This window comes from Podarcis cretensis (assembly GCF_951804945.1).
Source record: "Podarcis cretensis genome assembly, chromosome: 1".
NCBI classification, from domain to species: Eukaryota; Metazoa; Chordata; class Lepidosauria; order Squamata; family Lacertidae; genus Podarcis; species Podarcis cretensis.
The window spans coordinates 105,301,766-105,445,944 of record NC_137170.1 but is presented as its reverse complement, the minus strand read 5'-3'; the positions used below and the strand labels follow the sequence as shown (position 1 = coordinate 105,445,944).

At 42.2% G+C, this 144,179-nt stretch overlaps 2 protein-coding genes across 5 annotated transcripts; one reads left to right on the top strand and one right to left on the bottom strand.

The window, feature by feature from the left end:
- The first annotated feature begins 43,904 nt into the window (after nucleotides 1–43,904).
- MMADHC (metabolism of cobalamin associated D) lies at nucleotides 43,905–57,633 on the top strand. 2 transcript variants are annotated; one of them, XM_079994724.1, is made up of 8 exons: nucleotides 43,905–44,054; nucleotides 46,838–46,997; nucleotides 50,224–50,368; nucleotides 50,869–51,086; nucleotides 51,642–51,747; nucleotides 52,443–52,573; nucleotides 55,495–55,581; nucleotides 57,190–57,633. In XM_079994724.1, exons 2-8 carry the CDS (start codon nucleotides 46,983–46,985, stop codon nucleotides 57,382–57,384), a joined length of 897 nt encoding a protein of 298 aa, XP_079850850.1. In that variant the 5' UTR covers nucleotides 43,905–44,054; nucleotides 46,838–46,982; the 3' UTR covers nucleotides 57,385–57,633. The 2 variants fall into 2 exon arrangements, with proteins under 2 accessions (XP_079850850.1, XP_079850851.1); XM_079994725.1 differs by lacking the exon at nucleotides 43,905–44,054 and adding an exon at nucleotides 44,228–44,364.
- Nucleotides 57,634–83,778: 26,145 nt separating this feature from the next.
- On the bottom strand, nucleotides 83,779–142,477 carry LYPD6 (LY6/PLAUR domain containing 6). 3 transcript variants are annotated; one of them, XM_079995091.1, is made up of 5 exons: nucleotides 116,372–116,456; nucleotides 98,541–98,730; nucleotides 93,306–93,404; nucleotides 89,819–89,949; nucleotides 83,779–88,202 (listed from the first exon to the last, which is right to left on the bottom strand). In XM_079995091.1, exons 2-5 carry the CDS (start codon nucleotides 98,656–98,658, stop codon nucleotides 88,041–88,043), a joined length of 510 nt encoding a protein of 169 aa, XP_079851217.1. In that variant the 5' UTR covers nucleotides 98,659–98,730; nucleotides 116,372–116,456; the 3' UTR covers nucleotides 83,779–88,040. The 3 variants fall into 3 exon arrangements, with proteins under 3 accessions (XP_079851217.1, XP_079851218.1, XP_079851216.1); XM_079995092.1 differs by lacking the exon at nucleotides 116,372–116,456 and adding an exon at nucleotides 109,185–109,204; XM_079995090.1 differs by lacking the exon at nucleotides 116,372–116,456 and adding an exon at nucleotides 142,364–142,477 and having other exon boundaries at nucleotides 83,780–88,202.
- Nucleotides 142,478–144,179: the final 1,702 nt, after the last annotated feature.

The following is a 144,179-nucleotide window of genomic DNA, read 5'->3' as shown; positions in this document are numbered from 1 at the left end:
TGTTTGTAAAAACAAAAACAAAAAAGCCCCCGAATGCTTTTTCCACAAAGCACACAATCAGAGCTGATCAAAAAAGTGAAAAGGGTATCTGAGTGATGTCATGCAAACTGCAAGCAAATATTTGTGCATGTTGCTTCATTTTGTTACTCCAGGTTACAATAGCTGTCAGATATCTGGATGAATACTTTCAAGTGAAATGCTTAACACTAGGCAGGGATGATCAATAGGAACCATTCATCTCATGCAGCATAGTCCCTTTTCAATGTGTGATCATAATGAAAAAGCATACTGTAATCAGCCATCTACAAAACTCATAAGTTATATTTGAAGCCTTAAACATTCTGTGAACCGCCCTGAGACCTCCAGGTATAGGGCAGTATATAAATTCAATAAACAGACAAACAAACATGGACATTTTAAGCTGAAAATCAGACATTGCCACTATCTACATTCATAGAATCATGGAATTGTAGAGTTGGAAGGGACCACGGGGGTCATCTAGTCCAACCCCCTGCAAGGCAGGAATCTTTTTGCCCAATGTGGGACTCAAAAACCCACAACTCTGAAATTAAGAGTCTCGTGCTCTACCAATTCAGTGGACAACCTCCCCCCCCCCATTCATGGGTTCTCAGAGGCATTATGACAAAGTTCTATGACAGCTATCCAGAATCAGATACCAAAGAGAGAGAGAGAGATCACTGTAGACATGCAATCAGGGCTGTGTAGTGATTAGAGTGTCACACCTGAACTGGGGAGGCTTGGGTTCAAACCCTTGCTTGACCATGAAGCTCACTGAAATCTTGGGTCAGTCACTCCTTCACACACGGGAACCTGGGCGTGTTGCTGTTTTGTTTGTTATTATGTTATGGATTTTTGTGTTTTTATATTGTATTGGTTGAAGGGCAGTATAGCAAACAAGCAAACAAACATTCTCTGTAGGTGCTTCCTCCCTACCCAAGCTCCAGTTTTGCAAAGAATGCTGGAGCACCCTGTGTGTGTCCGGTGCTCTTTCCTCACAGGAAAGCTGATCCTGTAAGAGCACCCAGGACTTCCTGCCATGCCACAAGGGGTACTGGAGATTGTAGAACAATTTTTATTGAAGTGAGTTGCCTTTTGTTGAGATTGTGAATGAAATGTGCTTAAATTTGACTGATCATCCCCAGAGAACTGTGCTTCCCCACACGAAGAAAGAAAGGGCAAAAAGGACTTCATGCTCTGAGGTAAATTATGCTTACGATGGGATTATTCTTTGCAGCTCTTGTATCAGAACCTTATCCCAGGCATCCCTGGAGCAGTGTCCTTGACTTGATCCCAGTTGGGCACGACCATGTTTATTGCCATGTAGTATAAACACTGACAACTGGGAAACACTGGCCTGCGAGCACTCCAGTTGGAGAACAGCTTTTACTAAAGGTGTCGTGGGCTTTGAAGACACTCAAACTCAGGGCGCAAGGGAGAAATGTGCTAAGAGGAAGGCACGCTTGGCAAATCCACACCGTGATCAACTCCTGCCCAGGAACCAATGTCCCTACTGTGGAAGGACATGTGGATCCAGAATTGGCCTCCACAGTCACTTACAGACTCATTGTTAAAACCGTGTTTATGGAAGACAATCTTACTCGGCTACGAGTGATCGCCAAAGAAGAAGAAGTTTATTGCCTCATGTTAAGTCATTACTTTCTTTTGCCCCTCACCCTTTCACATATTCATACCCTCAAAACACCATATCCATTCAGAGAAACAAATCAAGACTTCTCACCCTTCACCCTGTGAGGGGCCAGTGAATTCACCAACCCAGCGTGTTTTCTCTTCTGAAACAGATGTTGGCATTTAAAAAGAGATAAACCTGGAATGAGTGCAAATAAACTTAACTGTGTGCAAACAAAATGTGTAGATTCTGTTCTTTCTTGAGCATCTGCACCCTGAAGTTTCCTAGTGCCATTATGCATTGACTTTAACGCTGAAACCACTGTATTATGCTACCAAACTGAGGGTTTGTTACATAAACAACACATCAGAGCTTTCACTGTGCTTGTTGCAATAGTGATGTGAGTTCAGATTGTTCTTCTGTAATTTCATTTTGTATTTTCACCATTCACTGGAAAGGCTGAATAGAAAATTCATAAATAAACAGCCCTGAAGATTCAGACTAAGGTTCTCGTGCTTGACAGTCCATTGATCTAGATGGTGCTTATTTTTTTATAAACTAGCATAGGATTGAGCTGTTTTTGTGTGTGTGTGTTTTTGACAAAGTGAAAAACTAAGTCATAGAAACTCAAAAAAGGACCAAAAAGGAAGGAGGAGGCTCTTCCATAGAGTTCCCTCTCCACCTTAACAAAGAGTCTGGTCTCCCAAACTTGGGTCTCCAGCTGATTTTGGACTACAGTCCCCATCATCCCTGCCCACTGGTCCTGCTAGCTAGGGATGGTGGGAATTGTAGTCAAAAAACAGCTGGAGACCCAAGTTTGGGAAACGTTGATGCAGAGTAAGTTAAAGTCCTCATGAAAATTCCATATCATCTTAGCGTGATTGTATGACACATTATTGTATGCAATTTCCCATAATATTCATGTTTTGGCAAAGCAATTTTCTCTAATCATTTTGCCTGTTATTTATCCTCACTAATATATGCAGTTATATGCACTCTTTACCACATTCTATGCATTTTTGTACACATTACTTGGCAGGAAAACTGCACTGCAAAACTCAGAGAAGTGTGAATTTCAAAGGGTGGCTATGCTGTGCTTCTCAACTTGTTAAATGCAATTTCTCCCTCATCCTTAGTCTAGACCAAATTCTATGTGAATGCAACTACCTGAGCTCTTTCTGCATAACTGGGAATTCTGGAAAAGCAGAGGTTCCAGTTGTGTGGGTAGCCTGACATGCATACTATTGAGGTTTTATACCATTAAACAGTTTTCACATGGTGGTTCAAATCACATGCTTCCAGAAAGGCATCTGATCCCATATTGAAGGTTTGGTGCTTATTTATTAGATAGGGGGTATTTACAAAATAGGGATTTACAAAATAGGTGGTGCTGTGGTGTAAACCACTGAGCCTAAGGCTTGCCGATCAGAAGGTCGGCAGTTTGAATCCCTGTGATGGGGTGAGCTCCCATTGCTTGGTCCCAGCTCCTGCCAACCTAGCAGTTCGAAAGCACATCAATGTACAAGTAGATAAATAGGTACTGCTCTGGCAGGAAGGTAAAAGGCATTTCTGTGCACTGCTCTGGTTTTGCCAGAAGTGGTTTAGTCATGCTGGCCACATGACCCAGAAAAACTGTCTGCAGAGTGGACAAACGCCAGCTCCCTCAGCCAGTAAAGCAAAATGAGTGCCACAACCCCAGAGTCATCTGCAACTGGACTTAACTGTCAAGGGTCCTTTACCTTTACCTTTATTTACGAAATGCCTGCAGTTGTTTCTTTTACTGGATTGCTATTTGTTCGTTAATTTGTTCATTAGATCTATTACTATTATATCTGAAAGAACAATGAATGACAAGGGTCCCTTATTAGCACAACTTGGGAAATATGGAGGAGGGGCAAATAGATGCAAAAATATTCAGCGAGACCAGTGTTTTCCAAGATGGCAAAAGGGAGAGAAGAACAAAACCTTCTATAATTCTTAAGCCAAATTCCCATGAGAAGGTTTAAACCTTAATCTCCGTGTTAGGAAACACAAAAGTAGCAGCCAATGCACGTCAGCAGAGATAATGACCACCCCTGTTGTATCATGCTGGGTTTTCATCATTAAGAGTATTGGGGACAGAGTACAAAAGATACACACGTGTGTGTGTGTGTGTGTGTCATTTTTAACAGGAATCACAGTATTAGTATTATGCAACCAGTGCTCATAACTCCCATCAGTAGGATAAATACAAGCAAACACCTGCATAGTTATTAGCCATTCTTGTATTATAATTAATGTGTTGCATGAGAGTGAGTTATTCTAAGAAGTCAACTGGAGGTCAGATCTGCTTATTTTTGCTTGAATGTTTTTCATACTGTTGGAATTGTTTTTAATTATTATGACCATTTTAACACTATTACATGATATTTAGAGGATTTTTTTGTTTTAGTCATGGTGGTCTGTCTCAGTAAAGCCAACAAAGAGTTCTTAAAGCACTTTGAAGACTGGCAAATTGTTTGTGGGATTACAAATAATACAAACAGTAACAGTTATTAACCATAATTTGAAGGGGGCAGAGGTAGTCAGGCAGGGTAGCCGTTTATTCCTCCTGTACCTTAAATTACGTGTAGGCAAAAGATATTGACATCTAAAGGTAGGTCTCTGAATGATTTCCAGTAGATTAGGCAAGACTCTATCATTCCCAGTTACTTAACAATAACAATATAGGGGTTTTCCTCCTCTAAATTAGGCTACTTCTGCTGCTGCTGCTGCTGCTGCTGCTGCTCATGACGGGAGTGAAGACAGAAACCAGAAGTGAATTTTTGTGTGACAGGACTATGAGTTCTGTTCTGGAACGGAAAACTAGGCTGAGTATGTGCTCAGAGGTTCCATGTTCCTTAATTCTAAGGTTAGTATCCAACAAAGGTGTTCTGCTCATGCAAGGGCTTCAGCTTCCACAATGGGACTTCCTTTACTGTCCTCCCCATGCACTGCCCCCAAGTCTGTTCTTGGGGAAATCCCAGAACAGATTTGGGGGAGGTGCAGGAGGCAGGCAAGAAGAGGAGAGGGAGAGGGGGTTCCATTACATAAGTGGAACTTCTTGAGCAAATGAGACTACTTCCTTAGATACAACTCTGGTTGTCTTTTGTACTTTGGGCTCTGATTGGTGGATTGTTGGGTTCTAGTAAAAAGAACAATGTGGACCCCACAAGCCTAAGGTCTGCCCCTCCCTGTCCTAAACCACTGGTACTGACGTGGCTTAGTCACAGCAGCCCCCGTGTGCCACCCAACGTAGAATGAGCTTTACTTTCTAAGAATATTGTCCATATCCAACAGCTCATTCCCAGTAAAAGCTGTATTGCGAAAGGGGCAGTGGCAAAGTCTGGTTCTCTCTCCTATTCTTTGCCCTTCTATTCCTTCAAGGAATTTGTCTGGGGAGGGGAAGAGAGCCCCCAGGAGAACTCACAGGGGAAGGAAAGGAGGGATTATTCCACCTAGCGAGCTGAAATGTTTGTGCAAATGGAATGGTCGTAATAGTCCAGTGTTGAATCCCACCTGTTGCATTTATTTAAAATAAATTTCATGCAGTAGCTCTTAATAAAAACACACACCTTGAGAGATATAAAAGATTCACTCACAATATAAGAAATGTATATCTATTGCTATTCATTCCACTGTAATTTTATTACTACCATTCACAGATTTCACTGAAAACTGCAGAATCCAAAGGGACCATTCCAGGCTCAGGGAGTTGACTAAGCTGCTCTTTGTACTTGCTCAAATGGGCTATTATTTGCAATTGGGTGCTTTCATTGTTCACCTTTCAAAACCATATATTTTGTACTGTGACAAGTGTTTCCATCTGGGCTTTTTCAGAAGCACAAATTCAAGATCTGCCTGCTGTTACCTTGCCCGTGTGTCCTGAAAAAGAGAGGCTTATTTAAACATCCAGGTGATTTGGGTTAGGGAAGTTGTGCTACAGTTTATTCCCAGGTGTATAGCATATTTCTAGAAAATAAAGTCATTCTAAAGGACATGCTTTAATTAAAAGCTCACAATAATTATTTTTTCTCTCGGGTGTTAAATATACACTATGATGATGATGATAACTCTACAAACTACTATCTGTAAATGTGAAGATATGAAGAGAGAGAAAAGGAAGTTCATTCTCTGGAACAGGAATTCTTTTTTGAAATGCAAATAAAGGTACCTTTATATTTCCTAACTGGGGAATATCTGGGAGAATAACAACTTTTAATTTGGTTTAATCACATCAAAAAAGAAGACAAAGGACACTGGTTCCTCATTTCAGTGTAACTTTTTCCCCTCTCCCCATTTATCAAAGCACAGATGAGCATAATTGATGTTATGCTGGCCTGGGAAATCCATCAGGATTTTGATGAATGATTCCTAGGCAGATATACTACAACCTTGGCCTGGTGAGGAAGTGTCTAATGGGTGGTGGGCATTGAGCAGCTATATAAGATCTTCCCCAGCCCAGCTGGACTTCACAGACAGCTGGAGGCATGGGGCTCAAACCAGCTTCTCAGGAGCATCTAGCCCAGGGGTGGGGGACAGGAACATCATTGGGCTTTCCAATACTCAGCCATGCAAAATCAATTGACTGAGCTTGGGGGAGCATGGTTCAGCACTGAGGCGGTAGCAGCAAATGGCCCACAATTTCTGATGCAGAACCAGGATGGAGCTTACCCAGATATTCACACCCCTTGTATAGGGGAGTTTCAGCACAAGGAAGATTAAAATAAGTAAGAATGTTTTTGCTGTTGTTGCAAGTTGATAAAATTGTAGCCTTTCCTATCCCAGTGTTTGTATCTCATCTCTGTATTCAAACAAGTACTGGCAAAGCTTGGTTCTGGATTGGCCATAACCAATGTTCTAAAAATTCACATTTAAATGTTCTTGTCACATGTGCTCTTTTTAAGAAGTGTCCTTGTTCATGTTGCAGAGATGGTTCTGAAGCTCAGCGAGTTTACTGCATTTTGCTTCCCAGAAATGCTGTCTGTTTGATCCATGCTTCCTATTGCTATACTTCATGCTGGAGGTCAGCTAGGACTGGAGGGGACAAGACTGAAAAGGAAAATGGTAATGGGTGATACGTTATGTTAGGTACGCAATTCAGATGGTAAGTTTTGTTGTGCAAATAGATTTCATCCTAACCCATTACTGGAAATGGGTATTTTCTTCAGAGGCTTAAAATGCCGACGTAAAGCCACTGCGTAGGTCTGCACTGTGAAACATTCTACGACAAGTTTAGTATTAGGTCTCCTGATTGGCTTGCTGTTTCACTCTTCAACACAATATACCCCCTTTCAAGGAAGAGATGAAAAGTAACATTTAAAATATAAATTGGTAAAAGGTCATACTTGCAGAATAAATTAGAATGAAATTAGAAGTGGTACTGTAAATGTCAAATGTGAACATAAAAATTGGAGCAAGACATTCTCAACAAACGAACACAAGAAAGAAAAACATTGCCTCTGAACCTGCAGATGAAGATAAAAAATTGCGGCGACACTTTAAAAAACAAGAAAAATGAAAGATACAGTATTTTCCACAATGACAACATCTTGTGGGTGTATAGCTCAAGAATATCTAAAGATACCAGCAAATTTGTCTATATAACACATCTGACAAAAAACTATTTTATTCTGAGAGTGTGTGCATATATAACAGGCTTCCTCAACCTCAGCCCTCCAGATGTTTTTGGCTTACAACTCCCATGATCCCTAGCTAGCAGGACCAGTGGTCAGGGATGATGGGAATTGTAACCTCAAAACATCTGGAGGGCCAAAGTTGAGGATAGCATTATAAGAATAGCATTATAGAAACAATTGAAACCAAACTGTAGGTGATTATGATTATTGTTACCATTATTACTACTACTACATAAAAATCCCACAGCAGAAGATCTAGAAGTTCAAAATCTTAGCATAGTATGCAAAGGTACAATATCTATAAAGTAACTTTAGATTAGTGCCAACAACTTCCTGCCCTGTGGAGGAATCAGGGGAGAATTGAGAAAACACAGGGTGCCAGAGACTGAAGAAAATATATGAAGGATATGTGTTTACTTCAGTTTCGTAGTACTTGGCAAGTACTGCATTTATACCAGCTAATGTCCTTACCAAACACTGTCCTCTCTTTCTGTGCCTCTTACATTCTCTGTATATCCCTCTGCTACCAAATCTCGGCCTCAGCATCGCTTGTGGAGAATGTTACCATAAAACTGACAGAAAAGGAAAAGTCTAGGAATGCATAGAAAAACAGGTGCTGTGTTTTGGAACCAAGATAAGGGCAATTCCCTGGGATTACTCCTGCTCCCATTGTCTCTTCTTATTTCAGAAGGTATAAATTATATCAGTACATTCTTATGAAAAGGTAAAACTGGCCTTCATCTGTTAGTAGAAACATTCATTACTATGTAGCTCCAGGAAATTATTTACCTTCCGAAATTAATTACAATGTTAGAAGTCCATGGATAGAACCACAGGTAGTTGTTTGATGCTTCTGGGTCTGTGAAGGTCCTCTTCAAGGTGGGTGGTACCTCTCTCACCATTTGTTCCTCACTGGGCTTCCCCAGCCAATCCCTGACAGCTTGCTCTAAGAAGCCAAGATGTGCAGGGGTCAATAGAACAGGTGGTCAATTATACTTCTTCAAGCACTTGCCCATAACTTTGGTCCACAATCCAATTGTAAGAGTAGTTGGATTTATTTATTTATTTATTTATTTATTTATTTATTTATTTATTTTATATGTACTCTCCTTTATGAGGGCAAATTTGAAGAGACCTTGTGGGACACAAAGCCAGTTTTTTTTTGGGGGGGGGGGTATTTTAATGCATTTTTTGTTTTTGCTTTTGCTTTTGCTTTTAAATGCAAATTTAAGGAGGTCTTGAGGGCCAGGTGGTATCTAGGTCATAGGTTAGCCACAATGTGTTTGTCCTACAGGATGTCTGGAAATAATTAAATATCCAGTATCGTTTTACACACAGAACACATTTTTTCCCCCAGCACTTATCCTTAGGTGGGTCCCCTCCCCATTTTTTTTGGTTACCGTTTTGTGGTGAGAGGTGGATCTTATTTATTTTTTTGCAACACCTTAATTGCTTTTTAAAAAATATTCCATTTCACAGTGGTTTACAAACACAATGAGAGTGCCTCTCGATGATGAATCATCATTATGCATGATATGGAGGAAAACCTTATTTGAATGCTTCACAGTGTGTCTCCAGTGACAAGGCAGAATGGAAACTTGTGCCAAAGTCTGTTTTCAAATCACAATGTGGAAAATATAAAAATTACGTTGGTGTGTCCAGACTCCCACAGGACACAATAAATTTGGCTTCTTGTCACATACGAGTCTCTAGAATATTTAAACACTCTGTCAGTCTCAATTACCTCTTGGGTCCTTGCTTTTGTTACCCCGGGCCCTCTCCTGTCTAAAAACGAGGCCTCAAAGAAGCAGAAATTGGTGCCAAATGAAGACGATGCAGGGAAGGCCTCACGCTTCAGCCTGCAAAATGTCACTCTGTCTCTTTAGACTGGTGACTGGATTGGCTTCCTGAGGCAGATTGTCAGTTAGATTTCTGACTTGCTACCACAGTTACACATAGAGGTCTTTTGAAAGACAGAGCGATAAGACCTATTTACCCATTCAGCAAATCATAACAAAAACATATAGCAAGTGCACTTCTGCCAAACATGAAGGTCTGTCCTTGCTTTCTGAATACCAACTGCAATCCTCTTCCAAATGGAAGATGCATAAATCAGTATCTTCCCTTTTGTTTTAAAAGTGCAGCTCCAGGGTTTATTTATTCTTTTCCTGAGGGATAGGTATGTTACATGATGCATTTTCATTTGATATGCCATTAGTGACCTGATGTGATTAGACAGTACACTGCTCCTCTAGGACAGGGATGAGGTGTTAGAGTTTCACACATTATACTACAGCTTCCATCATCCTTGAGCATTGGCCATTCTAGCTGGAACTGATGGGTTTGGAGTCCAATAACACCATGAAGATGGTTTATATGCACAGTTTATATGCTGATGACACCCAACTCTGCATCTCATTTCTATCTGCATCTGAGGAAGCTGTTTCAGTGCTAACCCAGTGCCTGGTGTCAGTAATGGACTGGGTGAAGGCAGGGACCATAGCTGTCAACCATCCCTTATTTGGCGGGAAAGTCCCTTATCCCAGCGCTGTGTCCTGCTGCTGTCCCTTATTGATGATGTCCCTTAAATTTCCCAGTTTTCAAAGGAAGCAGCTCCTCTCCCACCCTCCCTGCCAGCCAAGGAGGAGGGAGGCTCCAACTGTGTTGCTTGGCTGTGTTGCTCACCCAATAAGGAGTCTAAGAATGACTGGGGGGTGGAGCTTGCATGCCTTGTGCCGATCAAATCGGCTGCGTTGCCTTTGCTCAGCACTTCCCAGCAGAGAGGTGATGGTGGTTTTCCTTGCTGCATCCCCTTTCCCGGGTTGCTGCGCTGTGGGAACCACCGCTTGAGGCTTCATTTGGCTGCTGGCTGGGTTTTCTGCTTTTGGCTCAGAGGGGCTCAAAAGTTGAACATACCTGTGTTCAGAAAATCCCTTATTTTGGCTGCTGATCCCTTATTTTCGAGACTGCTGGTCCCTTATTTTCAAATCTGTAAGTTAACAACTATAGCAGGGGTGAAGGAAGGCTTCATGACACCTGGGGCGGGCATTGCTACGTAGGGCGCATGCGCAGCATCACCACGTACAACATATGCGCCGTACATAGCGACACCGCACATGCGCTGTACATAGCGGTTTGCCACCGCCGCCACTCCAGTACCATACGGACGGTGCCGGAATCCTCTACTCGCAGCTGTTTTGGCCTCACACAGGGCACCACTGAAAGTATACATTTTTTGACAGCAGCTGAAGACAATTTATTAGAAACAAAATTTAAAAATTCCTGAAGTGTGCATGCACACGGAAACTCATACCAATAACAAACTTAGTTGGTCTCTAAGGTGCTACTGGAAGGAAATTTTTATTATTTTGTTTTAACTACGGCAGACCAACACGGATATCTACCTGTAACTAGAACAATTTATTAGGGCTTTCTAGCTGACACTTCCCCCCCCCCCCCAATGAAGCCTCCAGTTTCAAACATAATCTTTTATTCCCCCAGGAAAAGTTGACTTCTAGGAGAATATTGTTGCTTCCTTGTTTAGGCATATCTTGAAATACTGTCCTAGTATTTGGCATTGACTTTGGATCATGGATACCTCAAGATGCCCTAGGTTAGAATGTATACATCAAATTGAGATAGATGACTCAGAAGAGTAGCAGAATCTAATGAAGAAGTAGGGAACACTTTTAGTCATCCAGAATTTCATTTGACCTTCTTTGTTCAGTCTTCCATCTTTAAAGGCAACAACTAATCTGCAGAATGACCTCATCGTGGAGACCTTTTATCTTGACACTGATTACAATTTCCAAACTAATTTGCAGTGCTGCAAATTAAACTCTTGTCTTCATGATCAGTCTTAGACCAGATTGACTACTATTGTATAATTAAACTATTAATAGCTTTTCATTTAATATATTTTTTTAAAAAAAATCATACAGTTTTTTCTTCAGTGTCTGCACATATTGGGGTTAGTGGGCAGGAGTGAAAAACAGGAAGCCCCAGTCAAGACTAGGAGAACTGTAATAATAATAATAATAATAATAATAATAATAATAATAATAATAATAATATATTTATACCCCACCTATCTTTCCCCAGCCACTCTGGGCGGCTCCCAACAGAATATTAAAAACACGATAAAACATCAAACATTAAAAACTTCCCTAAACCATGCAAAGTTTCTGCACCATTAATTTCCTGTTTGATCCAGATGTAGCTGTTGTTCATTCATCAGAGCATTACTTTCAATGGAAACTCAAACGTGCACCTCATCTACATTCTGATGCCATTAGAACTGATTGGCGGGAGGGGGGGGGTAATTCAACTTTCCCCCTGTCATCTTGGTCATTTCCATTCCTTCATCATCTGCTGTTCATTAACCTTGACTCCCCCTTCCTTCCCTCTCTTCTTCCCCTTGCTGTCAACATGCACATTCTCGTGGAAGTCTTCTTTCTTTAAACTATTTCTCTCTGAAAATGCTATACACATTGATGATGATGATGATGATGATGATGATACATATAAAGTAACAACCATTCTGTCTATTGCCTTGAAAATTTCTACTCTTCATAGACCTTCAGCCTTTGTCAATGTAGTGTCCTCCAGCTGTTTCAGACTCCAGCTCCCATCAGCCATCACTGCTGATGGGAATGGTGGTCCTAAACAACTGGAGGGCACCAGATTTGCAAAGGCTGCTTCCTCTATTCATGGGTGGCCTCTGAACAACTAGAATACGGCATAATCAGGATTCTAAATCACTTGGGGACCCTGCATGAGTACAGGAGGGTCTTTGCTTCACACAGTCACACACCCCCCCCCCATGAATTGGAAGTCAGCAGTAATACAGGAGGCAGAGTTTAGTGCACTCATCCCTGCTTTCTTTGCTCACATGTAGGGTATACACTTGAGCAGAATGCCTGAATAGGGTTTATGATTAAAGGCCTGGAAGAGATAAATTCACTAGCCTCTTTGTTAGTGATTCTGCAAATTAAGCTATTTCCTCCCCTTCATAGTTTTTTGTTACTTTTTTAAAATGGAAGTTACAACAATGCATCTTCCATTCACAGCGTAAAGTGTTTAGCTTTTTTTATTAAAAAAAATGAAGCTTTTAATAAATTTATATCGTCCTTGGAAAGAACAAATCTATACAGAAAACACAATATGGAGGAAAGATAAACACAATATAAAAGAAAGATAGACTTTGTAAATATCAGTTTCGTCTCAAGCTGCAATTAACCTTTTTGGAGGTGATATTTTGATGAAAGTGCTCATCATTTGTACATTCTGTGCAATTTTGCCCTTAATAATTGCTTTCTCCCACAAACACACAAACGCAGTATTTGTATGAAATCAAGCTTCCATTAACCTTTTCCTGAGTGATGGTTTGAATAGGTTACACTTGGGTTTCTTTGCATTCTGCTTTCTAATTATTTCCCTTTTTAAACCCAGGAACAATTTCTAGTAACACTGCTGTGCATGACTGAAGTCTTTTGAGATCGTGACAAATTAGCTTGGCCTTTGTTACCTCAGTTAATCAATATTGTTAACTCTGCAGCTTTATCTTCTGACCTCAGTAGTTCTGCAAAGCATTAATATAGACTGATTTCCACTGAATGTTTACTGCGTGAGTAGATCATCCGATCCATTTTTCTGGTTTGATCAGGGGGAATGGATGATAAAAAGATATTTGTGGATTTTTTTAGTCCAAGGTTGAAGTTGTCCATAATGGCATAAAACCAGTCATTTGCATTCTGTAAGTCCTCTGTGGCTATGATCAAATCACTGTATCTGGCTGTCATAATCAAAGTAGACCCAATGAAATCAGTGGACTTGTACATCCACAGCATAGATTAAAAGCACTCTTATACCACTTTAAGAGTCATGGCTTTGCCCAAGGACTGTAGTTTATTGTCTCCTAACAACTCTCAGCACCTTCAACAAACTACATTTCCCAGGATTCTTTGAGGGAAACCGTGACTCTTAAAGTATTGTAAGAGGGCACCATCTTTTCCGTTGCTGAAGACCACTATATGTCTTGGTCCAACCCTGTTACTTTAGCCATAGTCCCAAACGTGGAACTTTAAAATCTTGAGTATCAATTTCCTCCTGCAGTGCACTAAAGAATAAAGGAAAGGAAGCACATGAGTCTGAGAACTACCATCTATTTTGTGGGAAAGCATGGTCCCTAGTGAATCTGAGCCAGAGCAATGCATTAAAAAACTTGTTCACACTAAAGAGTATCCATGCAATTATGTACATAAATAATTGATTGTGTGAGAAGGAGTTGATGGTGATAGATTTGACCAACATAAATCCAGGCTTATATTTATTATGTATGATTAAGTAAGGAATAGCTCTACAGATATCCATAAGGAAATTACAGACTGAACAGAATTCTCTTTAAGTACAAGAAAATTTGCTGAGATGTCCCATGTGTTTGGTACCATGTAGCCAATGGATTACTTTTTTTTGTAAAAATGATGGCACAATACTATCATTAAGTTCAGTGGGCCATACTCTGCAACTTCAGGCATTCATCAAGTACAACCCAGTAGTCTAATGTTTAAATACTGGTGTCCTCAACTATGTTTTCTTCATGCTGTACAGATTGCTTCTCAATGACAAGCAATTTAAAAAATTCATTCTTCCCACCAGTTCTGAAAGAACCCATGTACAACTTCAACTGGCAGATCAAGCATACAGTCTCACCTCCCATGCTATGCCTTCAATTTTTTCTCATATAGAAAATATTGCTAGACCTTTGCTTCACCAAACGTGAATCAGATGTATTTCATTAATTTGACATTTAAAATACCAGCTGAGAGTCACTTTAGTATCACCGAACATGCTCATCAAGAGTTTTACAATCCACGCGAAGTGTCAGATTTCTACTACCACGTTTAAAGCAGCTCCTCAATCATTTAGTTCATTTTTAATTGCTTTCAGTGTTGAAATAACAGAGTAGCTGACTTGGGTGTGGGAAATTGTCTGCTAGTTCTGCCTCGTGAAATCATCTGCTTTGCTCGAATTATGCGGGGAAAGCTTAATGAGCCGCTTAAAGTCAGTTCGTGACAGACCTGTTCTTTTGCATCTCATAGAATTAAACCAACAGAGTGATGTTTTGGCCCAGTTGCCAGCATATTCTTGATCTTTCATGATAGGTGACAAAATTCAGGAATATGGGGGAGGATAGGGAAGCCTCATCAAGAAAACATGGGCTTCCCAGATCATGTTGTGAGCCCACAAGGGCACACACAGAGCCTCCACACTTCTGCCATTTCCAAAGCATAGAAAGTAGGGTTGTGCTTTTGTGATGTGAGTGGTATGGTGGCAACCAGGACAGACAACATTGCTTTCTTAATTTTCTAACAGTGCAATCCTATGCATGCCCACTGAGAAGTAAGTCTCTGGAGTTCAATCGGACTTACTCCCTGGTAAGTGTGCATGCAATCACATCCTAAATCGTTTTCTCACCTGCCATTACTCTTCCAATAGCTGTTTCAATGGATGTTTCTAATTGCTTATGTGGCTCAGTTAACTTTCCTTGTTTCTGTGGCTATTAAGATTTATTGTCCCTGGAGCTAAATCACTGAGGTAATTGATTAGAGCATTTGTCTTGGCCATTGTTAACCTGGTAGGACAATGAACATTTATGTTGCTGTCAATATCTCCTTAATAGACTCCAGTTAACATTGGAACCTATGAATTTGATGGCCATAGGTACTGCTCAGTGGTCTGGAGTATGAACACCATGAAGGAATGAAGACAATGGGGTGAAGCAGAATAGAAAGCAAGTAAAGGAGAAATAGGAGCCAAAATTTAACCTGCCACCAGTTTCCTCTCAGTTCCAGTCCTGTCATTTCGGTTGCTACCAAATGACCTGCTTATTGAACCTTCATCCAGATTTGTTTCCACAACATTTGTGAGGAGGCTAGACAACAGTAGCTGTTTGTTGAGCATTCATTCTGATTTGCTTGCAGTGAGGTCATACAGTGTGACATCAGCAGTTGTTATCCCACACTTTCCATTCGCCCATCACTTTCCTTATCACAAAAAGTGAAATCTTGGGAAACAAGTGAGTTTCTTGCACAAGAACACTAACCAACTTGAATTGTGCAAGCTGAATTTACCGGTATGTGATTGACTACCACCCGAAAATAGTGATAGCCTGGAACCTCCCTCTGTTTAGTCTTGCACACCATATATTCTGTTTATATGACAATCTTATTCTAGGCAAACATTTACGCCAAACAGATTGTAGCCATCTGCAGTGACCAAAGCTAATGCTTAAATTATCCCTTCTGTCGGACAAAATCCGTAACAGCTTGTACCATATATGAAGTCGTGTTCTGCTGAAATCTATTATCCAATTTTTCAAAAGTTTACTTCCCTTGTGAGAGAGATTTTCATTTTTCTCATTCCTTGCCAGAGCACTTTAGAATTCCAGTGGGTGTAGGACTTTGAGATTACCTTATTATTGTGAGGTTGCCAAGGGTGGTTGTATATTTTTCTTTCCAGTATACAGTGGTACCTCGGGTTAAGAACTTAATTCATTCCGGAGATCCGTTCTTAACCTGAAACTGTTCTTAACCTGAGGTACCACTTTAGCTAAAGGGGCCTCCCACTGCCGCTGCACAATTTCTGTTCTCATTCTGAAGCAAAGTTCTTAACCCAAGGTACTATTTCTGGGTTAGCGGAGCCTGTAACCTGAAGCATCTGTAACCCGAGGTACCACTGTACTTTTCTCCGGCCCTCAGCAGCCTCCTCCAACGATCAACAACCTCCCTTTTATGACATGAGCAGGGAGTTACCTCCTGATGTTACCTTGACAGGTTGAATTGAACCTGTCAAGGGTCAGGAGCGGGCTTTGGTCTTTCAAATTTCAGTGGCGCCCTGTGCGAACCCAAAATTTGCTGCCCCTCTCACCTCTTGCCTTCCATTCTGCAAGTGCACTATGTCATAATTGCAGTGTCTTGTGGCGCCCAATCCAGAGTAGAGGGACCAGTCGTGCTACTGTAAATCTGCCCCTGTAAGACTGCAGAATGCAGACCACTAGTGAGATGATTTGTAAAATCAAAGAGAATCTAGAGGCAACCATACTCTCCAACATTTTTCCATTGGAAATAGGGACGTCCTATTGCATAATAATAATATGTATTTTTATTTCATTATTTATACCCTACCCATCTGACTGGATTGCTCCAGCCACTCTAGGCAGCTTCCAACACATATAAAAACATAATAATACATAAAACATTTAAAAACTTTCCTATACAAGGCTGCATTCAGATATCTTCTAAAGGTTACTTGTCTCCTTGGCTCATAGGGTTACATAACTCCATGCCTGCCAATATTTCTCCTATGAAAATAGGGACATCCTACCATACCCTCCAACATTTCTCCAATGAAAATAAGGACATCTCAAGAAAAAGCAGGACATTCAGGGATCTAATCAGAAAATGGGATGGCTTCTGTAAATTCAGGACTGTCCTTGGAAAATAGAGACACTTAGAGGGTCTGTGCTTCATATCTGTTTAATCCAAGAATAACGGTTTAAGAATTTCTAGTTCAGGCAGCGCACAGGAAATATCTTCGAACATATGGCTCCAAATAAAAGTGCAGTGGTTTATATGGCTTTGTCTAAACTGCAAATTACTAATAGAACATTATGGAGTTTGTTCACATTAGGAGCAGTCAGAAGTCAAACATAATGGAACACCATACATGCAACAGAAAGCTCATACATGATAATTTAGCCATGCGGAAATGGGTTTTGAAGTGGTCCCTGGTGGGTTTTGAGGGTTTTTTTACTTGATCCCGAGAGGATCCAGATGCATTCCAGAAAAGCATTTTAAACCCACTATCTGAAATTACATACTCCTCTCCAGTCATTACAGTGCATTACAATGACATCCTGCCATTGGAATGTTATAGGAGAAATTACTTCCTCACTGCATCTTTATGTTAAACACTCTCCTTACAATATTTGAACTCCCACATTTCAGTGTTCTTTGTATTTGTTGGCTAAATTCTGCTTTCGCACACCCTTCTGCATCTCATTAAAAATAATTAATGTCGGCTTAATTAGCAATGCAGTGACTTCTCTCAAAGCACAAAGGAGCCTTTCCCAGATAGTTTTAAATAGGCCCATAGGATACAAGTTTTAAACCGGGTAACACTTTCAGTTTTTACAATCATGACTGATATCAGTGCATGGGGAATAACCTTTCTTCTTTAGCTCAAGCTGGAAGTTTTATAGCTTTAGACTGCAAACCGCCCTGTGATCCTTGGGTGAAGGACGGCATATAAATTTAGTGAAACATGTAGTGCTAAAACTGTAGCATTGAATAGCAAGCTTTTTCATGTTTATTAGTGGGCAACATTGTCAGGAAACACAAATTTCTATGCCTGCATTTGCTGAAACTATGGGAATTCGCCAGACCTGGGGAGGACACTCATGGGAAAGGACTAGCAAGTGAAGAAAGAGCTATTTAACCCACCCTAAGTCCACTGATTCTCCCCTGCTAATATCCACCAGCTATTATTTTTCCTCCACTGGACTTATTTCTGGTTTTGAACCCAACAGGAGAAAATGACAATTACCAAAGCCTGAGGGTGGGGGAACATTTGCAAGGAAGAAATGGTGGATAGGGCAAGGAATGACCAGTTCTCTCCCGCCTGCTGTTCTATCTTGTTTTGCACTAGGTACTGTACATAACTTCTTGAAACTGCACTAAAAATTAAAAATGGCTGAAACAACTAAAGAACTGTGTGCTACCATCCAAGGCGTATATTCTGGAATCACGGCTTTTTGTTCACTCAATTCATAAGAGGACTGCACAAAAACATCAGGGATGGGTAATGAAAGTTTACTACCCCCCTCTCTCCCCCACATTCCCGCTCTCCACCTCTCTTCTCTTCCAACCTTATACTTACTACACCACTGAGCCTCTTGGGTTTGCCAATCGGAAGGTCAGCGGTTCGAATCCCCGCAACGGGGTGAGCTCCCATTGCTCTGTCCCAGCTTCTGCCAACCTAGCAGTTTGAAAGCATGTCAAAGTGCAAGTAGATAAATAGGTACCGCTCCGGCGGGAAGGTAAAAAGCATTTCCGTGCGCTCTGGTTTCTGTCACAGTGTCCCGTTGCACCAGAAGTGGTTTAGTCCTGCTGGCCACATGACCTGGAAAGCTGTCTATGGACTAATGGCGGCTCCCTCAGCCTGAAAGCACGATGAGTGCCGCAACTCCGTAGTCGTCTTTGACTGGACTTAGCCTTCCAGAGGTCCTTTACCTTTACCTTTACCTTTACCTTACTTACTACAGCATGAATGTCTCACATCAAATATAACTAATCTGTAGAAAGGACTTTATGATCTGAAAACAGATGCAATGTACGGTATGTACTTTCGTAACAGAAGAAAATTTTTAAGAAAAACAATAAGAAAGAAAGAAAGAAAGAAAGAAAGAAAGAAAGAAAGAAACACCAGTAAATAGGATTACCATACATCTGGGAAAACCCAACATGCCCATCCGGCTGGATTTTTACATTTTAAAGGAAATGTCTGGGGGGTCTGGGGGTGTTTTTTTTAGTGGCTCAGTCTTGGGCAGCTCGCTCTTGGGTGGCCTGAGCTCAGGCAGCTCTGCATGCCATGGCCCCTGCCAGTTCAAGCCAGGGAAAGAGGCATGCTGTCATGGCAGCAGTCCACACTCTACAAGATATGGCAACCCTGCCAATAAATAATTTTTAGAAAGGGCCAAGATTAGATGCAATTACACAACACTTTTTTAAAGAACAAACCAGAACACCCCAAGTCCTTATGCTCTGCTCCGCTCCCCATTTCTCCCCCCCCCCCCCGGGCAGCCCTATATTCTGCCTGAACCTCAGAGCCAGCCTGCCATGTGAGGCTGGGCCTCAGAGGCAGTGATAGCCTCTCCTCCTCATCTGCTCTCTAGAAGCTGCTATGAGCTGCCCAAGGGAGGAGAGGCCACGGAGAGGTAACAGGATGCTCCCTCACATTCCAGGATCAAATCAGAAGCCAGGATGGATTTTGTAATTCCAGGGCTGTCCCTGGAAAATAGGGACACTTGGAGGCTATGCACTCGAGAAGTCACACCCCTCGCCAGCCCCAATTTTCACCTTCCTTGAGTGTGCAAACTGATAATGCTTCTCACTTGCCTGGATGGAGGGTAGAAAGGAGTGTCTGAATGCATACAGAAACTAGTCTACGGTATAATAATAATAATAATAATAATAATAATAATAATAATAATAATAATTTATTTATACCCAGCCCATCTGGCTGGGTTTCCCCAGCCACTCTGGGCAGCTTCCAACAGAAGATTAAAAATACATTAAAACATCAGTCATTAAAAAGTTCTGCCTTTGCAGATGTCTTCTAAATGTCAGGTAGTTGTTAATTTCTTTGACATCTGATGGGAGGGCATTCCACAGGGTTGCGCCACTACTGAGAAGGCCCTCTGCCTGGTTAATATAAAGGTTAAACTGGCATTTGCTGCTTTGCCCACTTTTGCTGATGGCCCTGAATGTGCTTCCTGAAACATTGCCTGGAAGGGAATGTAGCCCTCAGGCTGAAAAATGTCCCCCACTCCTGGATTAATTACAGTTCTCCTCATAGTAGGGATGGAAGATAAGTTCAGTTCAGTTCACATTTAGAAGCAAATCTACGTCATTTGCACTTTCCAAAACAGTACAGGAAGTGACATGTTGCCATCTTCAAAATGTGGACTTCTCTAAATTTTGAAAGGCAGTTCTCCAGTCAAGTAATGCATACAACAATGCATATACTGGGGTAAAGTGTGTATCAAAGAGCATACATTGGTGAAAACAGCATACAAAGATGCTTTATATTATGGGGAACTGCTCCCCCCAAATGTGTCTGTTCGGCAAAATTGCGAACAAACGTGCACAATAGGAGAAATGATCACTAGTGAACTTTCGTTAGAGCTTTTTAAAAAATAAAGATAGAACTGGTGTAGAAATATGCAGAAGTGAACTTAAGATTGGAAAATTGGGAATCTAAGAGAAACTAGAATTGACTTCACCTAAGAGTGAAGGTAGGGGCGGCTACTTCTGACCTTGCTGTCTCTGGACTCTTCTCTGCCCCCACTACCCCAGTTGCTTAGCCCAAACTGAGCCACCCTGGCATAAATCCAGGCTGCATAGCAGCATAGAAGGGACCACAAGGGTCCTCAAGTCCAATCCCCAACATTGCAGGAATCTTTTTGCCCAATGTGGGGCTCAAACCTATGACCCTGAGATTAGGAGTCTCATACTCTACTCACTGAACTATTTAGCTTCGAGTACCTACATAAATAGTGGGACGCAGGTGGCGCTGTGGGTTAAAGCCTCAGCGCCTAGGACTTGCCGATCGAAAGGTCGGCGGTTCGAATCCCTGCGGCGGGGTGCGCTCCCGCTGCTCGGTCCCAGCGCCTGCCAACCTAGCAGTTCGAAACACCTCCGGGTGCAAGTAGATAAATAGGGACCGCTTACCAGCGGGAAGGTAAACGGCGTTTCCGTGTGCGGCTCTGGCTCGCCAGAGCAGCGATGTCACGCTGGCCACGTGACCCGGAAGTGTCTCCGGACAGCGCTGGCCCCTGGCCTCTTGAGTGAGATGGGCGCACAACCCCAGAGTCTGTCAAGACTGGCCCGTACGGGCAGGGGTACCTTTACCTTTACCTTACCTACATAAATATGGGACGCGGGTGGCGCTGTGGGTAAAACCTCAGCACCTAGGGCTTGCCGATCGTATGGTCGGCGGTTCGAATCCCCGTGGCGGGGTGAGCTCCCGTCTTTCGGTCCCAGCTCCTGCCCACCTAGCAGTTCAAAAGCACCCTTAAGTGCAAGTAGATAAATAGGTACCGCTCCGGCGGGAAAGTAAACGGTGATTTCTGTGCACTGCTCTGGTTCGCCAGAAGTGGCTTAGTCATGCTGGCCACATGTCCCGGAGCCGCCTAGGCCAGTAAAGCGAGATAAGCGTTGCAACCCCAGAGTCGTCTGCGACTCGACCTAATGGTCAGGGGTCCCTTTACCTTTACCTTTTACCTGCATAAATGCCACTGAAAGAAGACTAGGGAAATAGTTGAAGGGTTCCTCCACTCTCAAAAGCATAAACAGAGCTGGTGCGGCAGACCTCTTTCTGTGGTGAAGATTGCCTTTGTGAAAGGGAGCCAGCGGAGACTCTCTTGCAAGGCAAAATGGGAACAGAGGAAAGTTTATGTCGGCTTTAATTGTGCTGCCGTTTGTTTTGAAATTGGCATGAAATAACAGACTCATGGGCACGAGAGAAAAGCTGTTGCATGGTTTCATTACAGCAGCTCAATACGTGGTCGGGGAGTCGTTTCTACCAAATTTTATTATACACCATGAACCTAAGAGCTGAATCACTTTAAGAAATGAGAAAACGCGTATTTGGGGTTGTTATGCCTTTACCTTATGAAGCTGCAAAAGGTACAGATAGGGAAGCTTCCCAAGAGGTTCCTGTCTACCTATTACGTTTCTATTTATGCTGGTCCAGGTTATAATTAACTTTCCCCCTCCTGCTTTTGCATTTGGAGGAAAATGTGAGAACACAGAGGCCCAGAACATATAATGAAGACCTCTGCAATCTTAATGTACCCAAACAGGGCTTGAGAGAGAGTCTTGCTGTCACACGTGCTATGCAGCTTCCTGTTGTGAGTGTAATTACAGTTTTTATTGGCACTTCAGACTGTCTACCTCCCAGAGAGATAACACTGTTTATTATCAAAAAGCTTTCTGGTTATACTGTGCTGACTGCTACAACGTATTATTCTATGGGCCCTTTTAAAAAAATGTCCACTTACGGTAGTGTTTGGTATTCCATGTAGCCAATGCTAGTTTACCCTATTAAAATATCCATTGTGATTTTTAAATATATTTTTTCCTCCCCTATGTTAAGCACTGCCTCCCTGCCTCCCCTTTGTTTTCTTTTCTTTTTTGGATATTTGCTTATATTCAGAACACGGGATCTGATTTTCTTCACTAAAAATAAATAAGACTAAAGTAATCCAAAGGCTGGATCCCCGAATGAGCATAAAAATACAAATGACAATTCAGATTAGATAGCAGCATTCAAATCCATAAAAATCTTCAACACACATCGGGGAAGGAGCAAGCCATTTCTGCAGATTCTAGAAGTGGATAGAAAGAAACAAATGATAAGGAAATAGCAGCCTTCACTTTATGATCATTCCACAATTTGTTTATTTATTTTTTACATTTTGGAAGCCAGTTTTATTCTAAGGCAGTGTGTATTATCACATCATCATATCATGACATGTCAAGGTGCATATTCCCCAAAACGAGTCAAGTTATTGGAGGCAGAAAATCCCACCTGCACCTCACTCTGCCTAATGGTAGAACCGGCCCCAGGGGCGGAGGAAGGGGGGCGGTGGCTAGGTGTCATCACTGAGGGGGTGATATTTGACACACCACCCACCCGCAATTCCCAAGCCTATCCCAAGCCGTCAGGGGAAGGGGTGGAGCTGCGCTGCCTTGCCGGCGGCCTTCCCCCCTTCCCCTTTCATTTTGACAGCTCAGGGGAGGCTTGGGAGTCGCAAGCAGGTGGCACACCGTTGCCCCCATGCCCAGGCTGCTTCCTGGGGGGGGGGGAGTCTCCTCCAAGCTGTCAAAAGGAAGAGGGAAGGGAGGAAGGCTGCTGGCAAAGTAGTGTGCTTCCCTCCCTCCCCTCGCCCAGGAAGCAGCCCGCCATGGGCGGCTCGCTCTGCCCCCCCATGGGTGTCTCAACCCCTGGGACGCTCGCCCCATCCCTGGGATGCTTGCCCTGCTCCCATGGCCCTGCTCCCGGGTGCTCAGCATGTGCGCTGCTCCCGGTGCTGGAGCAGCTAGCTCCACCTCTGACCAGTCCTATTGGGGGGAAAAACATTTGCAAATGCAGCAAAAAGAGGAGACTGTGTTTTCCCAGTAAAGTCCTGGTACATGTGGTTCTAGTGTTCAGCAACCTCTGGATAGGAAGAGCTTAGGCAAAACTGCATTTTCAAGCTCATTTATCTTTTATCAAAAAAAAAGTTCTTCCCTTCCTTTTCAATGGTTTGAAAACCCTGCAGATTTTTGTCAAATTTACTTGTGTAGTTCTGTACTCACGTTTGAGACATCATCGTATCATGCGTCGTTATTTACAATGTATAATTTCTTACATGGCATCCAACAGGCTATCTTCTGATAGGCTCTCCCAGCCTCATGTGACCTTGTATTTTCCACAAAGAGCTAGCCTAGTGTAATGGGTACTAGCATGGCTGGGCTAAGAACTGAGAGACCCTGTCAATATGCCCTTAATTCACTAGGTAGTCTTAACCAAAGGACAGCTAGAACTCTGAGAATGATGGAGGGCAGTAGGTGAAGCTGTAGACCAAGCAGCACAAAATAAATGAGTGTGTATATCACAGGCAGCAATGACTCTATCTTAGCACTTTCAAATCACTATTATACTGACTCCAGCTTTAGTGTGTATGAATGTTTTATCCATTAATTTAACACAGTTCAGAATAAAGAAAGAAATCAACAGATCATCACAGAACTTGGCACCCTGTTGTGGCAAGACTTAGCCCATAGCTCTGTTAATAAATACTTACGAAGCTTTTAAGGCCACAAAGTTAATATTGCTGCTATGGAAAATCAAATTTATTTATTTATTTTTGCTTGGGCAATCAATTTGGTTTGGATTGCTGGGTGCGCAGTGCCAACAGGCATGAGTTTAGGATAAAGTTATTCAGAAATACCACACCTTTAAAATTATTTTGCCCTGAACATCATCAAATCTTTCAAACAGCATGTATGTCAGTAATGGGGAGTGGGCCGAATTTGAGAAGGAGAATGACTGTCTATTAATCACAAGAAAACAAAAGGTGATTATGTGCATACAGCTGCAGTTGTCAATGGTATGTTGTCCTTATAGGTGAGCAAAATCAGAGCTGGAAGGGACCTTGGAGGTTATTTGGACCAACCCCTTGCTCAGTGTAGGTTCTACAATGCAGAATACAACTATAGCATCCCTGACCATTGGCCATCCAGGCTCTGCTTAAACACATCTAATAAAGGAGAGCCCACCACTTCTCAAGACACCCACCCAGAGACCATAGGATTGCATCCAAAGACTGGAATCGTATACCTGCTTGCCTGAGAATTAGCCCTGCTGAACTCTATGAGACTGACTTCACAATAGACATGTACAGGATTTCACTGCAAATCTCCAAGAAGACTTCATCCCATTTTTACAATGAATATTCTGGCTGAGAGTCACCCACCAAACCCCATCAGTGGGAGCTCTGCACAAGGCACTTCCACCTCCCCTTATCTCATGCCTCCCAAAATTGGTTTGGGGGGTGGGTTGGTCAGGAGCAACCCCAGAAAGGCATGTGAGGTAGGAATTGTTCTATCTGAAAAGCTGGTATACTTGCGCAGATGAAGTCTGTGATGGTGTGACGTTGACTACCAGATCCACAACAAATAATGTGCATACAGGAAATCCAAAACAGAGTATTTGGCATAATGCAGCTTTGCTGAAGAGTTTACAATAGGCCTGAGCTTACGCACCATGGAGGCCAACATTTTCAAGCATCACTTCTTACACATCAATCAAACCAGCTTCAGAAAGACAGGGTGAAAGGACCAGTCGTGTTCAGTGACTGTTTCCATAGAGACACAGAAATTAAATGACAGGAAAGACCTTTAACATCATCTAGCCTTCCTGTGCAATGGCTTGCGTCATTCGCTGCTGACTGTGGAATTTCATACTGTAGCCTTTCCCCATTATACTTATAGATGACTTTGCTCTTCAAAGGCTGGGAGCTGCAGCCTTGTCTCCCTCTCATATCCTAAGTGTTGAATCGTTTGTCTCCATCAGCTGAATCATGACGCACGCTGTAACAAAATTAGTACTCAAATGCAAGAAGACAGCATTAGATCTCTTTCGTATAGCTTATAAATCCATCTTGTGTGTGTGTGTTTAAAAAAAAACCAAGGTTTCTTTTGCAAATAATAAGTGCATTAATAGATTTCTGTCAGATCTTGGTAGTTTATCATCAGAATATGTTTTACATCAGCCCCAACTATGAGACTACTATGAGTATTAAAGAGATTTATGTACTTACTCTTCATTTCTTCTAGTCATGAACCATACACTAGATTAAAGCTGATCCTTTCTAGTTGTTACAATAATCTTGATGTCCTAGAAATTAATCAGCAAGAGAAGTAGCTACCCACCTTACTGCTTCTGCCAAGGTCTAGCAGGTGTGAACCAGCTTTAGGACTCATCTAAAATATCACAAGGCCAGCTTCATATGCAAGAGAAGTCAAGAGTGAAGGAATGGGTTGTGGGGTGAGGTGTCGCAGGATTGACAGTGAAGAAAATATCCAGGTGCCTTTATTTATTTACCATTACACTCCAGTCTTCATCAGAAGAGCTCACATATGCAGCAGAATAAAGGTGAAAGAATGCTGAGTTGGTGAAACAAGCGGAATACCTTTGGATTCTACTCTTGGGTGTTCCGTCCAAAAAGAAACCTACCACATCAAGGAACATGGATCTAGTCCAGCCTTTGCTTGTTGTGCTGGTTTTCTATTCGCAGCAGACTTTTTATGGGTGGCATGAAAAACGTGACTCTCCACCTACAATCTGAAATGATGCAGGCTGCTCTATCATTTCACCATACTAGCTCCTTAGTCTGTTGACTGTGTAGAGCAGCCTTATGTGTGCCAATTGTGAACCTGGAACTTTTTTTACATATTCACATATATAATAAGGGGATGGAGGTGGCGCTGTGGGTTAAAGCCTCAGCGCCTAGGGCTTGCCGATCGAAAGGTCGGCGGTTCGAATCCCTGCGGCGGGGTGCGCTCCCGCTGCTCGGTCCCAGCGCCTGCCAACCTAGCAGTTCAAAAGCACCTCCGGGTGCAAGTAGATAAATAGGGACCGCTTACTAGCGGGAAGGTAAACGGTGTTTCCGTGTGCGGCTCTGGCTCACCAGAGCAGCGATGTCACGCTGGCCACGTGACCCGGAAGTGTCTCCGGACAGCGCTGGCCCCTGGCTTCTTAAGTGAGATGGGCGCACAACCCCAGAGTCTGTCAAGACTGGCCCGTACGGGCAGGGGTACCTTTACCTTTACCTTATATATAATGAATAGGAGTTGGGGGTGGGCCTTGGCGGTGGCAGCCTCTACCCCTCCTCACCCACTCTCCGGCAGCTTCGACAAGCTGCCCAAGGGAGGAGGCAGGCAGCGGGGGCCATGGAGAAGTAACGGTTGCTCACAACAAGCACCGGTTCCTCCTTCTCCTGCAGTTTGGCAGTGGCAGCACTGGCAGGGAAAATGGGGACATTCCAAGATCAAATAAGAAGCTGGGATGGCTTTCATAATTCCAGGACTGTCCCTGGAAAATTGGGATACTTGGAGGGTATGTGTTAGTTGTATTTCAACTACATCCAGAGCTGGCCAAGTTGGCTGCCTCTGGTCCACAGAATGTCTCAGTCCTATCAGATTCAGATTCAAAATGGACTCTGTTTGTTTCTAGCTCTTTGTACTTTTGGTACTTTATAAGCATCATGGAGCAAGGGGCAGATCAATTCTAAACTGAGTTTAGGTGGTAGAATTGTAATTGAAAAGGGCACACCCCAAATGCACAAGTGCTATTGAAAAGTTAGCTTTAGTTCACCAGCATTAGCTGGTGGAGCCAGAATACACAGATGGGGGGGGGGGAGGGTAGAAATATTTCAGCTGCAAAGGAGATAGGAGATACACAGGTTGGATTTAATCCAGAAGGTCAGTAAAGCACAGAAATGGATGAGATCAGCAAATAGAAGATATTGTTCTAAAGTCCACAGCTGGAGTTGGGTGGTTGTACAGGCTGAATTTTTACTAAAAGCTAAGAAACATTTCTCTTGAGTATCCCTGAGAGAAGGTTTTGCTTACATACTCCAAGTCTAATTGACCATCACATTTGTGGTTCAAGAGAACTTTTTTCCCTAGGATCAGATTAGCCTGGAGAGCTCTGCCCTTCCCTGAAGTGCTATTTGTCTCTAGCATAATGTATTTGGCTGGTCCTATGTTTAATCTCTGTTTATTGCACTGCATTATCTAGGCAATGTTCATAATGTTTTAGGACGATGGCTATAAAGAATCTGGCCTTCAGGAAGGGTGTTGAAGGGCATTTGCCTTCCAGCTGAGCTCTTCAGGGCTATTATATTACTCCTGTGACCCATAATGCCCTGCTATGAAGAGACAGGCCTCTAATTTAGTCTTTGATATGTCGTTGTCTTTAATATGGTCACTGACAGGGGACAATGAGCATTTCAGGCCAATTTGACTATCCTTTGCCCCAAATTTAGACAATCTATCTGAGCAGATCCTCAAGCCTGCTTTGCATGGGCTTTTGCAAGTGCCACCAGCACTTGCAAAGCACTCTGCGTGGGCTTGATGAGCATCAGCCATCAGCTGATCATTGGCTCTTGCAAAGCCTTAGCCTGCACAATTTTATTTCAAGTGCCACAGGCAAAGGAGAACAGGTCACCAGATATCATGGTGATAGGGGACATGGTGATCTGACCTACTGGCCTGGTCCGATCCCCTACCACCTTAAATGCACATTGGAAAATGGCAGTACCCATTTATTTATATGTTTAACAGCACCACAGCTGAGGAGGGTGGGTGGCAGCATTGCCACGGCTCTCCTATCTCTGCTCCTAGGTCCAGCTTGACCCGGGAGTGTATCAGTGGCTGGTGGCATTGGACCGATTCAGGCTCCAATGAGGGCACCTGGTCATGCCCCTCAAAAAAAATGTGCCTGGGTCTATGCCCCTCCAGCCCCCTGCTATGCCACTGCACCACACACACACACACAGTGTTTCAGAATTATTCCTCTAGTGCAGAGAGCATAGGCACCACACCACCAGGGAATTTGAGTTCTGTTCACAGAAAGTCAATGTATGAAAAACAATCTATTCCTCATATTTTTCAGATCATCTTCCTGGGGCACCCACATACTGCATTATTTTTGGTTAGGGCTTGCATATGCACCCCATAATCGCCTTTGATTGGACTTAACTCCAGTCCAGGAGTCCTTGGCCTTTAGTTATTTTTACCTTTTATTGACAAAAGTCTAGGACTTTTCTCCAGCGTGTAACTTGAAGGGAGGATGCTGTGATCTTCAGCAACTGTTGAGATGATCAGAATATCCAGATGGAAAGTGCATGCATTTAAAAACTAAGGATATCATTATGCACAGTAAATGATTGCTGGCTTTGAGCCAGATTGCCTCACTAGACATGCTCGGATGAAAATGACAGCCCCATTTGGCCCTCACCGTCCGTCCATCTGAACCTGCAACAGTTAATCTTAAGGCAAGGCCAAACTGATATTCCACAGATTCTTGGATAGCCACCATCCATCACTGTGAATGAATGGTCTAGCATATCACACACTTAGCAACCAAAACAAAATTTACTGCCAATGTATAACATTTATAGGAGAGCTTTCTCCTCCTGTCAGGTCTCAAAATATTCATGCATGGATGTCACACAAGTAAGCCATCTGCTTGATTATATAATTGCAATCATGTTATGGTAGCACTTCACACTCCTCCATCAGAATGCTGAACCCTTGAATGGAATGGAAACCCATAAGCAGCAGAAGAAAGAAAAAGGACTCTCCTAACATGATAACTCTCCCATCCTTACACAAGCCAGAAATGTTCTTGGATTATCTGGTTGCCACCACAATCTTGATTCTTGGGTGTGTTGAACCAGTCTTGTTTGCTTTTTCACAAACAGACAGGTCTAAGGACTTGGCAACCTCAAAGTTAGCTTACTGCAATGCGCTACATGGAACAACCCTTGAGGTTGGCTGAGAGGTGGCAGCTAGAGCACAACATAGTGGCTAGAATGGTTTTTGGGGGGGTGAACTACTGCCAGCAGGAACTTACTTTATTTGTATCCCCAATTTTCAGCCAAAAAGGTTCCCAGGGCAGCTTGCATATGATCAACTGTAGCGAGACAGTCCCTGCCTGCAGGCTTATAATCCAAAAAACACAACATGCAAGGGTAAAGTAACAGAGAAGAATGAGGGGGAAAGCAAACTTGGGTACCGATTCTTTACAGGATTTCTGTCTACTTGTTTCCCATGTAATTTGCTTTTCAATGTCACGTGAAGACATATCTCTTTGGCTGGTTTAATGAGCTGGTTTCTTCTGCTGGATTGCCATTCCATGGTGTTTATTGGTTTTGTAGCTTTTATGGGATAGTTTTATGTTTGTGTGCCACCCTGGGAATCTTTGGGTTGAATAGCAGACTAACAACAACAACAACAACAACAACAACAACAACAATAGCAGCAGCAGCAACAACAACAACAACAACAACAACAGAAGAATGAGATGATGGTGATGATATGAGCACTGAATCTCTTTACCACTGAATATTTCTGGGGATATCAAGGGTGTGTTGTAATTAATATTGGAAACATTTTGGCAAGTGCTTCCCAAAAGATATTTTTGCTGTTCAGCTTTATTAACTCTCAGAAGAGCTGTAGGTCTAATGCAGAAGGTTGGAAATGAAAATATTTTATGCATTTTTCTGCATGTTTTGAATAGGTGTTGATTCACATTATCCTGAGACCTTCTCATTACGAAATAAAAAAAATTCACTGATGGAACATAAAGGTCTAAAAACTAATGTTCAGGGTTGTTGTTTCCTCTGACACCTGTACTCTGTCTCATAAAGTTTGGGAGTGTATATACTTATTAGAATATTTCTTAGAATTTACGTTTTTGGTATCATAGCTGATATTGAATATGCCACGATGATGATAACTAAGATCCAGTTCCTTAACTCAGGAGGAAATTATCTTAGCACCACTAAGTTCAGGAGAATGTAGCTGTTTAATGTAAAATCTGGCTGCCTCACAGGAGTACGGTTGGGTCAGTAATGTAAAAAGTATTTTCCAGAAAATTGGAAAAAACAGAACTAGAATAACTCTAACATGTAAGATGCTAAAGAGGCTTGTGGTTTCCTATGAGTCCTTCCCTACCTTTTTGGAGAAAGGAAGGCATTCTGTTGCTTGACAGCATACAGCAACCAGGAAACATTTACTAGCACTGGGTAAGTGCTAGTGAATCTTAGGGAAGCTTGGTGGTAGAGCATCTGTCTTGCATGCAGAACGTCCCATGTTCAATCCCCAGCATCTCCAGATCATGCTGGGGGAAAACTACCACCTGAAAATGTGGAGAGCAGCTGCCAGTCAGTGTAGGTGGACCATGGGGTCTGACCTGGTACAAGGAAGCTTCCTCTAAGGCAAACTTAGACAGTGCTGAAAGTATTAGGTCAGATAGAATTAAAATGCTGTTGGACTTAAACTTACATCAGCCCCAGCCACCATGGTCAATGGTCAGGAATGGTGGGAGTTGGGACAGCACAACATTGGATACCTCTTGTCTAGGGATAAACCAGGGGTGTGAAACCTGTGGCCTTCCAGATGTTGTTGCACCACAACTCCCATCACTTGTGTAGTGATTAAGAGCCAGTGTGGTGTAGTGGTTAAGAGCGGTAGACTCATAATCTGGGGAACCGGGTTCGCGTCTCCGCTCCTCCACATGCAGCTGCTGGGTGACCTTGGGCTAGTCACACTTCCTTGAGGTCTTTCAGCCCCACTCACCTCACAGAGTGTTTGTTGTGAGGGAGGAAGGGAAAGGAGAATGTTAGCCGCTTTGAGACTCCTTCGGGTAGTGTAAAGCGGGATATCAAATCCAAACTCCTCTTCTTCTTCATCATCCCTGACCAACTGGCCATGCTAGCTGGGTGGTGATGGAGTCCAGCAACATCTGGGAGCCCACACCTTCCCCATCCCTGACTTAAATAAACAGGGAACTACAGAGCTGCTTAACTCTAAAAGCAATGACAGTTACAGGCAGCCAGCCCAGTCCTTTGCAGAGTATATTCCAGAGCCTTCTCTGAGCCTCAAAAAGAAGACCACAGGGGATGCATAAGATCGGAAGGAGAAGGTGGTTTTCTTTTCCCTTAGGACAGGATGACACACAAAGCAAACATGCATGCAGTACTGATGTCCCAGTCTGCGTGACCTTTCCATCTACTGTCAAGCCATCAAATTTTAAATAAGGGAATCTGTGCAGACACATGCTGCCGATGGATTCTATTTTGGTCTGACAACTTTGTGCAAGGGACCCACTTTTTAAAATGTGTTCTCCTAGCACCACTTATGGCTTGAATGTCTATAGCTGCCTTAAACTTCATCAAACTATAGGTCTACCTGGCCTGATATTGTTAAGTTGTGGGTGAACATATCAGACGACACAGCGATTCTTCAAACAGCTCTTCTTTATTCAGATGCCAGAACAGAACTAACTGAGGAGCTCAGTCAGCCTGCTTATATAGAGCTCCAGAACAATTGTAGCTGTTGCAACTTTCTAAAACTATCCAATCACAGAACGTCACTTTTCGATCCTTCATTTGCATACAAACTATCCAATCACAGGACGTCACTTTTGATCCTTCATTTGCATAACTATCTACAGTATCCCCCTGCTGGCCCAGGGTGAGAACATCAGTACATAACAGATATTGCCTATCTTGATCAGCTGTGACTCTCCATGGCAGAAACAGTGAACACGGTACCCCGCTGATGTTGCTGAGCAGAGATAAGGAACCTCCAGCCCACAGGCCATTTGGCCCATGAGGCCATTTCCCCTAAAACCATGCCTACCTGCCCCATACCTGGTGTCATATGTGTTATCAGGTATGGAGCAGCTAAGGGCGTAGCTTAAAAGGAACAAGCAGGAGCATAGAGTAGGCTCCCAGTTGTTTCACTGTCAGTGGGACTCACTGGGATCAGCTGCACTAAGGGATTTCCCAACAGCAACTTCCTAGTGCAGCCAAGGGGGCTCATTGCTAGTGCTATTACAAAAGCCTATTGCTGAATTTGTTAAGGACAGCAAAGAATTTTAAGCAGATTTGCCTGCATGTTTAGCTACATACACCCCAAAGTGACAAAGGTACTTCCGGATATTAAGAAATGGTGACAGACACCTTGTCCTCTGAGACACGGCTATGCCTAGAAAATAATTCCACACTTGGAATATAATAAGCACTTTGTACTGTAGTCCTTTGGTTTCTGGGTGTCCACATATCACACCCAAAGCTATTTGGCCTTGTTTGAGCAAAAAGCATTTCACCCATATTGTGCAAGTGTATAAATCTTTGTAGTGGTGTAGGAGAGCTGGGGGGTGGGGAATCGCATCTGGCAGCCAATGTGCTCCTTTGATTTCAGATAGTATATGGGCAAAGGTAAAGGGACCCCTGACCATTAGGTCCAGTCGCGGACGACTCTGGGGTTGCAGCGCTCATCTCGCTTTATTGGCCGAGGGAGCTGGTGCACAGCTGGCCATATGGCCAGCATGACTAAGCCGCTTCTGGCGGACCAGAGCAGCACACGGAAACACCGTTTACCTTCCTGCTAGCAGCTATGGTGGTACCAGAATTAAACTCTGGAATAAACAGCAATTTGGGTTTTTCATAGATTGCTGTTTGCTCTGATTCAGCAGTAATGAGTGGGTTTTTGCAGAGTAAGTGGCAGGTGGGGAAGCACTCAGACACAGAGCTTTAAAGTGTGGACCTGTGCCTAGAAACACAGCACAAAAGGAAGTCTGGATGAGCCCTCTTTGAGGGCCGTGGGAATATCTATCTTAATTTCCAGCCAATGACGTGTTTGCTCATCTGTGGGACTCTCTTCTTTGAATGACATGCTCTCAGCAAGTGTTGTTCATGTTTAATGTGCCACCATGGAGTAAATTATACAATCAGATCATTGCACATCACTGGGCATCACCCTTATGACATCACTGCCCCTAGGTGGGCCCTGAAATTTCAGAGTCTGGGATGTCCCTGATCTGGCCACCCTACCGGTGTCCTAAATATGATGCCCCAGAGAGAGGCGGGGAAATGTGGGACGTCATCACATGAGGACATGGCAAATTCTATCAGACATTTTGTAGTGTGAGGGGAAAGCTAACCCTCCAGTTGTCCTTTTCAGCAATAGCTAGCCACACGGTTAGCTCAGTATCTAGTCTGGCCCTCAATAACTCAAGGCTGTCTTGCAAGGAAGGCCGGGGACAAAGAAAAATGCTGCTTCTTGTAAACCAGCATTGATATCATGAGCATCGTGCAATACACAGATAGGCATTCTCAGCTCAAAAGGGATTACAATCTTAGAGAGGAAGAAAATGCAAGCAAACGTAGATAACCGGCTGCTTCAGTCTCTAGCTGCTAAATTCATTTCAAGCCTTTCTTTCCCATTTGCTCTATTGATCTTTGCAGCCAACTGAAACGGAAAAGAGGCAGGGGAAATACTTGCATTTATAGACCTGATTACTTCAGCCAGCTCCTATTAAATAAAAATAATTAGATAAATGTTTACATTTTCAAATTAAACTTAATCATTTTCTATTTGTCTTTCCACATCAAGGAACTTCCGCTTTCCCCATTTTAAGCATCGACAGGAGGAGAAGGAATTTGCAGAGGTATCAACTGAGAGGCCAGGCATGCAAATACACATCTCATCATATAATTTCCTCAATTCACTAAAACGTGGTTTTAATATCCCTTTATATCCCCAATTCCTTTTTTTTCCCCATAACCAAAGGACTCTTAATTATCAATTTTTCATGCTGGGAGACTCAGAAGGGAAATGTCACAAATAAATTTGTACAGCAAACATGTAGAGTTTTAATTGTGTATCTTTCCCCAAATAATCCAAGGAATTCAGTGACACCCCTATTGCTTCTCTACACAAACCTACAATTCCCAGGGTTTCAGTTTCAGTTTGTGGTGTAGCTATGACCACTAAGTCATGATAGCCAAGCATAAAGGCACCACAAACAGTATGTTTGTCCTCTCACAGCCTACACTGCAGTGGCAAGGAACCTCCTGCACAACCTTCTAGTGATGCATGGGGGCAGAGGCAAAGTGGGAAGAGCAACAAATGGAAATTTTACATTTGCACAGTAGACTCATTTCTATACTCACACACCCCTCTTTCCTCCATCCAGAAAAAGCAAGGGGCATCCGTAGCGTTCAAGAACATAATCCAGTTTGGCAAAAACACTTGGGGTGCAGACAAAGACCAGTAGGTATGTGTGGAGAGTTCCAAGGGCCGTATAAAGAAGACTGGAGGGTACACCCCACAAGTGTCCTTGAAAAATTGGGACATCCCATTTTTTCTTGTGAGAGAACGGTGGCTCTTTTGGATGCTGTGTTCTCATGCAATTTCCGCTGCAATTTCCCACCCACCCCCAAGCATTTTGTCAGGACCACAGTCTCACACAGCACCCCAAAACACATGTTTTGGGGCATCGAGCCCAAGAAAAGGAGTGTTTTTCAGGGGGAATCGCAGCATGAAATTGTGCGAGGTCACGACATCCAAAATGGCTGCCATTCTCACGTGAGAAAAAAACGGGAAGATGGCATCTGGGAAGGTTTGGGTCCCAGATTTTGCCCTCAGTGTGTTGGAGGGTATGGGATAGTTGCATTTGGCCCCAGGCCTGAGGTTCCCGAACCCTGGCTTGCAGCTTCCCTGTAAGTTAGTGGAATGTTCTGGTAACTCCTCCCAAGCAGCCAGTGGCGGAGTGATACTTTCCTATACTACTGATTCTTCATGGTACCCCTGTTTTGTCATCAGTGGCATAGCGTGGGGATGCAGGGGGGCCAGCCGCACCGGGCGCAACATTTGGGGGGGCGCGCTCGCACTCGCAGCTCTCTGCCCCTACCTGGCTCACTCACTCTCTCTCACTGCAGTGCTGGCTGTGCGAATCCGATCCGAGCTGCCGGGTCGCCGCCCACTGTGGAGGGGGAGGGTGCCAGGGGTGCGTTGCGGTGCGGAGCGGAGAGAGCGCGAGGGAGGTACTATCTGGGGGAGGGACTGTGCAGCGGCTGCCCAGCGCAGCGCTGAGCGCGGGAGAGAACCACACCCGACCAGCCCAGGCAGCAGCAAGAAGAAGCTGGCAGCGGCGGCAGGTTAGGGGTTAGGAGCGCAAATTACTTGCCTTGCCCTGGGTTAGGGGGCGCAAATTACTTGCCTTGCCCCGGGTGCTTACAACCCACGCTACGCCGCTGTTTGTCATCCACCTACCACTCTGCTGCTTCTTTCCTCTTCACTGGTGCCTTCAATTCCCTGCCTTGCTGTATTTATAGCACATCATCCTGATCTTGCCCAGTGGCTCCATAGCGTTTGCTAGTCTTCAGAACAAAAGCAAATGCCCCAAGCAGGCAGGAAACACTTTAAGGTGAAGTTGGCTTCGGCTTCTTTTACAGCCTGTGATCTAGGCAGCTAATGACCTGGACGACAAGGAAACAGGCAATTGTGATATGCTAACTTGATACCAACTTTGTTACGGCTAGAAACATGTGCCATGTGCTTGACTTTGCATTTTGGCAGGAAACCTTGTGAAAGACACCCATCCACTTCCCGCTGCAATCAAAGAGAGACTGCTTGGTTGGTTGAAGTGGGCCCAGGCAGCTAATATAATAAACATAGATGCTCCTAGCAAATTTCCTGGATGCCTGGAGTTTATGAGCAGTGAGCTAACTGCTTCCAAACTAAAATCATCCATGAATGCTTGCCCTCACCGTTCCACTTCATAAAAGGAAGACAGTAAGTAAGTGTATGGTTTTCAATCTGTGGCTCACCTCTGTAAAATAGCTGCAGGCTTATTCACAATGGTCTATCTACCTCACCGCTTCCATGTTTCCCATCAATATATACACTTGAACTCTGCATATGCATATATTTATTGAAAAGACCTCAACTTGTCATGCTATCAAAACATCCAGCATGCTTCATGTTTCAGAGGCTTTCTGATGTCTTTTTACTTGCTGCCGTGCAGAGATCTCATGAAAGGAGCAAGCGGGTATAGACTGATAACTCACAGTGCACACACACACAGCTGCCCCCAGGACTGCAGTTCATGGGGAACTTTTTGCTTTCCAGGAATTACCGCATTTTTCACTACATAAGATGCACTTTTTTCTTCCTAAAAAGTAACGGGAAATGTCTGTGCATCTCATGGAGCTGAATTGCCCGGGGCAAAAAGCAGACTGTTCTCTCTTTTTTTAAGAAAGAGGGAAGGGGGTGTTGAAAAAAAGCCACTGAGCAGCTGAGCACTAAGCAATCGGGAGGGGATAAAGGAGGCTGCCTGGGAGGGGGGAGGTAAAAGCACATGGATGCTCAGGATTTTTGCATTGGATCACCCCAAATATTCCATCAGATCACATAGCATGTCCATGGCTACAGCGTGCACCAAAAAACACACGCATCCACTGTTTCGTGGGGCCGCAATGGCACAAAAAGGTGGTTACAAAGCACGGATCCACATGGATCCTCAGGATTTTTGCACTGGGTCACCCCAAATTCACCATCATATCACATAGCATGTCTGTGGCCACAGCATGAAACAAAAAAATCATACACCCACTGTTTCATCAAGAATATTTTTTTCTTGTTTTCTTCCTCTAAAAACTAGGTGCATCTTATGGTCAGGTGCGTCTTACAGAGTGAAAAATACGGTATAATGAATTGGAAAAAATGGAGCGAAAAATTTATTTCTCTTATTTTCGCATGTCAGAGTGCCTGTGGAGCATTGGAGTAAATCCGAGCATTTGGCAAATTGTGAGCTAGATGCCACTGTGCTATTGATGCCTGGTTCTATTTACCTCAACTGGAAATGCCAGAGATAGATAAAAAATGGGGATTGTGTGGTGGGGGGCAAGGAGAGAGAGAGAGAGAGAGATTACAAAGCAGTCACCTTACATTTGAACTGCAGCCCCTACATTACAAACAAGTTTAAGCATAATGTTTGGATACGGATTGTCTTTATAAGGACTTTTGGAGCCAAAGCTCATTCTCATGTCCAAAGAGCATTGCTCTACAAGGAAAAGATAGCTGCTAATGGCTTCCCCAGTCCCTGAAGAAGGGCACCTGAGTCAAAGATATACATGATTTATATTTGATAACTTCGCCATTGGGTTGGATTGCAGCACATTTGAAAGTAATTTTAGGAATTGACAAAACAGATTTTTAGGGAGGATATGAAGCAATAGGGACGCAGGTGGCGCTGTGGGTTAAAGCCTCAGCGCCTAGGGCTTGCCGATCGAAAGGTTGGCGGTTCGAATCCCTGCGGCGGGGTGCGCTCCCGCTGCTCGGTCCCAGCGCCTGCCAACCTAGCAGTTCGAAAGCACCTCCGGGTGCAAGTAGATAAATAGGGACCGCTTACCAGCGGGAAGGTAAACGGCGTTTCCGTGTGCGGCTCTGGCTCTGGCTCTGGCCAGAGCAGCGATGTCACGCTGGCCACGTGACCCGGAAGTGTCTCCGGACAGCGCTGGCCCCTGGCCTCTTAAGTGAGATGGGCGCACAACCCCAGAGTCTGTCAAGACTGGCCCGTACGGGCAGGGGTACCTTTACCTTTACCTTTATGAAGCAATAGGCCTGATACCATCTAACTTTTAGTATACTTGTGCCCCACCCATCTGGGTGCTGCCCCGGTCATTCTGGGCAGCTATTGTGTCTTTATCTATTGTGTAACATTGTGTCTTTATCTTGGACAAGGTCACAGTCACCTGGAAGCAGCTGGTACATAGCTTGGGGGTGTTCATGGATCCAGATCTTCTCATTGATGGCCCCAAGAATGTTCAATTTCCTCCCCAGACAGATGTGCCAGGGATTGTCTTCTTACAGCTTCATCAGTTGCTGAAAACACACCTCTTTAACCTGGACTGGTTTTGGTGGCCTCTCTGTATTGCACTGCAAGGATTGTTAAAGAGGCAGGCAGGGAGGGTGTCATGAGGGTGGTTTCTTCTGTTTTTATTGGGGTTTTGTATGTTACAACATCCTGGGAGCTTTGGGTGAAGGGCAGGTAAGAAATGCAACAAATAATCATAATCCTCTGCAAGGTTACATGCACAATCCAATACAATTAAAATAAAAAATGGTATTTTTTAGACCACATGCAGCATGCATTCCATTCATTTAACCAGACAGAAACAGACCCTTAAGATTAGTTGCACTGAAAAAGTGGATGGAACATACTACAACATATAGTATTATATCAAATAACATATAAAACTCATTTGTAATGACATTTTCCAACAAATAGAGATGCTTCGAAAGTTGAGATAAAATACTCTGTTTTAGTACTTTAACTTTTATGTTTTTAAGTACAGTTGTAGGTTTTTTTCTTGATTTTATTGTTTTACCTTTTTGTAAACAACTTTAAAAAATAACAATCCAAGGGTGTGATTAATTCTATGAAATAAATGAAATAAAATCTATATCCTTATATTTTCAGCAACTTTCAACACGGCAGGTCCACGCCTGCTGAGTTCCCATAAATGTTGGCCCATAAAGATTATCAGGGGAACAGCCTGCCCTTTCCTTGTGGTTTTAACTGAGACTTGTGCAAAAATCAGCAAGGTGTGTTTCTTTACAGCACAAAATAATACATGATTCCCTGCTCATGTCATACATCACGCTGTCATAATTGATGTCATAGGAACAGTGGCGGTTTTATATATTTAAAAGGTTCCGCTAATGGTCCTTTCTCTCTCTGCATAATTCAGATATGGAGAACCTATGGATTCCAACTCCCATCAGCCCCAGACAGCATGGCCAGCAATCATGAATGAGATCTGGAGTCCAACATCTAGAGGGCCACAGCATCCCCACCCCTGCCATAGTGGGTTAGATCCAGATGTTAGTGATGCTTAGACTAGTCTCATTGCAATCTGTGGGAATTTAATCATCTGGATCTAAACTTATGCTTAGGCACACCTTACCTGTGTCATGGGAACTGGAAGCCAAGGATGTGCTTTCCACTTTTGTTTTAGCAAGACAAGTTGCTGGTTCTATGATGGTTAACACTGATCCTTCTACTTTTAAGCATGTACAAAAACTTGACCAGCACTGCCCCCAGAGGCCAATTTAGGGAGAGCACAACTAGTTCTGTCGCACCGGAGGGGCACCGCAGGGACACAGCAACTATGATTTACAACGGAGTGTAAGAGGCAGGGGTGCTGAATTTTGGCATTGCACAGGGCGCTGCTGCAATTTGAGACCCCAAGGTCTGCCTCCGCTGCCTTGTATATTCACAGCACTGCCACCTCCTCATGACTCCGAAACACAACCAGACACATGACACCATACCCTCCAACATTTCTCCGATGAAAATAGGAACATCCTATTCAATAATAATAATGATAATAATTTATATGTCAGCCGTTAAACATTTAAAAAATCCCTATACAGGCAGTGGCGAAGCTGCATGCTCCGCTACCGGGGCGGAGAACAGGCGGGGGCATGGCTGGTGTCCCTGGGAGCAATGATGCGCATCCCGGGGGTGTGGGACGCCGCCCGCGGAGGCATGATATGCCTCCCAAGGGTGTGGCACGCTGCCCGTGGTTGTGTGGCGCGTATCCCGGGGGCGTGGTATGTCACCCTGCAGGGGTGTGGTGCGTGTTCTGGGGGCATGGCGTGCCACCTGTGGGGGTATGGTGTGCAGCGCATGTCGGGGGGGCCACTGCAACAGCACCCTACCGGAATAATGGTACAGGGAGCAGTCCGCTCCCTCCACACTCCCGTTTCTCCGCCAGTGTATACAGGGATGCTGCCTTCAGATGTCTTCTAAAGATGTCTTATTTTCTTGGCTGGGGGGTTGCATAACTCCATACCCTCCAACATTTCTCCAGTGAAAATAAGGACATCCTAAGGAAAAGTGGGACATTCCGGGATCAAATCAGAAACTGGGATGGCTTCTGTAAATCCGGAACGGTACCTGGAAAATAGGGGCCCTTGGAGGGTCTGTGACACCAATGACCCACCACTTCATGCCGCATGCTACCTTAACTTAAATCAGGGATGGGAACCTGTGGCCTTATAGATGTTCTGTACTACAGCCCCCATTGGGCCCAGCCAGCATGACTAATAGGAGTTGTAGTCCAGCAACATTTGAACTAAACATTATGAGGAAATGAAAGATCTGCAAGAGGGAGGGGACCTCCACATCTCTGGCAACATCTAGATTCAGCTGTAAATTGCATTTAACATATCCTGGCTCCATGGAAGTGTGAGCTGGCTATATTTTTACTCTTTGGTTGACAGTAGAGTTCTAGAAATACCTCTCCCCCTCAAAAACAAACAAACCATCCCCTACTTTCATCAGATTTTACATTGCCTGCTTTGTTTCTCTCATTTGCTTTTTCCTTCAGCTATGCCCAGCTATAGTTCAGGTGTGATTTCTAGGGAAAGATATAAAGTATACAGGTTTCTTTTAAAAAGAAAAGAAAAAGGAAATATTTTAAACAAATCATTGCTGCCATCTGGCGGAGATCAGCAGATCATCACATTTTAGTAGCAAAAAGCCACTGCACAGTCCTCACTCCAATGGTGCAAAGCCCACTGAAATCAGGGTGGCTTGCTTCTGAATAAACAGGTTTAGAGTTGGGGTGAAAGTTTACTAAAGCTGCAGTTCAAGTAAGCAAATGGCCTGGATGCCATCCCACACACACCTTGGCTCCCCTGCCAACTGCTAAGTGCTTAACTACCATGACACACACACACAAACACATGTGAAATGAACCCCAATAACTATATATCTGAAGATAAACAGTTTACAGAGTGGGATAAAAGAGGTGCCAGAGCTCACCATGAACCCCTCCCTTGTTCTCTTATAATGGCAATGGTGCCCACCTGAGAACTGAATTCTGGTAAGTTCTGGCTGGAAAAAAGCTCTGTTTACAGGTCCTTGCAATCTACAACCCTTAAATTCATGTTCCCTTAAAATTATTGTTTTATTTTTCACTAAATAATTAGCTATTGGCATTCGTTTTTGGAAAACAAATGTACATTTTAAAAAGATTTTTCAAAGTTAGCTAAAAGGAAAAAGTAAAGGAGCCCTGACAGTTAAGTCCAGTCGCACACGACTCTGGGGTTGCGGCACTCATCTCGCTTTACAGGCTGAGGGAGCCGTTTGTCCGCAGTTTTTCCGGGTCATGTGGCCAGCATGACTAAGCCGCTTCTGGTGCAACAGAACACCAAAAGGAGAGCAGTGCACGGAAACGGCGTTTACCTTCCCGCCAGAGCAGTACCTATTTATCTACTTGCACTTTTTGGCGTGCTTCCAAACTGCTAGGTTGGCAGGATCTGGGACCGAGCAACGGGTGCTCACCCTGTCGCGGGGATTCGAACCGCCGACCTTCTGATCAGCAAACCCAAGAGGCTCAGTGGTTTAGACCACACTGCTACACTTTAAACTTTTTAAAAAAAATTCTAGGCATTTTACAAAGTAGGTTCAGATGTTCCTCAAGATAATGTAAATGAAGATGGATGTCATAGACTGTTTAACAAAAGAGAGTCAGGTTACTATGAATGTAATATTGCAGTAATATCTACTATGGCATTTCAATCTTAAATATAGAATTGCAACAATACTATCTGTGTTACTTAGTTAATGTTGTATTTCATTAATATCCATATTGAATTGGTAGTTAAGCACATCAGAGTGTCATCCATCGATTAGTACAGCACAATTTTTAAAGTACTACAACACTGAAAGGTATGTTACAGTGAAGGCAGCTGAGAACCGCAAGGAGGACAAGAGAATTGCATGGTTACATCTGAATTCATACAGGTCTCCTTTGTTGGAGAGAAACTGTATAAACAGTACGGCACAGGTATGCCAACATCTTATGCTACATATTGTTTAAGATAACTGCAAGAGAGTAAGTATATCTCTTCTCCTGGAGAAGAGATATACTTACTCTCTTGCAGTTATCTCAAACAGTATGTAGCATAAGGTGTTGGCATTTCTCCTGTGGCACCACATAGGCAAAGAGATCCTCCACTGAAGTGTGCCACTGCACATGGGAACTCTGTTTTGTATAAACACAGCCTGCATCTTTGGGTGATGCTTACAGGGACCATGTTCTTCTGTTGGCCCCAGTTCAGCTTTAGTATAATCTTCTCCAGATGCACACACCTCCGGAGTTGGTACAGCTGTACCTCGAAAAACAGAATAGGATTTTATTTTACAAGTTGTTACAAGGGTGCACCATAGCTCCACTTTGCACATGGTTTGTTCTGTTAAAAATAAAAAAGCCTAATCAACTTGAACATAGGCCAGGTGTGCTGCTATGGGCATGTTGATAAGTGTACAGTGGTACCTTGGGTTAAGTACTTAATTTGTTCCGAAGGTCCGTTCCTAACCTGAAACTGTTCTTAACCTGAAGCACCACTTTAGCTACTGGGGCCTCCTGCTGCCGCCGCGCGGCCGGAGCATGATTTCTGTTCTCATCCTGAAGCAAAGTTCTTAACCCAAGGTACTATTTCTGGGTTAGCGGAGTCTGTAACCTGAAGCGTATGTAACCTGAAGCGTATGTAACCCGAGGTACCACTGTACTGTAAAAGATCTGCAGGCAGAAGACCAGGTTGCACCACAGTTTGTTGGACAAGTGAAGTCTGTGCATGTTAAAGTTAAATAAGACAGTTGCTAATGCCAATTCGTGTGTGTGTGTACACACACACACCTACGTTGCATGCATATAATACACCAAATGAGTCTCAAGTGCAAAGGGATGCAGAATTACAGGCCAGCAATGGGTGGCCAAAGATAGCTGGTGTCTGAACAAACTACACAAAGAAATTCAGGACGATTCCACAACAAGCAGCACTTCCCGCAGGCTGACCATTTTAAAAAACCCACAAGTTTTAAAATCCTGCCACTCTTTGTGAGTTGGGCACATGCTCTGCAAGGTGAAATAAGTAGCAGGTGAGAAACTTTCGGGAAAGGAATTGTCTATGCTTGTAGAAAACAAGGATCGAACAGCCTTGCACTACCACCCACTGGCAGGAATGGGCTGCAGCAGCTGAAAACACAAGGTGTGCGGAAGATGCGTGTGTTTGTGTGTTGCAGTGTTCATAGGACGTCCTTGCCATTAAAACGCCACCCCATTTTTTTTTAACCATTTAACGTGGATCTATCCCTCTTTTTGCAAGATGAGATAAGTTAAACAAAAATTGTCCATGTCCCGTTTGCAATAATATCTCAGCTACCCATTTGCAAACTAAGTGGAAACACCCTAACACTGTCAGCCCCTCTGGGAGAGTAAAGAAAAAAGAAAAGAAAATCATTTCTGATACGGAAAGCAAACCCCTGAGCTGAGAAGGTGCTCGAGAGGCTACCCAGTTACGCCACTCGGGTTGCGCCTCTTTTGCACCCCGCGCGCCTTAAACAAAACTGCACCGATCAACCCGCGTGGGCAAAGCCTCTCTGCTGACTCCGCCCACTCTCCGCATCGACGCGGAAGCACTCGACTAGGCGAGCCTTTTCGAGGATTCGACAATCTCTCTCTCTCTCTCTCTCTCTCTCTCTCTCTCTCTCTCTCTCTCTCGGCTGCTCCGTCATTGGAGACGTCGGCTCGATTGCTTCGGCCTGCCCGCAAGCCGGCTAAGCAGGAAAAAAAAGGGGGGAGGACTCGCGCGTCGAGCGTCGAGCGTCGAGCGTCTCGTTTTCTCTCCCCGCCGACACCTTTTCCCTCTTTCTCCCCCCCCCCCCTCCCACCACCCTTTGGAAGCGACGGAGGCGAGGATCGATTGCTTTGGCCCGGGGGTTGCCATTTTACAGGAACAAACAGAACGTGAAAAGAAAAAGAGGTAACGAGCCCGGTCAGCGGCGTCTCCCTCCCTCCAGCTCCCCCCCCCCGCCAAATGGAACTTCCCGACACCCCCCCCCCGCTTAAACTTTGGGCCAGAGGCGTCCTCAGGCCCCGCTCCCCCCTTCGCCCCCCCCCCGCACCGCCTCCCCTTCAGATCAGCGCTGTCCCTACGCACACAGCTCCTCAATGCGGACTAGCCGCTTCAGTTCCCAGTCTCAAACCATCCCGTCGCCCTTGGACCCTAGACAGGGGTTGGGGAGCAGGTGTAGGGCCGGATTTAGGTTTGATGGGGCCCTAAGCTACTGAAGGTAATGGGGCCCTTGATATGTCCAGCTATAATTTGTCAACAACAAATTGTCAGTTTTTTGTGTTGAATATATGCTATATGGTAATTTATGGACCTAATAGGTCCATACACAACACAAAAGACTTGCTGTATGTAGGTTTTATTTTACAGTGGTACCTCGGGTTGCATACGCTTCAGGTTACAGACGCTTCAGGTTACAGACTCTGCTAACCCAGAAATAGTACCTTGGGTTAAGAACTTTGCTTCAGGATGAGAACAGAAATCGTGCTCCGCCAGCACGGTGGCAGTGGGAGGCCCCATAGCTAAAGGGTGCTTCAGGTTAAGAACAGTTTCAGGTTAAGAACAGACCTCTGGAACAAATTAAGTATGTAACCAGAGGTACCACTGTATTTGTTTTTTATCTTACAAAAAAGGTAAAGGGACCCCTGACTGTTAGGTCCAGTCGCGGATGACTCTGGGGTTGCGGCGCTCATCTCACTTTTTTGGCCGAGGGAGCTGGCGTTTGTCCACAGACAGCTTCCGGGTCATGTGGCCAGCATGACTAAGCCACTTCTGGCGAAACGCCGTTTACCTTCCCACCAGAGCGGTACCTATTTATCTACTTGCACTTTGAGGTGATTTCGAACTGCTAGGTTCACAGGAGCAGGGACTGGGCAACGGGAGCTCTTACGTTTTGGAAATGTACATCCAGGTTTTTTTCCTTTAATTTTTTTTTGGGGGGCCCAAAGAGAGTGGGGCCCTAAGCTATAGCTTGTTTAGCTTATACAGTACGTAAATCCAGCACTGATGCAAGTGGGATACTCGCTGGCCAGCAGTGAACAGCCGCCCAGTGGCAGGACCGGGGAGCCTCCCGTATTTGCGCAGCAGCTACTGCAAGTCCAAGGTCCCTTGTTGCTTTTGTTGTTAGAAAGGGATGCGTCTCTTCCAGTGTTTCTCCAATGAAAATAGGGATGTCCTTCTCCATAATAATAATAATAATAATTTTTATCATTATTCTGTGAACTGCCCTGAGACCTCAAGGTATAGGGTGGTATATAAATTCAACTAATAATTATTTTTTTAAAAATTATTTATATTCTCCGCCCTTCAGACTGGATTGCCCCAGCCACCCAGGGCGGCTTCCAACATACATAAAAACAATTATTATTATTTATTGAAATTATATACTGCTCTATACCCTGGGGTCTCAGGGCAATTCACAGAATAAAATCAAGCTCTAAAACCACAAAATACCTAATAAAAATTAAAACAACAACCCAGTAACACCCCCCTCTACAAAAAGAAAAAAAAAACCAACACATTTTAAAAGGGCATAGGATGTAAATTGGATCAAACAAAGGCCTGGTTAACATTAAACATTAAAAATAACAAAAACCACCACTTCCCTATACAGGGTGCCTTCAGATGCCTTCTAAACATAAGTACCTATGTTGTATAGGTACTTATCTCTTTGGCTGGGGGGTGTCACTTAACTCCATACCCTCCAACGTTTCTCTGATGAAAAGAGGGACATCCTAAGGAAAAGCAAGACATTCCGGGATCAAGTCAGAAACTGGGACAGCTTCTGTAAATTCAGGACTGTCCCTGGAAAATAGGGTCACTTGGAGGGTCTGGGGCGATCATCATCTAAATAAAATAAAAAAGAAATCCCCTAACGCATCACTTCGGCCCGAGGTGTGCACTGGCTAAGCATGAGGCAGAAAACAGCACCACATTTTTCTGTGTATGTACTGTATAGGAGATTGGAAAGAAACCTGATTCTGGGGTGGTTAAAGGGAGTGAAGCCAGCAATGGTAATTTTATCTGGCAGTGAGGTGGGGAGAAAATGGGTTATTGGGCAAGGAGGTTTCTGGTTTCTTCCCATTTGTCATCATGAAGCTGTCCTAGTCCTCTTCAAAATTGTTTTCATGGGCACCAGAATGGTCAGATCTCTTAACAACCTAAAAGAGTTTTTCAGGCATCTGCAGCTTGTGAATTGCCTGCAATGTGTGCCAGTGTTAAAAAGGAAGCGTGAAAGAGAAATAAGCTCCCATCTGTCAAGAGTTTCATGGAAATTATTCAAAAGTAGTATGCGTTAGCATCTCAGAATCACAAGTTCCTTTTTGTGTTTCAACTTTAGTGTTGAAATTTTAAAAGAATTTAAAATTCACATGGACAGTGCTTTAACTAGTGCTCTGGAGGTGACAAAGACAGATCTCCAATTGAACAGGGTATAAATTTTACAAACAGGTTTCTTTACTTTCTGAGCCTGCTTTTTTTAAGGTTTGCATTAGCATTAAAAAAAATCTCTGCACAATGGGAAGGATAGAGATTTAGATGTTTAACTTAATGTAAATTCCGAAACTGTAGTCATGCAACTATTTATAAGCTATTGACATACACTTTCCCCTCCTGCTGAAGCAAAATAATATCTGCATCCCTTTGTAGTTTTGCGGTAAAGTGGAAAAACCATTGTTCTGGTTTGTTTTGCACAGGTTCTAACAGCTGTTTCAGGCTGTTCTTGGAAGTGTTTGGGCATGGATCCTTAACAAGTTGCAGCTCAGGCCCAGCGTGTTGTATAACCAGCCACTCTGGTGTGTATGTCTCTGTTTTAGGAAGAATCTTTAGACGAAGATACCCATGCAAATGGCCACTGTAAGTAATATTGCTGTTTTCAGTGTTTGTTAAGAATGCCATACAAATGTCTCTAAATGTGTTCCTGTTTCTATTCTTGTTCCTTAGCTTATGTGACATGACATATGAATAGTGCTTTATGAAGTTTCTTGATGTATAAACTTGTGAAGTCAAAAATGGAAACACTTAGACTGGTGTATATATTTTAGTATGATGTAAAATCATGATGCACTACTGAGCTGAACTAGATAGGTTAAAAAAAAAAAGGTGTGCAGCTTCATAATATGGAATGCTTTAGGAAGTAATTTGCATCACTACTGAAATACCTAGAACACTGGATTCTTCACTGGCAAACTGAATTTTCCACTGTCCTATAAATACCTAAAACATTGGGTTTGGTACACACAAGAATTTGGAGGGTGTGGGCCTGTAAAGATGTGGGATTGGATCCTATGGGCTTCTTGTTCATGGAAGGTATTTTCACCAGTTTCTCCCTTCAGCCCAGCATCTGCTGCTGCTTTGGGAGGTGTCTGGGGAGGCAAATCCTGTTCCTCTTGAGGAAAACTCCCCACAGTTCTTAGGCACCAACCTATAAATTATAAAGGCTGTAATTGTAGAAACTAGTGCAACCCAATCCTTTGTGGGTGTACTCAGAAGTCAGTCCTACCGAGTTCAACAAGATTCATTCCCAAAGTGTATGTAGGCTTGTGGACTAAGAATTAAGTTGGTTACATTTGATTTATTTCTGTTAGATTTAACAACAATTTATTTATCATGCATGAAACGCCTACAGTTTTCTACAGGTTGTTCAGGGATTAAAAGATAAGGCAGTTCCTGCAGGCCTACAGTCTAAAATACATGAACAAAAGGGAAAAGGAACAAGAAAAGGGAACATATGCAGGAGTGTAGCCAGTGTGATCTTAAATCAGTTATACAGATTTCCTTATTGTACACTTCTGTTGGCTCAGATAGCTTACCGATATAATGAGAGAGGCAGAGCATATGCATTTTGAATAATAATAATAACAGCATTAATACATTTTTGAAAGCTCATATTCTGGGTTCAAAACTTAGGCTTTGATGCAATGGCACATTTAAGCCTGAACATTTACAACTGTATGAAATGTTGCACCATTCAAGTTTGAATTGGAATTACTATTTTTCATCATATAAACTGATATACCTATAAAATCCATGAATGGACCTTCCTTAAGGGCTTCAGAGGTCCTTTTCTGTTTGTGGAAATAGGGTGAGATAGAATCTCTACCATGCACAAAACTGAAATGTTTTATTGGCTAAACATCTTTGCATCTTTCTTTATTGGCTAAACATCTTATTAAGGACACTTAAAATGCACCCCTCTGTGTTCTTTAGTGTGCTCCATAACACTAGAGAACAGAATGGTGTGCTTGTTGCTGTTGTTGCTTGTTACCCAAAGGTGTTCAGAAAACTTACAACACATTTAAAAGAGAAACGTAAGTATTCCAGAACGAAACAACTCCCATAACAGCCACATGAAGCTTTGGCAGTATACTAGTGATATGCAGTATCCCTGCAGAAGAAATATCCTTTGAAACACATTGAGCCAATACAAATCATCATATTTGTGCATCCTTGAGATTGTTTTGCCCTTTTCTATTACTGCCTTCCCATTGCCTTCCTTCTTTTGATTTGGTTTGTCTAGTTATGATCCTTTTCTTTCTTGCCCCTTTTTCTGTGCTGCCACTGGACCAACTGCTTTCAAAACATGGGATTCTTGACAGTGGCCACTAATGCAGTGCAAAGCGCTGCGAATGAGCCGAAAACCGAGATAGGCTCAGTGTTGAAAAAAACATATGCATACTGTGATTTCAGATTGCATTACTTCATGTTGTGTCTACGCAACCATAGCTGCAACTATTGTCCTTATATTAGCACTGTGCAAATTGCATTCAGTGCAAAGAAGACGGTTGCTTTTTGCTAGGATGTGGGATTAGGTATTGTAGGAGTCTAGTATTGGGTCACTGGGGCCAGTGGGTCACAGAAACATACGTTGCTGTGGGCAGTATGCCGTAGGTAACATAAAACTGCTATATTTATTACATTATTTTAGGAAAGGATGCATGTATCATAAGAATCGCAAAACTTAGTGTAAAGATTGTGTACCTCCAAATTAAAAAAATAACCATTTTTGAAGCTAACCTGTAAAAAACAACCTTTCAAATTTAGAAGTTTTCATTCCCTGTTTAGCACCTTACCTTTTAGATTCCTTTCTAAAGCGTTCTGGATTTTGATGCAATATCTAGCCAGGCTTTTTATTTAAAAAACAAAACAAATGCCAACCCACATTGGCTGCAGATGCATTTCTAAACGGAATGGTGGAACTGTAAAAAAAAAAAAATTCCGCTGAAGAGAGTTGCCTTGTGAGCTCTTAATAATCTTACAATATTTTTCAAAAGGTTAGACCTGGGAGGTTGGGATTGCAAGACAAGCACTTGAGCACGGTGTCAGCCAAATTAATCAGTGGTGCAGTAGTTAATAATGTTGGCATTTGTTGTCGTTAAGCTTCAGAATAAAACTACACCAAGATGATATCGCACATCTGAGCCCTGTTGATTCAGGCTGTTTTCAGATTCAGGAAGAGAAATTGAAGCCATTTTCCCTGCGGTTCGTGTGTTGTAAGATTTTCCCCGGTTTTGTTGTCATGAGAGTTTTGAGCTTAGGCGTGAGCTCACTACAGTTGCATGGGTCTGGGATTGAATGCATACAGAATGGCCAAGCAGTATGGTTGCCTTACCCTAAAACAGTTTGCCAGCTTTGCAGTGGGAAATGTGCCATCTCTTGATAAACCAGAGGAACTAACTTGTCAGCTCTTCTTAACTACCCTTGCCAGAAGAAAGAACCAACTCACGTGTGTTTTTTCTTTTAATACTCTTTGCTTATCAGATGTTTGAACACATTCCATGTATGTATTGTGGCGCTTTTCTTTTTTCTTTTGCTAGATAAAAAGTGTCATTTACTTAATGCAGCATTTTATCCATGTGGCAAATGGTGTGCCAAAATTCCAGCATGCGGAATTTTTCATACTAAACTTTTAATTTTTTAGCCACACCCAAAGAAAATGTAGTACATTGGTAATATAGAAGGTCGGGATGCAAGATTCAGCTAATAAGATTCCTCCACCCCCACGTAATGCGTCTCTGGATACTGACTTATTGTTTTGATGTGCAATATATGCTACATTCAGTTCTCTTTGTGTCCCCTTTAGGTACTTTGTAACAGAGCTAGACTGGTGACGTACCTTCCAGGATTTTATTCTTTGGTTAGAAGGGTTGTAATTCCCAAGGCCTTTTCCACAGCAGGGTCCTCTGGCTCAGATGAGCCTTCTGTTGCTGCTGCACCCCCAGACATATGTAAGAAACATTCCAAAAATTTGTTTCACCTGTGTTTACATCTAAAATTAGCTGTATTGTGGGGGAAATCATATAGCTGTATCCATCTAATGTGTCTCATCAGCACAAGGCTTTTTGCTTGTCCAGTGGACTTTCTCCCCTCCTCCTCCCCTGTGTGCACCCCACGCCCTCCCCACATCTGCTCCAGAGCTCTAGAACAGGTTTGGGGGGGGAGCTGTGGGGAGTTCTGTTGCACAAGTGGAAATCCTTGCTGCTCAGAGGGTGTGTTAGTTGGATACCACACACAATATGTCTTTCAAATCATATGTATCTTATGGTTCCTCTGATCATAACATACTTGGAATTAATTATCATGAAGTTCAGTGGAACTTAGTTTTCCAGTTTTCTGTTTGAACTTGAGTTACTAGCTTACTGAGCGGCATGCAAAAAACATTTGCATTTTATAACACAGTGCAATTATATGTGTGTGTTTAAACAACTTAATTCTTAACTTTTGGCAGGTCCAAGAACTGTGTGGCCCGATGAGGCAATGGGACCCTTTGGTCCGCAAGACCAACGATTTCAGCTCCCGGGGAACATAGGCTTTGACTGTCACCTGAACGGTGCAGGGATTCAGAAGGCAACACAAGCACACAAAAAACTGCCTGACATATTAGTGGAGCCCCTGGCAAGCGAAAGGCATGAATTTGTGATGGCTCAGTACGTCAACGAGTTCCAGGTAAGAACTCAGGTGGAAAACATAGCCTTTCTCTCCTGATTTTGAAATGAGCACCCACCCCTGTGTTACAGGTGGGCTATCATAGTATTTTTGGAGTGGTGCCCTGGAATAGAATTGTCTGGAATAGAATTGTACTTCAGCTGTGCAGAAGCTTGAGGATACTAGAACTGGGTGATATATGGCCCAAAACTGGCTTGAAATCCATATCGTGATATTGGCTTCATAATTTTTGACTTGGCATTATATTGCGAATCATGGTGTGTGTGCGTGTGCTATGCAAAAAAGCAGTGTGGGGGAAACCATGAAGCCAGCCAATGCCTCTTCTGCATAGCTTCATCCTTATTTCAGACATTGTGATGTATCAGTATATATCTCTGTGTTTAGCTGGTGATATAGCACGGTGTTGAAAACCAGGTATCGCCCAGCCTTAGAGGGTACAACTTTTTGCTAATTTTAAGAATAACAGCTGGGGCAAAGTTAAATATCAAATAACACTGCTGGCGTTGCTGTTGTACATAGCTCTGAACAGCTACCTGTTGTTGTTTTTGTTTTCAGAACAGTAATCCTCCTCATAAACAAGAAGTTAGTAATGCCAAGGCCTACTTTGAAACCACTAAGGTAGAATGTGCAATACAAGCCTGTCCAGAGCTGTTGCGCAAAGGTATGGGTGCTGCTGCCCTCATCCTCCTTTTCAAAATTTTCATTATCTCAGTAGACTTTATACCTTGACCTTTCCCCCCCCTTTTTTTTTTTTTTAGCTGGAGCGTCACAGTGTTTTCTTTTCGGTTGCATAAATTAACCCTCTTTTTGTCTTTTTTCTAAAAAAAAAAGCAAGCAACAGTGCGCTTTTCCAGATGAGCAAAACCTTTAGCCTGGGAACCTGACAGTCGTCCTTTCTGTAGTAAATGCGTCTCCATTGTGTGTGCAAGCTGTTGAAGAACACTGTGGCAATTCCCCATACTTACAAATGGGGTTGATGGAGGGTAGCCGGTGACGGAGAGGTGGGGCTGTACTTCTCATCTTCCTGACTGAGTCATTGCAGCATACCAGAATGGAAAGAGGGAAGGGTGAGATTGGCACGGTGCGATCTGGCACTCTTTCCTGGCACATTGACACCATGCTACATTGTCCCTCCCTCTTTCTGTCCTGGTTTGCTGCAGTGACTCAGCCAGGTGGAGCTCAGGCGAGCAGCTCGATTCCACCATGGCGCCACTGCTGGTGGAGCAAAAGAACTGTAACAATCACCTAAGGCTGCAGCCTTAATCCTGTTTACCTGAATTCAGTAGGACTTGCTCTTGGGTAGGCCTGGCTAAGATTGGGCAGTTAAGTTTCATTGACTTCTTCCTTCCTTCGTAGATTTTGAGTCAATGTTTCCAGAAGGAACTTCCAATAACCTCACAGTCCTAACAGTAACACAGAAGACAATAAATGATATGACTGCATGGAGTGAAGAGGTGGAAAATGAGCGAGAAAATCTGATAGAAAATGTAAGTCTCATAAGCTTTCGGCAGTAAATTATGATACTGTTCTCATTGGAGGCGAGACCATGTGCGTTTGTGTGTTGTATTGGATTCAATGCTTGAATGCTTAGAGTCTGCCCTAAGAGTGGATGACCATTATAGGTTGTGACCCAATATTTTGTGATCCAGTGTTAATGAATCTCTCTTAGAAAGAATTTGGATATACACGACTAACGCTTGGTCCTTAACATTTAATGCCCATCTTGATTTTTCCTTTAAAAGATAAATTAAAAAATTGTCCAGTAGCACCTTAGTAAAGGTAAAGGTACCCCCTGACCGTTAGGTCCAGTCATGGATGACTCTGGGGTTGCGTGCTCATCTCGCTCTATAGGCCAAGGGAGCCAGCGTTTGTCCGCAGACAGTTTTTCTGGGTCATGTGACCAGCATGACTAAGCTGCTTCTGGCAAACCAGAGCAGCACACGGAAATGTTATTTACCTTCCCACTGGAGTGGTACCTATTTACGTATCTACTTGCGCTTGACGTGCTTTCAAACTGCTAAGTTGGCAGGAGCAGGGACCGAGCAACAGGAGCTCACTCTGTCGCGGGGAGACCAACTAAGTTTGTTCTGGGTATAAGCTTTCATGTGCACGCACACTTCTTCAGATACACATATCTGAAGTGTATCTGTGTATCTGAAGAAGTGTGCATGCACACGGAATCTTATACCCAGAACAAACTTATTTGGTCTCCAAGGTCCTACTGGACAATTTTAAAATTTATTTCAACTGCGTCAGACCAACACTGTCTACCTGACTTTAAAAAATAGTAACTTTATATTTTATGCATACTCACTAGCTACATGCTGTAATGTTTACATTCAGTTTACTAAGTTGAACCTTTTATACCACATCTGTTAATAATTGCAGTAAATAAATCAGACATTTGGTTAGCCCAAGTGATTATATGCAGAATTGCCACTAGGGGTCATCCTTTCTTAAATGTACATTTTTGCTTGGCTTTGGAATAATAGTTGTATCCCGACAAATGTCAGTGTTTTGCTGCTGCTGAATTTTTTCCCATATGTTATTCTCTGAAAATGTTCTGTACTTTAATAGTGTTTTTAAAATAACCTAAAAATGCCAGCTTCTTTTATTTCAACTTGATTTTTTGGCTAATATATCTGAGACCAGTTTCTAGTTAATACCAGCCACACTGCAGTTCCTTTAACTCCATTTGAGAAAGTTTCACAATGACAAATAAGCATTTATATGGGTTCTAAAGGTTTTCAAGGGGTTAGGATGGAGAGTGCAGTGTTCAGTCATCACCATGAAAGCTGCACACAGAATAAAGCTCTCATTTTAGCGTGTCAGTGTCTCTGTGTTAGTCATGGTCTGTTGGGCCTTGGCATTGTAATCTGGTCTAATTATATTTTAATTGTCCTCCTCCTGCCTTGTCCACCTTCCTGTCAATTCCAATATATTGAACACAAGGGTGCTGGGATGGTAGACGTAACCTTCTGGCCTAAAGGTTACTAACAGCAAATTCACAATAGAATGGACTGTTTGTTTGCATTGTAGACAATCTCAGGAGAACTTAACATGAGAGACTTGGAGTAAAGTAATGAGAGTTAGTGGCAGGCAAATGAAGGTGTTATTGTATTGAAGACTCAAGTTGTCTTAATTAACATCTGTTTGGTGAGTGGCTGCTGTGAGATTGTAATTCACCAGGATCAAAAGAGTCCAGTGCATAAACATGTTTAGACTGTTTACCGGGGTTCCGTTGGCTTAATCTGAAATTGAAATGAACAGATACGTAGACCTTTGACTAACTGGAAAAATAGAATGTAAATCTGTTCTGTTTTAAGATTATTCAGAATCTGAGTAAGCCCTTATGATAAAGGGTCCAGATCTCTGGCTTACATGCTTCGAGAAAGAAATGTGTGTATTTTATCGATTTCAAATAAATGAGGGGATGCCATTGTACAACATTGTGTGCCTCGAGAGGTCCGGAGGGTGGCAACCTGAGAACAGGCCTTTTCTGTAGTGGCTCCCCATTTGTGGAATCCTCTCCCCGGGGAGGTTTGCCTGGCTTCTTCACTATATAGTTTTAGGTGCAAACTAGCAAAATCAGTTTCAAGTGATGTTTCCCATACAGGGTCAGCCTGCCAAACCACAGTTAGCTTTTCCATTGGATATGCTAAATGTAGTATCTTTCGCCGTAGTGCAAAGGATATACAAGTGCATTTGGTGAGAACCTCCACAATTCCTTTTGTTGAAGAGGCACACTTCTACTGAATTTTTAAAATAAGAAGTGTCACTTTCTTTGACAATAGAGTCTATTCTGGCAAAAATAAAAGAGAGTTCCATCTGTGTGCACAGTTTCATCCCACACTCTCATGTAGCTCCTTTTTAGATTCTGTTTCTTTCTAAATTAGCACCATGTATTTAGAGGTTAGCAGGAGTTTTGAGCATCTGTGCTTTGTTTTTGGACGATAATTTTCTTGGCATAGGTTTTGGGCAGAGTTGCCATTGTGGATTAGAGAACTGCAAAAAGTGCTTTACTGATCAAGATACAGGAAGTTGAGACTAGGAAACAAACCTAAGGCAAAAGGAGCATGCATAGAAGTGGGCAATAGGTGAGGTATGGATTTGTTTATTTTTTTTTGTATTTGCAGGTATGGCAACACTGCAACCAACCCGAGCAATCAGTTATATTTTCTTGCCTGTGCAGAACTATTAATGCTTCACTGACCATCACAAAGAATTTCTTCTAGGTTCCATGTGACCATCATATCTCAATATAGGTTATTAATTTTAATCCTCTTAGTCTCGGTTGACAGAGTTGAATAACAGTACTGTGTTCAATTTCACATTTGTTTGCTGGGGAAATGGAATATACATTAGCCTTAAAAGTGTGCTTAGCATCTTTTATTTCCTCTCTTCTTAGTTTATCAGTGGTGCCAAGGAAATTTGCTATGCTTTGTGTGCCGAAGGCTATTGGGCAGATTTCATTGATCCAACTTCAGGATTGGCAGTAAGTATTTCTACCAAAGCACAGCAAGAAGAGGGAGGCTGAGCACCGTGTGTCTCAGACCAAAAAAAAAAGGGAATATGACAACTCCTACTTGAGTTTCTGCTCGTTCCACTTGAAACCATTTTAAAGGCTATCTAAAATTGTTTCTGGAATGTCTGTGACAGTCTTTCTCAGTTCTCGGCTATATCATAGAAACCGTTGTCATAGCTGGCACCTTAAGAGGCAGTTAAACAAAAGAACGCAAGACTGTTTTTATTTGTTTTAGTTATTACATCTTTTCTCTCCTTCAAGGATCTCAAAGCAGTGCACATAGTTCTCCCCAGCCCCAAGTTTATTTTTACAACAATCTTAGGATAGGCTGAGAGAATTATAGGCTCATGGTCACCCAGTGAGCTCCACGGCTGAGTGGGAATATGAACCTGGGTCACACTAGTCCTAGTTTAGCACTGGAATCACTACACCACTCTGTCTCTCACCTCTCCCCTCCCCCTTTAACCTAGTTCTTTCAGACCAGGATTGTGGTGTGTCATGGATTGTAGGTATTTGAGACGTTCCTTTGACAATTCTTTCATGCACAAACATATCAGTATTATTTCTGATTGTTAAAAAATTTTTGTCCCACATCAGGGCCCTTAGAAATGTCCTAGATCCAAATTATTTGAAAAGCTAGTCGGTATGGAATAGCAAAGCACTAAGACCTGTTATAGGAGTGCGGGTGGCGCTGCGGTCTAAACCACTGAGCCTTGGGCTTGCCGATCAAAAGGTCAGCGGTTCGAATCCCCATGACGGGTTGAGCTCCCATTGCTCCCAGCTCCTGCCAGCCTAGCAGTTTGAAAGCATGCCAAAAAGTGCAAGTAGATAAATAGGTACCGCTCCGGTGGGAAGGTAAACAGTGTTTCCATGCGCTGCTCTGGTTTCGGTGTTCCATTGTGCCAGAAGCATCTTAGTCATGCTGTCCACATGACCCAGAAAAACTGTCTGCAGAGCGGACAAACACCAGCTCCCTGGACTGTAAAGCAAGATGAGCGCCGCAACCCCAGAGTCATTCGCAACTGGACTTAACTTTCAGGGGTCCCTTTACCTTTACCTTTAAGACCTGTTTATTCTCCTACTAAATGTGTACATAGTTTTTTACCCAACTTTCGTTGGTGAATCTTTACTGTCTTTGCATGGGCACTGCTAGAATCTGCTATTGCAGTATATAGAATCATATAAATATTGGAAGGGAATCCTGCTTACAGCTGTTCCTGTGTGGGCTTGAACCATCAACCTTCCAGTTAGCAGCTAGATGCACTAAACCATTGCGCCACAGGGACCAGGCTATTGATTCATAAAATCCAAGGAGTTAGAAGTGTACTTTCCTGGTAACAGTGTCACTTTGAGGGCTGGATCTGTGGGCTACAGAATTTCTAGTTGCCATGGGATATAATAAACTATAGTTATCCCTCTATAGAAATGTCAATGCAAAACCAGTAGTTGTACATTTTCTGTCATGACATTTGAATGCATTTAAGCTTAGACTTAAAACTAGTTTGATCTATTATGTTGAAATATATTCAGGAATCTTACTATAAACGTACACCGTGTTTTGTTGTGCTTTCTTTGCAGTTTTTTGGCCCTTATACAAACAACACCCTTTTTGAAACTGATGAACGCTACCGCCATTTAGGATTTTATGTGGAGGACCTTGGCTGCTGTAAAGTTATTCGTCATAATCTCTGGGGAACACACGTGGTAGTTGGAAGTATTTTCACTAATGCTTCACCTGACAGCCCTATCATGAAGAAACTGAGTGGCAATTAACCGCATCTTCAGGCTTAAGAATTGGCCAATAAACACTGTTGGGACATATCAAGTGATAAATTACACTGATTTCTAGAGAGTAAAAGATCTGTTATTTATTTTAGTCTTCATCGGATATGTAGTCTCTATACACGATTTATAAGGTAATCCAACATTTTACTTGAGGGATGTGTGTATATATAGCGTATGATATTCTAAAGTATTACTTTTCCAAACTTTCAATAAAGTGAAACATCCACAGTAATCTTACACTGGAACACAAATCCTCAGCACTTTTGTAACATTTCCCATTTTCATTCTGGTGAAGTCAGATTTAATTTACTTGCAATATATTTTATAAATGTCTGTTTGACATAGGTTGCAAATTGATTGGAGCAAAGAACAATGTTCATTTCACATCTTCATTTTTTATGTTTTTGAAAAGAAACATTTTTGAGGTAGAGATAGTCCACTTGTTCGGTTAGATCCCATTAAAGGAAAATAATATCAGTCATTCTTTTATGCAAGAACCAGTATTGTCTTATTTCTGTTTTTCATGTTTTATTTGGAATATACTTCAAGCAGGAGATTTTGTGGCCTACTTCATGATTTTCAGAAAGCATAATGGCTTGTACCTCATGCAACCTGGATATTCCTGTGAGGGAAGAGGTGATTTTTCCCAATTTCCCTGCCTTGTCTGAACCTGCCACGCTTTGAAAATTTGCTACAGGAGGTTGGGGAACCTTCCAGAACAGCATGCAAAGTGCCCATTTGGGGATGCAGAGGGAAGGAGAAATCGTAGAAAAATAGCCTCTACTCACATCTCATCCTGTCTGTGGATCCTCCTGGATCTCACTCAGTTCCATGAACAGAAAGATCTCTTCCATTCATGGAATGCCAGGTCTGGATGCAACCCAATATTCCAAAATATATCCCAACTCGATTTTTAAAAGTTGTGACTGGATTTGCTTGACGCTAGTACACCTAAGTGTGCCTGACTTTCTAACAGGCCTCCTCTCTAAGCTAGCCACAACAATATGAGTTAAAGAATGGTAGTCAAAGGAATTAAATCAGTGTATATCAAAATGGTTTCTGCACTGAAGACCCTTTCTAGATCTCATTACTGCCAAAAGATAAAGAAAAGAAATCAGTGTCATATTTTCATGGATCTGGTTTGAATGCAAGTATGGGTTGAATTCTTGTCAGTAGAATTTTGTTTCTGTGAATATTGGCTGAGACGTTGCAGTAGGCTGTTTTATTTCCTTGAATATATGCAATACAAAAATGTGAATGAACTATAGGCCAAGTCATCAGATCCTGTTAAAACATCACCTAGCATCATGAGTTTCTCTGGTTAGTATTCTTTCTCTGGATACCTACCATTGTGCCAACGCTGTTGATTAAAGAAAGAAATTGTTTTCCAGGTGGCTTTCATCAAAATCCACAGTTACAGTGGTTCTATTGTAGGACAGTCCTCAGCTAACTACTTGCATGTGCACAATGACTTCCACTTGCCCAGCCTGGCTTTCCTCCCATCTGCTCACCCACTAAATATTTTACTTCATTTTTAATTTGTTACACTGCCTCTTTCTATATTACTATACACGAGGGGGTTTACAAGCTGAAGAAACAACAAAACAGACAGCAAAGATCACACATGTAATAACACTCTGATACAATACAAAGAAGTCCCCGTAACTTTAAAATAAACAACTTCCATCAGACAAAGCAATATTCAAGAATCCACCAGAATATAATAGTAAACAGTCAAATTAAATACCAGCATATGATAATTAAACGGTTAACACCATTATAATAAAGAATCACTAAACTATAATCAAGAAAAACAATGGCAAGTCACAATGCATAAAATACCACAAACCAAATAAAAGGATCAAATTGAGAAACAAGGGCACACAATTTATAATCTATCTGTCCCTGAACTCCTCTTTCCCCAGCTGCTTCTGCTGTTCTCAAAATCATGGTCTGGGAAAGACTTATAGGGCTGGAGGGTGGGGCAAGGCAGGTGGGAAAAGCCATTGCCTGATGAGCAGCAGGAAGTCTCCTCTGTGTTCTAGAAGTTCCCTCAACCCTCCAGAGCTAACTTGAAGAAGGCATTAGGTGCATGCAGGGGAATGAGAGGAGAAGAAAGCCACACTGTGCAAGTGGAACCCCTTCTGCACATTCGAGGTTAGTTGAATGCTGGCTGTAATTTTTGCCATTTCCCCCCCCTGTTTACAGTGACTAAAGGTGCTATATGTGGCCCTGTGCTCCCATTATGTAAAGTCTGGTTTGCGCAAGTAGTAGAATGATATAGCAGAATGAGCTTTTTCTTATCAGCCTGGAATATTTCTTAATTTCATTTTTGTGTCAACAGTTTAGAAGGGGTGGTGTGCACACTGTGGGACATAATACGAAATGGCGCTGCCCTTCCTACAAAATCACATTTTGCCAAAAGGATGATAGAGAGGTGGCCTGGGTTCTTCTGATTTGTAATGAATCTAAGAACTTTTTATTTCATCTCTGGCTAGTTACATAGTTAAGTTTCCTAATCCGCCTGGTCATACCACCTTTGGAAGGTAGGCTTCCAAAGGAAGGTTGTTTCAGTTTTACAGAGAAACACTCACCTCCATTCACACGACCTTGAGGAGGGGGATTGTTAGCGACTTACAGATTTATTTGATCCCTAGAAGAGAGTTAATAGAGGCAGCCCTGGATCCAGTTCAGCAGCTCATCCCTGGCCATTTTGAATTGAAAGGTGGTGTTAAAATGTTTTAATGAATTGTACCACATTAGGAGTACAGGTGAGGAAATTGCAGCTTGAATGCTTTCCTGTGTAAAAACAAAACAACTTTGCAGCAAATAGAAAACAGTAGTGGGGTGGACTAAACCTGCCTCCCTGATCTGCTTCTTACTTGTGAGCAATTTTATTTCGCGGACGTGCATTAAGAAATTGTACTGGATGTTATACATTCTTCTGTCACCTCATCCTGCTGCAGGTATAAGCCAGGCCTCAGCTTTCTTAGTGATCAGTCCAAACATCCCATTTTGATGGGCGGCTGTTGTGTGAAGAATGAGTTCAGTAAGAATAAAGGCAGCCTGGTCTCTTAAGCGGCCACCTTACTTTGTGGCGCCATATTGAGAAAAGCAGCAGGACATCACTAGCAGAAGCCCACCAATTCTGAAGCAACACTGGCGTGAGAAGCAGCATAACCAGCTTAGTTGAGGGTTGATTCCTCTCTGTTCCCCAAAACATTTGTGACACAAGGGATTTCCCAGAATTTTAAAGACTCGGGACCAGTGGCAGCAGTAGCTGGAACATAACAAGTTGGTGCAAGAGGCAACAGAGCCTGTGCCCCAGTGCGATTTGGGGCACAAGCAATTTGTTAAGGAAAAAATGGTCAAGTAAAATGTTCATGTTAACTTGCATTTATTTCTCTGCTCGCCTCTTCAGAATGGATTTTTTTCAGGCTGGGGTATTGGAAGTTTTAGCAACTGTGAATTTAGGCACAATTGAAAATATGTACACACATTCATTTATTTTTTACACTGAAATAAATGATCCAAGGAGCAGTGTGTGAAAGTGCTCGTTATTAGTGCTGACACTTTATTTATAATTTACGCAGCAGTGATACTGGAAAAAAATATGCTGGAAATCTTCTATATGAGCACAGTCTCCTTGTCTCTTAGAGGAAAACATTATGGCTTCAAGACTGTCCTAATATGAGCTACAGCTGAGCGGTGTGCTCTCTGTGTTAAGGTGATAAACTCTCACTTCTGCCAAGATCTTTATGCTGAATGCAAGAGAAGTGACTGGAAATAAGTTAATTTCACTGGTTTTCCGAAAGGGGGTGGGGGAGAAAATGTGGAAAAACTCACAGGTGCAGAATTCATATTTCACAAATCTGCATCACAATGTATCTTTTTAAAAAAATACAAAATGAGATACAAACATCTTGTATGAGAAAATTCTGCATGTGGTTTTGTACTTTATGTCTACTATGTTTTATGGGTTAGTTCCAAAGATCTCATTATTTGACAGCATGTTTTGGGAATTTTAAATACTTTCTTTGCAACAGCACTTTATTAACAAAATAGTTAAGCCAATTTTGGTCTCGTTGGCTTATTATGAGTAAATGTGGTTAAACCTGTGTACTTCCTCTTCATTCGGTTGTGGACTAGGATCCTTGTGTGTTCCCTTTCCTAGAATAATTTTGCTGCTCAGCCAGGAAGTTCCATGATTCAAATCTCACCGCAGCTGTGAAGTTCCTGGCAGGCCTTAGGCTTATCTCTAAACCTTGGGTCCTTTTCTGCTAATAATATAGTATTGGTTCAAAGTTTAATTAGATGGTGAACATGAAGAGTTGTAAGGTTTTAATTAGAGGCTGGAAATGAAGAGTAGTAGCTATTATTTATTAATTAGTACGCCACTTAATTGCCAAAATGGTTTCTAAGCCATTTACAAGTATAAAACCAATTGCATACAATTAAAATGCACATTAAAACATTCACAATTAAAATGACTGTTTTAAAAATATATAAATAATATGAAAAATAATATATAAATCTCATGATGACGGTGACGTTCGAAACTGGGGTATTTTGAAACTAGCTCAGGTTTGGAATTCCAAGGCCCATCATGAACTAGTTCAAACGCCCTCTAAAAATTTAGGCCTAAAAGTGGATTAACCAAGCTTAACTATAGTTGTGAGGCAAATCGTGGAGGAAGAGCAGCTCTGAAATCATTTCTTCCTGCATTATCATGTTTTAGAGTGATCTTAATGGGATAATAGAAATTTAAATGTTCAGCCTTAAGTGGATGTGGATCACCTTAGTGCACTTTCTTACTGGTATGGAAGAAATACATTTTTAAAAAATCTGAAAGTGATTGTTTTCTGTATTTGCTCTTCAATGGGGGGGGGAACAGTTTGAAAATGGTTATTTGAAAGCATCGGAACCTTCGGGTATAGGGCAGTATAGAAAGAAAAAAAGAAAAAAACACGGATGTAAAGTTTTTAAAAAGTAGTATATCATCTACCCATATTCTTGCGTGTAAAATCATTTTTTTAAAGCCACTTTTGCATATTATTGTTTTACATCGCATGCCGACAGTTGTCGGGTAGTCTAGTGTTTTCCATCTGCGTGGTTCAAGGGAACATGAAAAAAGATCTATGCAGTCGGTATGGCCTCATAAGTGTAAAGATGAAGGATTCTGTTGACTGTTCGCTATTGTTGTCACGAGGAAAGCAGCCCTCAAAACACCTAAAAGGTCAAAGATGCACATTCAAGGGGAGAGTCTCTAGTCTTTCACTGCCATCTTCATTTCAGGCCTTTTGCCCTCTGGAAGTAATTGAGGAGAAATTGTAGTTAATAAACTTTGAGTGAGCAGACTGGTAATTTTAGACAGGGCTGAGCAGCCGGCCCAAGACAGGTAAGTCCTCAAAAGCAGTCATTGTAGATTCTAATTACTCTGCAATTCTTCAGAGTCTTCTGCAGAGTCAGCCAAAACTAATTGCTGCAATTCGGAATCGTATAAGTAGTTGTTAAATGAACTGTATTAATTTTAAGCAATACCTTGATATTGTCTAAGAAAGCATGCTAGGTGTTCCTGGGGTCAGTCAAATAATAGCTTCATTAGGACCAACCAGTATTACCATAACTGCCCTGTAATTCTCAACACAACTCCATGGACAATTTTGAAGCAGAAAAAAATAAGTATGATTTCAGTCTTAAAGTGGTAAGAGCGAAATACTTCCAGATTTCATTTGTATTGTTAGAATTGAAACTTTTATCATACACTCATTTCTGCAGTTTATGCAGAGACATGATGGGCGAAAAAAGGAAGATTTCTTTAAAACTCAGAAATAAGCCGTGCACTGCAAAACCCACAAAATCCTTTATAAGGCAGAAAGCTGTAGAATAGAAAAAATAAGTAGTCCTATTTTCAAAATTGGAAATAGTTTCTAGCATGTTTCATGGGGGGAGGTGGACATCAAGAAATTATGCAGGTAGTGTTTCTTCGGGGTTGGTGCAATTAGATAACATGAAGTGTTATCTTCACTTCAACAATTAACTCAAGGACCTAGTTAACACTAGGAAACAGATTCCTACAGGTACCCAATTGTAACTGTTCATATGAAGAATTTGTCAGTATAATTCAGCCCAAAAGAAGTCACTCGTTACGTGGGCATTCTCAGTTGCCATAGTTCTGTGTGAGCAACCCTGCATACAAATGGCATGCCTGGATTTCTCTGCAATTCAGCTTCTCTAAAGAAAGTGCATTGCCTGCATAACTAGAGAACCAGATTGAAATTTCACCCCCTGGTGACAGAAGGTCTGAGAGTGGTTTTCCTCTCTCTTGCTCGAACTCTGCTGTGGGACTGTGCATGGTTAAAGGGGCCTCTTGACATGTGTCAAAAGACAAACTCCCATCTATAAAAGCCATTCTTAGCCCTGTAGACTAGGCCGTGTCGCCTATACTATATTCAGCTTTCTCTGAGATTTCTCAGTTCTAAAAATAAGAGGAGGCTCAAATGGCCAACTTGAAAAAGTACAAAGTATTCAACTTGGAACAGTTGCACTAGCTCAATGATCAGTGCCAGCACAAAGCTGAGGAATCTTTTTGGCTTCATGGTCCAGTTTCTTATCAGGATCAGCCTTGTGGGATCAATAAGATTCCCGCTCCCCTCTTCATTGCTCCAGAGGACTAGGCAGCACACAAGGGGAGGAGAGTGTGAGAATGTTCCATCTTGCAAGCAGAAATTCACTAACAGAATGTTCTCCTTCGTGCTACTTTGAATATAGTTCTATCCTCATCTTCCTTTAGAAAGCTCATAGAAGCTTATATGGGCACTAACCAAATCTTCGTTTCACCATTGCTATAAATCTAGGTGCTCCTGAACAAATTGCTGTTGTATTTTGACCATGTAAACAGTGTAGGAACAAGTGATTCTTTCAGTGCCTCATTCGTACCACTTTGTTATGAAGAATAGTGTCCTAAAACTGACCCACCTAAAAAGGAATGGATGTCTACTTTTAATATGTCAGACACATACTGCATTGGTATTCTCTGTGGCCGCTGTCTCTCTTCAGCGAGCTCCGCTTGTAAAGAGGCAACAAATAATCATGGTGTGTTGTTTTTCTACCTCGGCGAACAGCTAATACAGTTTTTGACTCGGGAGGAATCTGAGCGTTCTGCACACCTTGTTTCATATTTATTTCAAGTGCACTTAGCTGATCACTCATTCTTGTGTAACATTCAGCCAGAATACTTGCTGAACAACAGCTAATGAAAGTTGGTCATTAATATTATTAGGCTTTTGTTAGCTGTTCATTAAATGCTACACACAGGCCACACTAAACACAGATTTATCACTGAAAAGAAATGGGGATGGGCAGCAAAAAAGAAAAAGCCTCAGCCTACTATAAATATGAGAAAAGCCTCCTGGTGGCAATACAGAATTAAAACACACCAATGTACCCCTTTTAAAGTCCTAAACGGCCTTTGTCCAGTATGCCTGAAGGAGCGTCTCCACTCCCATCATTCTGCCCTGATACTGAGGTCCAGCTCCGAGGGCCTTCTGGCAGTTCCCTCACTGCAAGAAGCCAAGTTACAGGGAACCAGGCAGAGGGCCTTCTCGGTAGTGGCACCCACCCTGTGGAATGCCCTCCCACCAGATGTGAAAGAGAAAAACAACTACCAGACTTTTAGAAGACATCTGAAGGCAGCCCTGTTTAGGGAATGTTTGATGGACTATTGTATTTTAGTATTTTGTTGGAGGCCGCCCAAAGATGGGCTCGGTATAAATAATAATTTATGATTATTATTATTTCCTTTTGTGATGGAAAATAATGCTATGGATCTAACAAGAGCCATTTGTAGTGCTGGGGCAGTGGTCCTCTTCTCTGCCTGAGACAGCGAACTAGTTTAGAAATGGGATGTAGCATACACAGACCTGCCCTCCAACAGAGGGGAATAGATGGGAGACTTAGGAGGGACAGTCAGGGCACTGTCACTGCTGTCCTCCAATATCTGCTGACTGAGGCAGGTTATCTCACTTTCCCTAAAGGTAGGACCACCCCTGTGTGAAGCTTATCAAACAACCTAACTTGGTATTCAAAAATTAGTAGTCATCAGTGGTAAGGTGTTTTGTTCATGTTTTTCCTTGAGCAGGAGAAACATGATATACAAGCTTTTTGTGTGTTACTCAACCATCTAATTAATAGTCTTTTCTCCTGTCAGGCATAGCCTATGGTTTCAGACAAGATCTAGGAGTGTCGGGAGATGGCTAAAGCCAGACATTGACATTTGGGAAAGAATTTTTTAAACAAACTCCACAGATTTACTGGTGGACAATGTCCTATAAGCACGATCGTATTACTCGTGGAGTTCAGTTTCTAACTGTTGGGAATAAAAAATGTCACTGGACTCTCTTTTGCTACCTCCTCCTTTTCCAAACTTACAACGAAATGTTAACATCAGGGATGTTGACATCATTCTAAACACTGTCAAAGAGGGACATAAAGCATATGTCTATCTGAAAAGAAGTTTCTACAGTCCAAAGGAGGTTCCCTGCTGACTGCCCGCAGTAGGCAATGAAAAGAAATATGGCTCTATCAGTTAGTGTCTACAATACCAGAGAAATGGAGGCAGCTCTGGGGCAGAGGGCAGCAGAGAGGTGGTAGCTGTTGTGGTCTGCCTTCACAGAAAAGGCCAGAAGGTCTTCCAGGCTGGAGGTTCAGCTTAAGAGTAGTTCTGAGGTAGAATCATGCAATCGTAGAATTGGAAGGGACCCCATGGGTCATCTAGTCCAACCCCCTCCAATGCAGGAATCTCCGCTAAAGCATCCATGACAGACAGTCATCCAATCTCTGCTTAACAAGTGAGGGGAGGGGAGATACTTTAGTGCACTATGCTGTATGGTAACACAAAGCTACAACTCTGGTAAAGATGCACATATTGGAAGACACATGTGATAACCCTTTGTCTTTGTGAATCTGTAGGGTGCATGTGCCCACACAGGCAGGGTTTTTTGTTGTGGTTTGAAAATTTTAACCTAAAATAGAACAAAGCCCCTTACAGCGTACAAAAAATATCTCTCTCTCTCTCTCTCTCTCTCTCTCTCTCATAAAAGCATCAGTCAAACATTAGTAGATACTGGTTGGTTTAAAGGGAAAAAATCATATTGTAAAGTCCTGTTGAAACAGTGCAGTTTTCAGAAGAAACTTGAAAGAAGGTAGAAACTTCCTTCCAACCCTTTCCCCCAACACAGTTCATTCTGGTGGTGGTAGCAGGTTCTCACTGATAAGATGCTGTAGAACAAAATAGACTTTGGCATGTTTTGCTATGCAAATCACATCCTGTGATTTTAGAATAGCTGGGTCAACCAGCAAACAATAATAAGCCTAGCTGCTGGTGCTTTTGTTCCAATTGCCAGCAAAGCAGAAGAGGAAAGGTTAGCTATTTTGTTTCCTTCTGTGCTGGGTTCTGTCCTGCTAGTGATGGACAGGGTGAGAGCCAAAAATGGCTGGAGCAATGTAGATTAGGTTACATTCCTGCCATGTTAAGGTGAGGTTTACACACACACACACACACACACACACACACACACACACCATCCATCATCCAATCCAAAAGAGGTTCAGTGACATGTCCTAGCCAGGCAAGGGTACTCAAGCAGAGTGAAGTGGGGTGCAGTCTCATGAGGGGCTATGTGACCTATGGAGGGTCAGAAATATGGAGGACTGCATTTTAGCCCTGGTCCTGTGGTGTCTCCCAGCTGAAGTACCTCCATTTTTTAGGTGTTGTTGATTATTTGCTAAGAGCGAAAAAACTGTGCCTCCCAATTGTTCCATGAGCAGGGTACATTTGACATGCCTAGTATATTTTACACAGTACTAAGGAAAAAGTGCTGTTGTGGGCAACTCTTCCAAGCAAGTAATTGGAACAGCCATTAGCATGTTTCCCATTCATCCCCTATCACGGCAGTTCAAGCTGGCATTCCTTTTCATACTGCACCAACCCAGTTTGCAAATTATTTCAAACAATCTTCTTTGAAATCAGTTAGACTTCTCCAGATTACCTGTGGCTTGGAGACAGCAACATGCATTTGGACTTGCTTCTCTGTAGGGCTCCAGAGTTTCGTTGCTATAAATTCTGAAAATGGGATTAAAAATTCATAGCCCTGCTAGGTTGAAAATGTCCTGATTTTCATTGAGTGAAAGGCATTCCATGCCTCTGGTAGTATTGCTGCTGTGTGTGACGACAACACACACACACACACACACAGAGAGAGAGAGAGAGAGAAAGAGAGAGAGAGAGAGAGAGAGAGAGAGAGAGTAGCAATTCTCATGCATAATGTTTACAGATACCTTTCAAGTATGTCAGCAATCTCCAAGAAAATCTAATAATTTATATGCTGCATATACATTGTACTTCATCAGTGTTTATTTTCTTTCTCCCCTCCCATTCATCCCCTACTCAAGAAAATGTCTTACCGTTTGCACTGACTTGGCCAAGCTTTGTTTGGTAGTGTTATGATATCTGTCAAAGATTCCACAAGAAGTTGGTATGGCCTGAGGCTACATGACAGCAGAGCTGCTGAAGAAGTATGTGCGTTTAGCTCTTAAACACACAGCAGAGCTAATGTGATGGCAAATAGGGTGGAGGATGTTTATTAGCTTCAGTAAAGTCCAAGTGTAATATCTCTACAGATCAGTAACGCTATAGATAGTGGGGGGTTTTCATGTGTTCCTATAACACATCTAATAATGCTTATTCTTGACATAGCACATCAGGCTAGGGAAGGGCATGTGAGCTTGTGTAGAAACTAGCCTCCTTTAGAAAGACAAAATTTACATTTGCTGCCCCACCACTGGCATGTGGCCCTCAAAAGGTTGCCCAGAAGGGGGAATGGCCCTTGGTCTGAAATAAGTTCCCCTGCTCTAGCAGCTGAATTTTAGTAAACCAAAGCACAGTGGATGTCTGCACAGCATAATAATAAGCTCAACCATAAACTGACCAGACTGAAAAGAATGTAAATGCTTCTCTTACCAAGTAGCAAAATTCAAATTATTTTTTTTGTATTTGGGTGTCCATTGATGTCTCAAGGCCCCTTTTAACACCAGGCCCCATAATGCCAAATCACTAACACTTTTCTCTAAAGATTCATGAGTTTTTCAAATAACAATTTTCAGAGTGGTTCCCTGCTTACCTGGCTGAGGTTCCTCTCTGCATGGTGGGAGATGAAGGCACTTTTACAAGGGGAGAATAACCTTAATTGGCCTGGGAAGATCGACACATCAGCAGTTTTTCTCTTTGTTGTGACTTTGGGAATGCTGATATGTCTCTTTTCAAATGTGCTTTGTGCAATCTTCAGTTTTATTTTCAACTGATGTGATGTAGATGGTAATACAGAATGTAGATTGAATTCACATCCAGTGTATCAAAAGGTCTGTGAGGTAGAGAGAATGATCTGGCCAAGTTACCTGGGAGCAGAAATGCAGTGCTTGCACTCTGGGTTTATAAGAGTGCAAGAGGTCAGCAGTGCTGCAATGGTGGCAAGTTCAACTACACCAGGAGCAGCCAATGTGGTGCTCTCCAGATGTTTGCTCGATAACATCTCCCTTCATCCCTGATCACTGGCTAGTCTGGCTGAGGCTGATGGAAGTTAGAGTCCAATGACATCTGGAGGGCATCATCACATTGGCATCCCCTAAACTACATTAAGAATTAAATGTCATTTGTTCTGAGCAGCCATAATTGCCATAATTATGCTGTTAGCGATTCAGCTGCAAAGGAGCAATGGATTATCATAGTAAAGTTTGAAGAATGGGGAAATGTTTTAACAGATCGTATAATCTACCTTCCTGTGTGATCGCCGAAGAAGAAGAAGAAACTTTAAACACTCCTTATGTGTTTGCCTCTGTTCTCAAACAGGCTGTAAGTAAAATGGTTGATCCATTTTAAGACAGGATTCTGAAGGTGCAAGGTGTACCATCTTACGCAAATAGGAACATCTGCTAGTCATGGTGCAAATTTCCTTGACTAGCAATGCAAATGTTGGGTACATCTTGACACTTGCTTACAACCCATGCACACACCTTTCAAATGCCCCAGTCAATAGCCCAAGCAACACCATGCATTCTCCCTTGCACTAATTGCTAGCTCTGAAAACCCAGTGAATTGGCCCCCTATTATTTGCAGGATATTTGTTTTGGTTCCCTGGAGTGCTTCCCGTAGAGTCCTTAAACCGTGCCATGCTCTGTTTCTTTTCCACTGAGATGCTTGGCATTGTGCCTAGGATAACAATAAGCACCACTACCCAAGTCAAGCTTGTTTTCCCTTAGCTGTACAGGAGAGAGCTCAACCAGCTTGTGCCTTGATTGCGAGAGGCTTGCTATGACAAGGTTTGAGACTTCCTGCATAAGCCCATTTCAGTGCAGCATCTGTAGCATAGCCGAGTCAACATCTCCTAAATGGCCTAATCTATCACAAGTGAGCTCATTATTGGAGCAGAATGAATAGGGAGTATTTAGTCAGCAAGCAAGCTTACACTCATTCTGAATAGTTGTTTTATGAGTTTTGAGTTATAGTACCCTAAAATAGATTGGAATGCTTGTAACAGCCCGGTAACATGAGTTGATTACATTACATAAGTAATAAGGATGGAGTCATTTCACTGAAGCGAGCCTTTCCCTTTGTTGAATTCTCATTTTATATGCTGCTAGTGATTTGCAGCCTCCCAGGAGTTTGATTAAAAATATATCTGCATTTGCCCATCAGGGCAAAGGTTTTCATCTTTACAGATCCACATGGCAATGGCGCTTTAAGTTAATCTTGTTAAAGTATGTGCTACACCTGTGGTGGAATGAGATTAAGGCTCAAAGCATATTTATACCTGGGTGACTTTTCCAGCCTTGCCACAAGGCTCTTGTTGCATTTGCAATTTTTGTAGCAAACAAAACCACAATTATAGCAGGCTGATCCTGGTGGAAATTCAAGACTACTCTGTAAAAAGGAGGAGGGCGGGGAGGAAAGCTCACACCGACTAGCTGCCAGAAACGATGAGGCGAAGAATAACAAGCCCTGTGTTCAACTGATATAATCATTTTGAGATTAGTCTACCTTGGCTGCTTCATCGGATTGCTACCCGAGTTATTAGGGTCCTTTTACAAGGGTTGCATAAGATCCAGTCTGAGGACCGAAAGATAAATTTAACAAAGTTATTCCATATGGAGTAACTGCACGGAGAGCATTGATATTTCTTCCAAGTTCATCACCTTTCAAGCTGCCACTGCTGTTTCCCAGAGAAAGACCTAGCTCAGTGGCTAGAGCATGGCGCTGATAACACCAAGGTTGCAGGTTTGATCCCCCTATGGGACAGCTGCATATTCCTGCTTCGCGGGGGGTTGAGCTAGATGATCCTCAAGGTCCCTTCCGACTCTACAATTATATGATTCTGTGTCAAATCTAGTGGTGAAGCTGTCATTTAGTAGCAGAGCATCTGTTTTACATGCAGAAAGTCCCTGGTTTAAATCCTCACATTGCTAGTATAGACAATACTGAACCAGATAAGCCAATGGTCTGACTCAGTAGAAGAAGAAGAGGAGGAGGAGGAGTTTGGATTTGATATCCTGCTTTATCACTACCCGAAGGAGTCTCAAAGCGGCTAACATTCTCCTTTCCCTTCCTCCCCCACAACAAACACTCTGTGAGGTGAGTGGGGCTGAGAGACTTCAGAGAAGTGTGACTAGCCCAAGGTCACCCAGCAGCTGCATGTGGAGGAACGGAGACTTGAACCCAGTTTCCCAGATTACGAGTCTACCGCTCTTAACCACTACACCACACTGGCTGCCTATGTTCCTAATTAATCAACTAATGACTTCCATCCCTTTCAAGCTGGACATCAGCCTTGGAATTCAGCACTCCCTTTCCCATGGCCATCATCCTTTCTTTCAGGGATTACGTTCTAGTCTAGATCTCGGCCTGATATGTGAGTGGTCAATATACTTTGGCTAGCTAGCACATTTGTAACCCCAGTGTTTCCTGTCTAACCAAAGAAAACAGACATATGGCTCCAGAGGAAATTCTACCCAAGCAAAGATAAGGGAGCATTGGTGAGGACATGTGCCCAACACCCTGAAAATCCTTTGCTGCGTATGTTTTTTTTTTTAAAAAAAAAAATCCTCTGCTTTTTTTGGATTTTAAAGAGCAGCCAGAAATAAGCATACAATTTCCCTAACTTCCTTCCTGTTTTATGGATTGAGTTAGATAAGAGAGAGAGAGAGAAGTTTATAGCAAGTTTTACAATATATCTAAACTATGCTTGGAAACTAGTGAATCAGAAGGGAGTTGGCCTGGAGAGATCATTCCTCACATATTCCCAAAACTATGACTGACCAAAAAACTCTTTAATGTCACCACAAAAAACCTTCTTTTTGGAGTATTTCTGTCATTTAAAAAAGGGGCTGCTGTGTTGCATGTGTCCTGTGTAGTCCTGGTTATGCTTAGTTTTCTATGGAATACCCCAGGATTTTAATGTTTTCTAGCCTTTATTTCAAATCATGTCTCCTATGTTAACTTAAATAATGTGATTGCTTTCTGTGCAAACATTTCTCTCTCTCTCTCTCTCTCTCTCTCTCAGAGATTACGCTTTTATAAAAATAGTTTGAGAATGATTTAAAATTCTACCATCTAGTTTCATGCACGTAAGGCTTTAATCACTGTGAATGCTTAGGGAGAGCGGCTAACAGGATTAACAGAATGAAATTTCCTCAGTGTTATGTGACTCATGAAGTCAGTAACTCCAAACCATAGAGCTCAACTGTAACAGAGGGGCTGGGGATTGCTGAGGTCTACTTCACAGTGCATTTTTTGGCTGACTGTTTAAATACTATTTCACGTCGCAATGAGAAAATCTGCTGAAAGCTGGAATGTAAGGGCAACATCCAGTGATTTCTGTCTGCTTGTGCAGAAGAAACTCACTTGTGTAATGGGATTTCTGCTTTCTCTTTTCCCACCCCAGATTCTGGTCCCTCAATGTAGAGTAGGGGCCTCATGTGAGGTAAGGATGTGAGGGGCTTCATGAAGGAGGTAAGGAGGGAGAGATTCCATTGTTATGTCTTGTTTTAAAATTAAATTTGTCATTTGCTTTATCTTGCCCAGATAAACCCAACCCAAAGTGGCTTAAAAGAAAAAAAGGGGGAAGGGGAAATGAAAAGACAATAAACCGCATGTGGATACATGAAAGCCAAGAGGAAAGAGAAATACATTCAAAACACCCCACTTCTAAAAGCCCACAGATACTTAAAAACCAAAAGCCTTGTTATAGAAGAAAGTTTTGCCTGGTGCCTAAAGATATCTAATGATGACACCAGGCAAGCCTTCCTGAGGAGAGCATTCCACAAATGGAAATTGTGAAATGGCCTGTTCTCATGTTGCCATCCTCCAGAATTCTCATGGAGGAAGCACACGAGGAAAAGCCACAGGTGATGAGCACAGGTTCATATGGGTAAAGGCGGTCCTTCAGATATTGCAGTCCTGAAGCATTTAAGGCTTTATAAATCAAAACCAGCACTAACATCAGTTGGGCATATTCATTATGCAGCTGGTGCATTCATGTAATTTGGTGGAACAGCATCTGTTCTGTGTGCAGATGGTCCCAATTCTGGGCACCTCCAGGTACAACTGAGACCCTGGAAAACCAGTGCCAGTCACTGTAGACAATACTGTGGAAGATGGGACTGGTGGTTTGACTCAATGCAAGGCAGATGCTTATGTTCCTATGTTTTTTAAATGTTACAGAGTGTGTGATTCCCCCCCCCCCCCCGTGCAAAGTGATTGCAATCTATGAAGGGTGGTATTAGCATAATTAAAATTTATCTTACCATCTCAAAAACATGGGTGCGTGTTTTGCTTTTTTTAGTTACTGATTTACATATCACACATTAGAGCTTGCTTTCTTTTTCTTTTCTTTTTCACCCAAATCCAGTAACCACAATAGAATTGAAAAGTTTTTTTCCATGAATTGGGCATGTCTAATGCCTGAAGTGTCTCTCCCTCCCTCCCCCCCCCCCTCTCTCTCTCTCTCTCTCTCACACACACACACACCCCAAATGGGTTAAGACAGGGGTCAGCAACCTAAGGCCCATGGGCCAGAAGCAGCTTGCGGAGATCGTTTGACCGGCCCACAAGCAGCCTCCGAACTGAGCTGCCCGCTAGCATGCTGCGCTAAACTAGTGCGGCACAGGGACTCACTTCCGTGGCACTGGAAATCGCGTCTGCGCAGACGCGGATGCCCAAAATCATGTCTGCGCATGCGCAGATGCTGAAAATCGCTCACGCGTGATCCAGCCCACAGAGGGATCTCCATGGGCCCAGGCAAGATAAACCTTGCTGACCCCTGGGTTTACTCCTTTGATGTCAAAGAGGAAGGAATAAAGTCCACTGCTACTGAAATCAGCAATCTCTGCTCCCAAATGCCTTCCATACTTTTCAACCAAGTTGCATGAATTGTACTTTTGGCATTTGTGAAAACTGAAAATAATGTCTCTGACCAGCCAGAGTATTAGCCATAACAGCTACACAGAGAGCAAGCTTGTCCTTGGAGAGTTTAGAGATTCTCATTAGTTTCAAGAAGCTAAAAAGAATTGAGTAGTGTTGGGGCAGTTGACTCTAAATAATATACTTGAATGTATGTGCTTTTAGATTACATGAGAGAGGAACTCTATCTTAGGCCACACTTAAAACCAATCTAAAAAATATATACAACAGTTATGACTACCTTGTTTCATTCATCCCAATAACATTTGAGTATGACTAACCTGGGAAACAAATTGACTTGCCAAGTTTGAGAGGATAAGCATGACTCATCCCTCACAAGTTTGGCTTACTTTCATTGTACATATAGAAAGTCCAGAAGAGAGAAAAACTCTGGAGAAATTTAAGCATAACAATGGCTAACAAAACTCCATAATTAAAAGAAACATCATAGAATACGAAGTCACAACAAGAAAAATATTGCAGCAGAAGAACAGATCAAATTCCAAACTAAAACTCGTTGTTGTTGTTCTTTGAAAGGCCAAGGGCAATGAAGAAATCTTGGCATGGCAGTTTCAAAGTGAGCCTACTACATGACAACAATCTACTTTTGGGTAGGGCATCCATAGAAGAGCCTTCATTTTATAACTTTAATGTAGACTTTCTTAACCTGGGATCCTCCAGATGTACTGGACTACAACTCCATTTCTGATCATTGACCATGTTCTCAGGGGTTGATGGGAGTTGTAGTCCAACACACCTAGAGGGCACCAGGTTAGGGAAGGCTGCTTTAATATGGAGGTAGGTGATCCTTCACTGCCATGCATCTGGGGAATTTGTGATCCTCCAGATATTTCTAGACACTGACTCCTATCAACCCCAGCTAGTGTGGTCCAATAACCAGGGCCACAGTTTTCGCACCCCTCCTATCCCTATACAGTGGTACCTCGGGTTAAGTACTTAATTCTTTCCGGAGGTCCGTTCTTAACCTGAAGCATCACTTTAGCTAATGTGGCCTCCTGCTGCTGCCACGCCGCCGGAGCACTATTTCCGTTCTCATCCTGAAGCAAAGTTCTTAACCCGAGGTACTATTTCTGGGTTAGCGGAGTCTGTAACCTGAAGCGTATGTAACCCGAGGTACCACTGTACTTGCTGCTATTTTGTAATCTTGAAACTCTGAGCAAACGGGTGGATATGTCTTTTTAAACATGGCTATTTTCAACCGAATTGACTCGTAGGGTTGCCATGTGTCCTCTTTTTCAGGGGTAGAGTTGTAATAGCGATCCATAGTTAAAAGTAGAAGTTGACTCATGTGTCCTCTGCTCTTCCGAATATGGCAACCCTAAACTGAGACTCAAATTATGGAATTGACTGCCACATAATGTGGCTTTAAAGAGAGACCTGATAAATTCATGAAGGTTTGATCCGGGCACCCAATCGTTTCTTTCTGTTGTTCACCCATAAACGTGGGTCCACAGAGATTCACATATTTTCCTCCCCACAGTAACTAATGCTGGTTTAACATCCTGTTTTTCAAGGGTGGTGGTGATTGGTTTTGGTTTATTTTTTTACTAGTGTTGCTACTTACAGTCAAATCCCAAGTCAGTAATATTCGATTAACTGCTAATGTATGTTAAATTCTTCTGTGGTGGGCTCCGAGTCTCCTTTGTCTCTAAGCAAATGTATTTTGCAGAACCCACTCATACAAAACGTCTTTCATTTAACTCCCCCCCCCCAAAAAAAAAAAACTCCCAGAGAATTTTAAACCACCCAGTCCATTACCAAAGAGATTTCTTCCTCCCTCCCACAGAAGAATGCCCAGGGCAGTAATGGGACATGCTGGGGCAAAGTCTTTCAGCTGCCTTGTGCTTCTTATCTTTTTCAGATATTTATGGAACTTGAAGACTTCAATCTTTGCACTGGTTGGGGCCAAGTATAGTTCTGAGACATTACCATTGCCTATGGGCTCAATTTATATTAAAAATTGTTAGGTTCTCTTAAAGGTCTTTGCAATTAATATGATTTAACTACCAGACTGCATATTCAAATCCCACTGAATTCAATGACACTAAGAACCATTGTACACACAAAACAACAACAAACTCGGGTTTGGCACAGGGTTGTACATCCGAAAAAGCAGCTGAAACCAGTTCTGATTCTCATGGCTGCAGCTGCATGACCTATGTTACGAAACACCTGTTTGTTGCCATCATGCTGCACATTAAGTGTTCACTTTAAAAAGCGAATGAGTGGAAGTGTGTGCATGTATACAGAGACATTCATAAGTACACATAGAGTGGTTCCTGGTCACAAAGCACGACTTCACAAATCTGGAGTTCCTGTGTCCTAGACCTAGAGCACCAATGCACAGAAGATAGATCTGGATTGCTGACTCATAATAAATCAGCAAGGATTTCTGACTTGCATTGGTTTAGCAGCAGCTGAAGCAAAATGACCTCTTGCCCTAAGCTTAAATAAAGAAAGCCTGAGGTATTTAGGAGTGTATTTTTGTGTGTGGAAGGACAGTGTGCTCCATTCAGTTCTGGTACTCAGAACAAGTCCCTGAACTCGGCATCCTTTAATTCTAAGCATCTTTCTCTTGCATCAGACTCAGGTTGGTGGGTCTCAGAGTTCTAGTAAAAAAAATCAAAGTAGATCCCACAAGCCTGACCTCTGGAGGTGGCAATCCTGCAGAAAGGCCTTTTGTGTGGTGGCTCCCTGATTGTAAAACACTCTCCCCAGAGAGCCCCCCTACCCCACTGCTTGATGAGTGTTAGGTACCAGGCTGACTTAATTTCCCAGCCTTCCCCAGTGTACAATCTGCATGCACTATAGGTTTATTTTACCTGCAAGCTTTGTTGTAGTTCTCCCTGATTCCTAGTTGTTTGCAGGGTTTTTTTTACAGGCCAATTCTTCATAATTTTAAAGGTTAATTTAAATGTGCTTTGTATTATTTGCTTTTGTGTCACCATTAAAATGCTTGGCATTATAAAGGGGAGGTCTGTGTCCATTTCTATGTCTAAGCCCAGCACACTTCTGCTAGTGCAATAGAATCTCACCTTCCTCTCCTCTCCCTGCTTACCCCCACAAAAACAGACTTTTTTTTTTAATTAAAGATTTTCTGGGTTTACAAAAGTATGAGCAATGTCTCTCTCTTTTTTTCCAAGTTACATTTTTACTGATCAGTTTCATTTGTTGAGACATTAGTGTTACATTAGGAAGAAAAATGGGGGAAGAGGTGGAGGGGGGAAAGGTGAGTGGGGTGGGGGCAGGTGGCGATGTTTCTATTTTACTTACCGTATTTTTTGCTCTATAAGACTCACTTTTTCCCTCCTAAAAAGTAAGGGGAAATGTGTGTGCGTCTTATGGAGTGAATGCAGGCTGCGCAGCTATCACAGAAGCCAGAACAGCAAGAGGGATTGCTGCTTTCACTGCACAGCAATCCCTCTTGCTGTTCTGGCTTCTGAGATTCACAATATATTTTTTTCTTGTTTTCCTCCTCCAAAAACTAGGTGCTTCTTGTCGTCTGGTGCGTCTTATATAGCGAAAAATACAAATATGGTAATATACGTGTGGGGTTTGGTGTCAGCGTCGCTTGTGCAGGTTCTCTGCTATTTGCTTGTGTTCCTTTGGTGGTGAGAGAAGTTGGGGTTGGCCTAGGGTGTGGTTGTTCATTTGTGATTGGCTGTGGTGAGCCTTGTTTTCATGTGTGAGTGGGGTAGCTGGGTGTTCGGATCAAGTTAGCCATATTAATTTGTATGCTGTTGGTGGATTTTTGTCATTGTCTTGTTGGGCTGTGTGTGTGATAAAGGGGAGCCATACCAGGGTGAAGGCATCTTCTTCTATTTGTTCCTGTGTCGGATTCAGTTTATTGGTTAGTTTTTCTAGTAGGGCTGTTTCCCATACTATTTGGTATCATTGGTCCATGCTTACTCCTGACAGGTCTCTCCAGTGTCTGGTTATGACGTTTCTGGCTGCTGAAAGTAAGCAAGTACTAGAAATCACCCCAGAATTGGCCCTACTAAGCATCTTCCAAGACAATAATGCCCATTTATATCACAAAGAACTCATAACCCACCTAGTTATTTTACATATTTCTTGTATGGCTGTTGTGCAGAATAGTTGGATTTTGGGGCATTCCCACCACATGTGGAGATATGTGCCTGTGGAGGTGCACCCTCTCCAGCATTTAGGTGAGGTTCCTGGGCATATTAGCGCTAATTTTCTTAGTGTTAGGTACCACCTGTGGGTGAGTTTCAGAGTGAGTTCTTTCCTTTTCGTTTATATGGATATAAAGGGGGGTTTAGACCATATTCTGGTCCACTGGGTGGGGTTAATCTTATAGCCTATGTCATCCTCCCATTGTTTTTTGATTGCGTCTAGGGGGTTTGTGGGATTTTGGAGTAGTATTTTGTATATTGTGGATACCATCCCTTTGCCATGTCCCTTTGTTGTTAGGAGGAGGTTTTTGAAAGCTGTCAGGGGCCTAGTTGCTGCTGATTTTACTGCTGGATTGTTTAAGAGGGCATGTAGTTGATGGTGTGTTAACCAGGGCATTTGGGTGTCTTCTAGTTTGTCCTGTATTTCTTGTGTTGACAAGGGTTTGTTATTTTTATAGACGTCTATTAGGCAATATAAGTCTTCGGTGTGCCAGGTTTTTATCTGGAGGTTTTGTGCTGTGTGGTGGAATAATGGATGGTGCGCCAGGGGAATTAGTGGGGATGGGGTTGGGGACAATATGCCTATTTCTACTTTCCATGCTTTGAGCATGGTCTGTGTGTACCTGTTAAGTGTTGTGGGTATTTTCCTTTGTTTGGGAGGAGTGGGTATGCTGTGGTGCAGGTATTTTCAACTGTGTCTCTTTTTAGGGGTATCCATTGTTTTGTCTCATCTTCTAGTATGTATAGGATTATATGATGTACTTGGTTGGCAATGTAATATGCTTCTATGCTGGGGATTCCCCATCCTCCTTCTGAGGAGGGGAGGTGCAAGTATTTGTGGTTTTTTATGTGGGAAGATAAATGAGTGTAGTTTTCTCTGCCATTTGCGGAGTTGGGTTGGGGGAATCCAGACTGGGAGGGTTTGGAATAGGTAGGTTAGTTTTGGGAGGGTGATCATTTTGATCATGGCTATTTTGTCTGAGAGAGTGAAGTTTATGTTGTTCCATCTCTTTAGGTCTTTGTTAATTTGTCACCACAGGGGCTTGTAGTTGTGGAGGTATAATTTATTGAGGTTTCTGGTTATTTGTACCCCTAGGTATCTGAACTTGGTGTGGCAAAGTTTTACCTTGGTGGCGTTAGTGAGGTTTTTTTTGGATATGAGGAGGGGTTTTACTGCTGGATTGTTTAATTTTGGGGGGATGTGAGGAGGGGTGTTGAAGCACATGGCCTCCGACTTTGCAAAATTTACCTGTAGGCCCGATACCGTTGCGAATGTGTTGAGTTCTCTGATTAGGGATGTTGCTGTGTTTATGGGGTCTGGTGTTGTGACCATTAGGTCATCTGTGAAGAGCTCTAATTTATAGGTTCTGACTTTTATTTCCAATCCCTTGATGTCTATGGCTGCTCAGATTCGGATTGCTAAAGGTTCCAGAGCCAGGATGAATAAGAAGGGAGACAGTGGGCATCCTTGTTTTGTGCCTCTTTGGATCGCTATAATATTAGAGTCCATATTGTTAGGCTTGGGGGTATATTTGTTTGAGAATTTGTAGGAAGTTGGGGCCAAATTTCATGTTAGTTAGTACTGCTAACAGGTATTTCCATTCTAAGCAATCAAAAGCTTTGAGGATGTCTAGGGACATAATTGTCAGTGGGAGTTTAGTTGCCTTACTGTGTTTGATCAGGTTCAGTAATGTCCTGATGGGGTCGGTTATATTGTGACCAGGGACAAAGCCAGTCTGGTCTGGGGCTATTAACTTGTGTAAGAAGATTTTTAGGTGGTTGGCCAAGATTCATGTGAATATCTTGTAGTCTTGGTTTATTAATGAGATTGGGCAGTATGATTCTATTTTGAGGCTGTATTTCAGTGGTTTTGGGATGGAGACTGTTGTGGAGTAGGTCCAGATTTTGGGCATGGGTCCCCCTTTTATGATATCATTAAATAGGCACGTCATGTAGGGCATCAGTGCTTCTTTGAATTTCTTATAGAATTCTGCTGTAAAGCCATCTGGGCCTAGGGCTTGGTTTGGTTTCAGGTTTTTGAGGACTGCATCTATTTCCTCTGGGGTGATAGGACTGTTTATGAATTCCTGTTCCTCATCAGTTAAGGAAGGCATAGTCAGTCCTGCTAGGAATTTTCTGATTTCCTCCTCAGGTGGGTTATGGGAGGTATATAGGTTGGAGAAGAATTCTGCAAATTCTGAGGTTATTTCTTTGGGGGAGAAATTTATGCTGCCATCTTTTTTGGTGACACAGTGTGTTCTTGTTCTGAGTGTTCTTTTCCTACATCTATTTGCTAGTAGTCTGGAGTTTTCCCCTCCATATTCATAGAAGCGTTCTTTAGAGTATAGAATGCTGATCATTGTTTTGTTGATTTATAGAGAGTCTAGTTCTCTCCTTTTTTGTTCTATAAGTTAAAGGAGTTTTTTGGAACCTGTTTGTTTGTAGCGTAATGAGAGGGCTGTGATGTCTTGTTCTATTTTGCTAATTTTTGTGGAGGCTTGTTTTTTGAGGAATGCTTTCTCTTTTATGCAAGCTCCTCTGGTGACTGCTTTCATTGCGTCCCATAGGAGGGGGATTGTTATATTGTCTACATCGTTTTCCTTGAAGTAGTTTTGGTGAGACTCTCTCTAATTTGTTTGTAGTTAGGATGGGACTGAAGGACCATGCTGGGGTGGTTTGTGTCTCCTCACCTATTTTAACGGTGACTTCTACTGGGGTGTGATCTGTGATCTGAATGTTGACTCCACTGAGGGGATCAGACCATGTGTAAGCAGAATGCTGTCCAGTCTGGACACTGTACTGGATTGGAATGTGTGACTGGTGTCTCCCGGGTTTTGCTCACCCCAAATGTTGTAGAGACCCCTGTTTATTAAACATTTTTAGTAACTTGTAAGAGTCCCTAGTTGTTGGGGGATTTCCTTTGCAGGAAGGTTGCCCATGGGGTTGTAGGGTGGATGCCTTTCAGGGATATGCCTTTCATATTTAGGTTGAGGTCACCTCCTAGGATTGCTTCCCCTTCGGAGAAGGAAAGGAACTTGTTTAGTGTTTTCTACAAAAGCAGACTTTGAGGGGCACATGATGGGGCTGCAGGCAGTGGACAGGAAAGTGAAAGATTATTGAGAGAGCAGTAGTGAAATAATTACAGCATCATCTGCATAAAGTAATAAAGAGAGTGGACAATTGTTTAAATAAGGAGTATGAGTGGCTGCGTTTTGAAGGAATAATGGTAGGTCAGATAAAAATAGATTAAATAGGGTAGGGGCCAAGATACAGCCTTGCCTAACTCCTCGATTATTCAGAATAGGACCTGCAAGTCTACCATCTTTTGATACTTTAACATATATTTGGTTATTAGAATGTAAACTTTGAATCAGTGTAAGTAGATATGGGTCAATACCAAGGTGTTCTAGTTTAGTCCATAATTTGTTGCGGTCAACCGAATCAAAGGCACTTTTTAAATCCACAAATGCCACAGAGTTTCCGTTTATTTCTCATGACATATTTATCCACAAGATGACTTAACACTACACACTGGTCAAGAGTTGACGAGCCTGCCTTAAAACCGGCCTGCTCTTTACCAGGTAGACCTTTAGTCAGCATCCATTCTTCCAAGTTAATAAGCAGAGATTTGGCATAGATTTTACTTATGCATGGTAACAAACTTATAGGCCTGTAATTCTCTTGGCAATTCCTATCACCTTTTTTAAAGATCGGTTGTTGTTGTTGTTAAAAAGTGTGGCACTTACTGTAAACAACTTCATGGTGAGTACCGGCACCTATTTTTCAAGAAAAAAAGCACTGTCTATTCTGAGTGTGCATATATGCGATGGGCAAACTGCTTCCATTAACTACATAGTATATTTAATCATCTGCCCATTTTATCCATGTTGCACAATTTATTAACAATTCTTCTAGAAAGGTTATGGGGGACCTCCCTCCCTTTTGTGGCTCTGAGTTGAAATGCCAAATTAAGACTGACAGGTAAGCAGGCAAGAATGGGCACCGATCAATTCCACATGTTTTTTGGCATCTTAAGTATCCCCAATGTTATGCATTAACTCTACAATGCAGGGAGAGCAGAATATTTTAAGCTGGTTGAGCTGCTTTGTGATCTATCTGTGGACAGTTTTTGGATGCCAACCAGAATATATTAGCATTTTCCTGCAGAATGTTCTGGTTTGCTTCCAAAAATCATTTCCGAGCAAAGAATTCTCTCTGTGTGGAGGCCACACTCTTTTGCAGCGTTTTCCAAGCAGCATTCTTTTTATTCTGGTGTTAATGGTAATATTTGAGCTAGGTTGAAATCACTCTCCTCAGGTTGTAGCCACTAATATAAATTGTAGGAGCACAATATTTACAAAAAAGAAAGCAAGCATCAATCTTTTCCACTGGCTGTGGACCAGTTCCAGGCATTCTTGGATGAGATTTATTTTCTAGATCCATTTCAATTAGAGTTAAAGCCCAATTTTGGCACAGAAACTAAATTGATCACTTTGCATGATGACCCTTGCTGGGACAGAGAGAAGGGGAGTGGGTGTCTGTCTATTCTCAATGTTGTCTCTGTAGTTTTTGACTCCATCAGCCATGGTACCTTCAGGAGCAGCTATCTGAGCTGGGGTAGAGGGCACTGCTTTGAGTTGCTCCCAATCCTCCTTGGATGGCCATTTTCAGATAGTGGTGCTTGCAGGTGTTGCTCTGCCCTTGGAGCTTTCTGTAGGATTCAGTACTATCCCCCGTGCTGTTTAACATCTACATGGTGTGTACCATCACTTACAAATATTAGTAATTTTTATTGAAGATTTTCTTGGGTTACAATAGTATGCGCATTGTCTCTTTTTTTCAGGCCATAGAACCATTTCTAGTGATCAGTTGCATTTAGTGTGAGACATTAATGTTGTATACAGTATACGTTGATGGAGAAGTGGGAGGGTGGTAAAGCTTACATTCTTTTACTTAGTGTATGTGTGGGGGTTTTGTGTCAGCATCACTTGGGTAGGTTCTCTTTCTATTCATTTGTTATTTCCCTTGGCAGTGAGAGAGGTTGGTGGGGGCAAGGCATAGTTGGTTGTCTTTAGTTGACTGCAGTAAGATTTGTTTGTGCGTGGCGCGCGGGGGGGGGGAGTATTGTTGAGTCAAGTTAGCCATATTGATTCATATGCTATTAGTGGGTTTTTGTTGGCTTTTCAGGCCATGTATGTAATAAAGGGGAGGGTAAGGTGTCCTCTTTTATTTGTCCCCATGTCAGTCTGTAGGTTAGCTTTTCTAGTAAGGCTGTTTTCCCATATGATTTGATACCAGTGGTCCATGTTCACTCCTGACAAGTCTCTTCAGTGTCTAGCTATAGTGCTTCTGGCTGCTGTAGTTGGGTGGGTTATGAGCTCTTTATAGTGTGAGTGCACATTATTGTCTTGGAAAATATGCAATAGGGATGGCTCTGGGATGGGTTCCAATATCTGTTTGGATATTTTGCCTATTTCTTGTAAGATTGCTGTCCAGAAAGGTTGGATATGGGGGCATTCCCACCATATGTGGAGGGTATGTGCCTGTAGAGGTATAAATGATTTTAAATAAATAAGCAAACACCAGGTCTTAGTTGCTACTCTATTTGTACAATAAAGAGAAAGCTTGGCACACAACTTTGCTCCTTAGAGCTAAGTAGTACAAAGATCGTCAAAGAGAGTGTGAGGATTATAGATAGAAAAATCATTCAAACATGCCATGTTTAAAACATTATTTATTTATAGAATGTACAAAATTTACAACATTAACAAGTCTGAGCACTATTTACACAGGAATACATCCACAGAAGGTTACAAAAACAGTAGAAAGGACAATAACCAGGAGATTTTGCACAAATATGGCTTCAGATGATCATGCTTTTACTTAGACACATTTCAATATTTTTTTCACAGCGTAAAAATCTAAAATTCAGAATGAAATACAAATGCAGAGATACAAATTTAGTAACACCATCATGCTTAGACTGAAAAATTTTCAAATTAAGATTTCAAAGTGTGGTCCAATTCAATGGTTACAGAGCAGTATAATAAGTTTCCTGAGTGATGTATCACATTATAATAACCACAGCTTTCACAGACAGGACAATTCAGTCATTCTTGCTTGTGAAGAAGTGCTTAACCACATGGTTCAATCGTGCAACAACGAACAACTGACTACCTTTTCAGAGATCACAATGTATGCAACACATCTCTTTGTAAGACACAATGCGAACAATTCTCTTAGTGATTAACATGTAGACCAGCTCTATCACATAGAGACTGTTTAAAATAGCATCCCCATGAGGTGCTCACCACACTCTTAATGTGTAGGATGGCACTCACCTGTTTCATGCTAGCCATTGCCATGAATGGTGCCATATTGGTGCAGAAACTCTCCATATGACCTAGTCACATTACTTCATAGCAGTGGTGTGGCGAGGGCACAAAGGGATGCCATTGCTATCTGCCTCCATATGGTGAGTGCACAAGTGTGGTATGTAGATAACGTCTAAGTGCCTTGTAATCCTTTCACATTTCTATAATATGGAAAGTGCTTTCCAAATTACTGATGCAACATGACTTAAAGAGCATATAAATCGAACATATATTTTGGCACACAGTTTCAGCCCCAGTCATGACTTTGGTAAGTTGAGGGGTACTCTATGAAACAAGCTCAGTAGTACAGAAGATTAAAAGCTGGCTGAAGTGACGTCTTCCTGTCCAATCGCAACCGTTTTAGTGGTATGCCACAACATTGGATGAGCGGTCCCAATTGTCAGTCTTGCATCCCTTTGAACTGCAATTATATTTGAACTAGATTTTACACGGGGCCTCAGGAAAAGGGTATGTCAGATCTGGTGTATGAAATTAGAGGTTACGGATTAAAATGTATATGATGTAAGAAACGAACAAACAAAAAACAAGCCATTGCTTGCAGAGAGAGACATGGCTGGGTTGGATCCCAGGAACAAGAAGAGGGAGGCGAGTTTTACTGCCCCCTACCTCCAAAAAAGCCACTCCTGAGGGTCAAGGTGACTTCTAAAATGGAGTAAATGAGAATTGACCAAAATTGGATGGAGACACCTTGTTTTCAAATATATTCCTTGAAATTTCAATAACCCCTATTTATCCCTGCTGAATAACGTAAGTTAGTCACACAACTAAATGCATCTCATTGCTTTCAATGGGACTTCATGACTAATTTTATCAACATCATGATGTCTTACATTGCCAATGGATCTGACTCCCAACTGATTCCCCCTAGCCATGAAATGCAGTGTACATGGGACTTTGAACCAGGACTGCTGAAAAAAACAGTGAAAATTACTTCCAGGTAGTTCCCTCCAGTTCAGACTCCTGTGTGCGCCTTGATGCATAAATGGATAGTATGGCCTGTTCTTATAATATAAGCAGCAGGTTTACATTTATTTATACACATACATCCCACACACAAAGTCCTGCAATGAATACGAGAGTTCATGTTTTCATAAAGTAGCTGAATTACAAATATTTTAGGATTTGGGTGTGTGTCTACAAACACAGCACAGAATATGAGGCTGGTAGATGCTGGTTTGTTTGCTTTGGACAGAAGTTTTTATGAAGCACTTAGGATTTAGAAAAGGTTTCTTATTGGAGTACATTTGATCACAGTTCCCTATTCCCATTTTCCCCTCCCCGCTCCCCTTGGTTTACAGCAAGAATATGCGTTGTAACTTGGAAAAGTGCCAGGTCCCCGTGGATCAGCATTAGCCAAACATCATAAAAAGCCAAAGACAACTCATAAAAATCACTATAACTCATGATTACACGGCTGTTCATTGTATATAAAATCCCACTGATCCTTTATACTGTCATAAGGCAGTGACACATATTTGAATTAGCTTCAGCTTTACTTCCCTACCCCCACAGCACTAGTCTAAAAAAATTGTCATTGTCACATATAGGCTGAAAACATATATCATAGCAAGTCATGGTTGTTTTGTGGGAACACACCATGATACCCACTTCTCAAGTGGGAGCGACAAACCGTGATGATCCCCAACATATCAACCAAGGTTAGCTGGTGTTTTGCTCCAGTTAGGATTTGATGTTACACCAGAGGACCGTATCTCATTGCCTCCACTCACTAGTGAACAAGAAAGAAGTGGGAGCTACACATTCTGCACTTTCACAGTAAGCAATCAACCATGGTTTGCCATGACATACTAACAGCCCATGCACCGCCCATAGCTGCTTAACAATAGAACACTGTATAACGTGTCACCAATCCTGATCATGTCATAAAAAAATAAATACTGTGATCTAGTATGTAAAATAAACCCTCTGATGTGCCAAAAGTATTGTCTGGATTAGTAAAACACATTTCAGTGGAAGCATTTCCTTAGTGAAAAGAAATTTGTCCACAACGTTCCTCTGTCAAGAAGTTCCGATCCAAACTTGGATTCTCATTAGACATTTTGTAGGTGACCCATGACAGCAGCCTAACAATGCCCAATGTGCAGCTTTTAAGGGGCTCCAATGCACACAACCAGCATCGATCACAGGGACGGATCCACAAAGGAAATGGGGATGTATCTGTAAAGCACATCAAAACTGGGTTTGCAACATGTGCAGTGCCCTCCTGGAAAAGTTTACTCAGAGGAATGTTCCACTGGATGAGAGAGGTGCACACAGAATGTGCAGGACTCTACTCAGAAAGCCCCATTGAGTCCAATGGTCTTCACCCTTGGGGAAGTGTATACAGGACAGCAGTCTTCTTACTCTATTAATTGGTTAAATTAAAAGCCTTTTGAAATACAGGCAGTTCCCCGTTTGCACACTGTTCTGCCCTTTTAGTGATGTCTTTCTGACGTTTCCAGGTTTGGGGCTGTGCATGTGTGTGCTGCCCTAAATGGCCTCAGCCCAGCATACCTGAAGGAGCGTCTCTACTCCCCATCGTTCTGCCTGGACACTGAGGTCCAGCGCTGAGCGCCTTCTGGCAATTCTTTTACTGAGAGAAGCAAAGTTACAGGGAACCAGGCAGAGGGCCTTCTTGGTAGTGGCGCTCGCCCTGTGGAATGCCCTCCCATCAGATGTCAAGGAAATGAACAACTATCTGACTTTTAGAAGGCATCTGAAGGCAGCCCTGTTTAGGGAAGTTTTTAATGTTAGATGTTTTATCATGGTTTTAATATGGCTGGGGAAACCCAGCCAGATGGGCGGGGTATTAATAATAAATTTTCAGACATGCCTAAAACAGGCCTGTATTAAAACAATGACCCAAATTAACTGGGTAACAGATGTGTGAAAGAAAATGCTACTTATTTTTTTAAAAGGAAAACACTGACCCTTCAAAAAGCAGAAGGTGCAGGAACCATCTTGGAAGAGCCATGGACTTCCTTCATCACACATAAGGAAATGCCTCTAAGCTGGTACCTGTTTTCCATAAATGCATGAATCAAGAATACTTTTCCTTCAAGAGGATCTTTTCATTCATATGCCATAACGTATGCAGTTTATTAAAACTAGAATGATCAATCAACTAATATTTCTTTAGTGCTGTCAGCTGATTAATCAAAAAGCCTTTTTTTGCATAGTGGAGTGGCTTCACTGGGGAGCCCTGGTTTTAATTTCTTTACTGTTATGTACAAAACTCTAGATATATTCCCTTCAGAAGTTGAAAGCTACTACTTAGGAAGAAATATACCTTTTCGATCAAGTATTTGCAGTGACCAAAATCTTTTGATTACAAAAGGTTTCCTTCAAATTATTAGAGTTACAACAAAATTCTGTCTTCTTTTTTAAACCAAAGACACAGATTAAAACAAAGGCTTTTTAATCAGCCAAGGCTAAAAGGAATTCAAGACAGCTGACTTTAGAAATGTCACTAAGAAAGAAGGGTTTAAAAACATATATTAAATTAAAGTCATATGTATTCATAAATACTTTCACCCTTGAATGGTTTTCTCAATATGTAAGTGGCACTTTATCCTGGGATGTCTACGTAGCAAAAACTAGCAGGAGACATGCCATTATGACTGGTACACTTTGCAAATGTCTCTGTGTGTGATTTATGGGAGTTGTTGTTGCAAATATGGCATCGCTTGAATTTCTGGGTAACGGCAAGTTACAGATGTTTCCCTCACAACACGAAGTGCAGACCTAGAAAAAGGAAAAAAAGTATTGGTCAAGAGAACTGCTCCATATGTGAAAAGACCTTCGTCATATTGAGACAACTACATGTGACACTCCAAGTTCCAGGTTTTGGGTTTGTTTGTTTGTTTTTAAATGCTAATAGAAATATAAAATAAAATGGAAATTTAGATTACAGAAGTTGCAGGAAAGGGCTAATTTATCTGCCTGTTTCCAGATTCAGGTAGGTAGCCGTGTTGGTCTGATGCAGTCGAAATATATAAAAAAATTAAACAATTGTCCAGTAGCACCTTAGAGACCAGCTAAGTTTGTTCTTGGTATAAGTTTTTGTGTGCACGCACACCACTTTTGGAACTAGGAAGGACTTTAGGATGCCATTTGGATTTATGGCTTGAAGTTTTGTTTTTAAAGAAAAAACAGCCAAGTTTTTAAAAATCCCACTGGATGTACCCAAGCCCTTTCAGGGTGGGAGAAAATTCAGCTGAATGCAATCCCCACTTGCAACTTAAAGTAGGAAGTGCTACCCCTCTAGAAGCTGCTACCATGCCTAAAATAGTTTTTTTTTGGAGCTGAGTTGTATTGTGGTGTGAAATGTAAGGCTAACCAAAACTCACATAATACAAAATTTCTGTATACAGTGGTACCTCTGGTTATGAACGGAATCTGTTCCAGAGGTCCATTCATAACCGGAAACCGGTCATAACCTGGGGCACCATTAGCAAAAGCATGCCTCCCGCTGCGTGTGTCTCTCTGGTGCGCAATTTCCGCTTGCATCCCAGGGCAAAGTTCGCAACTGGGAGCAGCTACTTCCAGGTTACCGGAACTCGTAACCCGCAGTGTGTGCAACCAGAGGCGTTCGCAACTAGAGGTACCGCTGCAGTCTCAAGAAATTAATAACAAAGACAACCTCATCTGTTTCCAGATCATTTCCAAATGAAAAAAAAGGCCAGCTGTTGTGAACTTTGGAGAAAATCACCCAAGAACCCCATGGAAGGTATGTACAATATTTCTGTGTTTTAAAAATGAACCAGTTTTATTCACATGATTACAGGTAACCACTTCCAAAAGTTAACTTACCATCACGTGCATAAAACCATCTTGGTAGCACCCAAACTATAGTTGAGAAACATATGTAGGCAGTGCTTTTTTACTGGGGGGGGGGGGGAGGGGAATGCATACCCCTAAACATTTTGTGAATCTAAGTTTGGCCTCATTGAGGGGCAGGGTTTCAATATGAGTAGGAAAATGAGAATACCCCTTAATTTTTTTTATTTTTTTCTTTTAGGAAAAAAACACTGTATGTAGGATTAGCCTATGGTTCAAGGGGTTTCTATTTCCCCAAACTTCCACTTGATAAATGCTTACTTACAACCATCCAGTTTTAATAGCAAATATGCTTACTTAATTTTGGGGTGCCAACAATCCTCACCTCAGTTCCTCCTTTTATGCAATGCTTAATAAATTGGTGCCTATCTGAATACAAAAACAAAGACACAAAAATAAATCATCCTAACTAAAATGGCCATGTCCCCATTTTGTTGGGTAGATACACACACGTGGTGTGAAAAAGATCTGCTCTGTGTTGGAGTGAGCGTGGAGCAAGGATCGTCCATTTCACTTCTTACCTTCAAACCCTTATGCTGGAGATCTATGCATCCTGTAGACAGGCAATCCTCCAGAGGAACACAGCGCTTGGTAACAGATACACTCTTTCCATTGGCTTCCAGCGTGTGTTGAGTATAGCAATATCGTGTAGCTGCCAGGACAGGGGGAAAAAATGTTTTTGTATTTTTCCTGTTTGTAAGAGGTTTCATAGGGCTTTTTTGTTTGGAGAAAAGGCAAGCGAGAGGTTACATGGTAGAAGTTTATAAAATTATACGTGGCATGGAGAAAGTGGAAATAAAAAGGGTTTTCCCCCTCTTTCATAACACTAGAAATGGAGTGCAAAATGTAAATCTTGGGAAGCTTCCAAGAGAACTTCTGCCTTCATCTATTTTGCACATCTCCTTTACACATTTTCATAAACCGAACCTTTCTTTTAAAAACAAAAGCCTCTAGACTGTGCAGTCCAATGCCTCAAAGCTTGCTATCCTGAAGCCATTTACTCATTAACAGCATCCCATTATTCTGTAATCTCTCTCAATGTCTTTGGGGATTTCACATTCTCTAAGAAGTAAGTGAACCTGATTCTGGCTAGCACTAATATCTAGCTAGCATGTACATCATTTGCCGTGTATTTTGATAGTTCAGCTAATGTAGTCATAAGACTATGAGAATAAAAAGGTTATCCAAAAGCTGTGAGTCTAAGCAGCTTGTGGAGCCTTTGCGGCAAAGTTAAAAGATGGATTAGATTTTCCACCCAGTCGATTCCAGCCTCCAAATCCCATATTTTGCAGATGTATAGCAATCCCACTGAGAGGAGATGTAAAAGGCTCCCGCTATCTTTCAAAGTAGATAACACAAAAGAGCTTTAATAGAAGCCTAACTATGGCAAGTGCATCTCAGCTAAATCATCAAAAGCAGGTAGCTTATGAGCTACACTAATGAATTCACGGGAGTAATGGAAACATGAGTCCAAAAATGTAAGCTGTTGTGCAGCCTAATTAGCCACTCTCCCTTTAATACCCCAAATCATGTCTCTTTGAAGCTGGGAAATATTTTCAGAAGTCGGTGCTGCTGCTCACTTTATGTTTTATTGAGCAGCTCATTGTAATACAGCTTTGGGGAGTGTGGCTGCTCCCACAAATCGTTATTCTGCCCCCAAATAGAAAGTTCATGTAAATTGGCTGGAATCTAAGGTATTAATAATAATAGTAATAAATTAAATTTCTATACCACCCTTCGTCTGAGGATCACAGGGCAGTTTACGATATAAAAACACAAAAATATATAACATACCGCACGTCCCCCCAAATAATCCCCCTCCCGCCAGTTTAAAAGGCCATAGATTGTTTAATAAGCCAAATTCCTGGGAAAAAAGGAATGCTTTTGAACGGCACCTAGATACCAGGCAAGCCTCCCTGGTGAGAACATTCCACAAATGGAGAGCCACCACAGAAAAGGCCTGCTCTTGTGTATCCGCAGGGTATTCATTTTAGAAGAGCTTGAGAAAGAGGACACCAGTCCTTCAACTCCCTATAAAATGCATTTACCCACTTCAACCCACTTTGCCATCTTGCTCTGCTCAGAAAAGTGTGCTGAGTGCTTAGAAAATCCAGTTTCATTCCTCATGGGCAGCATCATTTTCAAGCAACCTGGCAGAGCATAGTATACCCCCAGCATCCTTCTCCCATAGCGGGAGCAAAACATGGTGTCTGCCTTCCCTTCCTTCCTTCAAACTAGTTTTCCACTGCATTGGCTTCCTTCCAACTAGTTGCCACACTCTGAGCAGGACTAGAATAAAAATATCGGAACTGGGCTGTTTTAATTGTTCTGTGTCTACCAGCTTCATATTTTATGAGGTAACCCTAGCGTCTATATTCACTTGAATTAAAATGCTTCCACAAATTTGCTGCTTCCCTATAGTCTCGTCATTGGGAACAGAACGACAACACCGTCTGTGGTCATCAAATCTATCCCAGCAGATTAAATGGTAAGGCCAGACCATGTGGAAGTTCTACACCGATCTAGAAGGGACTGCAGATGTTGCTGCCAGCCTCCAAAGCACTGAAGTCTGAAATAAGACTGAGGAGAAAGCTTGCCTCCATATTTGTTTATAAAAGATAGGCTGGTGGATGTGAATGTGGGAGGGAGTTGCTTGAAAGTGAAGAAAGGTTTTGGGGTGAAGGGTCTGAATGGATGAGAGGGAAGGCAGAGGAACAGTGGATGCACAGAGTGTTTGAGAGTGGACTCAAGTTGAAAGAGATGGGTAAGAATACACAGGGGATGAGAGGAATCCTACAGGAAGCAGAGAAAGGGGCTTCTAGAATGGCTATTTGCAAATTGTTTGTAATGTGCAATCAGTGGGATTATTTTGCTTTTTTGTTTGCTGGTATTTAGTTAATATTGTCTTGGAATACTGTATGTGAAATGTATTCTTGAATTGTTCTAACACTGGAACCTCTGCTTTCGAACATAATCTGTTCCAGAAGACCGTTCGACTTCTGAAACATTCGAAAACCGAGGATCAATGGGCAGTCCGCAAAATCCATTGGAAAAATGGAAAAACATGCAGCGGAAGCCGTTTGACTTCTGAGGCGTGCTCGAAAAAGGAACCAATTCCTTCCGGGTTTTTGGTGTTCTGGTTCCAAATCATTCTGCTTCCGAGATGCTCGAAAACTGAGGTTCCACTGTACTTTGAAATGTTATGGGATGGCAATTGTGACTGTTGTACATTTAAGGTGTAAACCATCTAGGGTACAGTATACAAATTAAATATGAAATTGGGTTGGTTTGTTTGTGTTTATGTACGTAGCCTTCCCATAACAGGAGTTCTCTGGAAAAAAGCAAGCCAACATAACGTAATAAAAACTATTTGAAATTAAAGTAAAACTGAGACACAAGAGGCCCAGATTATGAGTTATTTAAAAGGCCTCGAAGCTGCTTCCTTCTCCATAGTGCAGGGGTCAGGTAGTCTGTGGTAGTAGGGCACCTTGAGCAAGCCCAAAATTGGGTGCCCCCAAATGAACCTTCTCAATGATAGGTCTTCTCTACTTTGTACCCCCTCAGCTAAATCTAGCACTGCAGGGGTAGGAACCTCTGGACTGTGGGCCTAATCAGGCCATGCCTCCTGCCCCACACCTCATTTCATAAAGAATGTCAGGCATGGGACAGGTAAGGACGTGGTTCAGCCAAGTGGGAACTGCTGATCAGCTGATTGTCAGACACAGCCAATCAGCTGATCTGTGAAGCCTTGCACAGTGTTCTCAAAGAAATGAACTGATGGTTAGGTCTGTGCATGATGCCTATGCCTGCTGCAGGCAAAACCAGCTCACCTGAAATCATGATGCAGAGTGATTCACAGGTGGGCAATATTCTGTCCTCAGTACAATTCCTTAGAGGTGGCAGGAAGGCCTATATCTGCTAGAAGAATCTGTGTAGCAAGTTTCAACCACATCTAAGACGAACGCACATTCTGAAAACACCTTCACTGCAAACACACAGCTCATTTACCTCTTGGGCAATAGATATCTGGAGCCCACTGGTTGCAGTCATAGTTGTCGACTGCTTCTTCACAGGTGAAACACTTGAATCCCCCAGGATATGGAGTAGCTGGGAAACAAAAACAAAAAAAGCCACAGCTACATTAACATCATCAATCCATTTGGAACATTGTTTAAGGGGTGGGTGAGAATAGAAACAAACGGTGCTAAATGTTTGTACAAGATTTACACAAAAGTTGAACATTATCGGTGATGTGATGTGGAGTTCCATGTTTCTTCCTTGCCGTTTAACCTCAGAAAAACCTTCAGATGAAAAACAATGTCAAGCCAAAACAAGAACAGTACTTTCTTGGCTGAAGAAAAAGAAGCCCTGGCTACCCCTGCCATATATTATTTTCAGTTGGAACTCAGTTCCGGCACCTCTCAGGTGGACGCCATTGCCATCAGAAGAGACCGAGGAAGGTGTTCATGGTGAATTTTGGCACCTCTTTTTTTAGAAAAATAACATAGTGCCTTCTTGTCTGCCCCAGACAGCAAGGGCCATGGGCATGATGGAAGCCGCAGATCAACCCATAGAAGCTGCACTGTGCTGCTATTCCTGCTCTGGGGATTGAGCCTCCAAGAACCAGTTTGTATAGTAACTGAAAGGGCTGCTCTTTCGGGGTATGGCTCCAGATCTGCCATTTCAGGCACTATCCAAATCAAGGTAGAATTTGTATTGAACAGAAGCGCAGCAGCACCTGTTCGAAAAGTGCCCAACAAGAATAGAAGGGGAAAGAGAAAAACTGAACAGGAGAAAAACAAACGTAACAGATCATGTGTACCCCAAAATGCTTCCCCACTCATTTGTGGTATTTTATAGCACTCTTTGAAATTTTCAAACCTACTGCAAAGCAAGAGAAAAGCAGCTTGGATATACAACTACATGAGCAACTATAGGAGAAACATTAAATAGATCCCCAGCTGTGTGCCTGATTTTCCTGCAGACCTTCCTTGCCCCAAATAAGCTATATTAAGTGGAACAGCTGATTGAAGGCTGGTTAGATGTCATTCTGCGAGAGGCAATTGCCCTGCTTCTTTCTCCAGCAAGGCAGTTCCATGGGTGGAATTCCACTCAAGGCATGCGTCAATCTAACCTTTTGGATTCAGAAGCCTTTCAAGTAGCCAACAACATGATGGACATAATGTTAAGAAAGGTCTACTGAAAGGGAGGGGGAAGCAGCAATCCAAATACCCCTCCTCAATGCAGCAAACTTGAAGAGCCACCGGATTAGGCAATAGAGCAGGGGGCAGCTGAAAAGTGAGAAATGGACCGACAGCAAGTACCAATCTGCAGGATCAGTAGATACTGTTCCTGACTCTAATCAATCCATCCCTGTATTCAGAAAGTGACATTTTATTCTCTCTGCATATCTGCACTACAGACCAGCAGCACAAGCCCATGCATGTCTACCATGAAGTGCCACTGAATTCAAGGAGGCTGACTTCCCAAGTAAATGTATATAGACTGTAGCCTTAAACTGGTTCAATAGTAATTTCCTGTCTCTGGGAATCGTGGAAACTGCAGCTCAGGTGGGACTGGGGGAGTGTGCACGCTAGGGAGCTCTAGCAGAAAACTATCAACACCTTCACCATCTCCCGTTAAGAAGTGCCCTGATGGATCAGTCAACAACTAATCTAGTCTGGCATTCAGTTCTCAGAGTGCCAGAATTCTTTGAGGAAAATCAATAAACAACTTAAAACAGATATAAAAGATAATGTACATTTGCAACTAAACCCTAATGATGCATCTACAGTGACCCCTCTACATTAATTTAGCCAGTTAATTGAGAGAAATAAATAGCATTCAAAAGGGATGGGGGAGATAAATGTCATAGTCTCACGTTTGTCATAGCCAATAGAGATTTGGGGACTAGGCTACAGGGACGAAACTGATGTGCAGATGTGGGAGCTACGTTTGCTTTCAAGAAAGAGGTAGAAAAATGCAAAATTTGCTTCTCAAACAACTTGAGCAACACAAAGCATCATAGTTAATCTCTGCTTTTCAGGAACACTGTTCACTACGCAGCCACCGGCAGATTATGTCTCCCCAAACCCAAACCTCTGAAAAGCCTAAATGGAAACATATAGACTTTTGCTACTGTGTTCTCTAGAAGCCATCACAAAAGTGATTGCTTTCTTCCTCCTGGGAAAAATGAAAACCTGTTACAGTGATTGTAACATTGGCAAGCAGCCTATATCAACTCAATATATCATACTACCATTGCTGGCTTACAGAATGTGCCTTGGGCCTTGGAACGCAAACACTCCTACAGTTCCGTTCTGTGTTCTGAGAATGAACTAGTATCTTACGAAAGAAAGGAACGAAGTCTTTCTATGTTACACAAAGCCTAGAAAAAATTCCTTGACGCCTACATTCTCCAGTACCCATAAATCTGGTGCTAAGGCTCAGAATTTTAGTGCCAGTATAGTAAAAACAAACAAACACCCTTTTCAAAAACTGGCTTTGCATAATGTGATGTGCATGCAGGCACAGGTAATCTACTGTGACCGAACTTTCACAATATGGGGAAAATACCGCCACACTTTGCAAAGTTGTTGTAAGTATTTTACAAGCAGTATACTATTCATGCAATGGGAGCTCATTCAGATCTGGATTTCTCAAGTGCCCATGAAGGCCAAACAAGCTCCTGTTTTCCAAGATGTCACAAGTTAATTGTAGGATGTACATGCTAGCCAGGCCTTGGTCACAGGGATTGCAACAAAGCTAGCTGCTTTGGGCTATAGCAAGGATAACCAGAGTGGATCGTGCATCCTTTGTGGATACATAAGGGGACAATGTTATGGGGCATTCCAAAGGGACCCAAGGTCCAGGTTTTGTGCATCGGCCTCTGAATCATCTGCCCTTATTATCTTAAAAACACACAAAGAGACAAATTTTTGTGAAAACTTTGCTTAAACAGGGTGGCTTTCCTTCTAAACATCAGACTCCTTTTGCATCTATATAACAAATGAGTGCATGCAGTTTTTATGTATATTTGTGCCATGGGCCTGGGTCTTTTAAAGCACCTACCAACCCCTGGAATGCAGAAACCCTGTTCATGGGACCTGGACCAATATCACAGATTCCACAGTCTTCAACTCTTCCTATAATACTTGAATTAAGCATGTTAAGAGAGCAGAGCTCAAGCAGAAGGGCAGCATTGCTCCTCTCCTGCGTTCAGAGGGAAGATACTGCTCAGCATTGTGACTCCTTGATGTTATACCTCCAGTCTGTAGGCAAGAGACACATAGATGCAAAGCTAAGAAGGGCTGCAAGAAAAAACCTCCAGGAGGTGCCTGGTAATTTCTTTGCTTCTGCTCCCCCCCCCCCCCCGCCCTTGTACTGAAAGGAAGCTTCAAAAAGCAGTAGCCACAGCTGTGAGCGAGATTTGTTTGGCTCACGATCTAAGAAGTAAATAAGCCTGATAGACTGTGCCCTAAGAGGACTATTCTAAAGGAAATCAAAAGCAACTGCCCAGTGCCCAGAATTTGCCTGTAACTATATCTTGCAATTCACTCTCTTGGTCAACAGGAAAGCACCTAGCGATGCCAAATTGAAAGAAAATAGCAGAAATCAACTCCCCACCCCACCTTTGTGCCTTTGTTTAAAAACAAAATTGAAGCTGCAAGTAAAAAAAGGGTGGAAAGACACGAGAAAGGTTGCTTATAATTGTGCAACCATCATTTTTAAAACCACCTGTGAAAATGTAAGCCTGCCTTAAAATGTGTGTGCTTGTTGGCTTTATGATACTTACAGAACACCTACCTGCAAAAAAAAAAAAAAAGTGGCATACAACAGAATGCAGAACGAACACAAACAATAAGGTGCTATAAATGCAATTTAATACGAACTAGAACAGAGATATTACCTAAATAAGATGTGGCTAGGCTGCCAACTAAGGAATGTTTGGGAAAGGTTTGCTCGTGCCAACTGGGAGAGCTCAGGAAGAAGCAACACGACCAGAGAAGGCAAGGAGGGTGGAAAGACACCACAGAGGACAGTAAGATTGCATGCAACATATGTAATGTGTACAAGGCCATTTGCTTTTTCTGTCCCGCCTGCATGCAGTAGCTCATTTTGCTCCTTTTCAATGATTCTGTGACAACTTGCATGCTCACTCTGGATTAAAAATATGAATAAGGTTTGCCATTTATCTCCCCCCCCCCACAGGCCAAGAAAGAAACACACCTGACAAGCAGAAATGCACAACATTGAATTCCTACCATGGTTTATGATTCTGGCTTGTTTAGACTAATCAGAGTTCCCAGTAAACTCCAGTTTTAAATCAAGAAGCAGGTATTTCCAAACTTTGGCTTGTGGGTGGCCATGCCCAAGGAGGAGACTGGAGCTTGCTGAACCAGGCCATTAAGGGGAGGGGGAAAGTGGGAGATTGTTAGATATGCTTTACCATTCCAGAAAACACTTTCCCCTCATTATTTACAAGATCTATGCAATTGCTGCTATTTGCATTAGTAGCAACCTTGTTCTCAGGAGCTATTTTGGATTCATAGGGTCTGTTTCACTGGATGGAGGGCAGAACGGAGACATTAAGCATTTTATTTGTTCCTATGAGCCACTTCAGTGCCAGCAGATATAGTAAAATACTGTATGGCGTTTCTGGAAGCATTTTTGGCTTTAGCTTTTTTTTACAGTTCTGTTTTCTTTTACTGTTTACAGTGGAGAGAAATGGGAAGGCTCAGACTCAGGAGACGCAGCACCACATGGAGATCTGTGGAGCAACCCTTTTGTTCAATAACTGAAATGACTTAATCAATGGTTGGGGGGATGTTTATGGCTTTATTCTTTTTAGTGTTGACATCCAAAAATGAAAAAAAAAAATGCTCTTTGTAAAGAGCTTATGCTCTTTGAAATGTTAGCTTCCTCTCTCTTTTTCATATTCCTTGAGTGGACATCTTAATACATGGGTAGGCAAACTAAGGCCTGGGGGCCGGATCCAGCCCAATCGCCTTCTCAATCCAGCCAAGACAGTCCGGGAACCAGCGTGTTTTTACATGAGTGGAATGTGTCTTTTTATTTTAAATGCATCTCTGGGTTATCTGTGGGGCATATGAATTTGTTCATTTTTTTCCTTCAAAATATAGTCCGGCACCCCACAAGGTCTGAGGGACAGTGGACCAGCCCCCTGCTGAAAAATTTTGCTGACCCTTGTCTTAATATAATAAGCTGCTCCTTGAGACTTACTTGAAGGATGAAGGTAGACAATATCTTTCACTGTGAACTCCCGGGCTTGAATTCCATTCAGGTAATCAGCAATGAAACGGATGAGCAGGACCCAGGCCAGCACAGGCCAAGATGCCATTGCAGAGGGGGAGCCTCAAACATGCGGATTTCTTGGGAGTTCGTTCTCCTTGTATCTGGAAGAGATGTGCACCTGGAGGGACAGAAAAAAAGAAAGCACACAACACTGGTCAGTCAGTAAACTCAATTAAACTATTCCCAGCAGCGGCAGACTCTGATCATCTTTCATAATATGGCACCCTGTCCGAGCTCCAAATTTGGCACCCCAAAATGGATTTCTTTTGCACCCCCTCAACTTGGTTGGAGGGGAGTGCCCATGCCACCCTAAATCCACTGCTATTCCCAAGCAATGAGTACAGAACGCAAAGAATTTGGGATCTCTGCCATACCTTATACTCCAAAACTGGATTGCCAAAACACATTATGGCCCAACCTCTTACTTTCAAAAAAAGGTAAAGAGGCAGCACATGCTTTCCCAGATCTTATCTCTTGCATCTCCAGTTAACAAATCTTGGGTAGCAAAGCTAGAAGAGGCTTTCAGTCCTCATCTGCTTACTCAGAATGGGCAGAAACAGTACAGGAAGTAACGGAACCAGTGGTCTGATTCAAGATACCATAAAAGTTGTTTCCCCTGTGCACATCATCATGCATAGGCCCACATATTTTATGACTGTGCAGGTTTATTTTACTATATGCACAGCCAACGCATGCACCCATCTACACCCAACTAAAGGAAATCTTGCATATAAAAGATTCCTTTGCAGAAGGTACATTTCAGAGGTTATCTGGATTTCAATCAAGTCGGTACATTTTTATTTCATTAGAATAAGACCAGTACAACTATCTCTGTTCTCTTCATGCAATTATAAAAAACAACAACTATGTACCATAATGCTTGAAGCACCAACCTGAGTCAGGGCTTGGAACTGAACTGACGCCAAAAGTCTTTGGCACCGGAAAAGTGGCACAAAGGTGTAAGTTTAGAACACTTGGTAAAAACCCACACAGCCACTTATTTATTATACAAGGCCCTACAGTCCACCGAGGGCTATCCCCTTTAATATGCCAGCTACAATTTATTTTTAATCAGAAGAGATTGTTACAGTGAGATCCTATCATGAGATTCTTGGGCAGTTGCCAATGAAATCAAGAAAACCATTGTTCACAGAATGTGGTCTCAGCCACAGTAAAATGTGTGCCTTATGAAACTGTAAGGATCATCACACCAAGATACTTGATGTGTTGTCGTGTAATGTGCTGTAATGTAATACATTTTTTTTTTTACACTAAGATCTGTGCCCCTTCAGGCCCTCTCGTCAAAACTACCAGCATGCTCTTTCTAAGCAGTTATGTCCAAGTCCATAATCCAATTCACCTGGCAAATTCTGCAGCGTAGCCAGTCTTTCAGACTGAGATAAACAGATCCATCCTTTCCCCTTGAGACAACAAAGTAATTACGGGAGCAGTAATTAAAGGAGAATAAGTTGCTTGAAGAGGTGCCACACAAATGATGGCATCTAGCTAGACCCACTTGTTGGACAACTTTTTTTTTGTAAACAAAAGAAGAAGATGATCTAGCTTATCCAACAAATGGTGCCAACAGACATAATGGGAAGAAAATATAAAGCAGCAATTGTTTAGACTATCTGAAGCAGGCAATTTTACCAAAGTCTTTCCATCCCCATTTACACTCCTAAGAAGACACACAGAGTGGCCTCCTAAAATCACCCCACCAAGTTGAACATGAAAGCTATGAGAGATAGGGAACAATTATTATATTATTATTATTATTTAAAGAGAGAGAGCAGAATATATACATTCTCCCCTCCCACACACACAATCTTTAAAGCAACCTATTCATTATAATACTTTTATCCTTGCTCTAATACTACAGCTGCTCTCTTTGACATTCTTTTCTGGAGCCATATAAAGAATTTAATTCTATTCTACATCTATCGTCTCTTCCAAGGGTTTCAGTAGGGGGCAACCAAGGAACCTGGAACCCCAGACCTTCTAGGATTGCTCCCAAATCTCTTGCCCCATCCTTTTCTCAAAGCTTTAAAAAGAAAAATTCTTGCAGGATGTGTTATAACACAGAGTGCCATTGACACCCCAGCCACTCACTACCTTAATTTGCCCAGAGGCACTGTGTCTTTTCATGCCAATCTGTGTCAGGAGCTTGAGTCCAAAGTTCTTTAAGTACCTTGCAGCACTCCTTGTCTCTTGCATTGAAGAGAACATGGAGTAGATTATATGGGGTAAAATGGCCATAGTTATGTTTACACCTCCAAATCCCATTCAAATAACACATCCCACCCTCTTCTGGAGGGATGAATGGAACTGCACCTGATGAAGCCACGGGCAAAGCCACACTGATGGGAGAGGCTTCCCACTCACATGTGCATCAAGGGAGGAAAGGGTAGTGGACAACCCCACACGCTTCTCACTTCGTATGCAAGAAGGCACTGTTCCCCCTTCCGCTCATATTCACTGCACATAGCACTGTTTCATTGACATTACTTTATTCCACTCCATTCATTATAATGCAAATGCAGTGCAAAGGAAGTGGGGGAATGCCATCAATTATGTATCGGTTGTGGACTGAAAGCAACGACAGCAAATACCAATCATATTCACTGAGTTGGCTTCCATTCTGGACACATGATGAATAAGCCAACATTGGCCACTTCTGCTTGCTCCCATTTTCCTTGGACTTCTCCAATAGCCCTACTTCTCACCCATACAGGTCTGAGGGAAAAAGTGAATATGGCTAATATGAGAGCTTTATCAACAAATACAGAAGCCTGATCAGTTCTCTCTCTCTCTCTCTCTGCCAGGAGAACTTGGCTGTTCTGGAGGGTTGGCAAGCAGATCTCCAGCACCCTCCTACCTACCTGGCAGCGATCACATTCTTCTCCCTGCTCCTCAACAGAAAGTGAATGGCCTCCTTATATTCTTCTAAAAGCCTCATCCTTCCAATCCATAATGCTAGTAAGAAATGTTGCGACAGAGCTGGTGCCAGCCTTTAGGGCAGACATGCAGCTGGCTCCTGTTTTCAGACATCAGTCCAATGGAGAACAGGGCACTGAAAGAAGTGCTAGCAGAACTAAAGCCATCTCCCTTCTCTTAAAAGGGTTGAAACATTACATCAAAAGCTTCTCAAAGATGCAAAATTCAGGATAGAAATCAATGACCAGGAAAAGCAAATAAATGAGGTTATCAGCCAGGCCCAAAGACTTCACTGAAGAGCCATGTTTTAACTCGGCATCTGAAGGACATGAAATAAAAGGCCCTGCTTCTTTTCGATACCTGCCAATCTTCACACGACTTCATGTAATAGGGCCTCAGATGTTAGAACAAAGTACAAAAGGGGGCACACACAGGGAATGGCCCTGCATAAACATAATGGAAGGATGTGTTGGTATCCTTGTGGCAGGCCTGAATGCTAGAAATGGTTGCTGGTGGTTCTCCAAGTTTTTGTTATTATTTGTTGAATTTATATACCGCCCTATACCCGGAGGTTGAGTTCCAGTGAGGTTCTAGTATTACAGAGTTAGGAAAACTGTGGCCCTACAGATGTTGAGACTCCATTTACTAATGACTGGTCAGGCTGGCTGGGGCTGAAGGGAACTAGAATCCCAACACTGCCCGGCAGACACCAAATTTGCCATCCCAGATCAAAATAAACCAACACCAGAAAATATAGAAGATGATTTATTTATCCCAGTAACATACTGCAAAGGCCGATGCACAGTTCCAGACTTGGGAGTTTTGTCCTGTCATCGCCAAAAAAAACCCAGCCATTTGTACAGTATCTTGTATGTTACATAATAAGAAATACAGGGGATGTGTTCTTTATTTATTCCTCCACTCATTCTGTAAGCTGCCTGCTGTAACAATAGTTCTCTGGGTGGCAAACAAATGACCACAGTGCAAATGAACAATTGTATTAGGCAAGAAATTACAGGGTGCAGTGCAAGAGTCACCACAGCTGTTATCACAAGAGTTAATGCTAATGCAATTAGTCCAGGTTCAAGGAAGGATGCCCAATCCAATGCAATCTGCTGCTCTGTGAGTGCGTATGTCATCATGGTTTCTCCAGCCCAGAATAACCAGTAAAATGACTATGACTGGAAACATGGCCACCAAGTCCCTCTTTACAGCTGTGCCCTAGGAAGCTTGAAAGTGCACGAGGCAGAAACTGGAGAGATAAAAGGCAGATCAAAAGAGCAAGCTACAAACTCTCGAGGGATAGAGTAGGGAGCTGTGAATACACTAAAATTGCCCTCGGGCAGAGCTGTTCTAACATACTGCATGCATATTACCACCAGCTCCCCGGGCCAAGCAGACAAGTCATCTGGGTCTTAGTCACAGCTGCTTTCATAGTGAAAGCACATTTACATACTTAACTATGGAGGGTTATCTATTTGCAATTCATATTTGCAAGAGGGTTCCTTTTATGAAGTAAACAAAGCAAGAACTGGAAGGGGGGGGAGAGAGAGAAACCAAGGGGTTAGTAGATGCCAGTTATTCACTGCATGTGATTCAGATATTTTGTTGACTTAAAGCATTGTGGGGGAAAGCATGTCCTCTTATGCAGTGCCAACACAACAAAAACAGAAAACTAAGAAAAACAAACAAAAATTATAACCAGTTTTTGAGTAACAGTGCTGGCTGAAGCATTTTTTAACCAAGAAGATAGAGCACCAAAAAATAGTACAGTATGTGGAAAGCCTACCACATCCTTAATGATCATAGACCAACTTCAAATCAATCGTTAAAAAGAAATTTAAAATCTGAGACTGTGTTTCAAAGGAAGCCCAACCTAGCCAAATGTCAGAGGAAAGAGGTGGATTTTCCAGAATTCTGAGCGTTTAAATTCTTCTATCTGTCCAATCCCCTAATATAATGCTTCTCGCAGTCAACCTTGAAATTTCCACCAAAGGGGCATTGCCCTAGGGCATTCTCAACCTGGTGCCTGACAGGGGTTTGGGGCTCCAACTCCTATCAAATGCACAGATCTTTGTAAATCTACTGTCCCCTGGATTCACTCTCACTTACTGCGTCCCCTTCCCTTATGTTACACCTATTCTGTTTTTAAAAGCTTGCGTTCCGATTGTCATCTGTCACCCTGTAGTATTCTCTCTGTGTCTCATTTCCTTTTCTGACAACTTCTTGATCCTCTCAAACCTGTTTTTCACTCTTTTCAATCAAATGAGACTGCTGGAGTTTGAATTTCTGAACATCCCTTGTTTTCCACTGCCATATATCCATATTCTTGACAAGTCCTCTCCTTTTCAATTGATTGATACAGCTAGAAACACTACTCTCTCCACAAGCACTGCTCTTTTTCCTCTGAAGCCTCTACCATCATCTAAAATGCTGCTTATTGACCCATTATTTTCTACTCATTTCTCAGTTCACTCTCTTCTTCACTGACTTTTTTCTCCTAGCATCACTTACCTTTGGAACATGGCTACTGTATATCCACCTTGTCTTCTCCCTCTATTGGTACCAATCGATTCCCTCCTTCTCTTGCTGTTTCCTACCACCCAACATCAAACCCTTTCTTCCTCTATCATTTCAATCAAGCACCTCCCCAATACACATTTTTAATTCTCACTTTTCCTGATTGATTCATCCTTTTCTTCTTCTTCCCTACTACGTCTTGTCCTTGAAAATATTATAAGCCTCTAGGAAGAGTCCATGTTGCTTAAAAAAACACACCAACCTAGTCTTGAAGGATTTCAGGCACATTGAAATGAAAGTGTATTACTGACTGTGACCAGAGATATCAAACTATCCTTCCAAAGATCGCATGGTCAACCCATAGTGGAGATCCAGGGATCCGGCTTTTCCTTGTAATATATGAACTCACCCACCAAAGTAACCCAGACCCTACACTATATTACTTATTGTTATGTACAGCAGGAGCAGGAAACCTCTGGCCTTACAAATATGGTTGCCCTACAACTCTCATCGCAACCATTATCCCTAAATGCTAGGACTGATGAGAGTTGGGAGTTCAATAACATCTGGAGGGCCACAGGTTAGCTATTCCTGATGTTCAGCATCGCTAATGGTGACTTTGTAGCTGGAGAGGAAAGGAAGGTCATCAAGCTCTCTATACAGAGAGGCAAAGTGCTTATGTTCAAATATCTAACAAATTAGTCCACGCCACCCAAATTATTGTATAATTTACGCAGAGAACTGGGCCACACTAAAGTGTGCCAAATAATGGTATCTCGAAAACAAATATATTCAGTTATAGACTTTCCCTGACTCATAAGATTGGGCCTGTTTTATGTGTTTGAATCCCCCCAAAACCTGTTTTATTTGTTTTTATATACTTCTATATTACTTTTTCCTTGCTTCGTGCCATTTTTAAAAATTATTTTTGTTTTACACTGTACACTGCTTAGAGAGTTGTAAAATATCAAGTGGTTTATAACTGTTTCAAAAAGCAATCGATCCTTAATCAAGAAAGGGAGCTATAGGGGTAATTATCAGTACAGCAACAGTAGGTTTTTAAAGGAAAACAAAAAATGCCGCACAATGCTTAGTTCCTTCAGCCTGCATGCAAACTGTTCCTAACATTCTGGCATGAAATCCCGGCTAACTTGAAATTCCCTCATCCTCACCCAGCTTGCAGCAAGCAGCAACACATCTTCCCCAACGTTAGGCAGGCCTGTTCCCCCTCCCTTGGCCTTTTGCTCCGAAAATGGAGCTACTGAAGTCACCCAGCAAATTCGCCAAGCAGCAACATAATTGACCATTTGTCAGATCTGATTAAGATGGCGACATGTTGTCTTTGCTATCACCAGCTCAGGAAACAATAGAAGGCTGGGGATAATAAACTGCAGAAGAGACTTCCTTCATGTGCTGCAGTAACAACATCAACTGTAATGAAACTTTTAATCCCTCTTGAATGCTGGACAGGACTTGCAGTGTCTCGTGGCACCCCGTCAGACCCATTCCCAGAACTGGCCTTTGATTTGTTACCCTCAGATGGTCCTTTGCTAAGAGTCTGGTCCACAACGCATTTGCAGAAATGGGAACGTTCCAGGGCATAGCATCTTCAAACAGCCTCCTGGGCAGCAGCACCTCCAAATATTTTAAAAAATATTTTTTTGTTTGGTTTGAAGATTCATTACAGGGGGTGCTACCTACTTTTCTGTTTTGGGAGTTGTGGTTGTTTCACCCCTTGGGGTGTTTTGCAGGGTGGGAGGGTTCTGAGCAGCACCAGTTTTTCTTTTGTGAAATGGGTATTTTGTGACATCCAGAATTTTAGATTTCCAAATGTGACACCAGGCTCCTACACTGTTCTAGTATAGAAGACCATGGTTAATCATCAGAAGTATACCCAACTTGAATTAGTCTTATTTTTAATCTTATCATTGGCCCATCCAAATAATCCTCTAGTCACATTACAGAGACATTCAAGCAGAATTCTCTCTTTCCCTTATTACCCCTAAGTGTCATAATAATGCAGGATTGTTCTGTCAGTCTCTTATGATCTAAACTCTTGCATGCATTAAGGATTTCACAGGATCTTGTGTGAAAAGGTTGTGGTGTATATTATCAACTTCTTTCCCTTCAACGATTACCACAGCCTTCCTAAAAATACCTGTTTTAGGCTTTCAAGTAATAATTTAGTTCATCCAATCTAATAATTAATCACCTAAGATGTTCATCTTGAAGTCTAAGAAATATTTTTCTTCCTAGTGGCACTGCAGTACTTGGTGCAGGCAGATTACCAGGAATTCATATGGCTTTTGGTGTGGAAAAATGTTTTTTTTATGTGACAGAAACCACTCACACAGCACCCTCAGAATAAAATTAAGATAATTTATCAAGGTGCAAAAATAGGGATTTGAACTCAACAACACAATTGCCTAAAAACATTAATCCATAAATAATGCCATATTCTGACATTATCATTCCTATGTGGCTTATTTTTCACATGTGTAAGGTGATTTAATAAACATTTCTATGGTCTATGATTGGTATCAAAGCAGTAGAATGCAGAAGACAGAGGGAAACTATCCAGAAGTAGCAACTTTCTTGTTTATGAACATGCATTTCAAACAGCACTGGGGAAGAGGGGAAAGAAGGTGATTTTGAGTGGGAAAAGGTGGAGGAAAGGGCTCCCATCATCTCTGACCTTGCTAGCTGGGGTTGATGGGAGTTGGAGATGTCTAAGAACATGTGGTGTGCAGATACCCTTCATTCCTGATTTAAGTGGTCCCTTCACATCATCCACTGCTTCTCCACTCAAATGTCCTCTTGCTATTTTATTTTCTTCTGCTTGTACTCAGTTACATTCATTTGTTTGCAACACATAGTTGGCTCCAGAAACTTAAAATTCATTTGTAAAACAGAAGCTAAGGCTTTGCATACAGAATTCTAACATGATGCAACACCATTGTATTGAATCTAAACAAAATATGAATGCAACCATTGTATTTCAACTGTTTTTGTAGAAATGTTTTTATATTATAAATCACTTTGAAATACCTTGTAGGAAGTGATTCATAAGTGAGATGAACAAACAAATAAATAAGCATGTAACCCTAAGCCATTATGATAAGCCTCTGGCTTCCATGCTCCCTCTCTTGTTCGACAAGGTAATGGGAAGCTTCCATTTCCATTTAACCACAGTTTATAGCATTACATCTGAACCCTAAACAGTAGTCAATCTTAACTATTATTTATGAAAGGAAGCTAGCTCCATTCACCATAGTTTAATGTTGGCTTATTTTCGTAAACCATTGTGAAGACTAATAGCAATTTGTCTGGGTTCAGACATTGCAACAAGATGAGTTCTAAAAGAAACCAAAGGATTTTCAAATTCCACCATGCAGCAGTGCCAAAAGGAGGACAAGCCCTGTTGCCCAGACTTTTCCTTCCATGTGTTGCTAAATCATGACTTAGTACAGGCTTCCTCAGACTCGGACTTCCAGATGTTTTTGGCCTACAACTCCCATGATCCCTAGCTAGCAGGACCAGTGGTCAGGGATGATGGGAATTGTAGTCTCAAAACATCTGGAGGGCCTAGTTTGAGGAAGCCTGACTTAGCACAAAAGGAGTCAACATGATGCCATCCAGATCCCAACATTTAAATTTGCATCGTTTTATGGAATTTTATGCTCCATTGCATTTGTACACATAGCTGTACACCACCTTGATACATCTTGAGGGAGAAGGTGGCGTAGAAGTAAGTTCAAATGGCTAGTGATCCTGCTAGTGTTGCAGATGGCGTCCAGTGAGGGCACCATCTGCAACACTAGCAAGCCCTTAAAATGAAGCTGCTTCCACAATCCTTTCTAAATATCATTTTGGGGGTGGGGTGGTGAAAGCTATCCAAGGTACCTCAGCAAGCAACATCTCACACACCCAAGTGGGGCAACCTCCAGACAGGTCAAATTTTCAATCTCAAACCTCCCCCCCCCCCAACACACACACCAAGTCACAATAGTATTTGCATGTCTGAATCAGGCCTTCGGCAGCTTTGCTGTGGAACATGCTTACAGTGGAAAAATATGTGGCAATGAGAAGTAATCCAAGCATTGTGTATGAGCCCCCGTCAGATGCCATGCAATGGACTTGAACAGTAAATAATTTGACAGCACACTCTGCAATCCCACTGTAGTTCTTGAGCCCCTACCTCACTCTTGTTAGGCAACAACTGACATTGTTTTGGATATAGCAATCTTGGTGCAAATTTGATTTGGGGTGCAGAAACAAAAAATTGCTGTGATGGAGTGGAACGCTGCAATGCAATGGAAGCAACTGTTCCCAGAACAACACAAAATTCATCCTGCCATATCATTTCTCAGAATCTCACTTTTCGCTGTACCTTGCTGTAATCATCACTGGAACTACAGAAAACAGAGACCAAAAAATCCCCTCTGTAGTAATAATCACATGGTGCAGTTTCACAGCACGTACCAAGGCTTTTCCTGTTACTGTTGTATTTGGAAGAGTTTCGTTTTGTTTTCACCAAAGGTAAGGACAAAAGCATGTATAAATTGGAGAGCAACAGCCAGGAATAAATTGGATGAAATTTGATAAGGATAAAGAGCAGGCCCGGAAATAAAACCACCAAAATTGTATTTACTACTTGAGAAACATATGCCTGGTAAGCAGTGATGCAGAAATAGGATGCGAAAGGTCAATGCTGATGGCCAGCTAAATAAGGAGAGTTTTTCCATATGTTTAACACATAAATATTTTAAGTGCTAATCTCACACTGGTCCTGATTTAGCATCACTAGTGGATACTCCATTAACTCGGTCCTGAAGCCATTTTTCAACTATATCACTACTACTTTTATTTGCACAGCACTAGAAGTGGTTTATGTGAAGTGGTTCAGGTAAGGTAAAGGACCCCTGGACAGTTAACTCCAGTAGAATTCGACTATGGGGTATTGTGCTCATCTCCACTTTCAGGCCGAGGGAGCTGGCGTTTGTCCGCAGAAAGGTTTTCCAGGTCATGTGGCCAGCATGACTAAACAGCTTCTGGTGCTGGAGCACACAGAAATGCCGTTTACCTTCCCACCGCAATGGTACCTATTTATCTACTCACACTGGTATGCTTTCGAACTGCTAGGTTGGCAGGAGCTGGGACAAAGCAACGGGAGCTCACCCCGCCGCGTGGATTTGAACTGCCGACCTGCACAGCAGATGGAATGTTGGTACAGCTTTGGAACATAGGAAGACATTGTGCTAGGCCATTGGTCCATCAAGCTCAGTATTGTCACCACTGACAGAGGCCCTCCAAAGTTTCAGGAAGGGTCTCTTAAAATGCAGGACATGGAACTTGAAACCTTCAGCGTGCAAAGCAGATGCTCAAACACTCAGCTATGGACCTCCCCATAAGACGTCAAACTAGCTTGTCATCCAGTATTGAGGAAAAAGGAACCTATCTGCTGAAATTCCCTTTTCTTTTTCATACTTATAAAAATATATGTATGTAAGCAAATCATCCTTTTGCCTCTAGTCACCCTCCCCATGCCTTTCCTTAGGTAGGGTGGGGGGAACAAGTGATGCCACTGCTGTGACTCAGCATAGGTCAGAGTGTGTCCCACTTGTGGTTTCGAAGCCAGCAGATGAAAACTAAGGAGTTGATGGGATATTGCACCAGTGATGTTAGATTCCATAATTCTCCTGAACTTTAAGATTACAGTGGTACCTCAGGTTAAGAACTTAATTTGTTCTGGAGGTCTGTTCTTAACCTGAAACTGTTCTTAACCTGAAGCACCACTTTAGCTAATGGGGCCTCCCGCTGCCGCTCTTCCGCCACTGCACAATTTCTGTTCTCATCCTGAAGCAAAGTTCTTAACCTGAGGTAGTATTTCTGAGTTAGCGGAGTCTGTAACCTGAAGCGTATGCAACCTGAAGTGTATGTAACCCGAGGTACCACTGTACAACAATTGGATTCTGTGGGGTTTACCTGTAAATAGAAATACACAGGACTGCTTGTTTATGTTTTTGCTCATTCTTTTATTCTGTGTTAGTGCTCAATTTCACTCCAACTTTTTCTCCATGCCTGGGCTGGCTGACATTTTAAACTGACAAAAATCATTCCATGTCTTTCTCTTCTCGACAAATCTCCCTCCCCAACACTTCCACTCATTTTTTTCCCCTTTCCTGTCCCCCCCACCCCTTTCTCCCAAGCCTTGGGAAAGGTCAAACACACTCTAGCTGCTTTGACGTCTTTGCAGGCTTCATTATATCACATAGTCATCGGTTAAGACCCAGAGCAGACATGGTGAAGGAGTTCACCATCCTACCTCAATTACAGCAGGCAAGTATGGTCAAACAGTCAAACACAATTAGTGTACTAATTACTCCATGAAAAAGTGGACCATCTAGTCTTGCTGCTAATTACAAGTTGCAAGGGGAGTTCATGGAGCTAAAAAGGGCAGCATTTTTTCAAGCGCTCATGAATGTGCTCTCTTTGGCTACATGCACACCATACTTTTAAAGTATATTCTACAGACACACACACAAACACACACACACACACACACACACACACACACACACAAAACCATCAAAGAATCCTGAAAACTATAGCTTGTCCCTCACATAAATACAATTCCCAACACCCTTAACAAATTACAGGTTTCTTTTTAGGGTGAGGCATGCTTCAAAGTGTGCTTGCAACCTTTCTAATCTAACCAAATTTGTATTCCTGTCCTGTTTTCCCCCCACCATTAGTGTTCCAAAGCAGCTTATTTTATGAGGCGTGAATATTCTAGAAAAGCAATCATCAATAAAGTAACAAGTAGCCAAAAGTAAAAGCAGAAGCAATAATAATTAGTTAAACCTTGAAGAGGATTTTTTTTCAAGGCCCAAGAAAACAAGATACTGTAACCTTCTCTTGGTACCTGAGCAACAACAAACTCAAGCAGACATCTCTCCAGAGATGCGGCATCATCATAGAAAAAGGCCTTGTTCCCGAATTAATCTGATAACCTGGTTTGTACTTCTACTTGCACACTTAACCACTGACAAGTTATTCATATCCTCCAAAAGATTTTCCCATTTCCATTTCGCAGGGCTCTGAAGTTTGTCAAGATAACACCGTATCTTTTGTAATTCAAATATGAAAGTAAAAATATACATTTTATCTATTAACTACAACACTCAGTTTCAAATAGAACAAAATGCATACTTCTTGAAGTCACCAACTTGACAGTTCCCAAGTATTAGCTTCTGGGAACTTAACTTCTCTGTTCCCAGCAAGACCCAGAACCTGAACCCAAAGCCTTTGGACTGATTTAGCAGGGCTCTTCTCATGGGTACAAATACTTGATGAATTCAATTACTGTGAACTCTGATGGAAACAGCAGCTCCATGGACTAATGGGTGGATTAGATGCAATGATTCTTCCATTTTTGCACTTCTTTGAATTTTGCGATTCGGCACCTGGTTTAAAAAAGTGCCAAGGTGAATTAAAATGTATATTTTATGATGAAACACATGTAATTGAGTTAAAATGCATATTTCAATGTGATCTTTGTGTTGAAACTCATAAATATGTGTTTTAATATATAGGCAACAACCGATTTGTGCGAGACTTATGTTCCTGACCCCCGTTTGTGTTCATGGAGTGAACATAAACCCACTCCACCTCAATATGCCTCCCATTACAGCCGCTTTTCCAGCAACTTCTGGGTTGCTGCAATGCACATGTGTGCAATTGCACATCAATTGTATGTGCATAAATCAGTTGTTGCCACTACACAGATAATTGTGGAAACAGGATGGGATGAACATATGCAAAACTGGTAACAACTGGACACAGACTGATCTAAGGATGGTTATTCCTCCTGCCACTTAAAAAGTACTTTGCTCATCTGGCGTCAAGTGCCATCTTGACACCAGTAAAATTAGCTAAAATGTATAGAAAAAGAGAAAGAAATTGTTGGAAATGCAAAAAGGTAGATGGGGATTATTTTCATATGTGGTGGACCTGTGATAAGGTTAAAAAAAATTGAGAATCTATTTATAATGAACTCAAAAAAAATATTTAGGTATACTTTCCCCAAAAGACTGGAAGCGTGTCTATTAGGTTTAATAGGAACAGAAATCAAAATGCAAGACCAAAATTTGTTTATGTATGCTATGGCTGCCGCAAGAACCCTCCTGGCCCAAAGATGGAAATTACAAGACATACCAGCCATCCAGGAGTGGCAGGTGAAGTTGATAGAATATGCAGAACTTGCCAAATTGTCAGGGAGGATCCGGGACCAGGAAGATCCAAGATACTAAAATAATTGGAGTAAATTTATTGAATATTTAAAGAAGAATTGTAAAGAGGTTAAGACACTAGCAGGATTGACATAATACCTCCAATGTATAATAGTATTATTGTGAGAATGATGTGCGTGATAGAAAGGGGTTAAATATACCAATTATAGGGAGGGAGGGGAGTCGCGACTCGGCAGAGTCAAAGGGAATGTATGGTATTATTATGGTTTGTTGGAAAAGAATATGTAAGGAAAACAATAAAAATTCATTTTAAAATAAAAAGAAAGTACTTTGCTCATCTATTGTAAAATCAGGTGGAAGGTGATGCCCAGGCTGACACTAAGGCAAACCGGGGCAGTTTCTTCCAAGCAGACTGGCTGGCTCAGAAGAGCTTGAGGCTGCAAATAATTCCACGGCGAGAAGAGCAGACAACTGCCTTTTCCCCCCAAGTGCTTCTCCTTGCTAACAGTGTTTCCAGCCTACCAGGTGAACACCGGAACTTTTCCCTGCCAAGAGACTTACTAATAAGGAGTTCTCCAGCTTGTCACAACATGGCAGGCTACAAGCTGCAGCCCTCCTGCTTGGAAGTGGATCTCTTTACAAGCAGCATTCACCCCTGGGATATACACAGTTTTCTGGGAGGGAAAGCGAAACACAAACACAGCCACAACAACAAATCTCTAGGAGCTGGCAGTCATCTGAAACAGGAATCCGATCATCTACTTGATTGCAAATTGATGTTGCAGTGCATTATTTGCAAGAACAAAAGTGATGCATACTTTTATTGATTTATTGTATTTGCCTCTACCACACACCTTAACTGTATTTTCTTTTGTAGTCTGTTTAAGGGCCTTGGCCAAAAAGCAGTATATAAATAAACCGACAATGATAATGATGAACAAGAAACATTAAAACAGCATCCCAAGACATGCATATAAGCTACCAGGAAAGACCATTCCACAACAGTTTAATACTGTTCCACGCCACCCCAGCCTCCGAATGATGCAAGATTCCAGGGGTTCTAGACACTAACCCAGGGTTCGGTTTCCTGGGAATGAAGGAAAGTGGAGACCAGGCCCATGCAGAGCTTGTCTGAGGCCAAGGGCATGTTCCTTGTTGGCTGGGAGGCATGGGAAGTTCTTTGCATGACAGTGTAACTCTGGTAGGCCCCTGGTGGGGGACCCCAGCCAACCTAGGCTTCAGAGGCCCAGGCCAAATGTACCTGGCTGCCCCAATGCCTGCACAGGCCTGGTGGAGACCGTGGTGTCTTTAGGATATATGGTTTATTTACACGTATATTCAATCTTAACACCACAAGAGGATCTTGTTCTCCCATAGCCAATGCCTTGGTTTCAAGCAGAAATCAGGCATGGCTTTTCTCCCAGCTGCCCAGCCTGCAGCCTTCCAGCTTCTAGTGAACATAACTCAACTCCCAACTCTGCCTTTTTCTTTCAAACTACCAGAGAGCTGAAGGAGGGTGGCCATCTCATTTTTTTTCTGCCAGGCCGGTACAGAGAAGACAGATACACTTGCCCCAGGCCTCAGAGGCCCAAGCCCTGCAGGAGGGGTATTGGTCAGGGGCCTACCAGATTTTTGCTACCATGCATAGAAAGGCCCAGGCCAACCAGGGACTCCTGCACAGGGTCTCACTTCTGCTACAAAGTGACTTCCTTCATTATCTTTTATACTTTTGTACTGTTTTATTGTTGTTAGCTGCCCTGAGCCTGGCTTCGGCTGGGGAGGGCAGGATATAAATAAAAATTATTATTATTATTATTATTATTATTATTATTATTATTATTATTATTATCATCTTAATGGTCTATCCTTCAAGGACCATGACCTCACCAGGAAGCTAGCCTGGCTATTCCAGGAATTGAAGCCATGCTAGATTGAGGAATTAGAAGGGGACTCAGGCATACAGCCACCCCCTCCCCAAAACAATACTTACTTAACATGGCAGTTAAGGACAATGCCACTTGCTATTTCTTCATCATGAGAATACCAGAACTCAGGAGTTCATGTGACTCTATTTCCAAGTACATAAAGCTCAATGGGAACTTGGATAATGAGACAGTACAGCTCTTATGCAGAGAGTACAAAACAGTGCGAATATACTGCTGCCTGGTCTTCTTGCCATGTTTAGGATGGCACCCAATGCCCTCCAAATTCTCCTCTCTTTCATTTTTTTGGAGCTTAAGACACAGAAAAGTATGGTACAACTGTGCTGGCACAAAACTAAACACAGCCTGAAAATCCACTTTCAGCTATCAATAGGTAAAGTGTCTGGTGCAGACATAACAGTAACTGTCATGAAGTTCTGAAAAGTGGGAGGGCCACATACCCAACAATGGATGGTTAGAAGATCAAGCAGAGATGTAGCTGAACCAGAATCAAGTGTTAAGAGGAAAGGCGTTGCTTGGGGAACAAACAAGCAATCACACACAAACACAAACACACACAGAGAGAGAGAGAGTATAACCCCATCCAAAAATAGTCCCCATATCAAAAATTTACTAGGTCAGAATATTCCAATGAAGGCAACCAAATCTGAATTCAGGCTCCTCAAAAATAAGGTGACTTTATTCAGATTATTATAAAATTACATTGTTTAAGGTTGCCACTACCCCTCCCCTTGAGAGAGGCTCTGTACTTATATGGGACGTGGGTGGTGATGTGGTCTAAACCACTGAGCCTCTTCGGCTTGCCATTCGGAAGGTCGGTGGTTTGAATCCCCGTGATGGAGTGAGCTCCTGTTGCTCTGTCCCAGCTCCTGCCAACCTAGCAGTTCGAAAGCACGCCAGTGCAAGTAGATAAATAGGTACTGCTGTGGCAGGAAGGTAAATGGCATTTCTGTGCACTCTGGCTTCTGTCACTGTGTTCCGTTCCACCACAAGCGGTTTAGTCATGCTGGCCACATGACATGGAAAGCTGTCTATGGACAAACACCAGCTCCCTCGGCCTGAAAGCAGGATGAGCGCCACAACCCCATAGTCATCTTTGACTGGACTTAACTGTCCAGGGGTCCTTTACCTTTCTTTCTTTTTTTAACTTATGGAGCTCCTGGCAGTAAGAGGCTGTTGTCAGAAATGTACAGTGGTGCCCTGCAAGACGAATGCCTCGCAAGACGAAAAACCCGCTAGACGAAAGGGTTTTCCGTTTTGGAGGTGCTTCGCAAGACGAATTTTCCTATGGGCTTGCTTCGCAAGACGAAAACGTCTTGCGAGTTTTTCCGACTCCCCCCCCTTTTTTCTCCCTTTTTCTAAGTCGCTAAGCCGCTAATAGCCACTAAGCCGCTAAGCCGCTAATAGCCGCTAATCCGCTAAGACGCTAATAGGGTTGCTTCGCAAGATGAAAAAACCGCTAGACGAAGAGACTCGCAGAATGGATTATTTTCGTCTTGCGAGGCACCACTGTAACCCGTTGATAGTCCTATGTGGCACAGTGGGTCAGTGGGTCTGGCTGGTAACCAGAAGGTTGGTGGTTTGAGCACCTGCAGAGATGGCTGTGGGCAGGAATCCTGCATTGCAGGGGGTTGGAGTAGATGACCCTCAGGGTCCCTTCCAGGTCTACGACTCTATGACTCTATGCTCATCAGCCAATGTTCCTGCCCCAAGAGCATGTGGTGAAGGGCAGGTGACAACAACAACAGACTTCCACGATAAGTGTTCTAAATGCTTTATGAGTTTGTAATTAAACAGCCTCCTTCACAGCTCATAAAAACAATAATTGCAGTTAAGATCTCCACATGGCAGCCTTTAACATGTGCATGTGGCCTTAGAGATCCCACAAACACAAGTTTAGTGTACACACATATTGGGGGATATATATATATATATAACATTTACAAGGCAATTTTTCTCTCTCTTGGGCCAACCTTTTTTGACTGTACTTATCACATTAATAATTTGGGAGCTTCATTTCCAGAAAGCAAGAATCAAATGAATATTTTGTATTTGTTAACACAGCCCTGGAGCAAAAAGAGCAGGTGGGGAGAGAGGAGCCCATACTCACTGATTCAGAAACCTTTAAAACAACATCCTGACGCAGCCAGCCAGCAACGGCAGCTTCAGCTGAGCTGATCTTTCTGGTGCTGCTTCTGGAAGCATGGAAGAATGAGTTTAAGCCGACATTCCTTCAAGCTAGATCAAGGCACTGAAATATTGAACATGATAGCACCTATTTGAACACAAACGCCAACTTAAATGCATGTTAGTTCTTGAAATGAAGCTTCAACCCAATACTCTCAACTCAAATACACACGCAAGCAATTTGGGTTGTATTGCAGGGCCACATTAGGTGCAGAAAATGGGTTGCAAAGACAACAACTATATTCAGTCTGGAGCACAATTTAGCAAATTTGCACTACCTGCTTTCACAACATAGTTTTGCAAAATATGGGGGGTGGGGGAGCCTACAGCTGGTGAGCATGCTGTCTTTGTTCAACAATATTTTTTGATGACATATTCTGAAATGTGTAAAAAAAATAATCCTTGACATGTCTGCAAATAAGATATTTGCATTCATAAGACATGGAAGCAGAGACTTCCAGCGTTCAACCACTTTGCCTTGCAGTGTTGCATGTATGGGTCCAGAACCCACCCACCCAGTTATTGGTTTTAAGGAAGCGTGGGCTAAAACCAGCAGAAATAAACCAACCCTGGGTGGGGTAAAGCAGCGGGCAGGATGGGGTTAAGCAGCCCTCCCTCCACTTCTCTACTCTGAAATTCCCTCTGCTCTATTACCACTAAGCAGCTGCTTGACAGAGATGTGGGTTATGAGAACGGCCACCAAAATGTCTCTGAACCAAACTCATTAAGGATACTTGCACAAGGCACCCACTGGATCCTATGGTCTGTCCACCAGGTTCTCCGCCACTAAGCAATGTTAGTGTTCGTACTGTGTGATATACCTAGAATTACATTCTTCTCCAAGGTGGCACTAGTCATAGCACAAATTTGGCAATTATCAGGTCCTTGTGGTTTGCAACACATTATAAGCAACTACCGAAGGTGGAGAAAAGATTAAACCTGTCCCTGCTGCCTATTAGAAATAAGCTTCAGGATCAAACAGCAGCCCACTGCAGAGAGATCTGGAGAGAAAATGAAAACCAGAATGTCATTTGTCCCAACAGATCAAGGCCTATACTTTGTTAACTTCCTCTATGAGGATTGTCCTTAGGCTCAGATTTCAAGCTTGACATGTTTCAGGTAAGTGCCCTAGGACAAATGTACTGACATGCAAAAGAGAGTCAATGAGGTAACCATTTTTTTCATTAAAAGAAGTTTTGCATCATTCCTCTGCGATAATTCTGCATCTTATACCTGCTAACTGCTGCACCAAGAACCATGCTTCCTTCACACATTTATATAGCACAACCTGTGCAGTGATGCCCGCTGCTAACCTCTATTTTCCCCGCAGAGCATTTACCAAAAATACTGAGAGGTATGTGGGCGAGTTTACCCGGCATAGGTACTTGCTGGCACACTGAACCAGAGCAGTAACTGGCTTTGCTGCATGCCAACAGCATCATTGGTTAGAGCAGTGTTAGAAACTGAGCTATGAAAGCTAGGAGCTAAATGGCACCTTAAACCTAGGTTATGGGCGCAGCAACAGAATGTCTAGCCGCACTTTTTTAATAACAAGAATACAAAGCTGAAAATGAATGAACTGCAGCTAAAATCTTATGTTCATTTATCACATGGTCTAGTTCTCATCTGAAGATTGCAAAAAACAAAGCCATGCTTCCCCTCCCCGCTAATATACTTAAGAGGGTCTCTTCTCCATTCTTTAGAGAGTGGCTGGAAGTGGGAAGGCAGAAAAAGGTCCTCCTTTCCTTTCACTCTGCAGACAAGCCCTGGATTTCCCCTACACCCCCTTTCCTTCATATAAATATATCTTTTTGGCACCACAATTAACACATATTAAAGGCCTACACAACTGATGACAGAGACATCCACCTTGAGTGTCCAATTTGCAAACCTAAGACTTAAGCGTCCTTCAATGATCCCACTCCAAAATTTGTTTTGATTTTAAGCAGAGATAGACAACACTTTAACATGCACTGCTTAAACCATCATAAATAACTGGCTAGTATATTTCAAATTAAAAGGACATCGTACATTAAAAGTACATTAAACAAGGCAACTAAAACCTAAACAAAACATGTTGGGGTTAAAAGAAAAGAAAGTTTTCAAGTCCCCAATCCATGCACATTTTACTTGGGAAGAAGCCCCATTGAACTCAGCTGGGATTTACTTCCGAGTAACAGTGGCAATTTTAACCTGAAATCTTCGGCGCAGTACTGCGCCCAGAGCTCAGAAACTGCTCGCGTTTATGAAATTCCCTGTCGCAAAACACGCCTACAACAATGGGAGTGTTGAATGCTGGCTTAGAGTGGTGGAAAGAGAGGCTGTCAGCACAGCCATGCGCTAGCAGGATAACTGGGTGCCATTTTCTATCCCCCCAACCCACTGCCTCCCATATTGCGTAGAAACCTCAACCACCACTGGTCAATAATCTCAGCACAGCGTACAATGAAAAAGGGCTTTGCTGGAACAGCCTAAAGGCACGTGAAAACACCTAGAAAGGAAAATACCAACAAGGGGAAGGCAGAAATATAAAGTCACATTTAAATCCCTCCATCCCAAATGTTAGAATACCTTCTGTGTGGAAATCCCCTCCAAGTGGTGATTCATCAGGCCGCTCTTTTTTTTAGGCATTCTGACATTCAAAAAATGCTGAGCGATCTGCAGCTTTTATTGATTGCTCTGCTTGCGAATGTTGTTTTAATGTTGCTTTATCTTGCTTTATGTGGTATAAACCATTTTTAGGGTGCTTTGTTAATAAATAAATAATGCAGGGTACAGATTTAAACACTTACCCCTTCACAAGGCCCATGTTCAAAGACAGAGGAACAATCATATTGCTAAAGTGTTTGGTTCACAGATTTCCAGAACAGCTTTTAAATGGCAAATCAGCACACTGGCATGTTTCTCAAACATCTGCATGTATTTTTTTTTTACCTTTATCTATATATTTTTTCAGTCTTAGGTTTGGCAGGAAACAAAACAACAACAGACACTCTCTTCAACTGCTTCTGTTCACTTGCAAAGACCTGAAAAATCTGAGGCAGGGTGCATGACTTCCAAATCTACCCACTGAAGTAGTCACAAATTGTTCACTACACAAAGTTCCAAAAATTACTTAGGCACTATATATGTCATACCTTTTCTTTGGGGGCTTATACACTGAAGTGCTTCTATCTTATTGTCAAGTATGAGGTAAGTATAGAACCGCTCCCCATTTTCTAATCTAATCCCCACTGCATGTAGGAAAATACGTTAAATATTGTTGTGGGAAAGGGCGAGAGCTAGAAAGCATAGATTCACCAGTTCTCCATTACTGGGCCTTTCCCATAAAAGAATATTCTAATAATAATAATAATAATAATAATAATAATAATAATAATAATAATACCCTACCTTCCCCTGAATTCTATGCAGCTCAGATACACAATGAAAACAAACAAACACACATTTTTAAAAACCCAATATCACACAAGATACTGTACACTGAAAAAGGGCTCCCTTGCAAATAATTATTAGCAAACAAGGCACAGCCTGGAGGCAGATGAGGCAACAGAGGGGCTGAAACTAAGCAGGTCTGGATTGGGCCAGTGTCTTTTTGCTATAAACTTTTTGCTGATTTCAGGCTATTTTCATATACTTGCCCTCCATCCCAAGACAGCTTTGGGTTTAGTGGCATTTCATTGGATAAATCCACCCATTTACGACTGTGCACCAGAAAAAAAGGAAGGAAATCAGAAAATCAGTATCGCTGGTTGTTTAGTTTCTGACGGCAGACAAGATTAGCAAATTTCAGAGTTGACTAGTAGCTTTCAGAATTGACTACTATAAAACTACTTTTTTCTTTTTGATGAATTTAACTTAAGAGAGAAAGAGCATGCAATATAATACCAAAGGCTCGCAAAACACTGCAAGTCTTTGGCATGGCCACACACTCAACTGCTTCTAGCGACATACAAATTATTTTGAGAAAACGAGGAAGTACCTCAACGCAGGCAGAAACAGATCGTGGAATGCAGCATGGAATTGGACCCTACACAAACATCAGCCGACCCCAAACACTGAATGCTGAGCTGGATGGACCTGTAGGGAGAACAGGGGAGAATCCCAGGGTACTCAAGCAGCCCATCTCCCCATCCACGCACAGAAGAGTAGGTTTCCTACATAAACAAGCTTAAGCTTTCCATTTAAGGGCAGCTTTGCAGACAGAAAGAACACAGCTCAAGCATGGCATATGCTGCCACCTAGTTCTCTCTTGCCAATCCCTGCTGGCGTCCATATTGGTAATTTCCATTGGGCAAGTCAACGAGTGCAGCTGCAAGTCAGAAAACAGGGGCCAAATCAACAAATTCAGGCTAAACTGGGAAACACAGGCTGGCGGGAACAATTTTGCCCAACTGTCAGAGCACGCTATCACCCAAAGACCTGCAGCAAGGGACAGTGTGCAAACCCACTAGGAATTGGTTCCAAACTGTTCTTACCATCAAGTAGATTTCTTGGTGGTCAACCAAAGTCTGACCTCTTTCAGCTAAAGCCAGCAAGCTCTAATCCTGTCTGCTGAAGCAGTAAAGAACAAGGCTTTGGCCTTTATTGTATCAGCAACCCTTTATTTGAAGAGTGCTCTTAAAGCGCCTTTCCTCAGTTTTCTCTTCTCTAGGCTATATATACCCAGTTCCTTCAGAAGTCTTGTTTTCCATACTACTGACCTTCTCTGCCATTCCCTAAACCCATTCCATTATGCCTGTATCCTTTTTCAAGTGTGTCTCCCAGAACCGGACAGAGAACTACAGCTGAAGTCTGACTAGAGCAAAACCAAGTGGAAGGGTTCCTTCCCACGACCTGGAAATTATGGTTCTATTCACTGAAGGCTAAAACTACATTAGCCATGTCAGATGAGCACCATCCTAGATTCCATTTCCTCCCCATGTCTTTATCCGGTGCCAGTTCCATTGTTCTGAATACACAAGCATGAATAGTGAACATATCTGTCAGATCAGCCATATTTCTGCTCCTATCATCTCCTAGCTCTGGGGGCATTTCCCTCCCAATAACATTTAATCAAAAGTGCTTCCTCTAAAATTTCAAAGTTTGACTGATTTCTTGACCAATATTACTTAAATAAAAACAGCAAATGCAGAAGGTAAGCTGTGCAAGAAATAATCTGCTAGGACCAAATATAGCTCTCTTGGGCAGAGGTGGAGGGCAAGAGTTCAGACCATCAAGAAATTCAAGATTAGCACTTTCCGAGTAGCCAAGTTTAACATTAGTAACAGACAGGTTTTGTAGGATGCTTACTACTATGGAAATCATCTGTCTTAATTGCATTGCTGATAAGGGGAAAAAAGAGTTTACACTCTACATTCCTTATTGCAATTTTTGGCTGTTGAACTTTATGCCTTACGTTTATGCCCGTAAATCTTCTTGCACTGTAACCAGTCATTACAATAGCTCTGAGGAAAGTGATGAAATTCTAATTAAAAGCCAAGTGGGAACACCTCACAGCCACAGATTATAGGACTCTACCGGCAAACCTGGGAACCCCTTTGCTAGCAAGCTTTCTTAGTATATTTCAAGGATGGGGAATCTGTGGGGCTCCATATGCTGTAGGACCAAAACTCCCAGCATCCCTATTGGTCATGCTGCTGGGAATGCTGGGAGTTGTAGTCCAGCAACATCTGAAGCCCCACCAGTACCTCTGTTATTGGTCTGTTTATCACAGTCTTCAACATTGAATGCCCTTGATTTCAAATACGCTAAAAGAAATGAACCTTTCCAAAGCATCCTAAATTTGGGCGTTCTTAAATGGCTGAACTGGATACAACTCTGTATTGCAGGGGGGGTGGAATATTTAGTTCAACATAGTATGCAATTTATTACAACACAGAAATCTGGAAACAATCAGAACAAGTTACAGAGCAGTGTGACCTTCTCATAAACAAACTGCATAAATACACTGTAAACAAACATTTCTATTTTAGGTTCCCAGGACATTATTGTTAAATTGGAGACATTATTATTTTACCATTAAACACACACACACACACAAACATAAGCAAACAGATTTGCCAACAGCAGAAGCTATTTAAATTAAAACTCTTTTTCAAAAATATTCTCTGAACAATTAACTGACTGTGCAAATATGCAGTGTCCTTAATTAGAATTCTGTTCTGCTTACTACACTTTGGGGAAACATTTCTAGAGAAATGTTGGCTACCACACAGGACAACAGAAGGAGCTGTTCACACACACACAAAGAACAACCATCGCACTCTATTCTAAGAGTTCTTATTGTTTCCTCCTATACATGCCAAATGAACAGAGAGGAGATAAACAGGTGGTCTGCTTCCACCTCTCAAGGCTGCCTATGATGACAATTGTCCTGACAGTGCACGCACAACTCCCTTATCCTACTCCAAAATTTCATTAGTAAGATTTTCATCTTACTCATTTGTTGACAGCAGTAGAAAGGGGTGAAACAGACAGGGATGGGTGCGTGTATGCTCACATCTCATTCTGCCAACACAGGGCACCATCCCTGTGAGGCCATCCCTGCATCCTGAGATCACCTGTGATGAACCACCAGTCTCGTACAATCCTTTAAGAGGGAGGCTGCCTCTTACCAAAGGAGATGGTGATGAGAAGAGGAATTAAACTCAGGAAACGCACCTGCAGAGCCAATCTCCCTTATGTATTTTCAGAGCTCCCATGTGCCTCTCTTACTGTCTCAGAAGAATGTGTTCTCACTCTCCCCACTGCAAGAATACACATCTCCTGTGCTTCATCTGAACTGAGGTAGTAAAAAAGGATAAACACAGTGCGGCTAACCCCACCCATTTCATGTGGACAGGTGGCATTTCGGGCACCTATCGTGAACTGTTAATAGGGAGGTCCATTGTTTCCCCTCACCTACCCTGGGACACCAGAAGATGTCAGGAGCTAGCAAACCTGCCCTTCAGCCGCACTTGACTTGAAGGCAGGTTGCAACTGAACTCCACACATTCCCACTATAGGAAGAAGAATTCAGGAACAGCTGCCAAGCATGGATTGCCACTTGTACTGAACCAAAGCTTGCATATGGAACATCGTCTGGGTAAAGCAGGAGCCTGGAGAATAGAGAAATATACTTTATTGAATAAAGAGCTGCCCATTCACGCTCGTGTAGCAATGTCTAAGGACAGAGCTGAGATGTTACACACCAATTCCAAAGAGGGCAAAATAATCAATGGGTTCCTCCTTGTCTGGTCAGAAGTAAGTTCTAGTATATTTAACAAGGCTTAGAATTGCAACCTTAATCACCATCTGCTTTCTAGAGCATGGCAAAACCCAATTCTTCTTTTAATGTGACTTTGGGAAATTCACTGATCTAAGTTGGAGAGCAGAGACCAGTCCAGCTAATTTCTGGTCTGGGGCACTGTTTCATCTTTCTTTTTTATAATTACTATTTGTTGTTGGTAACCTTGAAGACTGATTAAAAAGTGGAATATACATACTTTTTGTTTGGAAAAAATAACCCTAAATAAGTTTCCTCACACCTTCAGTTCTGCAAAATGTATCAATCTTCCAGCAACTAAAGGTGTGTTAAGGAAGGGCACAGTCCCTTGACAACTATTTGTGACTTGTTTTTGACTTTCATAAAGCTGAACAGAGATCTACCTGCATTAAGTACCACTTTCAAAAGACTCAGAGATTCTGTAAGATGCAGAACATGGAACCAGTAAGCACTAAAGGATTTGCATAATGTGTGATGCGCATCAAGCAATGACAAGAGAAGCTTCATGCCCATCTGATGTCTTGAGTCAGAAAGAGTTCAGGGGATCCACCTAACTGAAAATGTAAACTATGAAGTGCCGGGTCAATAACTGAACACCATCCCTGCACTCTCATTGGCTCAAATGCTTCCATTTTCAGTACAGTGTAATGTGATGTCCAGACAAAGCTGTCAAAACACTAGGACATTTTACTATGATGAAAAGCTTGTTTGTTTTGGTGGGAGCCCTGCTGTTTAAAGTGCGCAGCAGGGGGCCCAACTGAAGACCTATCATCCAGAGCGTCACTGCGCTTACTCATACCGCATTCTGCAGAATAAAGCCCAAAAGAAAAACTTTCAACTGTATTGTTATTATATTTATTTATACCCTGGCATTTTCCAGTTCGGGACTCAAGGCAGCTTACACAGATAAAACAGAACCAGCTAAGAACATGGGGAAAGGCAATAATTATTATAATTCAATTAGTGTTGTTTTAATGTTTAAAAATAACAATTTTTTAAAAATCAGAGCACCTGCTCTGTCTTCAAAAACAATCAATCCCCAAAGCCCTGTTGGAATAGAAAGGCCTTTACCTGCCAGCAGACAGATAGCAAGGAAGGAGCCAGTCTAACTTCTCTAAGAGGGAGTATTACTTTCAGACAGTGCAAGAAATATTTAGTAGCTCTCTGAGAGTGAGGTGAGATGACACTCTTTAAAAATCATAAGAAGATTGGAGCTGTACCGATTTCTACTGTCCAAAAGACAGAATGACCTTTCAGTCGGTTAGATTAGCCACTTCAGTTAATATAGTGGCATGTTCTGCTTCCTTGCATTGCCCATCAACAGTTAGTACCTACAGCCGATTGGGCAAGCTAGGTAAGCAACTATTTAAAACGCAAAGTGTGGCTAGCTTTTTGTTTGGTTATTATCAGGCTACCGCTATCCAGCTCACTCCTTCACTAAGAGAACCTTAGAACTGAGAACAATTCTGCCACCGTAAACCTTCCCTCTTAGTTAACTAACTGTCCTGTCTGCTTACTTTGCAATACTTGCAGAGGCACGTTGGACTGTTGAGGAAGGTAATGAAAGAGGAACTGGAGAGAAGCGAAGAAGCTGAACAGGTCTCAGACATGGTGATGACCGACTCCACTTAATTTGACTTTCCACTTTTATTTCGGGACCCAAGCCATTAATTTGTAAATGAGGGCAAACGGAGAATTTATAGTTCCATCCATCACAATAAATTTATCCTCACCCAGCCAGAAATAACCCCATTAGGAGTCTAGTACAGAACAAGACTATGTAGCCAAGACTTTTACAGGGTGGGGGAGATCAGACAAGACATCAACCTCTCAAATCTAATCTCGATTATCATTCGTAGTCTGGAGAGAGAAATTAAAGAAATCAATCAATGTCTTTATAGTCTGATGTGCTACATGGCAATAATAAATACCACCTTCTGTGATTATTCATGAACATTCATAAAAGGTATTTGAAGATGAAGGGTGCCAAGTAATAATTAACCAGTGTGAAACATCATGAGTTTTGTTTTTGTCCAAGTTATAAAAGCTCAGCAAATATACAGCGTGTTTCTCCTGGAGGCAACTATGCTCCATCTGCATAAAGAAAATCTACCTTGCCAGTTGACTTGTTTCAAGGCAGAAGAACTACCAAGAAAGCCAGCTTAGAAGTTTAAGCGCCATGGACTGCCCACGACGAATCCCGAGAATTGGAAACTTGGCAAATGTGTTGAGAATTCTTTCTGCTAGGGGTGCCTACTGTATCCCAACTCCCCCACTATGATTTTCTGAGCAGAGTGAGAGAGTGAAGGCTGTGATGTACATAGATACACTATGAACCAGTTGCAAGATGATGGTGAGAGCAGATATATGATTGTTTCCCCAACACCATCAAATTGCCAAACACCATCACCCCAATTCCCATTTTGCCCAGAGCGTCAAGAAACACATTAAAGACACCATTAAATAATTATTGGTATCTACATCGTGATCTCTTCAAGGTTGAGAGGGCCCATTAGAGTACCTTGCACCAATATTTAAGCTTGCACTGAATATGCCCCTATTTCCAAGTTGGGGGGGGGGGGTTGGTTTTGGTCACACAGTGATAAGAGAAACGAGGTTTTGCAGTTTTATTTTATCTTTTTACTTCAAATGTTCCATGACTAAGTCCTGACAAGGAAAGCACAGTACTGGCCGAGCCTAGGTACCTGAAACTAGATACTCTCACAAACTCAGCTGAAGGGCAGAAAATACGTACATATTTCATTTATGTTACAGTGAACACCTAAAATGCAAAGGCTGTGGACACCCATGAGAAAGCCTATCAGGTGAATGTCTGAAAATTGGGGGTTAATGCCAATAATGACCATAAGAGGATCTGTCCAGTCAATATCACAGCTCTGTGTATTTAAAATCCTACAAATGCAGAAGTGGCAATTGGCTCACTGTGAACACTGACAAAATAGATGTCTCCTAATTATACATCTTTGGCACCTGTTAAATTACTTATTCCTTACGACATCAAAAGCATTTCAGTGAGACATAGATCAGTAACATTCATAACTCTCACATATATACCAGCTTCTGAATCCCTAGTGGTTCTTGCAGTATCCAGCCAAAACATTTTATTAAAATATTATTTCATTTCCAAAAGGTGATTTTCAGCACTGTGGACAGGCCTTAATGGAACCCCAATGAGCCCCATCAAGTGATATAGGCTCTCTCCAATTGCCAGTAATTTAGATTACAATACAATGCACACTTAAGAAGCAAGCCTCATTGAATTCAGTGGGCTTTTTGCCTAAATAAACCCTCTCAGAAGTCTGCTTTACCATCCAATGTACTGTCCTCCTTTATTTAACATCATTGCGTTTTCAGGGTGCAAACATTCTGACCCAACAGTGGGCAGATTCAAAACAACACCTCCAATAGGGTTAAAATGCTACAGAGGAGATGGAACAAGAGCTCTGTTCGTTTATCTCACTGTCCTCCATGTTATTCTTCAGTAGTATCATGCATAATGCAAACATCACATTAAAAGCAAAGAAGATGCACTCACGCTACCCATACGTAATGCAGATCTGACATTTAAGAAACCACCAGTACAGAGTAACAGCAGTAGAAAGAGATGCAAAGATGAAAAACCCACAGCTGCATAAAACAGCATTTATAGAGAAGTCCCAACACAGTTTCAAGCAAAACAACTCTTTCTAGGGAATAGCTGACTAAAGAACAAAGCTTTATTCTAGTGTAAGCGTATGAATTCTAGAAGGCACACTGGATGGGATTCAACTAAGTTGCTGTGTGCATGGAATGAGTTCTGCTCACATTTGGGATTCTCCTCCCCCTAAAACTGTTCTGGAGATTAGGGGAACCACAGGGAGGGTTTAGGAGGAACAAGAGGAAGGAAGGGGGGGAGTTCAAATACATGAGCAGACCTCATTTCCTGTGTACATAATGCTACATTAAGTTCCAATTTTATTATTATTCTTACTATCATCATCAACACCACCACCACCTCCATCAGCAACATCATGTGAAGATCAGAACTAAACTTAAGTAGTGCTGATGTCTTAATGTTGACATGTTCCCTTGTCACAAAGGAGGTTCCTCACAGTTAGATCATGGTCTGTAGCGCTCTTCAGTTTACACATGGACACAAGATACATGTTTCAACAGTGTTGTCTATAAGGCTATCTAGTTACAGCCCAGGAGCCAAGAGGTGAAACTGTATCCCTTTGAACTTCTTACCAAATTAGACCACAGTGTTAAAGGTATCGGGGATTAATTAGAGGGCAGGTTTCGGTGCAGTTGCTCCAAAGGCTGGTCATGTGCCCTCTTTCTGCTACAGCTGGGGAGAGCTGGGGAAATACACATCTGCAGAGGTCTGGCCTGTTGTACAAAACTGCTCTCTACTGGTGCTCTGAAATGTTTCTTAAAAAAATAATTAAAAAAAATAAAGAGCAACACAGCAAGCAAAGAGTGAGATAACAAGACAAATGCTATGGATGTGGAATAAGAACACTATTAAAAAAAAGTCAAGCAGCACAGAAATGCAACACTGAAATTCTATGTCTATTTACTAATAGTAGTAGTAGTAGTAAGAATACTACTAATTTCTTACTTGTACCCCGCCCATCTGACTGGGGCGCCCCAGCCACTTTGTGTGGCTTCCAACAGAATACAATATATCAGACATGATACTCATTTCCAATGGGGCTTACTTATTAATAAGTCCCAGACAATCACTGAATTGGGTTTGGAGGCTCATATGGAAGACAGTGGTCCTTGAGGCATACAGGTCCCAAAGTGTTGAGGGCTTTAAAGGGTTAAGATCAGCAGCCTGAGTTGACCACAGAAATAGATCAGCAGCTGGGGTAGATCTCACAAAACTGGCTATCACCCATCAGCAACCTACATGCGGCACTTTGCACCAGCTGAAGTTTCTGAACAATTTAAGGGTTGACCCACCCAAATCAATTCTGGAGGTTTCAAGGACATACACAATGACAGCAAGGAAGGGTCTTGGTGAGTGAGCCAGCTGAAGCTGGAAAAAGGAACCCAGCACCACTGATGCATCTAACAAGAGTACCATGCCAAGGGTATCCCCAAACTATAAATTCAAGGGCACGGCTGGATCAGGACATTTTGCTGCTATGGGCAAAACACCATGATTATGCCCCTTCCTCCATGTCAACTCTCCCCCTCCACAGATCTGGGCTTTCTTCCACTGCCCCACCCATACTGCCACTGGTCCCACAACTGCAGTCTTGCCTGAGGCTGTGCCCATGCTACCACCATGACGCAGCAACAGAGGTGAGGACCGTGAAGGCAACAGCGCTGCACCAGCATTGAGAGCAAAGCCCCAGCAGGGCTGGCAGCAGAACAATAGCAGGGGCAGGGAGAGGGCCGGATCCACCACCCGAGGCTAACAGCTTCACCTAGCCTCATGGGCGGCTCATACCTGTTCAGGGGGGATGCAACCCCCTTCCAGGACAAACTGTAAACTCAAACCAGAGTCAAATGGCCTATCCACTAGCCGTAGTTCTGTTTTGCCTGGACTAAATGTTGATAGCGATTAGCCGCAACAAGTGAGCCTCATAGGCAAGCAAGGATTTGAACCTAGTTAACAAAACAGTTGTAGCCATGGAAGGAGAATGGGGGGGGGGGGGAGAGAGAATACAAAACAAGGAACACTGAGATTTGAACAAGTATTTAAGAACTGAAACCAGAAAAGCCAAACCCAAGTTGTCTTTATCTTGTCTTAGTTCCAAAATAAAGGAGAAGAGCTTTATTTTCTGTCTATCCCTTTTTGCCCTCCAGATGAAAAAAAGGACAAATTTTATGGCCGCAAGGAAATCACTGCAGCTCATATACTGAGGTCTAATTCACATGGCCCATTGAGATTTACCACAAATTGATATCTATGACAAAGCTCCTGCTGATTTATGGAAAGGGTCACTTGGGACACTGAGCTCTTTTCTAACCTGCTCATGTTCTTCATCCAAAAAGGGCTACCAATGGTATAGTTCTTCAAAACCACATTCCATTTAGTTCTGGAGCAGTTCCACTATTTTTTTAAAAAATGAGAGAGACAGATTTGATTCTCTAGGAAGGGGGGAAAAACTTGCCTCACAAATGGAAAAGGGCTACAGGAAAACATATGACTCTGTTTTCCAAGATGACACCCTACTACCAGTTGATAAAAGTTAATATTCCCTCTTCGGCTGAAAAAAAAAGGAGCCCTTACATGAATTATTTGTACACAGGCTGTGTTTCCATACAGCCTGTGGAGCAGAGCTACTATCTTGCCAGCTATGTGATGTCATATAAATTCTGTGCCAGTTTCAGGAGTGTAAGCCTAAAGCATAATGAGCTTCCTGCTCCAAGAGGAGCCTGTCATTCCAAGTGCTGCCCTTGATGTCAATGCCAGGACAAAATTATCTAGGATGAGCAAATGTGGCTGTATTATCAACTTTCCAATGACACCTGCAAGACGTACGTATTCAGCACTACCCTCTGTATCTTATTACTCTTGTGGCAGTGCAACAATATGCAGTCCTTTAAATATATATATATTATTAAAATTTCAACAAAAATAACAAAAACAGAAAAAATAACATATACAACAACAAACGCAGAAAAATATACACAAAAACAATATCAAATCCATAAAATGGGGATTCTCCGAATCCTGTGACTTCCCTCCACCCCTGGTTCCGTAAATTTTATTTTCAACTACATATCATTTCTACTCCAAAATATTTTTAACCTTAAATATGCAGCCCTGAAGCAAAGATCTAGTGGCAAGATAATGGGATCTCGCAAATCCTCCAACTGAAATTTCCCCCTAAAAAAAAATTCACTTAAATAAGAGCTCAGAAACCCACGGCCCTCCAAATGTTGCTTGACTACAACTCCCATCATCCCTGACCATGGACCATGCAGGCTGGGGCTGATGGAAGTTGTAGTCCAACAACCCTAGTTCTGCATCCCTGACTTAAAGGAAACATGCCCAGGAGAACATTGCATATAACTAGAAGACAAGTGTGGTTAAAATATAGAGAATGTAAATAAAGATTGTCCTTTGAGTCATGAGAAGGCATGTAGGTCACTGGTTATCAAACCTTAGAATTCCATCTATGATCTTATTGCCTGGACTGACATTTTGCTGCTAAACTCCCTTAATCTCAACCCCATTTCAGTCGTATGTCATTAATGGCTCCAGCAACCACTGCTTGAAGACTTGTATAGGTTTTCTTTTTTAAAAAAAAAATAATTTTTATTCGTTTTCCAAACAATTTTATACAATCAACAAATTATTTTGCACTCATTCTTCCATGTTTTGACTTCCCTCAGTTTCTCTGTCAATCTTTCGTAAAATTTCTATTTGTTAACGCATTTCTAAACATAATATTGCCTTTACCAACTCCTTTTCCTCTTACTCTCTTTTTTGCAGTATTTCTTACTATCTCTCAGAGTCTCTTCAAAACCAACAAGCATTGTCTGTACATCACATATATTTTTCAGATATTCTGTAAATTTCCCCCAGTCCTCAATAAACTTTTGGTCTTTCTGATATCGAATCTTCCCAGTCAATTTGTCCAATTCTGCATATTCAGTCAATTTCCTTCTCCATTCTTCCACTGTTGGAATTTCTTCCTGCTTCCACCTTTGGGCCAGAAGTATCCTTGCAGCAGTCACTGCATATTGAAACAGTTTACAGTCTCTCTTATTAATTTCATTTCCTACCATTCCTAATAGAAAGGCCTCTGGTTTTTTAACAAACGTATATTTCAACATCTTTTTCAATTCATTGTATATCATTTCCCAGAAGTCTTTCACCCTTTTACACTCCCACCACATATGATAGAAAGTACCTTCTTTTTCTTTACATTTCCAACACTTATTACATGTTTTATACATTTTAGCCAGTTTAACTGGCGTTATATACCATCTGTAGACCATTTTCATTATATTTTCTTTCAACGCAGTACATGCCGTGAATTTTAACCTTTCATTCCATATTTTCATCCAATCATCATACTGTATATTATAACCAAAATCTCTTGCCCAATGTATCATTACTGCTTTTACCTCTTCATCTTTTGTATGCCACTCCAGCAACATTTTATACATTTTAGACAGATTTTTATACTCATTATTCAATACCTCCACTTGGGATTTTGATTCCTTACCTTCATACCACACATTTTACAATCTTTTTTAAACATTTCATTAATCTGATAGTAATGTAACCAGTCATAAACAGATTCTTTCACCTCTTCATAAGTTTTCATTTTCCATTCCCCCCCTCTCTTATTACCAATTCTCCATATGTTGTCCACCTCCCCCCCCCCATATTGATTTTTTTCACACTCATCACTTCTAATGGTGAAATCCACTGGGGGAGTCTAGGTTCCAACAAATTTTTATACCTCTCCCACACCTCTATCAGTGATCTTCGGAAGATGTGGTTTTCGAAACCTTTGTGAATTTTTTTCTTCTCATACCATAAATAAGCATGCCAAATCTGTTATCAAATCCTTCTAACAACTCTCCATTCTATAATTTGATCCATTCCTTTATCCAACAGAGGCATGATGCTTCATAGTATAATTTCAGATCTGGCAGGGCAAAGCCACCTCTTTCTTTCGCATCTGTTAATAACTTAAACTGAATCCTTGGCTTCTTACCCTGCCAGATATATACTGAAATTATTTTTTGCCATTCTTTAAAAATTAATGCCCCCTTGATTATCGGCAGTGATTGAAAAAGAAATAACATCTTTGGTAGCACACTCATTTTTATCGTAGATATTCTCCCCCAGAAGGACAGTTTCAATCTTCCCCACACCTCCAAATCCCTTTTTATTTGATTCCACATAGGTAAATAGTTGTTTTGAAACAAATCAATGTTCTTGGGGGTTAACCATATTCCTAAATACTTCACTTTGTTCACCACTTCTATCTCTGTCCTTTGTTGTATTTCCTCAATTAATTCTTGATTCATATTTTTAGCAATAATTTTCATCTTTTTTTGTTGAGATAGAATCCTGCAACTCGACCAAATTGCTCTATTTGTTCTAAGATTCTTTTAATACTTTCCACTGGTTCTTCTACCATCATTACCAAGTCAGACGCGAATGCTTTAACTTTGTATTCATTTTTCCCTATAGACACCCCTTTTATATCTTCATTTTTTCTTAATGATTTTAACAAAACTTCCAGCACCATAATGAATAATAGTGGCGACAATGGGCATCCCTGCCTTGTACCCTTGGTTATTTTAATGTCTTCTGTAATATAGTTGTTTACTATCAGCTTCGCTTTCTGTTCTGTATATATTGCCTTTATCACATTACAGAATTCCTTACCCACTTCCATATACTCTAGATTTTTTAACATAAAGTTCCATGATATATTATCAAAGGCCTTTTCAGTGTCCACAAAGATTAAAATAGCTTGTTTTTCATTCCTGGCATTCAGATATTCCAATATATTTATTATGTTTCTTATGTTATCTTTCAACTGTCTGCCAGGAAGAAAACCCGCTTGATCCTTATGTATAAATTCTTGCAATACTCTTTTCATTCTCTTTGCTAATATACTCGCAAAAATTTTATAGTCAGTATTCAACAGCGAAATAGGCCTATAATTTTTGACCTGCGTTAAATCCGAATCTTGTTTTGGGATGAGTGTGATAAAGGCTTCTTTCCATGTTTCCTGAATTTCACAGTTCTTTAATATGTTATTTATTACTTCTTTCAATGGTACAAGTATAGGTTTTCAAAGCCTTCAAGATCCTGATTCACTATCTTGGAAACAGAGACAAAGGATTATACTGTCCCCAAGCTACCATATTGTTTCCCCCAAAAAGATAGATAGGTGCAGATAAATTCAAATTAACCTCAGATCCATAATAAATATGGCGCCTAAAGTATTTGCAATCTGGACCGGAGGGTTTTGGAACTGAATTCTGTTGTGATTAACGACCCTTCCAAACAACTGTGCTCAGGATCATGTTGTTACATCTTACACCTCAACTCAATAGTTTTAATTTAAGTTCATCGCTACATAAGCTTAGCTCAACCCAGTGCAGGAGACACAGAATGAATTAATTTGAAGGAGCCGGCACTGGGTATAAAAATGAGAGGGTTTTTTTGGCTGTGGCTCCAATATGGTTGAACGTTCTGTCACAAGAGACTAGGGCCCTGTGGGACTTGACATCTTTCCGCAGGGCCTGCAAGATAGAGCTGTTCCACCACAGGGCACAGCCTGACTCCCTCCTTTGGCAATCTTCACAGAACTTTAGCCTAATGGTTGCCATCATTTTGAGTTGAATTAATTTTATAATGAAATGTTTTTAGAATGTTGTACTATTTTATTGTTGTTAGCCGCCCTGAGCCCGGCTTCGGCTGGGGAGGGTGGGATATAAATAAAATTTATTTATTATTATTATTATTATTATTATTATTCACACAGGAGGAGGAAACCAGTGCTATCAACCAATTATCTTGTTCTGTGCTATTCAAGAGCAGAGAGAAAAACATTACAAAGCCATGAACTAAGGTGCAATTGTCCCATACTGAAGGCTTGGCTGAAGAATACAGAACTGAAAAAAATATTTAGGAAGGTACACTAAATTTCAAAGGATTTTAAAAAGTCAATTACTGTATAAAGAATGTATCCTTAAGCACCTTTGCTCCCCGCTACTTACCTACCTTATTTTCACCAAGATAGAAATTCTGTGCTGGTTTACTATTTAGGTAATGCAGCCATTAGCCTCAGTTGCAAGCAACACAATTAACTGGCACTTGATAATCCTCATTTAGGTAACTGGATGCTCCAGAAAACCAATGAGGTGCAACTCAGGATAAGTGGAGTTCTCAGAAGATATGCAATGGAACAGTTGTTCTACAGGAACATTACATGCAGGAAAGAGAGAGAGAGAACAAATAAAATGACACCAACATAGGAAGATTATGTTTGAAAAGGGAATTAATAAGAAAGGTAACATTACGAGGTAAACATTTTTCCCAAACAAGTGAGAAAAAGGAGTACCTTTGTTTGATTATCAAGTTTCTCTCTTTTGTAACTGATCTCCTTTGCTCACTTTACAGATAACAGTGGAATCAAGGAGGAATTTAATGCTTTTAAAGTATGTATTGCTTTCATCTCCAAATTTTCCAGCCCCATGCAGGTCTCCCACAGGGGTGGGTCCAGGCTAGCCTACTGGTGCCTGGAAACAGCTTCAAGGATAAAGGTAGACAATTGCACAATCCATTGCTGACATGAGCCTGTGCCTTATTTCCCTCCCCTCCAAGCAAATGCAAGGCATTACACCCACTCTCATAGCTCAAGGGAGTATTGTTCATAAGACAGGATTTTACCACTGTCCCAAATGATCAAATAATATTTTGGCTGGGCTACGGGAACAATACAATATTTCTGTTTAGGCATCCCAAAGGTTACTTATAGCATTAGAACGTTTGGGTGAAGTAGCGTAACGTACCGAATGTTTTAGTTCCAAGCATTTATGCAGCTGGATGGAATAAATTTTCACTAATGGTAAACATTCCTGCAGCTCTGAAACACAACTACCAGATTACTCAACTGATTCAAAGTGTTTGCCACATGAAAGGGAACGACATATGTAAACTTGTTAAGCACAATCAAAGCTTTAGTCTGCACCCGTGCCAAGGATTTTAACAATAGTGCTAAGAATGCGTTCTAAATAGAACAATTATGGTCGACATCTATTTACTCTTAATTTTATGATAAAGAAAACTGTCTCACTGATTTAGATCTATTTGAAAGCTCCCTTTAGATCTGCAGCATAAAGACTAAAATGCATATATATTTTTGAAATGTAAGTGTTTAAGAATCAACACACAAATGCTATAGTGCTTTTTTCTTGTTGCGGGAGAAAGCATTGGATAAAACACAAACCACCCCAAAACTATGCTGATTAATTTAGGCTTATCAAATCAAAAGTTTTACGCAACTGCTATTCACTGAAGTTGAGTGTTGTTGCATCCCACAGGATTTGCTCATTCCATGTGTATTAAATTCAAATATTTAAAGGCCTCCCTGTGGAAGGAAGCCACGGGGAATCAGCAACCCAAGCAATTTCTAAACTGACACATGAGGAATGCTGCTACACATGCAACAAATGCAGTCATCTGATTGCTTTGCCAAATGCACATATATCCATTCAATGGTTGTTCACGCATTTCAGGAACTTCCTAGAGGGTCAAGTGCAGGCATAGAGTTACTACCAAGACTAGGCTTGTCACTCCACAAGCCTGCTTTGGAAGCAACAACAAATATGGCTTACCATTACATGAATGAGCCTGCGGCTCATACGCTCCCCCCCTCTCTTCCACTGCCACAAGGCAATCATAAGTTTTCCATCCCTTTTTAAATTATCCACTATTTAGCATTGCATCCAAACCTGAACTGTGGGTACTCTTAACTACAGTTTATTGAAACAAGCCAGCTTCATAAACCATAGTTTTCTGGATTCAATGATGCAAAGTATGGTTAAACTAAAAAGGAAACAAACGCTTTCAAAATCTTCCTTGTTGCGGTTCATACATACAATGGCCAGCTATGGTTTAGTGTTACATTTTAAGGACTCTGTGGAAACCAGCCAACTTCAAACCATATTTTATAAAGCTGGCTTGTCACTAAACACAATTAAGATTGACCACGGTTTAGGGTTCAGCAGTAAAGGTAAACTGTGGTTAATCTATAAAGGAAGCAGAAGCTTCTGAACTCCTCACAGCTGTATTGGCAGGGGAGGAGAACACAGAAGCCTATAGTTTAATGAACCAGGCCAGTACCTAAGGCACAAGCTGGTAGCATTTCAGAGAGATTCTATTAAGAAATGCTTGGGATTGTGCATATATTATCCCATGCTGGATACAGTAATCTTAAACCATTACTGCAGACTTTGTGATAAATGTGCCCGCAGCAACCTATTTCCACATACATTTGCTAGACTGAGAGTTATGACAGCAGCATTTCCTAAGAACCGAACTTAACACAGACATAAAAAAGTATTTATTGGTTATGAGCCAGTTTTCAATATGGGACTGGAGGAACCATTGTTATCATGCTTAGGATATATCAACAAAGCAGTGGGGTGGGGGGTGGGGAATCCCTTATAGGTCTTTTATCTTAAAAGCCCATAGAAACTGCACAAAGCCATAGCTTTATAGAAATGTTCTTTCCTCCACATATTGGATATGCAATGAGTACACTGAACAATATACATGTACAACTGTTGTACATACTCTGTGTGTGTGTGTATATATATATATATATGCGCATGCACAATGAAATGAGTTTAGTATTTCCTTCTTACCAGTCTAACCATTTAATTATTGAAAAGTGCATATAGAAGCTAATAGTTCAACTTTGCATGTCATCTGTGCAAGCTATAGCTTATCAACTCCAGAAGAATCCTGTTCCATTTCCCATTTACACTGCAAATACCGAAAATGGAGGACGGATGGCTTTGTGAACATGTTGCATAAATCCTACCCACAATCCTACCCAGTGGAATAATGCTCATTGATTTCAATTATGTGTCACAGAAAGAAATCTGTATTTGTGTATTTGCTGTATTTGTGCTAGTGTAAAGCAGGTGGCGCTGTGGGTTAAAGCCTCAGCGTCTAGGGCTTGCCGATCGAAAGGTCGGCGGTTCGAATCCCTGCGGCGGGGTGCGCTCCCGCTGCTCGGTCCCAGCGCCTGCCAACCTAGCAGTTCGAAAGCACCTCCGGGTGCAAGTAGATAAACAGGGACCGCTTACCAGCGGGAAAGTAAACGGCGTTTCCGTGTGCGGCTCTGGCTCGCCAGAGCAGCGATGTCACGCTGGCCACGTGACCCGGAAGTGTCTCCGGACAGCGCTGGCCCCTGGCCTCTTAAGTGAGATGGGCGCACAACCCCAGAGTCTGTCAAGACTGGCCCGTACGGGCAGGGGTACCTTTACCTTTTTACCTTTAAAGCACTTTTACTTGTGTGAGGTGAGACATTCAATTTACACCAATCCCCTCTTATCACAGTTCTCTCATTTTCTCCTGGCAGATCTCCCAGTGCTCTAGAACAACTTTTCATGGGTCCGTAGAGGATGTAGTCGTTGCAGAGGTCAGAAAATATTGGGTGCCCTGCCTTGTCCAAGAAGAAGTGCTTTCTGCTGGTGCAAGGCCACCACTAGATATAATCTTAGGGCCATATTCACACAGAGAGACTTGATTCATAGAAGGTTGATTTTATTTGAGAAAATAAAGCTGCTATGTAAGCTATGAAACCAGTAAACCTAACACACAGTCAAAATAATAATTTTAGGTACTGAAGCATATTCTCAGGGATTATCTAGTTCTATCAGAATCATCATCGTATTCAATATCACATATTCAGTAATCATAGACAGTAACAAGCATGGCCACATCCCCACACTTGATTCTACAACGCTATCAGTGTTGCTGGACTGTTGACACTGGATTAATGGTTCTCCATCAGCGTGATAATAAAATAGATAAAAGATGGCTTAGTCGGTAGAGCAGGAGACTCTGAATTTCAGGGTCGTGGGTTCAAGCCTCACGTAGGACAAAAGATTCCTGCATTGCAATGGGTTGGACTAGATGACCCTTCCAACTCTACAATTCCATTGTTCTATGAAAACAGTTCCAGAAACTAAATATAATTTGCTAGAAATGGACAACATAAATGCATTTCTTCAAAAAAGCTCTAAAATGAATTGTAGACACTAAAAACAAATGGATATTACCCTTCCAGCCATAGTTACCATACTTTTCCGTGTATAAGATGCCCCCATGTATAAGACGCCCCTATTTTGGGGGACTCAAATTTAAGAAAATGGAGGGGAGATGGCACGGAGTTGTTGAGCTTTGGGAGGGGATTGCAGAAAATCGGTCACCTGCACCCAGCGCAAAATCTGCCTCGTCCATCCCCTCGCTGGCAGAAGCTGCCAATCGCACGCCCAATTGCCGCAGCTTCAGCCAATCAACACCATCCATTTACGCAGAAACCAATCACACGCACAATAGCAGCTAACAGCCGTGGCAGCAACCAATCAAACATCCACCCTATGCACGACCCATGTATAAGACGACCCCCATCTTTTGGCATGATTTTTAAAGAAAAAACCCTAGTCTTATACACGGAAAAGGACAGAAAGCAGTTATAAATGCCACTGATTTTAACAAGGGGTGGTCCTATGCAACTTGCCTAGGACTGAGCCCCACTGAACTCCGTGGGAATAACTTCCAAGCACATGCAGGCCAGACTGCACTGCCAATTACATACTGTATCAACAGCTAACCACTTTTGCTTCATTATTCCCATTTGAATATTTGTATTTACACACACATATATCCAAGTAACTACACTAATTAGGGCAGAGAAATTTGTTTCGATAAATAACCATTGCTGCTGCCATGAGTGCTGGAAGGAAGACCTGCTCCCTGCTACAAGGCCCATTTCCACCTGGCCCAGGGGGTGGGGCCCAGACTCACCCTGAACAGCTAAAAGAGGCTCTTGGGAGGCCACTGGGACATTGCTGGAACAACTCTTGGTTTGGGGCAACTTGCTAAAATGTTTAAATTGTTTTAAACGGTTCTAATTTTGGTTCCTCTGTTTTGTTTTTGTCGGGTTGGTGTTGGTTAAATGTTTAGGTGGAGTTGGTGGTTATTTTAATTTGGGTATAACTGTAAACTGTTTATTATTATTTTTGTCACTGTTATTATTGATTTCTACTGATTTGTTTATTTATTTATTTATTGGTTGGTTGGTTGCTTATATAGGATATTTTGTTTTTCAATGTTTGATGTTTTGTTGTGTTTTTATATATGTTGTAAGCCGCCCAGTGGCAGGGGAAACCCAGCCAGATGGGTGGGATATAAATTTTAAAAGAGAAAAAGAAATATTTGATCGAAATAATCAACCAATATTTCCTCATGTCGAACAATTCAAAATCCTTACAATGGGAGTGTGATCTAGTTGTAGATCTTTGGATGATTTCTAGGGTGCCCAACTCCCAAGTGCGGTAGCAACAAAAAGGCTCCCATTGGTACCCCTCCATATGTAGAAATGTATCTTATGTGTGTAAGTTGTCCCAGTGTGTGCTGTAGATAATTAGCTCCATCTCTCGGCCACCTTTTTGAATCTAGCTTTGCTCCTATAAGCCATTTTTTGTAACCATCTGTGATAGATGGACGTCAGGATTCTTACAAAAAAACAAAGTCGATCACACAATAATTTCCTCATGTTTAACTTGCCTCGACTTTAAGGCTACATATCTTGCTGCCAACTGTGGCAGCAATCCACAAACCTGTCAAGCCTTACCACCTGGACTTAAAGTGAATTTAAGAAAGATTAATATCCTTTAAATCACATCTCATCGTTTGACTTCAAATCTTGGATATGCATCACATTCAATGAATGTTACAGCTTGAGATCACAAGCTGTAGACGTTCTATCTATAATAATAAATCTCGAAATAGCTTATTCAAACTCGCAAAATGAGAGATGGGACAGCCCATAGAATGAGACAGATTTTTAAAAAGAAAAGAGAAAGGTAAGAAGTGGGAATATTTATTGAAGATATAACGCTCTAGTTACCTTACCAAGCCAGGACACATCAATATTCTTTGCCCTACTCTTGTTTTTCCTGAAACACATCAGGTAATTTATAAGCATCATGCATTTATGGAAGACCAGTTCAAAGCATCTTCGCCCCTTTTCATCCATGTGTAAATTATTTGATGTTGTACTTATTAAACGGTTTTATTTATTTATTGCCTTTCTATCCCACCTTTTTTGCCTCTTCTTCAATCAATCCCCACATCAACCCTGTGAGGTAGGTATGGCTGGCCACACCCAGTTAGTTTCATAGCTGAGTGGGGATTTGAACCCTTGTCTCCCAGGTCTTACTCTGACACTCTCACCACACCACCACACTGGCTCTCACAACACACATGTGAAATTACTTGATGCTATGCATCAGAAGTCAGTCAACGAGACCAATTTTGAAATCAAAGAATCACTTCAAAAACAGTCATTCTAGCAAATGCCCAAAATGATAGACTTAGATGAATTAAAGTAATTGCAATTTTTCTTGAGTCATTAAAGTTATGAAAGTTTTTATGGTAAATGAACAATTCCAAAGGAAAACCTTTTGAAGTTCACAATATTTTTTTTTTTTTTTACAAAAACAAACAAGCAAGCAAATCTCAGGACTGAAATAATTTTTTCATTTTTAAGTGGCAAGACGGCATTCAGGCTAGAATATGCAACATTATCTAGACTACCACATTAAAATAAATGTGTGAATCACTCCGCTTGTATTACCAATATAGACCACTAGTAAATGTACTTATGATCTAACAGCTTTGTATGTTTATTCAAAAGTAAGTCCCACTGTGTTCAGTGGTACTTACTCCCAAATAAGTGTGCAAAAGATTACAGCCAGTGATTGCAATTTGCATGATTTCCTGGGAGTTAAGTCCCATGGGTTTTCTCCTGGGCAAACATGCATAAGATTAAACTTAGACTTGGACATCCATCTTCCCTTAAGAGATTTTCTCAGCAAGTAGCTTTACCTATCAATTTTTAGCAGTTCTAGACACATGTCCATCCAATGAAAAGAGCATCACCCTACAGACAAAATGCTTTGCAACTATGAGAAGCAACTATTGGAATTCACAGCAAAATGCATTCACATAGCATTTGAGTACTTAAGTCAGGCCTATTAACTTTGCGTGTATGTCACATTAGTAGAAAAGGAGCCTCAAAAAATGTAAACTCTTGAGCCTGTTAAATAAAAAAGAGTTCTGCATCAGTATACCACCAAATGCATCCCGTTTATTCACATTTAACACGCTAAACGGTCTGACCAAAAATCAATAGAACTGAATCAACTTTAACCTAAGCATCTCAACGGAGCTGTTCTAGATATTCAACTACAAGGCCTGGTTTGTTCCTCTTAATAGAGTTTCTGCTGTAATATTTAAAACTAGGATGTAGCTTTAATTCGAATACCACAAAACAGCGAAGATCCACGTAGATATTTCTTTTAAGTATTTCATCTGTGGGGATCAACCACCAGGCTGCCAAATATTCTGCGGTCACTGGGGGTGGGGGTGCGGGGGAGAGGCTTGTTTGCTTTTTTAAGTCCACTTTATTTAGCAAAGAAATACATCTGTATTTCGTAGGTAAGCCTCCCGTCTCGAATCCGTCTGTATTATCTCCAGCTCGGAAACTTCCCCCCAGCGAAGCGCCTATTTTATTTCCTGCCCTCTGAAAGCTCGCCAGCTCTTGATCCTTGGGGGCGATGGACTGACCATGACACTCTCGCCGACGAGGAGGGAAGACCAGACCCAGGAAGGGGGGAAACCACCGCGCTCGTGATCGTGCACTTGCAAAGCGCGCCGATCAATTCCCCAAACATTTCATCTGTTGCTGCAGATCCCCAGCGCTTGCAGCGAGCAACGCACAACAAAAGCCTCGCCTGAGACTCCGCGCCTCTCGCACGCAGCGCTGTGCCGCCTCCTCTACCCGGGGACCCTCCTTTCTCCCTTATTTAAAAACAGTCCTCAAGGTGGGGGGAACCCGGGCTACTCACCGCTTGCGTGGCCAGCCGCCCGCCTCGGGCCAGCCGCCCCATCCCACGAGCGCACAATGCAGCGAGCGAGGCTGGCGGCGTGCACTGCAGTCCTGCTCTGGAACGCTCAGCCTCCCCGACACTCCCGCCAGCCAATGAGAGCGCCGGAAGCCGCGCTAAATTCTTGGGCTGCCTCGCCATTGGCCAGCCAATTAGCGTGGCTTGGCTGATCAGAGGGGTTGAGACGAGCAGCAGGGCTGGTCGCCCGCGTTGGAAGGCGGAGGGAGAGAGAGCCAGAGAAAGGAGGAGAAGCAGCCTTGGCGTCGCCACGCAGCCCTTCGACCCACCTCCGGGACTGGGGGTTCCTCCACAGGTCACGAGAGATCACCCCTTGTGCCCATCGCTTTGGGGTTGCATGTCACAGAATCCATGGAATGATTCCCAGATCCTTCTGGGGCGCCTGTGGAACCCCCTGCCACCAGGAGTGCCAACTTGAAAAATATATGGGGGCGGGAGGCAAGCCCCGCCCCGCATATTCGATCACAGGACATGCCACATGCACGGCATTTGAATGATGGCAATGCCTATTAACTTTGGGGGGGGCAGCCCCCTCAAATATTGGGGGGGCTGAAGGGACCTTGGTCCCTAGGATTTCGCTCCGATGCCTGCCAGACTTCCCCAGTCACCGAAGCGTTTCTGTTTCCCGCACCCCAAAAAGAGCCCCGTCACCTTTAGAACCCAAACCCTCTCCCAAGGGCACCACGACAACAAAATGCTGCTAGAATGCAGGCAGCAAACCTGAGCACAGGACTAGGCTACTTTTTCCAGTAGCTGGAAATTATCCACCATCGCCACTGAAAGTTTGTGGCAAAATATGCCGCCAAAGGCCCAACTTTCCTTCTGCGACAGGCCACCTGTGATTGGGTCCCACATCTTAGGAAGCAAGTGGGATGCCTTCCGTCTGCCATTTCTTTCCCCTATTCCTATGCTACCTTAACCTCCCATCCTCTGCTGCTCTCCTATGGGCAGCTTCACCTGTTGCCCCCTTACAGTCAGAGTATGGTTTTTGCCCTCTCACTCCCCCCCCCAATAGTAAGACACATTACTTCCCTCACCCACTGTATCTCTTTGGTCCTCGTCCCAGCAGATGCTTTCATGATTGACCTGTGGCATGAATGATAGATATCACCTGGGCAACCTAAAACGAATACTGTGATTCTTCCAAGCAGGGTCAGGGTCCATCGGGAACCATTGCTTCAGTGCTTCAGGGAGGGCCAAATTCTGACCACATGCCCTACAGAAGCAGCAGCCCCCCTCCCCACCACTGGAGGGGCCTCTATGAAGCTCTCCCTCACCTGCTCCTGCCTAAGAATGTGCCTTAAAGGGATAGTGTGTATATAGCCTGAATGCATCACGTGATCTCGATCTCTCTCCCCCTGCCTTTTTTTAAACAGTAACAGAAGCAAGAAGGGGCACCAATGGAAGCTTCTACTGTATATCAGGACTAATACTAGGAATGTTGGGAGGGGGGTAGATTTTTTTGGCAAAACCATGGCAAAAAGGTTATCGAACCTCGACACTACAGTCCCAATGAGATTCAGGTGTGTTTAGATGAAAAGCAGCAACAAATGGAATGTTTACTATCACATTCAGCTGGGCCCAGAGATAGTTTGCCAGTCCAGGATTCAGAGATAGATAGATAGATAGATAGATAGATAGATAGATAGATAGATGTTGTTACTGCACACCGAGGATGAAAGGCAGGCTGCAGGGGTGGAGGGTGGGCTGAAGCAACAGATTTAGGATACCACTGAATGCCATCAAAATATCAATTATT

What these genes read in the sequence shown, in the direction of transcription:
- MMADHC (XM_079994724.1), top strand. An exon ending in AGTACGTCAACGAGTTCCAG is followed by an intron (nt 51,087 to 51,641) that starts GTAAGAACTCAG and finishes TTTTGTTTTCAG; the next exon opens with AACAGTAATCCTCCTCATAA. An exon ending in TCCAGAGCTGTTGCGCAAAG is followed by an intron (nt 51,748 to 52,442) that starts GTATGGGTGCTG and finishes CTTCCTTCGTAG; the next exon opens with ATTTTGAGTCAATGTTTCCA.
- LYPD6 (XM_079995090.1), bottom strand. Translation starts at nt 98,658, where the DNA reads ATGGCATCTTGGCCTGTGCTGGCCTGGGTCCTGCTCATCCGTTTCATT. An exon ending in TGTCTACCTTCATCCTTCAA is followed by an intron (nt 93,405 to 98,540) that starts GTAAGTCTCAAG and finishes TTTGTTTCCCAG; the next exon opens with CTACTCCATATCCTGGGGGA. An exon ending in AGATATCTATTGCCCAAGAG is followed by an intron (nt 89,950 to 93,305) that starts GTAAATGAGCTG and finishes CTGTCCTGGCAG; the next exon opens with CTACACGATATTGCTATACT.